Genomic DNA, 144,179 nt, shown 5'->3' with positions numbered 1-144,179 from the left:
AGAGCACATGTGAAGCACCAAGCCTGGCACCTAACACAAAGTGGATGATCAAGGCTATTCCCTTCATGGAAAAGAGATATCTATTTACTGGCGTAAGTAAGCAGAAATTCTTACCTTCCCCCTCTCCCCACCTGCAAAAATCCCTCCAAACCAGAAACTCCCAAAGGACTAGCTAAATAAATTACAGTATATCTACACAGTGGAATACTATGCTGCTATTAAAAAGAATGTGGTTGGGCTTCCCTGGTGGCGCAGTGGTTGAGAGTCCGCCTGCCGATGCAGGGGACACGGGTTCGTGCCCCGGTCCGGGAAGATCCCCCATGCCACGGAGCGGCTGGGCCCGTGAGCCATGGCCGCTGAGCCTGTGCGTCCGGAGCCTGTGCTCCGGAACGGGAGAGGCCGCAGCTGTGAGAGGCCCGCGTACCACAAAAAAAAAAAAAAAAAAAAAAAAAAAAAGAACGAGGTTGATCTCTGTGTACTGAGAGAAAATGATAGTCAAGATTAAGTGCAAAGCCAAGATGCAAAACAGTGTAATGTGCGCCTGATTATGTTTAAATAAGAGAGGATAAGCACACGGATGCGTGTATGTGCAAAGCCTGTGGAAGTAGATAGAAGAAACTGTTATTGGGAGGTGAGGGGGAGCTAGGTAAGAGGGAGATTCATCTGCTATTACTTATCCTTTTATTCTGTTCCAACTTTTGAAAATGAGCATGTATTATTTTCGTAATAATAAAACTACCTTGCTAGTTTTCTGGGTAAAAATGGTGTCTCATCTTTTCATTTTGTGGTGCTCGTGGGGTGACTTTTCCAAAAGTTATTGGCTCCCTGTGTTTCTGCTTTTGTGAATTGTCTCACTTATCTGTTGGGGGTCTTGCACTTTAATCACGCAATAAAGACACTAACACTTAGGGAGGAAGATGACCAGGTAGACATCCGGGCTAAGGCTGGGCAGTCACTCACCTGGAGGTGCCGACTTCCACCGGGCTGGGCCACAAGGTGCTGGTGGTGGTACCAAAGGACAGGACGTACAGCTTCTCCTTGTGGCTCAGCTGCTCATCAATGAGGCTCTGGTGGGCAAAAGGACATCACTGGCTGCCAGGGCCACGGGCCACGTGGAGCCTGGCTCCACCTCTCACGCCGTGGCTGGGCCCTCTGGGCTGGGGTGTGAGCCGTGCTGAAACAGGGTCGCTTAAGGCCCAGCTTAGTAGCCCCATGTTGACATTTGCTTGCTGCCCACCCCAGCCTGCTCCTGGCTGTGCGTGGCGGGTATGGGCCCTGGGTGGTCAGCCCGCGGCTTGGCGGGCCAGTCCGGGAGCTGGGCCCTCACTCCCGCTGACCGCAGACCACGTGCTCTTCTGCCGTAGCTGCTGCGCACTTAGGTCACGGGTGCAGTGGGATGAGCACCCACCTCATCGTGTGCTGTGGTTGGACCCTCAGCACTTCACTGTGGCGCCCAGGGAGGAGAATGGAGGTCAGGGGCAGCGGTTTCTGTCCCGGGCATGTGAGTTGGGGATAGAGCGATGGGTGCAGGGCCCACCCATTGGATGCTCTCAGACTCAACCTGGTGAGTATCCAACAATAAGATAACTCATCCCTCTTCTTCCCGGCCAGCTACAAACTTCACCTGTTACTGCCAACACGAGCCTTGCCCTGGCTAAGACTGGACCAGCCCAGCTGGGGGATCTTTGGAAACCGGGTCCTGGGACCTGTCAGGAAGAGGGGCCTTCACTGACACCTGTTCCCTGACACCTGCTGAGACCAGGAACGAGGGACAAGTCTGGAAACTGGCCCATGTTGATCCCTCTAAAGGGTCCTGGGACCAGCTGTTGCTGCTAAGGTCTCATTCAAAGCTCTAGAGGTCCCTCTAGGAAAACAGACCCTCCATAACACTTCACAGAGACTACAGAGGCTTTTTTCGATGCCACACTCTGTACTGAGCACTTAATTTGCATGAACTCCTTTTGTCCTCTGGTGACCCTGTGAGGTGGCGACTGTCATCATCCTTGTTTTACAGATGAGGTAACACGGTCACACAGCCGAGAAGTGGTGGAGGTGCCTGGGATTTGACCCTAGAGTTCTTAGCTTCTGAGTTACGGCCAAGCAGGATAGCTCCTTGTCTGGAAAAGGCCGGAAGCCCGTGTTGTGCTGAAGTTAGTCCAACTGATTATCGCCTGCGTGCCCTCCTTCCGGGCTCTTGAGACAAAATCAGGTTACTAGGGACTGCTGTGGTGTGAATACTAGAAGCTCACACTGCAGCTGAGAAAGACTCTGAGGCTGGGTTTTGCAGAACTCAACATATATATTTTTTAACTGTAGGTGCTAATTAAGTGTGAACTGCTCTTTGCAAAACACTCCATTTCGCACTTGCTATAAACAAAGCCCATTAGCAAGCTCACAAGGGGAGGGTGGGGTGGAGGTGCCAGTTCCAGGTCCTTCTCCGTGCCAGAGAGACTTACCATGAGGTCACTTTGGAACTCCTCCTTCTGAGGGCCACTGCTGACAGCTGACACATCAATGAGGACGCCGACTCTGGCCCCCTTGATGAGGCCAAATGCCTAAAACCAAAGAGGGCGTGCGGAAACAACTAGCACAGCTCTGTGCTTCTACAAACCTTTTACTGGGCAGCTCTGTGTAGCAGATGTTCAAGCGTTCCCCGACCTCGACAAGAAGCCGCAGAAGGAAGACCCATTTTATAGAAGAATGCTGCAACTACTGAAGCCCGTGCGCCTAGAGCCCGTGCTCCGCAACAAGAGAAGTCGCCGCGATGAGAAGCCTGTGCACCGCAACGAAGAGTAGCCCCCGCTCGCCGCAGCTAGAGAAAGCCCGCGCGCAGCAACAAAGACCCAACACAGCCAAAAATAAAATAAATAAATTTAAAACAAACGAACATGCATCCCCTTAAACCTAGCCATTGAAATTCTGGAAACTCATCCCATAGAAATAACTGGAAAAGTAAATAAGAGGGAATTGGAGCCCAGCGATGCCAGGTAGTCCCAGTTTTTCAAGAGAAGACTGAAAGCAGACATAAAAGTGAAATATCAGGATTTTAAAATCTTGACAACTAATTCAAAAAATAAAACTATGGAGGCCAAGAATAACATGGTTGTAGGGCCAGATCTGCCTGCGTGCCACCGGTTAATAACCCCTGCTTTTATCCTCTGCAGATATGGAAACGGACACCCAGAGAAGTGAGGCCTTGCTGACAGTAGAGTCGGGAACTGGGCCCTGTGATGGACCATGCATCACCCCAGGTGCCCCAGCACGCAGAAGACTCATGAGCTGGTTCACAGGTGATTGCTTCCCTGGAATCCAATCGGAGCTTGTTTCCTGGCTCCGCGGTAACTCCATCAGAAAGGGGTAAGGGGAAGAAGGACCCAACCAGCAATCCCTGCCCCCTTTGTCAAAAGTGCCAGGACAGGTGTGATGTGGGTAGGCAGGTGAGAGCAACATTCCCTGAATGGATGTTTGTGGAGTAGGTGAGGATTTCACCCCTCTCAGTTCTCTCTGCCTGTGTTACCATGTGCAACCAGAAGGGGCATGCCACAGCTGGAGATGTGCATTTGCTGACCTGTCTAAGCAACTGAAGATGGTTCTGGATCTGAGATGTAGACTACACCCTGGAATCGGCCTGGGTAGTAGAGGTGGGGCTTGGGGGTGGGGAGCATGGATTTCAGCATCTTGCCTGTCCCAGGGTTTAAGAAAAGAGTTGAGGATTGCCTAAGGTGAAAGCAAATGGTGGCCCAGAAAAGCATCAGTGGAAGAATATAGGCTAAAACAAATAAGAAGGCAAAATAAAGGTTAATTTGCCCATGATCACTCTTCTACTCTTTGGGTCTGAGGAAAACGTTTAATCAAACTTTCAAAAGTTATGTCCAGATGATCGGCCTTAATCATAAATCTCATTAGGGGTCTGAGGTGAAACGGTCCAGGGGATTTTTGCTGTTCTCACCCAGGATCTGTTTCCCCTTCTGGTAACAGCACTCTGGCTTTCATGTGCAGCCATCTGTCTCCCTTTTCTCAGTCCATGAGGTTTGGGGGGGCTCACCCAGTCTCCCCCAACTTCCCTCACCCCCTGTCTTTCCCCAGGCGTGAGCACTAGTTCCAGGCCCAATCAGTTAGTGCATCTCATCCTCCTGGTTATAGTGATCGGTCTAAATTGGTCCAGAGAGTGTCAATCCCAGGACTTGGGAGGGTGTACTGGGAAAGCAAGGTGAGATCCTTTTTGACATGTCACTTTAGTTGGTGACATGTAAGCTTAGAGCTGCTGGTGACCATCTTCCCAAGACTGGGGAAATCCTTCCCGAGAGTAAAACCAACCCAGGGGAAAGCAGAGCTCAGAGACAAAGAATGACATCATTTGAACCCCCGGATACAGCTGTATTTGAGTTTTTCATTTCTGTAGGTCTAGAAATTCCCTTTTTAGCTTTGGCTAATGTAAATTGGAGGTCTAGCACTTGCATCTGAAAGGGTTCTAACAAGTACAGGTGGAATGAGTGAAAGGAGGTAAAGAATGAAATCTATTACCTTCTTGCTGTTTTCTGTGAGCCACTGAATTCTCTGTTGATAGAGTTCAATAGCTCTGTCAAAACACCAGGAAGACTTGTCACCCAAGGTCAGCTTCATCACTGAGCAAAACAGCCACTTACATACATGGAAGGAAAGTGCGGATGGGACTTTCTTTCTTTTAATGTGTCTAAAGCATTGGGAGAATATAAGGCAAAATCTAGCAAAGAGAAAACTGAAGGTCTGGTTTCTGGGATAAAGGATGGAGGGGATTGTGAAAGGGATCAAGCGTGTGTGGGGTCCTTTTGCTGATGCAATGTTCATTATAAACGGCTGTGGTTTGGTGGAACTAGGTGGGCTTCGAGGGAGGGCCAGTCTATGGAGGATGGGGGGGTGTTCTCATGAGGAAGGTGGAAGAACATTCTTGCTCTTCTCAAATCTGTGTCTTCTCAGGTGAGACTTCCTAGTCACCTGGACATGATCATAAATGCACAAGTGAAGCAACTCAGCAGAAGTTTCTCAGTGGATTGATGAACAAAAAGCTTAGTTTTTGAATAGTAAGTGGCCAGGGGAATTTCTTGAGTTTCCCTTATTGCAAACGATTCCAGTGGCTGTTTGGAGACCAGCCTGTAACAGGTACTCAAGTTAAGGACTCAGCCATGTGAACTTAACTGAATTGCCTTCACTGAAGCAGGTGGGATTTGGGGGCCCACAGAAGGGCAGGGAAGGCCTTTGGATATAAACTTATGGGCATGGGGCAGTGGGCAGAGTCATAGGCATGCATGAGTGTGGGTGCAGGTAAGGGCATGGGCAGGTAATGAGACGAGCTTGTCTTTGAGACCCAGCTCTGCTGTTTACTAGCTGTGTGACCTTGGACAAGTGTGGTAAACTCCACAGCTTCATCTGCTCCAACATGAAGATAATAAGACTTTACCCAAGTCAATTTGCCAAAAGTTAGTTTACTGAAAACCAATTCTCTGAAAATCAATTTGCCAAATGATCAATTAACTGAAGAGACCTGAAACATTCCTTAAATTGCTGGATTCACAATTAAAACCAATCAACCAAAATATTGCAGAAATCTTTAAAATCTGTTTAACCTTCCAACCCAATAAAATTTGCTATAAAAGTTACAGTTAAAATTTTTTTTTTTTTTTTGCGGTATGCGGGCCTCTCACTGTTGTGGCCTCTCCCGTTGCGGAGCACAGGCTCCGGACGCGCAGGCTTAGCGGCCTATGGCTCATGGGCCCAGCCGCTCCGCGGCATGTGGGATCCTCCCGGACCGGGGCACGAACCCGTGTCCTCTGCATCGGCAGGCGGACTCTCAACCACTGCGCCACCAGGGAAGCCCCAGTTAAAATGTTTTGATAAATTTGGCAAATTGTTTATTTAATAATTGACTTTTGGTTAACGGTCTTGAGAGTAACACTATATTTTGAGTTGTTGTGAGGATTAAATAAGATAATGTGTGCAGCCCTTAGCAGAATTCCTGACACATCAAGAAATGTTGGCTATTAATTATTCTAACCTTTTAAGAAACCTCAGGCAAGCAGTAATCATGGCCCATCGATTGCTACACCAGGGATGGATGGTGACGTCAAAAATCTGGTTTGGGGGAATTCCCTGGCAGTCCAGTAGTCAGGACCCCTCGCTTTCACTGCCAAGGGCCCAGGTTCGATCCCTGGTTGGGGAACTTGGATCCCATAAGCCTCTTGGTGTGGCCAAATAAATAAACCAAAGAGAAGCTTTTAAAAAAAATCTGGTTTGGAAGTGGGGAGCCTGAATATTTTTGACATACATCTGTAAAAGTATGAACCCAATCAATCTGTCATCAAAAGTGGTCACTCTTAACCATCACACATCAGATGAGGCTGTGAGGTTTTATGTGTTCATCCAAAGGGACCATGGATTTTAAAAGGCTCAGAAAAACTGATATGGTCCAACCTCTTTATTTGCAAAAACAGGAAATTGGGGCTAGAAGCGGAAAGAAGCCTGCCCAAGGTCCCACAGAGGCTGTCGTTTGAACAAAGTCATTTTCAGGCTGCTGAAACCAGGTACTTCTTGAGCTCTTGGGTTGTTGGGAAGACGCTGAAAAGCATACTTACTCAGAAAGCTTGGATTCGAATTGGTGGATGGTCTGGGTGGAGATGTGCATTTTCCTCGTGACATTGCTACCCTCCTTCCTGAAGAAGAAAAGTCTTATGAAAGGGTCTCTTGGGCTCAGGGGGATGGACGTGTCTTGCAGGCTTGGGGGGAGAGGGGAAAGGCTTCAGACTTACAGCATGGCTGTGCCCTGGCTTATCAGGTCAGCCAAGGTGAGTTTCATAGACTTTAAATTGTGTGTTAAAAGCCAATCTTCTGAATCCTCCCAAGCTGAAGACAGCTGGGTCTCATCGCCCTGCAGCCTCTGCAAGACAGGGTCACAGAAACCGGTGGAAAGAGAGGGTGAAGCTGAGGATGTTTTAGGTTCCCTCCACGTGGACCCCTAAGGGGTGCCAGCCTGACCGGTCCCACCCGAGAGCAGCCCGTTCAAGAACTCGCCTTGCTGAGGCAACAGACAAATGCGGAGGCCGGTGCTCTGGGCCAGTTGCCCGGAAATACCCGTTCCCATCCCTCACCTCATCCCCAGTATGTGTCTAGAGGAGTCAAGTGCCACTCGCCACATCCTGCCTTGTGAGAGACTGAACACACAAACACACCGTGGCTAGACCCTGTATGACAGCACAACTCTGACCCACACGGGTAGCAACCAGACCATGGAGCCAGACCACAAACTCTGCAGCAATTGGAGCGGGAAGTCAGGGCTCTGGCAGTGACCGCCATCTTGCCTACCTTTCATCCCCTTTTCAGCTCAGGACCAACCAGAGAGAACCAAACATGCCCCCAAATCAGTCACAGGAGACGCCGCTTCTAGTTAGTCTGCCTCTGGCTCCCTTCAGGGTACACCTGAAGCTTTCCCCTTTTTTCACCATAAAGCTTTCCTTCTCCCCTGCCAACCTTTGAGTCTCTGTCAAACACAAGCGATGGTGGCGTCTTTGTTTATTTCTGTATTTGCATTCCCTGCATCCTTTCAGGTATATGAGTTCTGCCTCCCTCTCAGTCTGAGGGATCCTCCACAAACATTTGTTGACTGATGGAAGAGGGAATGGGTTTCCCTGTCCATTCCAGAGGCCAGAAACAGGAGCAGTGGGTAAAAGTTTTAGAGGAAGAATTTCCGAGCCATCACAGGAGTCTGGCCATGAAATGAACAAGCCCCCTTGCTCGTGCTGAGTGACACCAGTGTCACTTACATAGTACTAAGCTCAGGACGTGGGTGGTGGCCTTGGTGATGGAGCTGAAGTCGTTCACAGCAAGCATTCGATATTGGTGATACATTCTGAGAGCCAGAAGGTGGAGAGAGCTGACCTAAGACTCTGAGCCCACTTTGCCTTGTTCCGAGCCCTGCTTTGAACTAGGCACTGTCCCTGGTCCTAGGGCTACCGTGTGAACAAGATAGAAATGTTCTCGCCTTCTCGGAGCTCACATTCTAGTGTGGATAGATGGTCAGTAAAGAAAAGCAAAATCAATGTCCATAATTTCAGCAAGGAACTGTATTAAGAAAGTGGGGCAGGGCAATGTGATAGAAAATGACTCGAATGGAGATGGGGAGGTCACTTTAGCTGAGATGGGGGGGTCAGGGGAGACCCCTCTGAGCTGTGATCTGAAGGTGCAGAAGGAGCCAGCCCTGTGCGTCTCTGGGCGTGCACAGTCCAGGCAGAGGTGGGCTTGGGGGCAGGGGCAGAGTGCTGGAAGAACAGAAAGGTGGCCACGGTGGTTGGAGTGTAGCGAATGCAGGGTAAGCGTGACGTGAGAAGAGGCTGGAAGGGTGTGCAAGGCCTGGAGCAGACAGGGATGCTGCAAGAGCTTCCAGCACGGCTGCCATTGTCTGTGTGAATCAGTGGGCCTTACATGTTGCCAGGGTTGGCTGTGACTCAGGGTGTGGGACACAGCCTCACAAGGGGAGAGGCCGGCTCAGTCCCACAGTGAGAGAAACCGCCCTGCAGCGTCCAGGGACCGTGGAAAGGGCCTGCGCACTGGTTAGCCCACCGCGGCCCCCGACTACACCCAAAGATGGCTTTGCCTGTCTCCTGTGCGCCTGCTTGAACCCAGGGTGGGTACTGTTTGGGCTTGTCTTTGTCAGGCTCTCCCTGTAGACGGTGAGGTGATAGACAAGGGGTTGAAATTATCTGCTGTGGCTGACCGAGCTGCATGAGACAGGATTAGATCAAACAGAGGATTCGGAAGGAGGAAAGGGCAGAGGAAGAGAGGGAGGGGAGAAGGGAGTGCAGTCCTGGGCCCCCCACTTACTAGCTTTGTGATGCTGGGCAAGCCCCGTGTCTCTTTCTCCACCTGTAAGATGGGTGTGTGATGCTAAGATCTAGAGCGTGGCCTGCAGTGCTGCTGCATGAGCGGTTCTTAACAGTGATTCTTGTTTCCCCTCAGGTTGGGTCACAAACAGAAGGTAACAAACAAACAAAGGCAATGAAAATAAACTGCTTCTATCATATTCCAGCTAGATAGTATTGGATGCCGTAAGTTCTGTGCCTGACACCTCCTCACCCTCTGTTTCAACATATGTATGTGTATAACTGATTCACTTTGTTATAAAGCAGAAACTAACACACCATTGTAAAGCAATTATACCCCAATAAAGATGTTAAAAAAAAAAGGAAATTAGCAAGTGTTAAAGAAGTGTGAAAACACGAATAATTAGAGCAAACTCTTAATAGTGCTTATTATGTGACAAGCACTTTCCGTATGTTAACTTAATTACGTCTACAAAATAGGTTCCATCGTTATTAACCTCATTTTACTGACAAGGGTGCTGAAATGTTGAGAATTAAGCAATTTGTCCAGTCACACAGCTAGTTAGTGGTGGAGCTGGGATTCAAACCCAAGCACTATAGCTTGAGCCACGCTCATAATCACGATACTATATTGCCTTTAAATTACCACCAAACTGTGACTATCTTTGTGAAGGATCTAGAGGGAACTGACTGAAAAGACAACTTTCTCAGTATGTGATTCTCTGCTAATTAATGTCCCGCCCCAGAACAGCACCGCCTATAATCTTAGCCCCAGCCGCTCGCTTAGGAAAATGGTGCTCTGCAGCATATAAACACTAGGTGTCACTCTTCTCATCTTTCAGGACAACCACCTCCCTTTGGTAACACTGAACCCGGTAGACTTCTAATTCACCTCTCTTCCATTTTACTTGCATTTGAAATGATCCATCATTTTTTAGGACACGGATTTTGTATTGTTAATATTTGAAGAGCCACCATTAAACATGATGGATTTTGACTGTAGGACATACTGATTATATACTGAAGGATGTGCTTTACATACAGAAGAATAAGATCTTTGTGCTGCGGCAATCCTTTCCCTCTTTCCCACTGCTATTCATTTGTGAAGTAAAGGAGGCCCCAGTTGTTGCTGATAAATAAGAGGGGTCCTTGTACACCTGGAAAGTCATGTATCTGATAAGAAATTAGGTGAAATAAAGACTCATAGTATCAACATCTAAAGTCATTGAAAGGATCCTTCAGAATTTCCAGACTCTATTGACATTTGCTCATTTCCTTTTAATTAAACTCGCTTTCCCATAAGTACCAATACTGGAGAAAAGTAAAGCACAACTATTTTCCTGGTGTTTAATTGCTAGCATTAAAACTGTATTGTTTTTGACTGATTATCATTTCAAAGGACCATTGTTAAACTCTAGTGTAGAATAGGTACACGGTTATGGGCCAGACTTGCACGGACAACCCCTGATGACAATAGTTTCTTTGGTAGAGTGAACTGCGAGTTCTAGACAATCCACTCACCACCACGCGAAGAGAGCTCATCAACACACTGAGAGTCAGCCTAAGACCAGAGTTCTGGTCATTCTAGAGGTTAATTCTCCTGCCATAACGTTCTCACTCCAATGGCACTTCCTGAAACTGATTTTTTTTTTTTGGGGGGGGTACGCGGGCCTCTCACTGTTGTGGCCTCTCCCGTCGCGGAGCACAGGCTCCGGACGCGCAGGCTCAGCGGCCATGGCTCACGGGCCCAGCCGCTCCGCGGCATGTGGGATCCTCCCGGACCCGGGCACGATCCCGTGTCCCCTGCATCGGCAGGCGGACTCTCAACCACTGCGCCACCAGGGAAGCCCCTGAAACTGATTTTTGGATCTAGATTTTAGGAAATCCTACAAGAAAAACAAATCTCAGGAAGGAGAATCTTAGAATTAAATTCCTTAGTCTTCAAGATTTGATAACAAGGACAGTGTCTTCACATCCCCCTGAATATTTAATGATATGGCCAAGAAGGCTATACAATTTCTATAAACAGCATAGAGATTCTTCAGTCATTTCTAAAGGCAGGGGATCAGAGATGAGTGTGTAACTAATCCTTTTCAGTCCTGAGAGCCTACGTGAAGAAAGAAATACCCAGAGTTTAACACGTTCTGCATTCCCAGACTATGATTTGTAAGCACTGCCACTCAGTTGAAGCACTATGATTTTTACCAGCAAGTCCTGTGTCTGGTTAATATGTGTAACCAGTAGTCCGTTGTCTAGGTTTTGGCCACGTTCATTGATATTCTTCTGGTTCAATTGCTTCTTTGGATCTCTGTCATTGTTTCTCCTCATGCTAAAAAACACAAAGTAATTTGATCAATGCCCCAGCACCAGACATTGACTCCACGTTATCAGGGCCTCCAGAAACATTTTACTTCTGTGTAGTAACTGGGAAAGTTTCCTGTGTAGATCCCGATAAAATGTGGACTCCAGGCTCATAAGACATTTTATTCTACTGTTTTGGTAGTTAGGAAACTGAAGCCCTCAGGTATAAGATGAGACATCGACCATTTACCCAGTCTCACTTAAAGGCAGGTATTTCCCCCTCAACTCCCGTGAACAAAATATTGTTGTTGTTTTCATTTGGAAAGTCAGAGAAGATGCTTACCAATGATTTTCCAGAAACTTATTATCCTGACCATGGAAGATATGACTAGTTTGTGTGGCCATTATAAAAACACCCAATGCTTATTTTCCTAAGGAGGAAAAGAATACCAGAAAAGAAAAGGGTAAGTGCAGCATATAGACAACAGCTCAACTGTTCTTTAATTCACTCATTCAATAAATACTTATTGAACACCTACTAGGTATCAGGCTTTGTGCTAGATGCTGAGGATACAACAGTGAACAAGATAACAAAGGTTTCTCGACTTCAGCACTCTCGACATTTTGGACAAGCTAATGCTTTGTCGTGAGGCTCTCCTGTGCATTGAAGGATGCTTATTAGCAGCATGCCTGGCCTCTACCTATCAGATGCCAGTAGCAACCCTGCCCCCCTGCAAGTTGTAACAACCAAAAACATCTCTAGACATTGCCTAATGTCTCCTGGGGAGCACGGTTGTCCCCAGTTGACAATCACTGAGCTAGGCATCGTCCTTGTCCTCCCAGAGGGGGAGAGTGATGTAAATATAGTAATAACAAATTGTGGAAAGTACTGTGAAGGAAGTAAACAGGATGATATGATAGTAATCAGGAAAGGAATCTGCTTTGCATAGGCCAGGTGATCAGTGAAGGTGTCTTTTGAGCTTAGACTTTTTTTTTTAATAAAGTATCTTATTTTATTTTATTTATTTTATTTTTATTAATTAATTATTTTGGGGGGCTGCGTTGGGTCTTTGTTGCTGTGCGCAGGGTTCCTCTAGTTGTGGCAAGTGAAGACCCAACGCAGCCAAAAATAAATAAATAAATAAACACCCCACCACCACCACCACCACCACCAAATCCAGGGAATTCCTTGGCGGCCCAGTGGTTAGGACTCCACGCTCTGACTGCTGAGGGTCATGTTCAGTCCCTGGTTGGGGAACTAACATCCCACAAGCCGCACCATGTAGCCAAAACCCCCCACAAATCCTAGGTCACACCCCCTCTTCTCTCTCCTGCTCAAAGCTGTTCAAAGGCTTCCCTTTATTTCTAGGATAAAGACTAAGATCCATAAGATGGCATTCGAGGTTCGCAAGCTCTGGCTGCTGCCCACCTACCTCTCCAGCTTTCCCACCCCACCATTGCTTGCTGCTTCAGTGTTCGACAACCCCGTTCCCCTTCAGTTCTTAGAATGCTGTATGGTTCCTTTAATCGCAGGGCCTTTTCATATGCTGGCTTTGCTCTGGAACATTCTCCTCCCCTCCCCCCAACCACTCATCCTTGACATTTCAGCTCAAATGTTACTTCCGCTAGGAAGTCTTCCCTACCATCCCACTCTATTCCAGGTTCCTTTGTGTTATGTAAACTGTCATAGAACTGTGCTCCTTTCTTTAAAAGTAATTATCTTAATTTAGAATAATACATTTACTAGTGTGATTTTTAAGAATTGGCATCTTTCTCCCATTAGACTGTAAGTTATGCGAGAGGGACTGGAAGACAATAAATATTCTGAGGAGGGGAGGTAAACCTCAGTTCTTGAAGAACTGACTTCACTTTCTGCTCTTGGATTACATGAGATACTTGTTCCTTCTAATTCCCTTCCTTTTTGCTTAAGCGACCTCATTTATTTATTTATTATAAATGTGTTTATTTATTTATTTTTGGCTGCATTGGGTCTTCGTTGCTGCACGGGCTTTCTCTAGTTGCGGCGAGCGGGGTCTACTCTTCGTTGTGGCGTGTGGGTTTCTCATTGCAGCGGCTTCTGTTGTTGCACAGCACAGGCTCTTAGGCACACGGGCTTCAGTAGTTGTGGCACATGGGCTCAGTAGTTGTGGCTCGTGGGCTCTAGAGCGCAGGCTCAGTAGTTGTGGCGCACGGGCTTAGTTTCTCCACGGCATGTGGGATCTTCCACGACCAGGGCTCAAATCTGTGTCCCCTGCATTGGCAGGCGGATTCTTAACCACTGCGCCACCAGGGAAGCCCAAGTGACCTCATTTATATTTCTTGTTACTTGCAACAAAAAAAATATTGTCTAAAACACCACAAGTGAGAAACTCCAGATGGAGTTGCAGCTTCAACATTGGAGTGTGTGTTCTTATGAAACCATTAAATTAAATAGCCTAATGATGGTTCGGCAACTTGCTTTTCTCTTTGGGGTCTTTAATCTTTTATTCAGAGGAGTTTTCTCTTGAGAAGCACCAAGATAATGTGACAATGTCTCAAAAAAAGAAAAAGCGGTTTCACTTCAGTATGCTTTGCTGGGAGACTCTTGTGGCAGAGACTGCTGGAATAGAAATACCTCATCAACACTGGACACCCCGCAGTCTTAGTTCCCTCTTTTCAGTGAGTGATTAAACCTAATGAATTCAGAGGCTTGCATGACTGGATTCTGGGATGACTTGTGTTGGCCAATGGAGGGGTGTTTGGGTTGCATAAAACTAGCAAAACAATGTGGTGTGCTAGAAGGAGCACGGAACCATTGGCTTCTTCATCTACAGAATGGCATGGGGATAATAGTAACTGCCCTGCCTACTTCAACTCCATCGTCAGGAGGATCAAATGAAATTGAGAACGTACAAGAGCTTTGTAAAATACAAAGGGCTATAGGAATGCAGAATACCATTTCAAAATCTGCTGCATCTTCAAGAACTTCTGCATATGACACAAGCACTCGTTCATTCCGCGCACATTTATAGACTGCATGCTAGGTGCCAGAGAGAGCTGGTAGGCAGAGCTGGACAGCCCTTACCCTCAGGCCTTTGCTCAAATGAAACCTTATCAGAGAGGTCTTCTTTGATTACCCCATCTCAGACAGTACCTCCCTGCCCCTGTTTCGTTTTCTCTGTAGCACGTTTCTTCATCTGATGTTCTATATATGTACTTATTATCTGTCTCTGGCCCACTCTCCCTCATCCATCAATCCACTAGAAGTAAGACCCATGAGGGCAGGGACTTAGTTATGTTCACTGTTAGAACAGTTTTATGTAAACGTTGCCTAGAACATAGTAGTTGCTAAAAAAACATTTGTTGAATAAATGTACTCAGGGCAGGTCCAGAGTTTAGAGAAAGGTGGGCCACATTACCTTGGGAGACTGGTCACAGGAGGGGAAGAGAATATGCAAGCCGGTCCTTAGGAGATGGCATCTTTTCAAAGGGAGAGAGGTAGCCCTGATTAGTGGATAAAAGAAAATCTTCAGCTAACTTCCTGATTTGCTAACAGCTAGATCTAGGATTCTCCTAAATATCCAGGATAAAGCCACCCCCAGGGTTTGTATTTTTAACTGCCTAATAACCTCCAGTCTTTCCCCCATCCAATCCATTTTACAGCCTGCTGCCAGAATGATTTTTCTGATATGCAGAATTGTTCATGTTACTACTTGTTTAGAACCCTGCCATGGCTTCTCAGTACCGTGGACAAGCAAGTCAAACCTTCTTCACAAGGCTTTTCATTCCATTTGGATCTATTCTTTGCTTACCTCTCTACCTCATCCTGCATCCTTCTACACACCCTGGTAACCCCTACCTACACACACCTTGCTAATTCATGCTCTTCTTTGTTCAAGTTGGACCTACTTCTAGAATTGCCCTTTGCCCTTTTTGTTTGACAAGAAAACCCAGGAAGTCTTTCCTGAACCCCATTTGCTGCCCCCCAACCCCCAAGGAGGAAATCATTCCCTCCTATTGCTGCCTCCTGGCCGTCTCTTACCAAGTTGTCACAGACCTTCTCGGGAGCAGCCCCATTACTTCCTTGTCTGCTGTTGCACCCCCAGCACGTAGCACAATGTCTGGCAGGTAGGGAGCAGGTGCTTCAGACCCAGGCTCCCTAAATCTTTCTCACTTAGTCCAGAGCTTAGAGTCTGGGCCTCCCCCCGCCCACTCTTTTATCACCCTGTCAACGCTTGTGACTCTCAACTTCACCTGCATTTCTCCATTTATTTCTCCATCTTTGGGAGAAGGGCCCCTGGTCATCCCAGGACTGTTTTCGCTGGTTCCCACTTCTAGTTCCTCCAAGCTCCTCCAAGCAACTCAACAGGGAAGCTTGCCCTGTCGGGAAGTGTTTGCTGGTCTCCAAGGTAACAGACTGCACCATTGCAGCTTGAGGCAGGGACAGGGAAGAACCTTCCTCACCCCTGGGAAGAAATTACCACTTTGTCGTTCATAACAACCTCCCCCTGGGCACTCTGCTTTTCTCTGCCCCCGCAAAGGCTGGGGAGCAGGATTTGCACCTCTTTTCTATTTTTAGAACCTTCGGGTCAGCAGAAAACTGTGGTTTAGACCAGTGGAGCCCTGGCGCGTGCTGCCTTCCTGTGGAAGGAACTGAAGAAAGCAGAGAACCTGCGACACACGTGAAAGGTGGTAACCTTCTCTTCCTCCGCAGAGCCCCCCAGACACACTCCTTGGGAGAGGTCTGGCAGTCCCTCACCCCTGCCAGGTCCATCTCCACCCAAACCAGGCTAACACAGCAGCAGACTCAGTGACCTCTTAGCATAACAAGAGATCATCTACTGCTGTGGTTCCCAAACCCAGGCGCCCATCAGAATGATCTGGGTTGTTTGCTAAGGAAACATACGTACATTCCCATCTGGGAGATTGATACAGAACTGTAGCAAAGTGTAGGAACATGAATATTTAACAATGGCCCCAGGTGATTACGATGTAACCAGCCCTTAGTCCACAGCTGGGGACCTTTCCAACTCCTTCTACGGAAATCAGGAGAGATGAAGTGATGTGCTCAACGTCAGCTAGCTTGTAGTAGCTAAGGGAACTGCACTTAGTTTTTCTTATCCAGGTCATTTCTCAAATCACAACCTTCACTTCTGAATCCTTAATTTATAATTTAGAACATGTGCTACTTGTGGTAGTCACTGTCTGGTAGAGAAGCCCTTCAGATGTTGACCCCAGTGCCTCCTATAGGCCAGATCAGAAACAACAAAACCCTTCAAAATAGAGACAGCTTACCTACCACCAGTCGCTCTGGGCAGAAGAGTCACGGGGTGTAAATCATGGCATTTGGTCAGCACCAACAAGGCAGGAGAGGAGGGAGCTCAGAAAGAGGTAAGGAAGTCAGAAGAGGGAAGAGTCACAAGAGCAACCAACCAAAGGCTACTCTGTGAGCAAGAGGTAAGTGTCCTCATGCCCACCTTACTGGAAATCCTGGGTAGAAGGGCTGGCTAACTTTGAGACACCATTTTTGTAGACACAGGGGCTCAAGATACATGGCTTATCACCTTCACAGTGTCCTTTGCTCCTGGATACATGGGTTTTCAACATTTTACAAGAAGTAAAACCCAACATTGAAAAGTTCTTTTTTCTACTTGAGTTTACATGACACATGTTCTGGACGTATTTGTGCCAGATGGATAAAGCAGAGTACGATTTTCAGGCTGTATGACCAGCCAAGGAGAAAGCTCGTGCTGGTACCATCTTTCTCAGTTCTCCTCAGGCTGTATATAGCTCACGATTGGCCCCACGTAAGGAATCAGAGCACAGTAGGAATTTCTTTTCCTCTTACCTTAGATTCTTGGGACCTGATGGGTCACCTTACCTCTGGTCTTTATTTAGGAGCTCTAAACTGTTCCCATTACTCAAAATATATTTGCTATGATCTGAATGTTTGTGTCCCCACCCCGCAATTCATGTGTTAAAAACCTAACCCCTAATGTGATGGTATTAGGAGTTGGGGTCTTCAGGAGGTGATTAGGTCATGAGGGCAGAGCCCTCATGAATGGGATTAGCACCTTTATACAAGAGAGCTGACAGAGCTCCCTAGCCCCCTTCCACCATGTGAGGATATGAGAAGTCTGCAACCCAGAAGAGGGCCCTTGCCTGACCGTGCTGGCACCCGATCTCAAACTTCCAGCCTCCAGAACTGTGAGAAATAAATGTTTACAACGTGATGTTGCAGTGAATATTGTTCTGTATCTTAGGTTCACAGCATGCTCATTTCATGGCAAAGCCTGACTTGAACTGGCATGAGGCTAGTTACAGTCTTTATTTGTTCCCTTTAATGTGAATATTTAGATGTTTTGTGATTACGGAATACTGCTTCATTCTCTGATGGGAATGTTACATAATATATAGTGTAGGCACCTCATTGATTTTTTTGTCTGAAAAAATTGAATTCCAAAGATCTTTTAGCTTTTTGATAAATACCGTAGTGATGTGTTATATTTAGTCCCTATTATCTTCATGTGTTAAAATGAGCAGATAATGGTGACTGATGGTTTTGTTTTCAGCATGTAAAATTCCTCTTTTCGGGAATTCCTTGGTGGTCCAGTGGTTAGGACTCTGCACTCTCATTGCCAAGGGCCCAGGTTCGACCCCTGGTTGTGGAACTAAGATCCCATAAGCTGCTCGCGCCATGGCCAAAAAAAAAAAAAATCCTCTTTCCCTTTTTTTTTAAATTGAGGTATAATTGACATATAACATTACATTAGTTTCAGGTGTACAACATAATATGTATATATTGGGAAATGATCACCACAATAACTCTAGTTAACATCTAGTTAAATTTGTTTTTTATAAGCCACTTAAGTCTGTGGTGTTATAGTAGTCCAAACAGGCTAAGACAATATTATTGTGTGATATATTTCTTTAGGTATTAATTTGTATTTTGCTCTATTTCTTTCCTCCATTTCAAGCAGTTGCAGGTGCTTTTTAAGAAGCAGCTTGGGGCTTCCCTGGTGGCGCAGTGGTTGAGAGTCCGCCTGCCGATGCAGGGGAGATGGGTTCGTACCCCGGTCCGGGAAGATCCCACATGCCGCGGAGCGGCTGGGCCTGTGAGCCATGGCCGCTGAGCCTGCGCGTCCGGAGCCTGTGCTCCGTAACGGGAGAGGCCACAACAGTGAGAGGCCCGCGTACAGAAAAAAAAAAAAGTGGCTTGAAGTCAACAGTTTTTTTCTGTCTTTTGTAAAAGCCTAAGCTACCTGAAAGATTATAAAGTGACGTGCCAAAGCACGGGATGTGAGGGATGTGTTTAATGTCAAGAGGAAAGTGGGAAGGTATATAAAGATTCTTTCAGTTAAAAGAGACAGAAACCCAGTTCAAACTGGCTTAAGGGAATTTATGTGATCCGATAAAAGAAAAATCCAGGGATAGTTCTGGCTTCAGGAATGGCTTGATCCAAAGGCTAAAATGTTAACAGAAATCTGTCTCCACTTCTCAGCTTCTTTTCTTCTGTGATGGCTTTATTCTTAGGTAGGCTCTTTAGGAGTGGTTGGTAAACTTGGGACATCAGCTCTAAGCTTTCCCCTCCATAGCTTTTAGCACCCTAAAGGAAAGAGAACAACTCTTTTCCAGGAGTTCCAGCAAAGTCCCAGGCTTGGCTTAGTCACAGGGCATGCTCATTCTTGAACCAATCACTGTGACTCTAATTGGCCAGACCTGGTTTCTGCACCTAGTCCTGGAGCCAGAGGGTGAAATCAGCCCCATGAAAAGAGCTGTTTTTGTTGTTTTATTTGTTTTGTTTTGTTTAACCAAAGAAGGGGACACTAGGCAAACAAGACTGAGGAAAGCCAAAGGGGAGAGAACAGTCCCCAGATAAACAGAGGTCAAGAAATCAGATCTGAAAAATCAGAGGGAGGAGGGACCTGCCCCGTGTTTGGTAGCAACAGTGGTGAGATGGCAAGACCTGAAAGGAAATGGGTCCTCGGTACATACAGGAAGAAAGTCCAGAGGCATAGGGGCTCACAGCTCACCAAAGGTTACCATGCCCCAAGCGTGGGATTGGGTACTGTAGAACTACTGCACCATTCGGCCTGGAACAGTTGATGTTTCAGCAGCAATGGGTATAGGCAAATGACAAACGACCAGAGGGGACTTTCTAAAGTTTCAGCCATGGATCTGTGCACAACCCTAGGGTATCCCCAATGGCCAATAGATTTCCTACCAACAAGGAAGAAGGGATCTAGTTGATTTTTTAAAGTGCTACAGGGAGGATAGGAGATAGCTTCTTTGGGAAAATTTCCCTGGGTGCTCAATTCTCAAAAGGGTTCTGATAAAACCAATGGATAACATGGTATAATTCACCAGTCAAGGAAGTAAGTGCTATAAAATACCACTGAGCAATGATTGCAGAAATCTTGACAATGAGCAGGGAATGATGGCAGATTAAACACAACTTAATAACTTACATAATTTTTTTCTTTCAACAAAATATGTAATATTCACAAGTAGAGACTACTTTTTATGGTTGTTTGCATTCACATCCAGAAGAAGCAAACCATAGATTTAGCTGCTCATGTCTGAGCCAAGGAATCATGCAACTGGGACAAGCTATTTTTATTTCGTTTAGACTAGCCAAACTGGCAATGTGGGACAGCAGAAGCAGTCCTAGATTTGAAGTCAGGGAACCTAGGTTTGAAACCCAGATTCCCTAATAGAACTTTGGGTAAATTGCTCACCCTTCTGATCCTTAGTGTTTTCTAATCTATACAATACTATCTCCTACTTCATAGGAGGAGTATTAATTAAGATGACATATGGAAAAACACAACATGAATTTAATGTTAGTTTCTTTCTCTAGACTCTTATGAATGCCACTATTTGTTAACCACAGTTTTTCAAAAAATATGAATTGCCTTAATAGAGTTCTTGATATGCTTCAGTTTTATTATGATATTTGGGAGGTTTCTGTCATCTAAGGGCTAAGTTCAGAGCAGCATTATTTGTAAGAGCAAAGACTTGGAAACAAATGTACAACAACAGGGGAAGAGAAATACATCTATATCTCTACAGTGTGTAATAGAGGCATCTATCCATACTATACAGCCATTGAAAATGAGGAAGATCTGTATTTACTGACACTGAAAGATATTCATCGTAAGTTAAAAAAGCAAGTAGTGGCAGCTATGTGTAATATGATCTTGCTTTTGTTAAAACAACTGAACAGGACACACCCATCTCACACACACACACATATAAACACACCATACACACTGTAAAGAAAGCAAAATGTCTGGAAGAATACCTAATAAACTGTCAACAGTGGTACTCTCTGGAAGGTGGATTGTGTGGGAGGGAACTTTTAATTTCCTATATTCATTAGAAAACAGTTACAGACAGGTGTTACTGTAAAAAAAAAAATTCTTTTGTCCCAGTTTAGGGTCATGTTAACTTCCTTCTCCATAGTAGCACTTAGGACAAGAGAAAAAGTTACTGAGACTTCCCTGGTGGCACTGTGGCTAAGAATCCGCCTGCAAATTCAGGGGACACAGGTTTGATCCCTGGGCTGGGAAGATCCCATGTGCCACGGAGCAACTAAGCCCATGCGCCACAACTACTGAGCCTGCGCTCTAGAGCTTGCGCGCCGCAACTACTGAAGCCCGCACGCCTAGAGCCCGTGCTCCGCAACAAGAGAAGCCACCGCAATGAGAAGCCGGCGCACCTCAACGAAGAGTAGCCCCCACTCGCCGCAACTGGAGAAGGCCCCCAACACAGCCCCCCACCAAAAAAAAAAAGTTACTAATGACCCAGAAAGCAGAAATGAGGTAAAGTATTTGAGTGGTGTGTGTGACTGCAACACACAAGTCCATTTTGCTCTCACTAATTAATTAGCAAAATATGTAGAAGATGAGGTAGTAAAAAACTTTCTTAGATATGTGGATTATTTTTTTTCCCCTAGAGTGGATAGTGGAAGGGGTTTTTTTTGGGTGGTTCTTCAACTGCATTTGTATTTTGCCACAGAAAACAAAGCAATGTAAAAGAAAGGCTTTTTTTTTTTTTTTATTAAAGAAAATACTTGAATTGTCTTATACAACTAAATTAAGTATTTAAACAACATGAAAAGAGTACCAGAGTCAGGACACGGTATTTATTTTACTGACTTGCCCCAAGAGATAATAAATAGAGATTGATTTAATGGTGACCAAACACATTGAAAGTATCTAAAATGCGCCATAAGATGGCCAGTTGGGGATAACCACATATAAAATGAGATCAAATCCTTGAGTCCGTTCCTTTTAGCAGAAATAATTAAAACCATCTTGGCAGAACCAAGTCTCTGCAAAACATACCAAATGTATGGATGGCTTCAAGAGAACGGAGAACCCACAAGCTTGAAGAAGCCTCCAGAGAGTTCTCTTCAGGATCGACAGGGTACTTGCAACATCCTGGTGCTCTGTATAAGTATCAATATTAGAGCACTGTGAGTTTAGTAGTAAAGGGTCTTGAGTCGAGAGAAATCCTAAGGAGGTCAGCAAGACTGGCATATTATACAGTCAAATACTTACCAGTAAAATAACCACACTTACTTATAAAGGCTGATGATCTATGCAAGCTTCTGCTTTCAGGAAAAATTTCACTGAAACAATCCTGGAAGACAGGTGACTGGGCCTTTCACATCTCCAGGAAATATAGTTTCATAATTTTCCTTTATAACCTAGCCCCAAATTTAATCATGATAATTCATGTGTAAAGCACTGTGTCAGGTCTCTGGACTATGAGAAAGCCACATTCCTTGAGTTCAAGAGTTTATGATCTAGTTATAGAGAAGTGTTTAATAACATCAGCAGCTAACACTCGGAGGCTTACTTTGTACCAAGAACTTTCCACACTTTATCTCATTTAAACCAACAATAACCCTATAAGGTAGGTACTATCAGGCCCGGTCTACAGATGAGAAAACCAAGGTGCACAGAGGTTAAGTGATTTATTAAGTGCTTTATTGTGGAACTGAGACTTGAATCCAGGGAGTCGATTCCCCTCTAGTAAGTTCTGTTACAAAGGAACAAGCAAAAGAGAAACAAAGCACAAAAAATTAGATTATTTCAAATAGAGGAGGGATTAAAGAAACTGCAAGGGGGAGGTCATACAGGCACAGCTAAGACAGAGAGCAAGGCGTAGTAAAAGAATGGAGAATAGGCTGGTTTATCAGTAAAAAGCGAAAAGGGAGAATGATGGGAAGTAAGGCTGAGGAGACAGCCTGAAGCCAGCTCGTTAAGGGTTTTCAGTATTATGCTAAAGAAGTTTGGATTTCATTCTGTAGACTGCTGGCATGACAGGAACTCGAATAACGAAGTGAAAAGTTTCTTTTGTGTTAAGATTACTTTGGCAGAAATGATCTGGATGAATTGAAGTAGATGGAGATTAGTTGAAGAAAGATTCGTTTAAGTGACTATAGAATTTGAACAACTGTCCTAGGCCAAAAACTGTCCAAGGCCTATTTGTCAAAGACATTCTTTTCTACATTGAGTGTCCTGAGATCTAGTTATGTGACTCTGGGAAAGTCCATAAGCCTTTGAGTCCTTGATTTCTTCATCTGGAAAATGGAAACACTGAACATGCTTTTAGATTTCATCCAGCTCTGAAATTTTACAAGTCTCATGAAAAATTTCTTCTTGAAATTTAATCTTGGGTGGTCTTAGTCTTTGGAACTGGGGCTTCTTTGTAGAAACCTTAAATGTGCTTCAAAATATCATCCCAGCATTTTTTTTTTCCTGCTGGGAAAAGAACCAAAATTCTAAAAAAATAATACAGCATTATGCTTTCTATCTTTAATACAATTTATAAATAACTACTTTTATTTTGTTGCTGGGTAACTGTGACCCAGAAGAGTTGACTTTGCATAAAAGGAACCCACAGTCCACTAGTCTTGGTGTTTTTCCTATAATCTTCTCATACAGTGGTTAGAAGGGAGTTGATGGAAGAGTAACTCAAAATAATTTTTTCACCCATGTTATTGTTTTTAAAGACAGTCTGTTGCCTTTTCCTACAGTATTACCAAAGAGAAGAAAAGTGTTTCCTTCCCCTCTTAGAAGTTCAGTATTTAGTCAACCATTACAATTTCCAGTGGACCTATTCATTAATGTTTATAGAAAAGAACTCTTCAAATACCTCTAATCTGTGTTATAAATCAGGGTAAGATTTGAATGGTGGAAAGGTAGGGTGACCAACTCATCCCTGTTTGCCTGGAACTTTCTCAGTTACAGCACTGAAAGTCTCATGTCCCAGAAGAGTCCTGTCTCAGGCAAACCAGGATGGTTGGTCACCGTAAGAAGATGACGTTAAGGTCCAGAAGCCAAGAACACCCCAATCCTACCTTGTCTTAAACTCCCAACTCCGCATGAGGCTCCTGCAGAGGCCATATAAAGGAGAAACAGCAGCAACGGGTAAATATAGTGTTTCATTTGATTACTAGTTTTTATTAGGCTAGGTCACTCCTGATACTCCTAGAGAGAGTTACAGTAAAGCTGTGATGGAGCACACGGATAAGTCTAGAGACCAAAGGGTTCTCTATTGCTCCTTCAACCCAAATTTTAAAATCTTACAAGCTAAAAGGACTTTGGCCTGAAATAAAGTAAAAACAGAAGAATGAAGCAAAGATGAAAGGGCTTAGGTCGATGTGCAAGGAAAAAAGGAAAGAAAAATGAGAGCCTTGGCTCAGTACCTCTCTCCTGGTCCATGGAAACATGATGTAGAAGAGAGTGCCACATGTGTGTGGTCTCTTATTGCTGAGTGCCTCTTCTTATTGGTAAACATAGCCTAATCCATGTTCTGGAACATTAATAGCATCTCCTCCCGAAGGGGGAGCTAGGAGTGAGAGTGGAAGAAGAGAGGGGAGACATTCCCCTGGCAAAATGCTAACAACAAAACTAAGCCAAGAGGCATGGAAGTGTCACTGTGTGAATATGTGAAACCTCTATAAGAAATTCATTTCTGAAATAAATTTTTAAATTCAAAGCTTATTTCAAAGTAATAGAAGCCTTTTTAGTTTCTTTAGTAGACAATTTATTTTGATAAACTTGCTCAATAACAAAAATACAAGTGAAGAAAATTATGTTCATTTTATACAGTTTGTATTAACAATTTCTTTTGAAACTATTAATCGAAAAATGTTATAACCAATTAGAAAACAATTCTTAATAAAGTTGGGGTAATATACAGGCCTTGATGACAAACTTTAAAATCTCTTGAGGTGATATAACTAATAAGTCCTATGTAGGGAATCCAACCTACACAGGTCACTTTTTTCCTTCATATATTTTTATCCTTCCAAAATTAGTTCTGAAAGACAGCTTACTGTTTTGAATTGTGAATGTAAATTCAATATTTTAAAGAAGATCAAAGTGGGTTGCTAAAACAGTTACTACAATCAGAGTAACTGTGGCTAGTAGTCTTTTAATAAAGACAAAATAAATGCAACATGTTCCTCCCATGAAGCCCACGATGCAAAATAATAGCTAAGAGTAGTATATTCAAAGTTAGTTTCCAATACTTTTTCAGGGTCATTCCTCTAAATCAATAGGTTGTATGTCACCAGGACTGTTCATTGTTTTACTTAAGAGATTAAACAGTGAATTCACAGAACATCAAGTGGGGATATCAAAGATTTAGGCAAAAGGGTAAAAACCAATGAAGTGTTTTGGTCATCTAGAACATTAAAAAGAAAAAAAAAAAAAAAAAGAGCCGTCCTTCAAAAACAAAACAAATGAAACGGAAAATAGGCTTATAAGAAGTAGAAGAGTCAGAAAAATTACATACACACATTAACAACATAGAACATGGATTACCTTTGGAAAGAATCATACTGAAATGTTTGCTTTTAATGAATTGAAGATTTTTCATGTTTACAGATGTTTAGGCATGTTCAATAGGAGCTTCCAAAACTTTCAAACTAATTAAGTCTTGTGCAAATAAAACCTATAAATATTTTTCAGCAGATTTTACAGTGATATTCTTAGGTATGAGAAGAATGCACACACTCTAAAAACAATGTAACAGACAAAAATTTGACAAATGATTGCACCATTAAACAGTGTTTTATATACAGTTTACAAGATATGATTTCCTGCTATAAATTAATACTGTACTATATAGTACTTATTATAGTGACCTTTTTAAATGCAACTGCTGAAGTTGTCTATCTGTCCACTTACAGGATTTATAGAATTTTATATGAATGAGTCCATTTCAATGTTTGGTCTGGAAGAGTACAAAGATTTGACTTCACATACTACTTGATGGGATGGTTTTAAGCCTGGGTTAGAGTGCTGACTGGTTAGAGGGAGTTTTCCCCTATCAGCCCTTAGTGCACTGGACCTCCAAGACAATGATGAAATTAAAGACAATTTAATGGTTTGTGTAATAGATACAAATAAAACCTTAAATTCTGCAATCTTATATGCAATACCACTGTAAGTGAAAGACGTAAACAGTGGGGAAATTCTTAGCAGCTGAGAAACTTTCTCTCCCCATGCTCATGATCCAGTTAAAAATATTTTGAGAAACTATTTACAATAAAATTCAACTTTTGGAAGAGAAAAGCTCTTGGTCATATCGTAAGTTAATTTGAACCATACTTTGCTAACCCTTTATTTCAGTGGTATAATGGTGACAACCAAAGCTTTCCTTCAAAGTGATCCATTTGACTGAGGTCCAATCAAATCGCAATGGGAACTGCCATCCCAAATGTCCACAGCACATGTCCAGTGGTATTCTTAGAACTGACTAGACATCGTAATACTTGGGGAAAATTAGTCTCCCTCAGGCATTTCCTAGAGGTTTCTTTGGACTCTGGGAAGGAAATGGGTGACATGCCCCCAGCACACTCAAGGAACTCACCCCAGTGGTGGTCTACCTCTTACCTGACTCCTGAGTGAGCTGAAACACTGGGGTTTTCTTCCACAATAAAATACTGCTGAATTAACAGTAAGATATATGAATGTCAAACAAGCCAGTGTGAAATACATCAGGCTCCTCCATTTCATACCTTGAATATCTGAGGAGGCAGCCCCATCTCTGAAGCAATCATTTAAAAAAACAACAAAACAGTGCATTCATTTCAGTTTGTGTGAAGCAAGGTACCCTAACTCTTCTGATAGGGACATTTCGGTTGCCGTTGCCATGAAAGACTCCATTGCCATGAAAAACCCTCCTGCCCCACATTTCAAACAGGAGATTATCTATTGTGTTCACCTGGAAAAACAACTAAGCATTGACATAAAGACATGGAGATGTGGAGAAGAGAAATACTATATTTTAAAACTATTTGTGGGCTCAAGGGTTAGCTGCAATGCTTCTTTCTGGAAGAAATGTAAAGCTGTGGGTCTAGTACAGCCCTTTAAAGTAAATGCAAAAATGTTAGCTTTTAGCAAACAAAGGCATATAGCATTTAAAGAAAATACTGTATTGCTCAGGTTTTTGGTAAAGGAGATTATTAATAATGCTTAGATGAAAAGAAACATAAATTTAATTTTTATGGCAGAGTGAAGTTAGTGTTATAAATGGCCAAAATATTGTAAATCGATATTACTAGTGAATTTTGTATTTATGTAAAGTTGTGTGCTTAAACATATAAAATGCTTTATTAATGTAACAGAACGAGCCAGTAGAAAAAGAGAACCTCTGTACAACAGACAACAGTTGCCAATAATTTAAATAGTGTCAGATTCCCCAAATTATAAGGTTTGACATGATCTTACCTTCTACTATCATAAACAAATAAATTAACCCTACAAAGAATTTTAGCTTAACTTAAAATTGCACCTAGAAGGGTATGGGATTATTTGTACCTATTACAAAAACCTGTTAAAATCAAGGGCTGCTACAAAGAATGAGGTAAACTGAAGACTCTCTCCACTATGCAGCCTTCAGATAAATGGCTTTTTTTCTATTGAGTTCTAGGTTTGCACACCACAGTGTTTTGCTAGCAAAGCATTCAGAGTTCTCTTCCAGGAACTGTTTGCATGTGTGTGTATATAAATTTACACACACACATACGCACACACACATATATACACACTGTATACTGCATCAGCAAAATATATATATTATATATATATTTATATAAATATAAGGAAAATTTCCCCCACCCAACCCCCCGCCCCCCAACGACATGTTTCTTAGTGTTTGATTTTTTTTTTTTTTTTTTTGTACACAGAGAATAGGGAATTTCAGAATGTTTACATACATTTTAGCAAACAAGTTTTGATCTATTGGCTTCTTGGTGCAGTAATGCAATGGCAATCCATTCTGGTGCCAAAGGCTCATAACATTACAAGGAAGCTGTGAACTCTAATTTCTTAGGAGGTGAGGCCAGCCCCACATGAACTTCTCTTGCATCCCTCTGGTCCGCCATGATTCATAAATACTTAGACTTATTTTTTCCTCCCTCAAATGAATCATTAGACGTTAAAAATGGAACCACAGAGTCACAAAGGGCCACATGCTTTTCAGTATAAAGCATTCTCCTTCACTAGGTTGCTATCACAGTGCAGACCTGACTGCCTGAATATGCTCAGGAGATTTAGTCAATATTGTCTGTATTTGGTTATGGAAAAGGCTCTCCTTATTTTTTGTTTTTAAATCCAAAGTGCATAGTGAGAACAAATCAAAGCATTTTTTTTTCTTTTCAGCATCAGTTTCATCTAAGCATCTTCCTATGTGAGGACTACTCAGATGCCTTGCCTTTGTCCTCCCCACCCTCCAAAAATAAAAAAATAAAATAAAATTAAAAATAATAAGAGTCAAGCAATTCAGACATTCATCAGCCTGGTAAACAAACTTTGCCGGCAAATAGAAGTCCTACTATTGTAAAGAAAATTGATAAGACAAAAAGTACGTATGATGACCCAACTACTGTGTTGTTGGGTAATTTATATGGTTGACCTCCGACTTCATTGATGTAAAATCCTATTGGAAATATTAGGGCAGCCATACAGAAAAGGATCACTGTAAAACAAACCAGAACACAACATTAGTAACATGGTTTGGTGATTAAGAAAACAATGAAAATTTGGCACAAAGGAAGTTTATAAGAAGGGTTGTGGATTGATGACATGGTCAAATCTGTTACAATATGGATCACTTATCAAAAGATTTGTGTATACTACAGATCCCCAAAGCCTAACAATTAAATACAGTAAAAGCTAGCTTAGCCTTTTACATAGTTTTGAATATCAGCATTAAGGAAGGCCTCCAAACCTACTAAGTACTCGTATATACGATTCTTGACCATTTAAAGTAGTGACTAAGGGCTCTGGCTAGTGTCAGACAGGGGCTAAGTTCCGGCTCTACTACTTACTATTGGTGTAATCTTAGGCTTCTGAAATTCTGAAAATGGGTAAGTATATAGTACAAGGATAAACAAAACAATGTCAAGTCCTTCGCACAGTGAGTGACAGGTTGATAGTAAGTGCTGAATAAATGCTGTATATTATTATTGTCCTAGCATTATTTTGCCAATTCTCTGCTCTCTCAGTTGGTATTAACTATGAGGAATTGAGAAAAGGTGCATACAAATATAAATACTATTTATCTTACTCTGATTTAAAATCAGCTAGTGGAAAGAACCACAGGCTTCTGTGATGAGGAGCAAATTGTCAGACTGGTTATCTCTCATCACGGACAACGTTCCAAAAAGAAAAATCTCCCAGGTTTCTGACTACAGAGTTTAAAGTGGGGGAGAGTGGGGAAATCTTTTGAATTTTGTATGCAAACAGAATGAAATATATTATTTGCTAAAATGCTTCTAGAAAGATATCAGAAAACCCAGTGTCTGGGCAGAAGTAATTCCACAGTTGGCTGTTTTAGGAAACCACGTGCTCCCCTGTGCTAACAAAGAAACACTCTTCTTAGGGAACACAAATTACCTATAGATAGGCTGGCGTTTCCAAGAAAATATTTTATGCTTTTTATTACTATTATTATTATTATTTTATGCTTTTTGAAAGCATGTTGGTCAAATGTTCATAGTCTTTCAAATTTCTTTGAAGGCAGAAACATTTCTTCAGTGTAATGTCATTCTATAGTCATTCCCAATATTAACTGAATGAGAAAACTTTTCTCAGTTAAACCCATCCCTAGCAATACTGACAGAGTCCTGGATAAATATACCAGCTGACACTTGTCCTAAATTATTTTTGTGTTACTCAATCTACAAAATTTAATAGGAGAGTCCTGAAAAAGCCAATTAGGAATATTTCCTGGAAGGAAGCTCCAGAAATGCTGTAAAACGTAACATTTTCTTAAATAATACACTAGCTTAAGAAACACACCAGCACTCTCGTTTGCTTCGCACCATTTGGGTGGATTATTTTATATTAAGCAGACATAGAATCTGTTTCATTTTGGGCATATAACCACACCAAATAATGTTACATAAGCAGATTTAAATTCTTTTGGATACCTACTACAGAACAAATGAAAAATTCAGGTATTCAGTATTAGATCTTTCGGCCTTTCTGTTGCATAGTTAGCAATAAATAACTTTATTACTGCTGCCAGTGCCCCCTGATCTGTGGTATCTGTCACCAATCTCTAACGGTGCTTATGCCTTAATATGGTTTGGTAAGTAAAATGAAACCACAATCTAAATAGCTGTAGACAATCTAATAAAAACAATGGGAAAACATTATTGCCTTAAAAACAATTTGTTCTTTAATGTGGATTAATCTCTAACCTCAAGAAACACTAAAATAATTTAGAAGTCCTTAAAAGATATGCAGATATTACTGTTGTTCATTCTGTTAATTGATGTGCCAACTTAATTCCTATCCTTTCCTATTTTCTACTGTAAAATAAAAATCTATCTTTTATAAAGGAGTAATCATTTAATGACTATATTTAAAGCAGGGTTTAATATTTTACAAGTGTTAAATATTTTCCAAATTGGTTAGGAAAAGCTTAATCAAATTTTAAGGAAGCAATGAACTCCTAATTCTATCCAATATTTGTTTTTAATCCAAGGAATCGAGTTCTCTATCCTGGGGAGATGTAATGTTGGTGGGTGAGGTTTTTTTGTCTTTGTTTTCCTGTTTTCTGTGGGTTTTTTTAGGTATTGAGACCTGTGAAGTTACTTTAGATCTTAAAATACTGTTAATGCTGAAAATACATATCAACTTTTGACAATTAAGTTCTGGGTCCTAAATAAGTCTGTAAAGACATAACTTCATATCCTGTATAGCATAGATTTCTTGGTGGTGAAAGTCAATCAGGTGTACTGGTAGACAAGTAAATTAGGGTGGCAAAAGCAAGGACAAGGGTCAGACTTGAAGAAAAAGGCACAGCCTTGCCCCCATAGGTGAGCCCCCTCATGTGTGGCTCTCCTTTGAACATTTCCACTGTGTAAATCCATCAGAAAATGTTAGCTTATATTCTTACCAAACTATAGCTTAACTGGAATAGAAGTGCATAAAATAGAGATGAAGTACATTTTCAAAGACTGAACGGAAACACTAGGGGGAGCCCAATCCCTCTTATGACTACCACCCCAGTAAGCTAGCTCTGGGAATGTAGCTCTATGCTTCCTTAGATGACATCAACACCAAGATATATTGCTGAACGAAAAATCCAAGATACAGAATAGTATAAATAGAATAAATATGTATTTATAGAACACTCACACATATACATATATGTTTCTATGCATAGAAACACCACTGGTAGGAAACCCCAGAAACTGGTGAGAATGGTTGCTTCCAGGAAAGGAGTATCAGACGACCGGGTGACAGAGCCACAAATGAGATTTACTTTTCACTTGGTGACCCTTTCATAGGCTTTGAATTATGTTATCATGCACATATTATTTTAAAAAGTTAAATTATTTAAAATGGAAAATAAAGGAAAAACATTCTGCATTTCAAGGTAGCTATATATTAAATATGTACTTAAATATTTCTCTTGAAGAGGAACGAAAAACAAGATAATCAAAGTTCTTTCCCTTTACTGGGTTATAAGAACCAATGGCTCATGTGAGCACCTTAATGCTTTTCTCTGACTGATATTACTTTGCTAAACAATATTTCAGATTTTTGGTATTCAGAGCACATGCACTCCCAAATTTCAACTAAATCCAGAAACTAAATCCTTCTTCTTTGATTTTATTTTACTCCTAAAGAGTGAATTCTAAAGAGTGGATAAGTAACTGTATCTGTGAGTAAAGATTCTCTTTAAATTCCCCATCAATACCCTTTAATTTAGTAGCTCTGTCTCTATAACTGCCTCTAGACCCTACTATTTAGAAAAGAACTGTCTCAGGAGGTCTGTTTGACCTCAAAAAAGATCAACCTGTTTCACATTTCTTAACAAGGATGGAGAAGCCTTTTTATATCAACTGCAACTTGATCTAAATTTTAAAATTAAGGGAGAAACAGATACAAAAATAAAACAACAGATCCAGAAACATATACATTCTCTAAAGAGAGTTTCACAGAGAGATAGGGAGAAACAGAGACTCACGAACTAATATCCCTATCCTATGATCTTTAAGAATAAATTGAGTTTTAACATTAATAGGGATTATGCCTTAGCCCTGTAATACAAGTTCTACATGACAATATCAGGTGAAAGTAAGCTGTGTTGTAATATTCATTTTTTTAAAAACTTAAGAAAACCTGAGATGATTATAAGACACTGAATTAGAAATTAAATCCCGTAGTATTTGGCATAGGGATAGTTATCCTGTTCTTTAGAGCAGGGTTTCTCAACAGGGCCCTATTGCCATTTGGGGCCAGATTAGTCTCTGCTGTGGAGGGCTATTCTGTGCATCTGTACACTGTTCAGCAGCATCCCTGGACCCTACTCACCACATGCCAGGAGCATCCCCTTAGTTGGGACAATCAAAAATGTTTCCAGACTTTGACAAATGTTCCCTGGGGGACAAACCTGCTTTAGAAAGAAGAAAGCAGAACTACAGAAATCTTCCCTTTGAGCATTTTTGTTGCTTTTGGCTTGGGAAAAGACTGCGTTGTGCTCTGAAATTAAACCAGTTTTGCAAAGTACAAGAGAATGTGTAATATATAAGTATTATCACACCCTTGGGCATAGCTGAAATGGCATCAGAGATGTTGAGAAACGATTATTAAATAACCAAATGTGTTGATTTTTCAATGGTCACACCACAACTTATGGTAGAAACTCAAATCAATGATATTAAAAAGCAAATCACCACCTTAAACTAATTTGTATTTCTGTATATTTTCTTCTAGATTTATCTTTATTTGACAGACGATACCAATACCTTTAAGAAGAGGAAGACTCAGGTTAGTGGTAGCTCTGAGTCACAGACCTGGAACACTTAGGTCACAATGTGAGCAAAAATAAAATTCATTAAAATAGCACGTTATACAAAGCAATTAAGGTTTGGATGTCCTGGTCTTATGGTGAGAATTCGGAAGAGCTGATGGGACCGCGTAGAGTCTATCTGATGGCCGTATGCAAGTGGTGCCCTTTGATGATTAGAAAGTCCTTATTACTGAGTCTTGATTCCAGGGTGAGTGCCTTCTAGACAAATTTAGTTAGCACAGGTTACTTACTTCCAGTGAATGCTATCCATCGAGCATATTTTGTGGCTTCTCTTCGCCAGTGGGAAGCCACCAGCAAACCACATGTGACAGTCAATGAAATGATTCCCATGATGATAAAAAACAGTGTGGTGACCCACTCTGGGGGAAGCCGAGGTGGGATGCATGTCCGGTCTCGTCCATGGATTGTTTGACACTGTCGCACAAGGCCCACAGTGAGTGCTCCTGGAGAGATGCAAAACGTGGGAGTATTTTAGTGGGTTTGGCACACCCAGGGAATTGTCCCTACCAAAACCCCTTTAGTCCTTTTCTCTCTGAGTGGGTCATTCAAGCACTGAATTCCACTGAGTCCTATTTTTCAGCATCCTGCAGTAGTCCACTATGTAGTAATACTTTGTTTAAGGTACAAAGTGAACTTAAAAAAAAACAAAAAACAACCTCACAAGTCATAGAAGGCAATTCATTCAGTCATTTATTAAATACTTTTCTCGGTACTTGTGTCTGGCACTGTTCTAGGCTCCAGGAAAATAACAGTGAACAAGAGATGAGGTTCCCGCTCTTGCTGAGATTACCATACTAGCAAAAAGAATTGGAACTTTTCTATTCCCAGATCCAAGACTCAAATGTATATGATTTTATTTTGGCTGAGGAGAAACACACGTTTTAAAAATTTGAAGGCAAACTTGAAATATGTCTAAAGTGTAATACATAAATAAAATAAAATTAAATAATGGATTAAATACTGGAACTAATATTATTTTATTAAACTTAAAAGGTCTAAGAAAATTTCAATATAAGTACTTTTCCACTAAATTCAAGAAAATGCTGGAAAAACTAGTAGGTTCACCCCATTTGGTAAGTCAACAATTTTTGTACAATGTACAAGTACTCACAGTGCCAAATCATTACTAGTATGCTTCAGCAGAAAAGCATAAAGGCATCGGTGCTAATTTTTAAAGTGCCCCCTCTTCCATTTAAATAAATGAAAGTGGTTTTTGTAAAACATCAACTGCTATTTTTAAACAAACATGTTCTCATGTCAAACCCAGGGAACCTCTCTAGCAAATTTGGGGTGAATTAATTTACAGAAACCTAGATAAGGAAGATGAAAGAATTATTATTTTATCCTTTTCCCCAGTAAGAAGAACAACTAAAATGTCACTTTTGAGTAAAAGTTGCTTGCTTCCCACTTTAAGGGCAACTGCAAATGGGAAAACAGCTGCCAAAAATACAAGAAAAGAAATTTCTGGAGCCACTGAAAACAACAGATTTCTGCATCTTTTATTGGTCTTATTTTCTCATTATGAATAACTACAACAAAAAGACATTAACCTCAAAATCATAGCACCTGCCATGAACAAGTGCCTTTTTTGAGGACAGTAAGTAAAATTCCCAGAGGCATTTTGGGAAGCTGCCCTTGGTGGGAGAAGACAGACCAGGGCTGAACCTGTACATACAGATGTATATGTGGGTCGGTGGGGCTGTTGGAGGGAGGGGTTTTTCCTGCAACATGCCTTTGCCATTCGTACATTTGTAGAAATAAGCAATGTATTCAAAGAAAATGAAGAGAAAAATCAGTTCTGCTCTCAGAATTGTTGTGGTCTTTTTTCCTCTAATGCTAACTCTGACTATAACTTTTCAAAAGAGTGGAAGACGATAACGCAAACAAGTTGTACCTTTTTCTCTCAAATAATCTAATAATTAGGCCCTTCTTGTGATCTCCGCATAGGTGCAAACAGCATTATAATTACAGGATCATCGCCAGCAAGATGGAGGCAGATGAGGGGTGGGAGAGGGATAGAAAGTGAGCAAACTGTCACAGTAAGTAATGCCACCCTGTCCCTCCTCCGAGCTGCTGTTTGGAGTGGAGTGATTCCACAGGCCAGAGAAGTAAATCAGTTCAAAGTTTTTGACAGTTACTAACATTTTTAGTATCATGGTGATTGCTTGAAACCAGAAAAGGGACGACAATAGGGGTGAGTAGGTACCAGGGAGTTGCATAATTGTTCTTAAAATGAAACATTAAAAAGTTTCCTTGAAAAGAAAACTTGAGGGAGAGGGCGTGTCTTATTATGATAAGGCATTTTATGGTAATTTTGGAAATAAAGAAGGCATTCACAGCAGTGCTCAAGCTCTTCTAACAGGAAACCACTCCTGATCACTCAGCAAAAATCTTCTAACAAATTACCCTCTGTAGTCACTATCTCATTTATAAAAGCTATCAGTACAGTGAGAATAGACAACAGGCAATGAAAGACCCCCTGGCAAAATTCAATATTATGGATTCTGATTATAGTAACAATTCTCTTCACAAATTTAAAATACAAAGAAACTTTCATTGGTAACTCTATAAATAGCTAGTGGACTTCTACTTTTTTTTTTTTTTAATAAATTTATTTATTTATTTTTGGCTGCGTTGGGTCTTCGTTGCTGCACACAGGCTTTCTCTAGTTGCGGAGAGCCGGGGCTACTCTTTGTTGCGGTGTGCGCGCTTCTCATTGCGGTGGCTCCTCTTGTTGTGGAGCACGGGCTCTAGGAGCGTGGGCTCAGTAGTTGTGGCTCGCGGGCTCTAGAGCACAGGCTCAGTAGTTGTGGCGCATGGGCTTAGTTGCTCCGTGGCATGTGGGATCTTCCAGGACCAGGGCTCGAACCCGTGTCCCCTGCACTGGCAGGCGGATTCTTAACTACTGCGCCACCAGGGAAGTCCTGAGATTTACATTTGAGAATTATTTTTTGCTGGCAAATATTTGAAGTTGTAGGTTCAATAAACCATAACTAAAACATTTCCCTTTCAAAATATTTTGAGTATCCTTATGTTGCCTCGTTTACTTTCCATTTATGGACATGGCAAGGAGGGCTCAAATTTAACTTCCTGTGCCTATAGGTTGTAAAGCTTTCTGAGTAGGATTGCTTTTTCCTCCTCTCCTGGCTGGCACAGCACACCAAGTGAATACAAAGAGAACAAGTAAGAAAATGAAAATGATACCTATACTTTCTACAAATCAATGGAAATAACCTGACAGATGTTCCGCTGTAAAAGAAGAGTTATGCGTCTGTATTTACGAAAGTCCTTATCACCACAAATCAAGACCAAATATTCAACAGCTACATTCTGGAAGAAAAGAAAGCTAATGCTAACTAACAAGAAGGTGTACTGTATATAAGCAAGTCAATTCATAAATATTTTATTGAGTGTCTCTTATGTGCTCACATTTTTGTAGTGGTCTGAGATTACAAAACTAATACTGTCACACTTTCAGTGAAAATAGAGTTTTCTTAAATTATGCAAAGGCTAGTGCAAACAGTGGTTGGTCAACATTGTCACTAAAATTCATTTTCTTAAGATTCTACGGCAATATAATTTATATCACAGTTACATATTTTCCATAAGCTGTCTGGGTGTAGGGATCTGCAAGGGTAACTGTGCTGCTACCATTGAATCTTGTACATTCATGTAACTGTTAGTACCCAAACTTTCACCAGGTCTTTAAATTTCATCTTTTACCTCAAAGAATTATCTCCTGCCTGTAGATTCAAATCCATCACTCACATTGACTAGCCAAGATCTTTCACATCCTCCAAATTCTCTGAACACATTTAGACTGTATCACATAATCGTGCACTTGATTTTAAGGTAACTTCTTTTAACCCCAAACAGAAAATGAGCTTTTCAAGAGGGAACTGAACCTTCTGTTTCATTGGAAACCCTTAGAATGGCCTGCAGCAGTGGGCACAAAGCAGGAATTAATAAACATTTGGTGAACTTAATAAATTAAAAACAAGCTAAATTTAAAAATAATGCTGCATTAACTAGGTTCTCCTATGGAACTGTCTCAGTTTGATTTGTTGAAGCACACTAAATTAAGCATAAATTCAGCCATTCACTAATTTTTGTTTTATCCAACAGGTCTTTTGCCTCCTGAAGGGGCCTGTAATTCCATTTTCCAAATAGCCAATCCATCTTTACCCTGCAGCTGTTTCCTAGGTAACCAGTCTAGCCAAATAAAAACTTGCACACAATAGGAAAAAGGAAAACCAACTAGGAACTATAGCATCCCACATGCCTCTTAGTATCTCACCTGTGTTATCAAAACACAGAAAAGGAAGTCATAACGAATCTTACCCTGTTAAGTGGGGAATCTTAACTAAAGAGGCTTTTGACACCCATCATCTATAGATCCAGACACTGCTGAAATGATTTAACACAGTCTGAACATGTCTATTGCCACAATGAGGATGATTACAAGGCATGTCATCACTACATGTAAAAGCTGTGTCACAGAAAATTTGAAACACAGTAATTGTACATCAGAAAAGCACACATTCCCACCAAACTGTCAGAGCAAATCATATGCAGTAACTGCTCGCTAAACTGACTACGGAGAGGGTTTTCCAAGATAGGGCTGAATTTGAACAAAATTGTGAAGTTAACATTTGCTATTGCCCTCTCCCATCTCTCCCTTGAGTTTTCTTCCTACTCATGTTCTCTTCCTCTCAGGGGGCCCTCTTCGTTAGCTGTAGGTATTGTGAACTGGCCCACCCAAACCCTACAACTGATGTGGATTTCTTACTCTACTTTCTCCCTGGGGATATAAGAATCTAATCTTGGCAAGCTATCCTACTGGTAACACAAACCAAACACGTTACCACAAAAGTCTTAGTGACTGATAAAGGCTTAACATATTGCCCTTTCCAAGAGCACCTGTAGTTAAGTAAGGGACAATATTCCAACTTAACTGAAATTATAGAGTTTCATGTTTCAGTGACAGGTTGGCTGAGGAAATTTAGGAGAACCTGGAGGCAGGTGAGAAGGGGCCTGGTAGGGGGCCCCAATGTAGGCAGTGACACATACCTTCCGGTGTAAGTCATACCCTGGCAGCTCATACTTTAAATGAGTAGAGGCACAAGCACAGAAAATAATAGTCTATAGGTAACTTAAAAACTTCACATATTTAATTTTTTTCCTCCGGAAGCACTGCTCGTGATGATTATTTTTTATCAGCTGTGATTTCTGGGTTCTACCTTAAGATGCGGGTGCTTATAAATAGTGAACTGGCCAAAAAGAGTCAACACGTAAAACAAGGAAACTTAATGAACCATACATAGGCAATGTCTGAAAACCCGAGTAACATAATAGGTTTATTAGGCCAGTCACTAGTGTCCACTATAGTAACAGTGTCCATTCCTGTTACTTTCACCTGTTCTTATACCTCCCTGGCACTTCCTGGCACTGGCCCCTATTTTCTCCCCATCCATCACTTTCCTATTGTCTTCACTTCTTTCCTTATCCAGCCTAGAGTCCTTGATCCATCATATTACCACCTAACTTCTATCCTTTCACTGCACCCACCTGGCAAAAACCATAACCCTGATTCAACATAGGTTTTGCCCCTCCTGCACTTACCTCCAGTATGCTGAATGCTGATGAAGAAAATCACATCTCAGAGCAGAGGTGTGCCACTATAAATTCCTAAGTTTCTATCTCATGACCATCACCACTACCCAGAAACTAATTAGATTTTCCTAATTCAGCGCTTCCCCATTCTCTACTGTGACCATTCCAAGTCTGCTGCACTCTCCCTCAATATGAGAGCCATTCACCACCCCTATCACTTAAGTAGGTGCCTGTGTCTGTTACCTTTCAGAAAAGATAGAGGCCATCAGACAGCAACCCCTCAACTGTCCACCATCAAAACTTATGAATTTATCTGCACACACTTGTTCTTTCATCCTATTGATCTTTCTCCCTTTGTTTTGGATCCCATTCCCTCTCACTTTCTTTGGGAGCTTGCCCAACTTATTATTTTCTTTCTCTTCTGGATTGCAAAATTGTTTGAATAAGCCTTAAGTCTTCCCTATTTTTTTTCAACTGTTTTTATTTTATTTTTTGGCCGCACTGCGCGGCACGTGGGATCCTAGCTCCCTGACCAGGGATAGAACCTGCGCCCCCTGCATTAGATGTGCGGAGTCTTAACCACTGGATTGACAGGGAAGTCCCCTAAGTCTCCCTTATCATTAAACAAAACTATCACGTCAAGCCATCCTCTGGTGTCGACATGTTTGTGTTTCTGTCCGCTCCGCCTAGTATCCTTTGTCCCCTACCCTGTCGAGAGTCCCTGTCCCCACTTCCCAGAGTCTTGTTCACTCTTTAATCTACTGCAGCTTGGCTTTTACCCCAACCGCCCCACTGACACAGCTCTTGCCAGGCTCGCTCATTCCATACTGCTGACTCTAATGGGCATTTCTAAGTCCTTTCCTTAACATTTTAGCAGCATCTGATACAGCTTCTTCAAACACATTTCCTTTAGTTTTGGTGACTCCATGTTCTATTTATTTTCCTCATGCCTCTTTAGTTTTTCTTTCTCTGTCTTTTTTCACAGACACCTTTTTCTCTGCCATGCGTTAAAATTTGGCATTCTTTAGGGGTCTTTGTTGGATCTGGTTTTCCTTCTACACACTCTCTCTCCTCTAAGTCCAAATGTCCTACAAAGGTCTGGATGATATTGCTTTTTTTTCTTTTTTGACATTTGATGCTCAAATTCTTAAATTAACTCTTAAATCATCTCTAACACACACACACACACCCCAGGTCTTCGTATATGCTGTTCCCTCTGCCTAAACTACTCTTCCAAACTTCTTCTCCTGGTTTCTACCTATGATTCAAAACTCCAGTCACAGCTTAGCAGTCACTTCTGGGAAGTCTTCCTCGACAAGCTTACGTTCCCATTCTGGGCTGACTGCTCCTCTATGCTTCCATGGCCCCGTTCAAAGTATCATAACTGTCTCTCTATTGAACTAGAGGGGGTCGTGGGAAATCCCAAATTTGTAGCCAGTAGGTCAGAAGTGCCCCGCCCCCCCGAACTTGTGGCAGTGTCTGAATTAGAGGCAATCTTGTGGAGGACAGAGCCCTTAATTTGTGGGATCTGTGCTAACTCTAGGTGGCTAGTGTCAGAATTGAAGTGTATAACAGTGTACTCAGTTGGAGTTAGAATACATACATTTATACAAAAACTTGTACATGAATGTTCATAGCATTATTCATAATAGCAAGAAAAGGGGAAACAACCCAAATGGCCATCAAGCGATAAACAAAATCCATACAATAGAATATTATTCAGAAAAAAATTTAAAGTACTGATACAAGCTGCAATATGGATGAACCCTATGTTAAATGAAAAAAGCCAGACACAAAAGGCTACATATTGTATTATTCCATTTACATGAAATATACAGAATAGGTAAATCCACAGAGGCAGAGACATTTGTGGATGCCAGGGGATGCGGGAGGAGGAATTAGGAAGTTTGGGGTTTCTTTTTCCTGGGGTGATGCAAATACTCTGGAATTAGATATTGGCGATGGCCACATACCACTGTGAATATACTAAAAATCACTGAACTGTACAGTTTAAAATGGTGGGTTTTATCTCAAACGAAACCCAACAGCTTAGATTTACCAACTTAATTTCAACAGTGTATCAAAATTTTTGCCCCAATATCCCTCTATTCCCTCCCTTTCTTTTGTAAAATTACATCTTTATACATTATAAGCCCATCAACACACTTTTATAATTACTGCTTTATTTTAAAGAGAAAAGAATTATTAGCAAAAAGATATTTATACTGACTTTTTAAACATCTTTATTGGAGTATAATTGCTTTACAGTGGTGTGTTATTTTCTGCTGTATAACAAAGTGAATCAGCTATACGTATACATACATCCCCATATCTCCTCCCTCTTGCATCTCCCTCCCACCCTCCCTATCCTACCCCTCTAGGTGGACACAAAGCACCGAGCTGATCTCCCTGTGCTATGTGGCTGCTTCCCACTAGCCATCTATTTTACTTTTGGTAGTGTATATATGTCCATGCCATTCTCTCACTTCGTCCCAGCTTACCCTTCCCCCTCCCCGTGTCCTTAAGTCCATTCTCTATGTCTGCGTCTTTACTCCTGTCCTGCCCCTAGGTTCTTCAGAACCTTTTTTTTTTTTAGATTCCATATATATGTGTTAACATACAGTATTTGTTTTTCTCTTTCTGACTCACTTCACTCTGTATGACAGTCTCTAGGTCCAGCTATCTCACTACAAATAACTCAATTTCCTTTCTTTTTATGGCTGAGTAATATTCCATTGTATATATGTGCCACATCTTCTTTATGCATTCATCTGTCAGTGGACACTTAGGTTGCTTCCATGTCCTGCCTATTGTAAATGGAGCTTCAATGAACATTGTGGTACATGACTCTTTTTGAATTATGGTTTTCTCAGGGTATATGCCCAGTAGTGGTATGGTACTTATGGTAGTTCTATTTTTAGTTTTTTGAGGAACCTCCATACTGTTCTCCATAGTGGCCGTATCAATTTACATTCCCACCAACAGTGCAAGAGGGTTCCCTTTTCTCCACACCCTCTCCAGGATTTATTGTTTATAGATTTTTTGATGATGGCCATTCTGACCGGTGTGAGGTGATACCTCATTGTAGTCTTTTTTTTTCTTTTTTTTTTTTGCGGTACGTGGGCCTCTCACTGTTGTGGCCTCTCCCATTGTGGAGCACAGGGTCCGGACGCACAGGCTCAGCGGCCATGGCTCACGGGCCCAGCCGCTCTGGAGCATGTGGGATCTTCCCGGACCGGGGCACGAACCTGTGTCCCCTGCATCAGCAGGCGGACTCTCAACCACTGCACCACCAGGGAAGCCCCCTCATTGTAGTTTCGATTTACATTTCTCTAATGATTAGTGATGTTGAGCATCCTTTCATGTGTTTGCTGACAATCTGTATATCGTTTTTGGAGAAATGTCTATTTAGGTCTTTGGGTTTTTTGATACTGAGCTGCATGAGCTGCTTGTATATTTTGGAGATTAATCCTTTGTCACTTGCTTCATTTGCAAATATTTTCTCGCATTCTGAGGGTTGTCTTTTCATCGTTTATGGTTTCCTTTGCTGTGCAAAAGCTTTTAAGTTTCATTAGGCCCATCTGTTTTTGTTTTTATTTCCATTTCTCTAGGAGGTGGGTCAAAAAGGATCTTTGATTTATGTCATAGTGTTCTGCCTACGTTTTCCTCTGAGAGTTTTATAGTACGTTTTCCTCTAAGAGTTTTATAGTGTCTGACCTTACATTTTGGTCTTTAACCCATTTTGAGTTCATTTTTGTGTATGGTGTTAGGGAGTGTTCTAATTTCATTCTTTTACATGTAGCTGTCCAGTTTTCCCAGCACCACTTATTGAAGAGGCTGTCTTTTCTCCATTGTATATTCTTACCTCCTTTATCAAAGATAAGGTGACCATATGTGCAGGGGTTTATCTCTGGGCTTTCTATCCTGTTCCATTGATCTATATTTCTGTTTTTCTGCCAGTACCATACTGTCTTGATTACTTGCTTTGTAGTATAGCCTGAGGTCAGGGAGCCTGATTCCTCCAGCTCTGTTTTTCTTTCTCAGGATTGCTTTGGCTATTTGGGGTCTTTTGTGTTTCCATACAAATTGTGAAATTTTTTGTTCTAGTTCTGTGAAAAATGCCAGTGGTAGTTTGATAGGGATTGCACTGAATCTGTAGATTGCTTTGGGTAGTAGAGTCATTTTCACAATGTTGATTCTTCCAATCCAAGAACATGGTATATCTTTCCATCTGTTTGTATCATCTTTAATTTCTTTCATCAGTGTCCTATAGTTTTCTGCATACAGGTCTTTTATCTCCTTAGGTAGGTTTATTCCTACGTATTTTATTCTTCTTGTTGCCATGGTAAATGGGAGTGTTTCCTTAATTTCTCTTTCAGGTTTTTCATCATTAGTGTATAGGAATGCAAGAGATTTCTGTGCATTACTTTTGTATCCTGCTACTTTACCAAATTCATTGATTAGCTCTAGTAGTTTTCTGGTAGCATCTTTAGGATTCTCTATGTATAGTATCATGTCATCTGCAAACAGTGACACTTTTATGTCTTGTTTTCTGATTTGGATTCCTTTTATTTCTTTTTCTTCTCTGACTGCTGTGGCTAAAACTTCCAAAACTATGTTGAATAAGAGTGGTGAGAGTGGGCAACCTTGTCTTGCTCCTGACCTTAGTGGAAATGATTTCAGTTTTTTCACCATAGAGAACGATATTGGCTGTGGGTTTGTCATATATGGCCTTTCTTATGTTGAGGTAAGTTCCCTCTACGCCTACTTTCTGGAAGGTTTTTTATCATAAGTGGGTGCTGAATTTTGTTGAAAGTTTTCTCTGAATCTATTGAGATTATCATATGGGTTTTCTCCTTCAGTTTGTTAATGTGGTTTATCACATTGACTGATTTGCGTATACTGAAGAATCCTCGCATTCCTGGGATAAACCCCACTTGATCATGGTGTATGATCTTTTTAATGCGCTGTTGGATTCTGTTTGCTAGTATTTTGTTGAGGATTTTTGCATCTATGTTCATCAGTGATATTGGCCTGTAGTTTTCTCTTTCTGTGGCATCTTTGTCTGGTTTTGGTATCAGGGTGATGGTGGCCTCATAGAATGAGTTTGGGAGTGTTCCTCCCTCTGCTATATTTTGGAAGAGTTTGAGAAGGATTGGTGTTAGCTCTTCTCTAAATGTTTGATAGAATTTGCCTGTGAAGCCATCTGGTCCTGGGCTTTTGTTTGTTGGAAGATTTTTAATCACAGTTTCAATTTCAGTGCTTGTGATTGGTCTGTTTATATTTTCTATTTCTTCCTGGTTCAGTCTTGGAAGGTTGTGCTTTTCTAAGAATTTGTCCATTTCTTCCAGGTTGTCCATTTTATTGGCATATAGTTGCTTGTAATAATCTCTCATGATCCTTTGTATTTCTGCAGTGTCATTTGTTACTTCTCCTTTTTCATTTATAATTCTATTGATTTGAGTCTTCTCCCATTTTTCTTGATAAGTCTGGCTAATGGTTTGTCAATTTTGTTTATCTTCTCAAAGAACCAGCTTTTAGTTTTATTGATCTTTGCTATTGTTTCCTTCATTTCTTTTTCATTTATTTCTGATCTGATCTTTATGATTTCTTTCCTTCTGCTAACTTTGGGGGTTTTTTGTTCTTCTTTCTCTAATTGCTTTAGGTGCAAGGTTAGGTTGTTTATTTGAGATGTTTCTTGTTTCTTGAGGTAGGACTGTATTGCTATAAACTTCCCTCTTAGAACTGCTTTTGCTGTGTCCCATAGGTTTTGGGTCATCATGTTTTCATTGTCATTTGTTTCTAGGTATTTTTCTATTTCCTCTTTGAATTCTTCAGTGATCTCATGGTTATTTAGTAGTGTATTGTTTAGCCTCCATGTGTTTGTATTTTTTACACATTTTTTTCCTGTAATTGATATCTAGTCTCATAGCATTTTGGTTGGAAAAGATACTTGATACAATTTCAATTTTCTTAAATTTACCAAGGCTTGATTTGTGACCCAAGATATGATCTATCCTGGAGAATGTTTCATTAGCACTTGAGAAGAAAGTGTAATCTGTTTTTGGATGGAACGTCCTATAAATATCAACTAAGTCCATCTTGTTTAATGTATCATTTAAAGTTTGTGTTTCCTTATTTATTTTCATTTTGGATGATCTACATACTGACTTTTATATCCACCTTTGTAGTTACCTTTATTGTGCCCTATTTCTTTGTGTGGATTCAAAACACTGCCTAGTGCCCTTTTCTTTCAGTTTGAAGACTTCTTTCAGTATTTCTTATAGGACAGGTCTGTTAGTGATGGATTTTCTCAGTTTTTGTTTATCTTAGAATATCTTGATTTCTCCTTTGTTTCTAAGGGATAGTTTTGCAGAATTTTTAGTTGACAGTCTGTTTCTTGCAGCATTTTGAATATGCCATCCCACTGTTCTCTGGTCTCTTGGTTTCTGATGAGAAGTCAATTGTTAATGGTATTGAGGACCCCTTGTACATGAGGATTCACTTTTTTCCTGCTGTTTTCAAGATTCTCTTTATGTCTTTGGCTTTTGACTGTTTGACTATGACGTGTCTAGGTGTGAACTACTTTGAGTCTATTCTACTTGGAATTTGTTGAGATTCTTCAATGTGCAGATTAAAGCTTTTCATTAAACCTGGAGAGACTTTGGCTATTATTTATTCACATATTCTTTATATCCCTTCTCTCTTCCCCTTCTGAGACTCCCATTATGCGTAGGCTGGAATACAGTATTCCCCTCTTATCCACAGTTTTGCTTTATGCAGTTTGTACCTGCAGTCAACTGCAGTCCAAAAATATTAAATGGAACATTCCAGAAGTAAACAATTCACTAGTTTTAAATTGCAAGCTGTTTTGAGTAGCATGATGAAATCTTGTACCATCTGGCTCCAGCCCACCTGGGACGTGAATCATTCCATTGTCCAGTGCATCCACACTGTATGGGCTACCTACCACCTGTTAATCACTTATTGGTCATCTAAGTTATCCAATGGACTGTTGCAGCATTGCAGTGCTTGTGTTCAAGGAACCCTTACTTTACTTAATAATGGCCCCAAAGTACAAGACTAGTGATGCTGGCAGTTAGGATATGCCAAAGCAAAACCATAAAGTGCTTCTTTTATGTGAAAGGTGAGAGTTCTCAACTTAATAAGAAAAAAAATTTGTATGCTCAGATTGCTAAGATCTACAGTAAAAATGAATCTTCTTTCTGTGAAATTGTGAAGATGGAAAAAGAAATTCATGCCAGTTTTGCTGTTGTACCTCAAACTGCAAAAGTTACGGCCACAGTGTGTGATAAGTGCTTAGCTAAGGTGGAAAAGGCATTAAATCTGTGGGTGGAAGACATGCTGATTGATGGCAATGTGTTAAGCCAGAAAGCACTGAGCCTATAAGAAAACTTCAGCAAAGGATCCCCTGAAACAAGTGATACCAAGCCATTTACTGCAAGTAAAGTATGATTACACGGCTTCAGGAATAGGTTTGGACGAAAAATATAAAAACTATTAAAGAAACTGTATCTGCCAGTGAAGAAGCTGCTGCCACATTTCTGGCAGAGTTGAAGCTAAAGAGAGAGATCACATTCACATAACTTTTATTCAGTATATTGTTATAATTGTTTTCTTTATTTTAGCTATTGTTTTTAAGCTCTTACTGTGCCTAATTTGTAAATTAAACTTTATTACAGGTATGTATGTATAGGAAAAAACATAGTATATAGGGTTGGGTCCTATCTGCAGTTTTAGGCATCCACTGGGGGTCTTGGAACATATCCCCTTGCGGGGGGGGGCGGGTAAGGCAGGCACAACTGCATTTCGCTTATTGAAGTAAAAGAGCTCCTTAAATATTAAAGAAATTAACTACTTGTCTGTGATTTGAGCTACTGATATTTTATCCCAGATATTTTGAGAACTCCTGCTCTAGAGATAGGTTTACCTTCAATACTTGCTTCTAGTCATAGAGATGATCAGACCTAAAGAGTAACATCCAATTACATTTGGCAAGAAAGGTGTTTCTTAAACAATGGAATTATTTTTTTTGGAGTTTAATATTTTAAATCACCAAGTAAATTTTCTGGTGCTAGAGATATAATGAATTATGCTCTTTAAAGATCACAAGGCAGAATGTTGACAGAGGAACACAAGCAGAACCCAAGTCAATTCACTTCACTTACTGTAGCTTAAGAGGGGTTTTCCTTTTAACTTCCAAAATTAAACTGTTTGAAAATACTTCCACAGAGTGCTTTCTTTCCAAGGTAAACTCTCTAGCCACAAAATAGATGCATCAATCAATAAAACAGAATCAAATACACCTCAACAGGCCAAATATATATATGATGGCATTAAAAATCAATGGAAATCATGGATTATTTAGTAAACTGTTTTGGATAATTGGTTTACCATTTAGAAAAGAATTAAGATAGATTCCTACTTAATACCATGCATCAAAATAAGATGGCAGAAATATAAAAATGAAAATCATAAAATAAAAAGGAAAATAGTCTAGTTGTGTGGTCTTAGGAATGGGGAAGACCTTTCACCTATATATACAGTCAGATTCTATAAAGAAAAAGACCATGACTGTAATTTAAAAGTAAACAATAACCATCGTGCAATACACATGAAGGGGTAATATTCTTTATATATAGTGAGTCCTTTCAAATCAATGTGAAGTCAAACACTAAAATTGAAAAATGGACAAAGGATATGAAGATGGCACACAGGATATCAAAAGGATATATATTTTTTAAAGTTCATGCTTTCCAGTAATCAAAGGAATGCAGACCAAAACAACAAACGTTTAAAAATATCCGTATCTTCCAATCTAATACATATAGGAATTTAGAATACGGTAAAGGTGGCATTTCAAAACATCCGGGAAAAAATGTGCTAGTCAATGAATAGCACTGGGGCAATTGCCTATAGTTGGGGGAAAAAATAAAAGCTAATTATTTAAAATTATAGATAAAAATAAAATGCTATATACAGCTAAATGTAAAACAAAACAAAACAGAAAATGATAAACTTGAAAGGACTTTCGAAAGAAAAGGAAAAAAAAGACACAAAACCCTAAACCCATGAAGAAAAAAAAGAAATTAAAACTTTAATCTTCTTTACGACAAAAGAAACCATAAACAATATTGAAAAATAAATTTGAAAACCAATGTGAGGCTGGGAGAAAGTATTACAACTATATAACAGTTTAATATCTGGAATATATGAATAGGTATTAGAAATCAATGAGGAAAAATTAAAAACTTCAAGTATACAAACAGAAGAGTGGCCAGTAAGATGAAAAGATGTTCAGGGAATCCCCTGGCGGTCCAGTGGTTGGAACTCTGTGCTTTCACTGCCAGGGGCCTGGGTTTGATCCCTGGTCAGGGAACTAAGATCCCACGTGCTGTGGGACGCAGCCAAAAAAAAAAGTTCAACTTCACAATAAAGAAATAGAAATTAAGACAAAATACCATGTTTTGGTCATTAAATTGGCAAAAACTAGGATTTATATTAGCCAGTACCAGAAGAGGTATAGAGAAATGAATACTATTTTACACACTGTTGGGATGTGGGAAGAAAACTGGTACAGTCTTTTGGGAGAGCAATTTGAAATAATAATAATAGCAACAATATCAGTTAATGCTTATGTAGTACATGTCCCAGGTACTATTCTAATTGCTTAAGATAAATTACCTCATTTCACCTCTTTACAATACTATGAGGTAGGTACTATTATTTCTCCAGTTTATAGATGAAAAAACTGAGCCATAGAGATGTTGAGTAAATCATACACAAAGATGTTGAACCTAGGAAGTTTGGCTCTAGACTCTGCTATTATCCACTATGCTATATTATCCTGCAGTGGCAGCCTTGGAAATACACTGCTCAGATCTCCCCTGAAGACACCTCAGAGTTTAACTCCAAAGTGCAATTAGCCTACAGCTGTTTGTGCCTTTAAGATTCACCTAATTTTTCAAGATGAAGCCACTTTTTCCTTAGACAGCCTCCGGTCAATAACTGAGCATGAAGGAGTTCTAGGGCCTAGCCATTTCTTTCCAACACAGTACTACTCCTCTAAGAAGTAATCTTTACTTCAGAGTATCCTGCTGAGTTGGCTGAGACTCTGATAGATCTGTATCATGATCTGACCACTTTCCCTCTCCTTCAGCTTCTGCCCCTTGTCATTCACAGGCACTAACCCTTGAATATTATTTGCAGTTCTAACTCCATCTCAGTGTCAGCTTCCCAGAGGATCCAACTGATTCAACTGCCTTCCTAACAAAATTTTAAGTGCATATACCCTTCTATCCAGCAATTTCGTTTTTACATATGTAATCCAGAGAAAACCCTGCACATATGGATAAAGAAACAGGTACAATGATATTCACTGCAGAACTGATGAGGATGATTATAATTTTTGTGACTTTCTGTTTGAATAAAAAATTAAAAAAAAAAGATGTTCACTGCAGTATTACTTATAATAATGAAAAAAACTAAACACGGATCAATAGAGGAATGGTTAATTAAATTGTGGTACATACACACCACAGAATACTGAAAAGAATGAGATAATTCTGTGCATACTGATATGAAAAGATTTAAGACATCATGAGAAAAAAATAAACCAGAGAACAGTATGTATCATGAGATCCACTTATTTAAAAATATTTATTTCTGTAAGTACACATATATGTAGATGCATAGGAAACTGAGTAACCACTGTTACTTCTGGAAAGGAAAGATGGAGCTGGGGGTAGGAAAGTCAGAGATGGGCAAGAAAACCCTATATTTTCCCTTTTTTTTTTTGGCTGCACCTCACGGTTTGTGGGATCTTAGTTCCTGGACCACGGATTAAACCTAGGCCCCGCAGTGAAAGTGCCGAGTCCCAACTACTGGACCATGAGGGAGTTCCCCCATTTTTCATTTCAAAATTTAGAATGCATTCATATACAGTTGATCCTCATTATTTAGATTCCATACTTGCAAATACGTCCACTCATTAAAATTTATTTGTGGGCTTCCCTGGTGGCGCAGTGGTTGGGAGTCCGCCTGCCGATGCAGGGGACGCGGCTTCATGAACCGGTCCGGGAGGATCCCACGTTCCGCGGAGCGGCTGGGCCCGTGGGCCATATCCGCTGGGCCTGCGCATCCGGAGCCTGTGCTCCGCGACGGGAGAGGCCGCAGCAGTGAGAGGCCCGCGTACCACAAAAAAAAAAAAAAAAATTTTATTTGTAACCCTGAAATCGATAGTTGTGGCACTTTAGTGGTCATCCAAAGACACAGCCCATGTGCGGTATGGCAAAAAACAGTCAGCTGACACACACACTTTCATTTGAAGTCAAACCAGGTGATGCTCTGCCTTGTTTCAGCTCTCATACAGAAAACAAGGGTTCTTTCCATGGTCTCTTTATACTGTCTTTTTTACATTTTTGTGCCTTTTCTTGGTGATTTTGCTGTTTAAAATGGGCCCCAAGTGTAATGCTGAAGTGCTGCCTAGTGTTCCTAAGCGCAGGAAGGCTGTGACGTGCCTTTCAGAGAAAATATATGTATTAGATATGCTTCATTCAGACATGAGTTATGGTGCTGTTGGCACGATGTTATTATATATTATTATTAGTATATAATATATAGTATTATATATTAATATACAGTTGATTCATTGAATCCTTAAGGTGTCTTTAAACAAACTCACAAAACTAGGTTACGTATTGCCTAGTTGATGAAATGTGACCATAGGCTCGCAACAACCTAACCCCTGGGGACAATAATCCACTATTTACTAATCCAGTGTTCACAGTGATTTTATAGAACATAACTACCACATGAGAATCAAGTGTGTTATTAAAGTTAAAAAAAAAAAAAGCACAAGAGCTATGTTAACCAGAGTCCTTTAAAAATAGAGCAATAAAGTCATCAATAGGGGTCAAGTGTCCTTTTAGCTCTCCTGTGCACTCAAATTCCACACCCCTGAGCTGCCTGCTTTTTACACGGTGATGATACAGCTGTTTGGACTTTTATTAACTCAAATTTTTCTTCACAAGGCCCCACAAAAGAATTAAAGAAATCAGAAAAAATTACTATCGACACCCTGGGTTCATCCAAAGAGACTTAAGATCTTACTACATAAATGACCCCTTGGTCAGCTTGGACCTAAACTAATATGATAGCCACTAGCCACATGTGGCTATTAAGAACTTGAAATATATGTATCATAAACTTTTTTTAAAAACACTAATTAAAGTCCTTTTAAATTTAAGAAATGCAACGAGCAGACAAATTTTTATTTTCAGGATCCAATAACCACTAATTTTTATCAGTTTCCAATTATTTTACTACCCACCAATGCCCACAGCCAACATTAGAGAATTCAATACATTTTATTTACAAAGATCATGGAGATCTATTCCAAATACTGCTCTTCTGGGAATTCCCTGGTGGTCCAGTGGTTAGGACTCAGCACTTTCACTGCCGTGGCCAGGGTTCAATCCCTGGTCGGGGAACTAAAAATCCCGCAAGCTGCGCAGCGCGGCCGAAAAAAAACAAAACAAAACGAACACTGCTCTTCTTATGCCTTTCCCACTCTGGCAAAGTGTCACGAGAAAACATGTTGCATTCTTCTCAAGTACCCAAACTTCACACTATGAATTAAATACAGACGTTCAAATACCCAAACTTCACACTATGAATTAAATACAGACGTTAGAATCTTGACTGTGCATAAGAGATTATAGCGAAGACCTGATTCTTTCTTTTCACTTAGTTATATTATTGCTATTACACATAAGGTCATCAGATGATGCAGAATAACTTGCTAAGCTGTTTCAAAAGTTACCCTTATTTAACATGAGGGCCAGTGAAAGGCAGCACGGAACACTGCACAGTAAGCTGGAGAGCAAGTCTGTCTGGGGCTCTGTCGCTTACTAGCTCTGTAGCTTTGGGCAAGTTATTTATCCTCTCACTTTCTTCATCTGTAAAATGAGGATGATAAATAGTACCTACCTTATAGGGTTACTGAAGATTAAATGAGTTTAATCTTGCAAAAAGCTTAGAACAATACCTGGCACACAGAAGGGCTTAATAAATTAGTTACTATTACTAATATTAAGAAGGTGTTTCAACAATACAAACAAAACACTTCTGGCTACCTAACTTGGGGAAGAGGTAACTAAACAATCATGGGTTGCATTCTTTACAACTATTTTCTATACTATTTTCAGACAACTGATATTTCAGAATTTATCAGACCTACCTCAACTGATCATATATTTGAGGCAATCTAGGCATCTTAGCTTGTTTCCTTATTTGTAAATAGAGATCTTCTATTATCTATTATACAGATTGTTGAAAGTATTTAGTAAGATAAGTATAGTATAAACAGTATAGTGCCTAGGTGTTCCTCCCCACTTAGTTCCAACTGATTCCTATTTATCCAAATCTACAGAAAGCTACAGAAAGCAGGTTGGTTTCCTTTGCCCTGAGCCAGGGCCCTACATTCACTTGGTAATTTCTGGTGCTCAGGTGAAAACATACACCTTCCACAGAGCTGGCCTTAGAAACACCAATCTGTAAAATGACAGCAAGCATCATATGAATTGTAATCAAAGTCCATAAAAACTTGAAGAGTATGGAGAAAGTGAATGTAATTATGTTTTAGCAAATCACAGGAACTACCTTTTGAGTTGAAAGTCAGGTAAATTTTAAATACTTATAAAGTAAAATACCCTGTATATGTAGTTCATTATTCCATGAAGTGTGAGACAGGGTAAAATCGTCAAGAAAGGTGTAAGTAAATCTACAGATGACAGAGTCATGATGAATTACCAAGAGAAGAAACATGTTTTTAGGACTATTCCTTACTTTGAAAACTGTCAGGTAACTGCTGACTGGGTCCGCCAGTCATGCCACCTAACTTAACAGAAGCCTAATGCTGCTCAGCAGGGCTTAAGTTCCTCCTTGGTGACTCTGTTGCATCTCCCACAGCAGCTGTTTTGGACCTTTCCACTCTCCTCAAATTCTCTCTTGCCTGCCCAGAGTAGATAACCTTTCTTCCCACTTAAAGGAAAACTCAAGGTCATGTAAATGAAGCAAACTTATTTGTCTATCTCTCCACCTGAAAACATCTTTGAAGCTCAGTGTACAATCTCAGAATTTCTCTGTACCACCTCTTCCGGTTTTTTGGTTTTTGAGAGCTTAATAGTAACTTTCACAGTGATTCTTTTTTTTTTTAATTGACGTATAGTTGAGGTATTTCCTGTTTCTTTTAAAGGAGATGAACTCCTTCTCCTTCCCAAAGCTTAACCCTTAACTAATTCCCTTCCTACCCTTTCTTTTGACTTCAATTACTCCCTGGGCCAGTGTTGGTCAGAGTGTGGTCTTAGTATTTAAACATATCAGAATCTCTTAAATGGGTATGTGTGCCTGTGTGTGTCTTGGGGGGGTGGGGTGGGCGTGGGAGTTACTTGTTTTAAAATGCTGATATCTGGTACCCAGACCTATTGAATCGGGTTCCCCTTATACGGTGCCAACAACTTGCATTTTAAACAAAACCTTCTCTTTTTTTTTTTTTTTTGGCTGCATGGCATGTGGGATCTTGGTTCCCCGACCAGGGATTGAACCCACACCCCCTGCAGTGGAAGCACAGTCTTAACCACTGGACCACCAGGGAAGTCCAGGCAAAAGCTTCTTGTTATTCTTGTGCACACTAAAATTTGACAACTGTCTTAGACTATCGATCTTTCTTCTGTCTACAAGATGTTTATGTCTTTATATAAAAAACAAAACGAAGCAAACTATACTTCCTTTAAATGATTATCTCAGATTCCCACACTGCCTCTCTTCCTTTAGCTCTGTGGGGGAAATTTATCTCATTATCCACTCATTCCTCACACCCTTTGTAATACGATTTTCACTTCATTGCTCTATGTAGGTTGCTCTTCCCAAGGTCATTCTTGTCTTCTCCAGTCCTCATTTTCTTCAGCTTTTCCGAAGCATGCAACATGGGTAGCTCCTTCTTCCTGGCTCTGTCTTTGTTATCTTGAAACCATACTCCTGCTGTTCTCCCATCTCTGGGGCTGCCTCTTCTGTTTGGTTGGTTCTTTCCCCTTAAATGCTGTAAATCCCAAGGCTCTTAATTCTTTACAGAATTTTAGCCTCATCTTCTACCTGCTTGGGTGTCCTATTGTTACTTCAATCACACAATGCATATAAGATGGAACCTTCTGATTTCCCATTTTCCTTCCTTCATTCAAATATTTACTGCCCATCACTATATGCTAGGCACTGTTCTAAGTATTGGACATAAAAAGTTGTAAAAGGAGATGGAGGCAGACACTTTCAGTAATGAAACTGTCACTGCTCCAATCACCCAGTTTGGAAATCATGGAACCATCTTGTTGCTTGCCTCATTCTGTCCCTTCTAATATATTAAAAATCATTCTTTCTTTGTAATTTTTATTTGTTCCTTCCATTTCCACTGCTATCATCCCTATCTAGATCTTCATACCCTAATGTTGAAATTATTCTAATAATTTTTTTAATGTAACCTTTAAAAAATTTTTTAATTTATTTTTTATTTATTTTTGGCTACGTTGGGTCTTCATTGCTGCACACGGGCTTTCTCTAGTTGTGGTGTGCCGACTTCTCATTGTGGTGGCTTCTCTTGTTGTGGAGCACGGGCTCCAGGTACGCAGGCTTCAGTAGTTGTAGCATGCAGGCTCTGTAGTTGTGGCTCACGTGCTCTAGGGCGCAGGCTCAGTAGTTGTGGCACACAGGCTTAGTTGCTCCACGGCATGTGGGATCTTCCTAGACCAGGGCTCAAACCCATGTCCCCTGCATTGGCAGGCAGATTCTTAACCACTGAGCCACCAGAGAAGCCCTCTAATAATTTCTTAACTAGTCTCTCTCCTTCTAGTTCCTTCTTATATTTCATTCATTCAACACATATTTACTGAATGGCTTCTATGTGCTAGGCACTCTTCTGGGTAATGGGATACAGCAGTAAGGCAAACAGCATCCCTTTTCTCATGAAGCATATATCTCAGTGGAGGGAGACAGGAAAAAAATAAACAAATAAACAAGGTAATTGTAGATAGTTACAAATGTTACTATGACATTGGAAAATGATATAGGGTAAGGGGTTAAAGAGGAGGAGGAAGCAAATCTTAGATTCTCAGGGTGGTTATGGAAGGCATCTCTGAAAAGGTGGTATCTGGCTTAGATTATAAATCCTATCACACTACTAAGTTAATATTCTCAAAACACCACTTTCATGTTATCTCTCTGCTAATGAACTTTTAAAGGCTACCTATTGATTATAAAACAAAGGCCAAAATTCCCACCTAATTTCCAATTTAATTTTCTAAAAAATCTCCTACAGATTCTGCTTCAACTCGAAGTTACTAAGTAGTGAAAAGGATATGCCTGGCATAGTGCTCTTTTTTTTTTTTTAATTTATTTATTTTATTTATTTTTGGCTGCGTTGGGTCTTCGTTGCTGCACGCAGGCTTTCTCCAGTTGCGGTGAGAGGGGGCTACTCTTCATTGCGGTGCGCAGGCTTCTCATTGTGGTGGCTTCTCTTGTTGCAGAGCATGGGCTCTAGGGTGTGTGAGCTTCAGCAGTTGTGGCTCATGGGCAGCAGTTGTGGCTCATGGGCTCTAGGGCACACAGGCTTAGGTGCTCCGAGGAATGTGGGATCTTCCCGGACCAGGGCTTGAACCCCTGTCCCCTGCATCGGCAGGCGTATTCTTAACCACTGCACCACCAGGGAAGCCTTGGCATAGTGCTTTTTTCCCTTCAAGATATCCAAATGAATACATACTCCCAACAAGTATTATAATGTCCTTTTTACAAATAAAAAGAAAAGAAACCTGCCTAAAATCATTCAGCTAATAACGGACAGGCCTGGGCCACAAATAACAATAAAAGCTGCTATTTATTAACGTTTATGTGCCAAACTATGTGTTAAGGGACTTACTTGTTTGTCTCATTCATTCCTCATCACTGAAAGAGATAGGTATTATTATGACTAGGAAACTGATATGGTTAGGTGTGGTTTGATTATTAGGAAACTGAAGCTTAGAGAAGCTTAAGTAATCTTCCTAAATCACTAAGTGGTCAAAATAGGATTAAAACTGAGACCCGTCTGATTTAAAAGTCTATTAGACAACTATGCTTAATCAACTCAATGTTATGTGGAACAAACTCCAACCCTGGATCAACACAATGATCTTTTCCCATATCTCCACTTAGTCTGCTGAACTCTACTGGAAAAAAATGTATTACCAGAAGACTGGGATCGTTAAAAAAAATTTATGCCCCATAGGCCCAGCTAGGCCCTCATTATGACCTAGAAATCTTCCTACTTTTCTAGCCAGCTCTCTCTCTCCCATTCTCTATAGCAGCTGTCTCAATCTTTTCCACTCTCCTCAAACTTCCAACCTTATCATCCCCTTTTCACTCCTAACAAATGACCCCTTCTGTTATACCACAGAGAAAATATAAGCCATCAGAAGTAAACTCCCTCAACTTTCTACCATCAGATCTAGAAACTAACTTAATCTACTTGCCCCTTACTTCCTTTCCTCTTGTCACAAAGGAAAACTTACCTTGTCTCCTGAAGTCTATCTCTCTGCTATGCTCTGTCTACCACTCTGCTTTGTATCATTAGGATCCTTACTCAATCAAGAATTCCTTCTCTTTGGTGCATTATCAACCCCTCCCTTTCTACCGACTCCTTATTACCATCAAGATAAGCCCAACTCCTCTCAAGCTAAAACTGACACACCCTGGACCCCACATTCTTTTCTATTTAACTAACCTCCCTCTCCCTTCCACTGGCAAAATTAAATCTCCATTGCTATCTTACTTCACCTAGTCACTTCTCAACCCACTGTGAATGAGGCTCCTACTCTACCACTCCACTGAAACTTCTTTCATCAAGGTTATTAAAAATCTTTTTAAAACCAATTTCATTTTACTTTGGTAACACTGCTGACCATTTCTTTCTTCTTGAAGGCACTTTCTCCCCATGGTTTCCACAATATCAAATTTTCTTTTGGTTTTCCTCTTAAGTCTAGCTCTTTCCCAGCCTCCTAAAAATGTTGGTAATCTTCAGAGGTTTGTCCCAGGTTCTGTTCTCTTTTTTTCCCCCCCTCACTCCTTGTACTCTCCCTGGGAAATAGGGAACCATCCCTACACAGAGCTTCTAAAATAAATCATATACTAATGACTATTCTTTATCTTCACTCCAAGTCTGATTTATCAGTTTCAGGTTCACCTATATACCTGCCCAGCAGGCATATTCTCCACTTTGACAAGCTCTTCAAATTCAAAATATTAAAATTGGGATTAGGGGCTTCCCTGGTGGCGCAGTGGTTGAGAGTCCGCCTGCCGATGCAGGGGACACGGGTTCGTGCCCCGGTCCGGGAAGATCCCACATGCCGTGGAGTGGCTGGGCCCATGAGCCATGGCCGCTGAGCCTGTGCGTCCGGAGCCTGTGCTCCGCAGCGGGAGAGGCCACAACAGTGAGAGGCCCGCGTACCGCAAAAAAAAAAAAAAAAAAAAAAAAAAATGGGATTAATATTAAAATGGCCCCCTAATGCCCTAACAATCAAGTCCAAGTTCTTCACATAGCTTAAAAGTTTCTTTAGAAAACATGTTGGCAGTTTCTTAAAAAAACTAATCATGCAACTACTATATGACCCAGCAATTGCACTCCTGGGCATTTGTCTCAGAGAAATGAAAACTTAGGTTCATGTAAAAACCTGTACGTGAATGTTCATAGCAGCTTTATTTGTAATAGCCCCAAACTGGAATTAGCCCAGATGCACTTCAGCAGGTAAATGATTAAACAAACTATAAAAAGAAATTAACTATTGACATACACAACTTGGGATGTCTGATCCTGACTGTGGTGGTGGACACATGAAACTACCCAAGTGATAAAACTGGGTAGCACTTATTAATACATAAACACAAGTGAGTACAAGTAAAAGTAAGTAAATCTGGATAAGATCTGTGAAATACATCGATGTCAATAACCTAGTTGTGATATTATACTATAGGTTTGCAAAAATGTAGGTATAGAATAGGAATAGGCTAGGAATAGAAATGAACTTCCTCAACCTGATAAATATCATATATATATATAACACATTATAACAGTGGGATGTATATATCCCACCGTTAACATACTTAATGGAGAAAGACTGAATGCTTTCCCCCTAAGATCAGGAATAAAGCAAGGATATCTACTCTTGCCGCCTCTATTCAACACTGTTCTAAAGGTTCTAGCTAAGGCAACTGGGCAAGAAAAATAAATTCATGGGAACACTATTAGAATAAATGACTTTAAAAAGATTGCAGGATATAAGATCAATACATAAAAATTAATTGTGTTTCCATATACTAATAATGAGCAATCTGATAATTAAGAGGTAATGAGGGACTTCTCTGGTGGTGCAGTGTATAAGACTCCACGCTCCTAATGCAGGGGGCCTGGGTTTGATCCCTGGTCAGGGAACTAGATCCCACATGCATGCCACAACTAAGAGTTCGCATGCCACAACTAAGGAGCTCTGGAGCTGCAACTAAGAAGCCCACGAGCCACAGCTAAGGAGCCTGTCTGCCGCAACTAAGACTCCATGCAACTAAATAAATTAAAAATTAAAAAAAAAAGAAGGTAATGACTGCATTTACAATAACAGCAAAAAGAACAAAATACTCAGGAATAAATTTAACAAAATAAGTGGTGGGCCTCCCTGGTGGCGCAGTGGTTGAGAGTCCTCCTGCCGATGCAGGGGACGCGGGTTTGTGCCCCGGTCCGGGAAGATCCCACATGCCATGGAGCGGCTGGGCCCATGAGCCATGGCCGCTGAGCCTGCACATCTGGAGCCTGTGCTCTGCAACGGGAGAGGCCACAACAGTGAGAGGCCTGCGTACCGAGAAAAAAAAAAAAAGTGGTAACTTCTGGTTTCTAGACCAGTATGTGAGGAGCTTTGAAGCTGTCATTCTTGCCCACAGAACAAGAAAAGTGACGAACAAACTGAATATCAACAACTCTTCTTAGATCCATCTGAGAACTGAGGACACAGGGCAAACCACTACCTCCAAAATTAGAGAAACAAACAGGCAGATATAGAGAATTACAACCTACTGGAGCAGAAACCTTGAAACTTCCATGGGGACTGATACCAGGGTAGGAAAATCTAAACTGTAACTTATGAATTCTTGGAGGCTCAGTGTGATCAAGTTTAAGAGTTAAAAACTCCAGGAGTGTCTAGTTTTAGAAGGTCTCCCACACTTTTGTGAGTTTTACCTCTGGGAGCTCTACAAGGTTCTCACAGTGGAGATAAGAGAAAAATTTCCTTTTGCATCCAGCATGTAAAAGGAGAAAACAGCTATTTTAAAATAAACCCAGAACATTCTATTCTTAACGAGGCTTGGCCTCAGAAGAAACCATTTCACCAGGGCCTAACAGACTGGGGTTTTTACCAGAGCCTAATGGAGCTGGAGAAAGAGAAAGAGCCAACTCCAGCCCTTTTTAGCCTTAATGTCTCACCTAAGGAGGGTAGGGGGACTGAGAAATACTTGCAAAGGTCACAGCCCAGGGGCACAGGCTCACTAGAAGACTCACTAAAAGACCTGACCACAGAACTGTAAAATGCTCTCCCTCCCTACATACCTTGACATCACCTAAATAGGGCTCCTGTATAATAGCAGAGGAATACAACTCAAATAACTGCATGTATCAGATCTTATTTAAGAAGTCTCTAGAGAACCTCCAGACAACACTGAAGACAAAAGACAAAAAAAAAAAAAGACAAGACACCAAAGGAAATTTTAGCCACTGATACTACAGCTACAGTAAATACAGCCAAGCCCCTAGCCAGATAAACATAAAACCTCACACTAAAAGGCCTATTTATCTTAGTTTCCTTTTACCCAATATATCATGTGCAGCTGTCAACAAAAAATTACAAGACATACTAAAAAGATACACAGTTTGAAGAGAAAGAGTGAACGGGCATCAGAAGTAGACTCAGATAAGAAAGACATTGGAATTGTCAGACTGGAAATTTTAAATAACTATGATTAATATGCTAAAGGCATATCTAATGGAAAAAGTGGACATCATGCAGAAATAGATGGGCAATGTAAGCAGAGAGACAGAAACTCTAAGAAAGAAAATGCTAGAAATCAAAAACCCTGTAAGAGAAATGAAGACTGTCTTTGATGGGCTCATCAATACACTAGACACAGCTGAAAAAAGAATCAGCAAGCTTGAAGAAATGTCAATAGAAACTTCCGAAACTGAAATGCAAGGAGAAAATAGAAAGGAAAAGACAAAACAGAATATCCAAGAACTGTGGGACAATTACAAAAGGTATAACATAGTGTTGCGGGAATACCCGAAGGAGAAGAAAGAGAAACAGGAACAAAAGAAATATTTGAAGCAATGACCAAGAATTTTCCAAAATTAGTGACAGGTACCAACCACAGATCCAGGAAACTCAGAACATCAAGCAGGATAAATACCAAAAAACATACAAGTATATATATTATATTCAAACTGAAGAAAATCAAAGAGAAAATCTTGAAAGAAGCCACAGCAAAAAACACCTTACCTATAGAGAAGCAAGGGTAAGAGTTATATCAGGCACCATGCAAGAAGACAGTGGGGTGAAATATTTAAAGTCTGAAAGAAAAAGCCCCGTCAATCTAGAATTCTGCATCCAGTGAAATTATCCTTCAAAAGTAAAGGAGAGAGGGACTTCCCTGGTGGTGCAGTGGTTAAGAATCCACCTGCCAGTGCAGGGGACACAGGTTCGAGCCCTGGTCTGGAAGATCCCACATGCTGCGGAGCAACTAAGCCCGTGCACCACAACTACTGAGCCTGCGCACCACAACTACTGACGCCCACGCACTCTAGGGCCTGTGTGCCACAGCTACTGAGCCCGTGTGCTGCAACTACTGAAGCCCACTCGCCTAGAGCCCGTGCTCCACAACAAGAGAAGCCACCACAATGAGAAGCCCACGCGCTGCAACAAAGAGTAGCTCCACTCGCTGCAACCAGAGAAAGCCTGCGTGCAGCAACGAAGATCCAACGCAGCCAAAAAAAAAGTAAATAAAGGTAGTCTTAAAAAAAAAGTAAAGGAGAAATAAAGACTATCTCATACAAACAAAATTGAAAGAATTTTCCACCAGTAGACCTGCTTGTAAGAAATATTAAAAAATTCTTCAGAAAGAAGGAAAATTACATAGATCAGAAATTTGAATCTACAAAAAGAAAGGAAGAGCATGAAGGAATAAATGAAGGTAAAATAAAATCTTTTATTTTTCTTATTCATGATTGATCTAACAGAAAACAGTTTGTTCAAAGTAATAATAGCAACGATGTATTCAGTGAAGTGAATGACAGCAATGTTACAAGGAGGAACTGGGAATTGAATAATACTTTATAATAAGGTAGCTGCACTACCTCTGAAGTGGTGTAGTGTTATGTGAAAGAGGACTTGGATTAGCTATAAATACATACTGCAAACTTAAGGTCAGTCACTAAAAAAAAATTTTTTTTAAAGTATAACTCTTTTACACTGAACACTACATAATGTTGCTGAAATTAATGAAGTTTTAAATAAACGGTAAGATATTCCATACCCATGGATTGGAAGACTTAGATAATACTCCCCAAATTGATTTATAGATTCAGTGTGATCCTTATCAAAATCCCTGCTGGGTTGTTTTGTTTTGTTTTGTTTTGTTACTGTTGCAGCAATCGACAAGTTGACCCTAAAATTTATATGGAAATGCAAGGGACTTAGAATAGCCACAAAAATCTTGAAAAAGAACAAAGCTGGTAGACACACTTCTTGACTTCAAACCTACTATAAAATGACAAGTAATCAAAATGGTGTAGCAATGGCATAAGGACAGACATATAGATCAATGGAGTAGAACTGAGAGTCCCAAAATAAACCCTCATATTCATGGCCAATTGATTTTTAACAAGGGTGCCAAGACTATTCAATGAAGAAAGAATAGTCTTTTCAACAAGTGGTGATGGGACACATGTGAAAGAATAAATGTAGACCCCTGCTTCACACCATATACAAAAATTAACTCAAAACTGAAGAGAAATCTAAATGTAAGAGCTAAACCTTCTAGGAGAAAACTTAGGAAAAGACCTTCATGACAGTGGATTAGGCAATAGTTTCTTAGATATGACACCAAAAGCACAAGCAATAAAAGAAACAATAGATAAAATGGACTTCAAAATTAAAAGCGTCTGTGCATCAAAGAATACCATAAAGAAAGAGAAAAGATAACCTACAGGACAGGAGAAAATATTTGCAAGTCATAGGTCTAACAATGAGTTACCTTTTATAACTCAATAATAAAAAGATAATTCAACATAAAAATGGGCAGAGGATCAAACAGACATTTTTCCAAAGACAGAAGAGAAATGGCCAAAAGCATATGAAAAATGCTTACCATTATTAGTCATCAGGGAAATGCAAATCAAAACCACAATGAGAACTACTTCATATCCACTAGGATGGCTATAATCAAAAACACAAATAACAAGTATTGGTGAGATATGGAGAAACTGGAATCCTCATACATTGTTGGTGGGAATGTAAAATGGTGCAACCACTTTGGAAAACAGTCTGTCAGCTCCACATAAAGTTAAAGATACGATCCAGCAATTTCACTCCTAGGAAAGCAAGAGAAATGAAAAGGTATGTCCACATAAAAATGTGTACATGAATGTTCACAGTAGCATTACTCATAATAGCTACAAAAGGTAGAAACAACCCAAATGTTCACCAACTGATGAAATGCTGAACAATATTTAGCTTATCTATACAATGGAACATTATTTGGCCATAAAAAGAAGTGAAGTACTGATACATGCTATGACATGGATAAACCTTGAAAACATTATACTGAAAGAAGCCAGTCACAAAAGACTACATATTATATGATTCCATTTATATGAAATCTGCAGAATAGGTAAATATATAGAGATAGAAGGTAGATTAGTAGTTGCTTAGGGCTGGGATGGTTGGTGGGGGGGTTAATAGCTTCAGGGTATAGGGTTTCTTTCTGAGGTGATGAAATGTTCTAAAATTGACTGTGGTGATGGTTGTACAACCCTGTTAATATACTAAAAACTGTACACTTTAAAGGGATGCACTATGTGGCATGTAAATTATATACCTCAATAAATCTGTTTTTTTAAAAAAAGGAGGAAGAGAGATGGAAAAATATAAGCTCTTCATGATCTAGTCCCCATTTCCCCACCATCATCTGATACCACTCCTCCCTTCAAACTACTGTTATCTGGCACACTGAGCTTTCAGGTTCCCTACATATAACTTTTTTTTTTAAACCTCTGAGGCTTTAAACTTGCTTTTCCTTCTACATGAAACATTCTTACATTCTTCCCTTCTTTGGCCAATTTATTCCTTAGATCTCACGTTGGATGTCATTATTCCATGTAGCTAGCCATTTCTAACATTCCAAGCCTGAATTAGATAGAGGCACCCCAATGCACTCCCACAGCAATATGCATTTACTACTATTTCAGCACTCTTCTTACTGAATTCCAATTAACTGTTTGTTTGTAGTTCTCACTAAAACTGGGTCTTATTTATTGCATCGTGCTCTAGAGTAGGTAAAAAATACTTTGCAAAGAATGGAGTAAACTAACCATAAGCCAGAATCACTTTTGTGATCATTAGTCAGCTCAATAGAATACTTTAAAAAAAAGACCTGAACTACTGGAAATATTTAATTGTAAAGAGAAAAGCACTGGCGCGGGCTTCCCTGGTGGTGCAGTGTTTGAGAGTCCGCCTGCCGATGCAGGGGACACGGGTTCGTGCCCCGGTCCGGGAAGATCCCACTTGCCGCGGAGCGGCTGGTCCCGTGAGCCATGGCCGCTGAGCCTGCGCGTCCGGAGCCTGTGCTCCGCAACGGGAGAGGCCACAACAGTGAGAGGCCCGCGTACTGCAAATATATATATATATATATCTAAAACAATGTGGTGTTGTCCTTTGTATAGATTTCTTCTAACTTAAGAACGGACTTCAGAAGAAATTTTGCTAGGAAACGTTCTGAATCTGGGGGGTTGGGTAGAGAAACATGGATTTATGGGGAAGGAATCTGAGAAAATGGTCTTTTTAGCCAAACATTGTTTTGTGTGAAGTTGTTTAGCAATCCTGTAATTTAGAAATTTCTATGAGAGGTCCAAATAACTGCTGAAAAGCCTTTAAGAACACAACAGCATTTTCTGTCCAGAAGATTTAATTGTCTGAAGTTCCAAGTCAATTGATTGCCAAACTGCATTTTGGTGACACAATGAAAGGAGAGATAAAAGCTTTAAAACTGGAAAGGAGATTGAAGAAAGGAGAATTTTCTCAAACCATAAGATCTATGATAATGACATTAAAGTATGTTAGATTTTTTTTTCCGTAGACAGACGATAAGGCTAGAAGACTATAAATGTCAACTCAATTAAGAAAGAAAAACAGGCAACCCTGTTTCATGTTATGAATCATACATGTATCTAACAGCCTTGAGAAAGAGTACTTTTGAACTTGGAAGTATTTAAAATGCTAGGAATGTACATTAAACAATCTGCCTTTTATAACTTTTAAAAACATGAACATTGCAGAAAGTGTAAAGGAAACAATGCTCTGATCATATACACTCATCCACATATACGATAGTGAGGGAATGCTAAGCAGAACGTAAATGTAGAACACGAAATATATAATTTATCGCCTTTGGGAAAATAAGGTTTTAGAAAAGGAAAAATTAAAGGAAATATGACTGAGAAGGTTATATATAACAATTCCTAAAAGAAAGAGGTTCAGTATAGTAAAAGGTAATTAAAAACGGAAAGAGTGGGCTTCCCTGGCGGCGCAGTGGTTGAGGGTCCACCTGCCGATGCAGGGGACGTGGGTTCGTGCCCCGGTCTGGGAGGATCCCGCATGCCGCAGAGCGGCTGGGCCCGTGAGCCACAGCCACTGAGCCTATGCGTCCGGAGCCTGTGTTCCGCAGCGGGAGAGGCCACAACGGTGAGAGGCTCGCGTACCATAAAAAAAAAAAAAAAAAAAAAAAGGAAAGAGTCACAGATATAGAAAAACTAGTGGTTACCAAAGGGGAGAGGGGCAAATGAAGGGTATGGGATTAAGAAATATAAGCTGCTATGTATAAAATAGATAAACAACAAGGATATATTATATAGCACAGGGAATTACAGCCATTATCTTATAATAAATTTTAATGGAATATAATCTGTAAAATACTGAATCAATATGCTGCACACCTGAGACTAATATAATCAACTATACTTCAATTTAAAAACAAGTTGTTTTAGAAATAAGTTTAAGACACCCTTCTGATATTTACAAAGTATTAATTATTATGTGCTTCTGATGTTAGGATCCTCTCTTTTTTTTGGCCATGCTGTGTGGCATGTGGGATCTTAGTTCCCTGACCAGGGATCCGATCCGCACCCCCTGCATTGGAAGCATGGAGTCTTAACCACTGGAACTCCAGGGAAGTCCCGGAGCCTCTCTCTTTAAAGTCCAGGGACCAGCAGCTTATCCATGACATTGCTGAAATGATTATAATCAAACAAATATCATAACTTCTACTACCTAAAGCAATTGAGTAATCACAACAAAGGAAAATTACATTTGTACGTATGGGTATATATGTATATGCATGTATGTGTTTGGTGTAATGTTTATATTCTGAAACTGAGATAAGAAGGGAAAACTCCAGTAGCTTAATTGATAATAATAATTTTTATTGATAGTCAAATACATTCTTTGTATTTTCTGCATAAAAGATATACAGCTCTTAAAATGGATGGGCACAACCTAGGAAAAGAACTGAAATCAATAATTTAGAACTACAGAAATTTAATGACATAAAATATGATAGACTTTAAAAGCTGAAACTGCATCCAGATGTTCTTCCAGAAAGTTATGGTTAGCTAGCCATACTAAAACTCCTGGAGACTGTTCTTTGTTGTTTCAGTCAGACAAGAATCTCCAAACGAATACAGAAATTTTCATATTGAGACAAAGGAACTGAAGGCAAGGGCTTGAGGCAGGAAACAAATTAGAAATTCAATCTTCTTGTCACTGCACAAGTAGAGTAGATATTTGGCATCTGTCTTTCTCATTTCCCAAACAAAATCTCAAGTGTTTGGGTTCAGAAAAATCTGGTTTTGTCCTAAACTCTCCTTTAAAACCTTGACATTAGAATAAAGGGTGCTCAAAATAAATTTTGTTTCCCTATCACTCATAAATCTGGAGGAGGAAAAAGGATAAATAATAATAGCTGTCACTATATTCTGGGCACTTTTTTAGTGCCATTCATGGTATTATTAAGTGCTTTACATATGCTCATTTAATTCTCAAAACAATACAAATGAAGGAACTGAATAACAGGCTAAATGAATAGGTACCAGCATGAAAAAGGTCTGATTCGACACTGTGCTCAAAGTTTACTATTTAGTAATATTTTGGTAGAACAGTTTAATTTTTTTGTATGTTTGTCCAGAGAGTTAAAACCTTAGAAACATCAACAAAGAGGTCTCATAGACCCGTTTCCACAGACAATGGCATATTCTCCACAAACAACTTTGCACAGGAAATACTAAATTAATTTTCTCCAGGTGTTTAGAAACTCAGTTAATCCAATAAAAGACTATAACACTATTTTACTTTCTTAATTCTAATAAAAAGCAATTTTTAAAAATTAATCTGATTGCCAACCTTACTTCCTTTTAAAATTATATTGAAATTCTGGGCCTAGATTTTCTGGACAATTTCTCTGGTATATTATTTAAAATTACATTTTAAAGCCATGCACTTTAAAGACAGTAATTCATGAGTGATTAAAAAATAGACTGAATTCCATTTTGATTCTGCTAATTCAAGAAGTTCTTTAAATTCTGTAATTTATTTTAAAAGTAAGTTTGGAGATTTACAACACGAAGTACTTTAAGCAAGATCCAACTAAATTCTTGTACAGTTTAATTCTTCCTATCATTTTTACTCTGCAAAATCTCAAATAGCAGCTTATGTACTCAAGTTATTTACATATTTTCTCCCTTAATCATTCGCTTTTCAAAGGACAGAGTTCATTTAACAACCAGTTATTACATCTTTGTTTCGTTGCTATTTTTGTTTGCCTTCTTTAATGAATGAATCATTTCAAAATCACAGTTTATAAAGTGATACTTGTTTCTACTATCTCTCATGGAAAAAATGCAGGTCCAACAATTGCATTCTTTATCACTCTCCCCGCTACATGTCTCACCACCAAATCCCCAAAAGATATGTTAAATTACAAATAGATATATGTCTTTAAGAAGGCAGGTCTCTCATTTACAACTTTCAGGCTCAGTTATCAATAGACTATGCCCGTAAGTAATCATGACTTTGACACTAGCTATAATTCAGCAGGAAACTAATTACTGGTGAAGTAGGAGGAATGAGAATCAAGAGAAAGATCTGTCAGGCCACCTTAATTCGTAAAGAAAAGGGTGGGAAGTGTCACATACCCTTTAATTTAGGAAGGCAGATTTCAAAAAGGTAGGCATGATTGCAGGGAATGAAATTCTTGAAGGAAAAGAGATGCGAGAGGTTAAGGAAGCTCTTGAAAATGGGGTTCTGACTAATATTACAGATGATGCCAAGAAAAGGGAGGTACTAAAGAAACCAGGGACTCACCTGAACAGCACGCTATAAAAATAAAAAAATAGTGCTGCATAAAGAACAGAGCATGGGCTTTTAAATCCAGTCTACCACCTAATTAAATGATGCCAAGCAAATCCTTCTCTAAATATGCTTCTTTTTCAGCAAAATGGGAATAACATTTCTTGTGAAGAGCTACTATAGGGGGTTTCCTAAGTTCAATATTTCTTTGCTGGTCTCTTTGCCCTTAGGCTATATACTATTAAGAAAGCACTATGTTCAAAAGTTACTTAATTCTTTTTTCCTTGATAGTTACATTATCAATTTGACATATAGTCAGGCTCACTGGTTTCAATTTGTATTCAATACTAGGATTTACTTTCTTGCTATCATTTTTAATTTATTTTTTTGAATATGTGACACACATATGTGGTTCAAGCAAAGCGTCCTCTTTGCCCTTCATTACAGTAGTGGTACTATCCTTTATATAGGGTAAAAATTTGACCATTTGTCCACAGGCTAGAATCTATATTCTAGTATGGTGACATTTATATCTATAACCTAAAACTACATAGCATTTATGATCAATTTTAAAATAACTGCCTACGGCTACTGAAAAGATTATAGCAAAGAATCTTCAAAAGTTAGCCCCATTTATTTTAGTTGACACACAGTGCTATGGGCCAAGCACTGTTTTATATACATGAACTTTTTAACCTTCAAAGAGACCTCTGAAGTATGTCGGCCAAGATCATGCTGCTAGCAAGTGGTACAGGTAGAATTTGAATCCAGGCTCCAGAGTCTGTGTTATTAGCCACTTAACTATAATGTCTCCTGCATCCTAACCAGTCACACAGATGTTCTTGCCATATGGGGACCACAGAATTTAAACCTTTTCTGGCTTACCTTAAAAAAAAAAAGTGTGACTGGGCTTCCCTGGTGGCGCAGTGGTTGAGAGTCCGCCTGCCGATGCAGGGGACACGGGTTCGTGCCCGGGTCCGGGAAGATCCCACACGCCGTGGAGCGGCTGGGCCCGTGAGCCATGGCCGCTGGGCCTGTGCGTCCGGAGCCTGTGCTCCGCGACGGGAGAGGCCACAACAGTGAGAGGCCCGCATACCGCAAAAAAAAAAAAAAAAAAAAAAAAAGAAGTGTGACTTAGGAAAATTACTGTATCACAACTTTTCCCATTATTAATAAAAATTTAAAAGATAAGCAAATATGGACTAAATCTCTTTTGATTTCTCTCATTCAATTAACATTTATTAAACACCTTTGGGAGATAAAGTGAATCAATTTGCTCTCCTTCCTTCTCCAAATCCCACTGAAATGACCCAAGCAATATATATGTAGAAAAATTCTATAACAGCATGGGAAAATGTCAACAACAAAGCAGAATCACTAAAGAATTTCTGGAATGTAGAAAAGAATAAGTTCACAGAAAAGGAGTAAGTGTCTATGTTGCTTATAATAATACAGTTAAAAGACAGTCCTCTTCCTCAGAGAAGTGGATGGAGTTTCCTTTTTAGTTTTTTAACTCAGAAAAACCCCAAGCTCAGAAGATTGGAGCCCTCAACCATAGTAGAGGGCTTTGGGTGATATCTAAGGGGATACAAGAAGTCAGTGGGAACTGCACCAGTGTCCTGACCATTTGGGATGGCTGATGACATTTGCCAGCCAGACTTTTTCACCTGGGTGTGAACTGCTTGAAGTCAAGGTGGGGATTTGCCACATCAAGTTCCTAAAGAGGGAGGGCAGAGGGCAGTAGGAGGTGATATATGAGGGATAAAGTATTTTTGTTAACTCTAGGCTAACAAAGAAAACAAAAGCACCGGCCAACAATTTATAGAGGTAAAAATTAAAAATAAAAAAAAATAAAAGAAATAGCACAGTAGGGAAAACCAATAATGCACCCAACCCCCCTGATAACTCTGAAGACATTCACAATAACATTAATTAAAATCTTAAAGGGGGAGGGATAAATTGGGAGATTGGGATTGACATATATACACTACTATATATAAAATAGATAACTAATAAGGACCTACTGTATAGCACAGGGAACTCTACTCAATACTCTGTAATGACCTATATGGGAAAAGAATCTAAACAAAGAGTAGATATATGTGTATGTATAACTGATTCACTTTGCTGTACAGCTGAAACTAACACAACACTGTAAATCAACTATACTCCAATAAAAATTTTAAAATAAAACTTGTAAGTCAAAACAATAAAATAAAATGAAATCTTAAATACAGGGTGGTCCACTTAAAGCAGACATCTTACCGGCTACTGGTGTGATTGTAAATGGTTGATGGATGATAGCTACCTACTGGATGGTTAGTAGGCAGATACTAGAAATAGTCCTCCAAAGCTCTGGGGGTTAGTCCTATATCAGCCACACTTCAACATACATGAGTTTGTCTTCTGATCCTAACACATTAAATGTTACTGAGAGCAGGAGTCCTAAAGGTGATCTAACATGACTGTCTACATCTGTTTTAAATAAGATTCATTGCTATGGTTTTTTAAGTGATTCAATTAATGATTTTAAAACTTTAAACTCTCAAAGTAATTATTTTATCTACAGGATAAGAAAATATAAAGAGTTTCTCATTTTATGCTCATAATAAGCAAATGAATAGGACTGTGACAAATTATCTTACAGGCTACCTGTGATTATCAATCACCCTTTACTTTTAGAACTCTTTATACTTGGTTACTGACTTCAACTAATGAGGTCAGCATCATGACTTATATACTTAGCTGGTTAGGGAGAACTCTACTTTAGGACGGCAGACTACATCCATAACCCACTTAGCAAATGTTAGCTAGAGTAAGAAGGTTGACAGAATATTAATGGTTTAGTATAATATGTCATCATTACTGGAAAATCCCCAAATACATGTTACCTTTGATATGCAGAACAGAACTTGTATAAAAACATTTAAATAGGCTTCCTGGTACTTTTTTCTCTTAGTGCACTGAGGTGGAAGGAAGAAGGCAGCAATCCAGGTTAAGCATCAGGGGCATCGTACAGCGTGTATGGTAAAAATGATAGGGTCAACCAGGTCTAACACAGTGATACACCCTAGTTTAAAAGAAAATCAGGACTTCCGTGGTGGCACAGTGGTTAAGAATCCACCTGCCAATGCAGGGGACACGGGTTCGAGCCCTGGTCCGGGAAGATCCCACGTGCCGCCGAGCAACTAAGCTTATGTGCCACAACTACTGAGCCTGTGCACTAGAGCCCACGAGCCACAACTACTGAGCCCACGTGCCACAACTACTGAAGCCTGCACACCCAGAGCCCGCACTCCACAACAAGAGAGGCCACCACGATGAGAAGCCTGCGCACCGCAACGAAGAGTAGCCCCCACCCGCCACAACTAGAGAAAGCCCATGTGCAGCAACGAAGACCCAATGCAGCCAAAAATAAATAAATAAATATTTTTAAAAAAAATCAGATTGCTTTTGGTGACTATATGATGGGCAAATAGCCAATTGCAACATATTTTATGTATCACATGTGATAACAGATTAATCCATTTAGTTGCTTAACAACAGCTATCTATCATAGGTGACTGTACTGTGGTAGGTGTTTCAGGTATACTAACTTTGATTCGTACAGCCACTTTGCAAGATAAGAGGTATTATCCCCATTTATAGATGAGGAAACTAAAGCTCAGAGGCCGAACAACAAGTCCAAAGCCACATAGTTGGGAAATGGCAGAGCCAGAATTTGAACTGATTTCTGGCTTCACCCCCATACTCCTTTCACTATAACTTTCTTAATAAAATAATTTTCTAAGAATTCAATGTATCATATATACCCACTTTTATTTTAAATCAAGAGATGGGATTCATGAGGGTGAAGGAGGAACACAGAACTATTTTTTGGTTGGGGAAAATAAAGAATAAACATTTAGGTAATTTTTCAAGCACAAACAAAACATCTACAGCAAAGCCTAAACTAGAAGCCAAGTTTCAATAGAGGCACTCCTCAAGTTAAAAATACTTAATTTGTACCATTTTGTACCCCAATTGGCATATAAAATACTGTTTTCCTCCTCCTTCCATCCATTCACAGGGCCCCTCAACAAACAGTAACCATACTAGCCAGGACTCACGGCCCCTCCCATGGGGGTTGAATGAGGCGCATTGGATCTAGCCTATTCTGTATCACTTTGCTTTACCCATTACAAGTTCCTTATCTTCCCCATGTCCCTCACCACCATCATGCACCATACATATCACATGCACATTCATGCACTCATACCAATCTTCCTCATCTCCACTGAGTTAATTATATCTCAGGTTATTCCACTTCAGCAAATCTCTTAAACATACATTTTCTGCAAGTCCTTTTTCTTCCTTTGACAGGGCAATTTGTAAGTAAAAAAATGACCCAAAATATTGTTGACAAATGTAAGAAGAATCTCAGTGAAGCACCTATATCACACAGAAGAAATGTCATAAGTTTTAAAGTCAAATTGACAAATTAAAGGATCAGAGAAATAAGCCACCATTTCTTATTCCTTTTTAACGTTTTAAAAGCTATTTATTAGTAATACAACTGTATTGCTTTCTACTATTTTTTTTTGATGCAGAAGTAAATGTTTCAGTTATAACATGGCCTTACAGACTTGCTTAGGAATCTAATTTCTGTATTGACCCAGAGAATCAACTAATCAACCTACAAATTAACTTTCATCTTATAATATCTTTTCAAAGTTGGGAATAACTAGATGGTTGCTGGACCTTACTTTCCAAAATAAAAACCAACTGATAATCTGTCAAAAAAATTAAGAATGAATTTTGTGGACATGCAGTTATTGAACAAAAATTTGGCACATGTAACAATGTAAGTATCATGTTTGTGAAAATGAGATAAGACAACTAGGAATGCCAAATAGTCCTCTTTCCTGACTAGCTCCTTTCTGCTTTGATATTTGAATTCTACTCTCACTTCAAACATAACGTCTAAACCAAAATCATCACTTTTGCCCTTAAAGCAGCTCACTCTCCAAAGTTCCCAGTTCTATTCCCTACTCCAGGTTCAAAATCTTAGTGTCAACCATAACACTTCCTCTTTCCTGCCATGTGCAAGCTTGGTGTGAGTGCTACCTAAGGTACAGAGACCAATAAATTTTATGCCCTGTTCTTAAGGAACTTTAAAAATCTACATTAGAGGGACTTCCCTGGTGGCACAGTGGTTAGGAATCTGCCTGCCAATGCAGGGAACACGGGTTTGAGCCCTGGTCAAGGAAGACCCCACATACCATGGAGCAACTAAGCCCGTGCGCCGCAACTACTGAAGCCCGCGTCTAAAGCCTGTACTCCACAACAAGAGAAGCCACCACAATAAGAAGCCTCCACTCGCTGCAACTAGAGAAAGCCTGTGCGCAGCAACAAAGACCCAACGTGGCCGAAAATAAATAAATTTATTAAAAAAAAATCTACACTAGAAAACAGGGCAAGTAACACACATATAACCATGATATGGATGTGCTACCACGAAAAACATGCAAGAGGGAAAAATCACTTTAGGTAGGGGATCAAAAAAGGTTTTTATGAAGACAGCAGTTGACACACGCTTGGAAGATGGGTAGGATGCTGATACAACAGGAACTGTGAAGAGTGAGAGGGCATTTCAGACTGAGAATAAACAACATAAGCAAAGATTTAGAGATGAGACTATAGATCGTATTTAGGAAACAAAGTAATACAGAGGGGCTGGAATGTAGATCCACATAGGGAAAATGTAGGATCTAAGGTAGGAAAGGTAAGCAAGAGCCATATTGTGAAGATCCTTGAGTGAGTGCCTTCTGTGCTATGGCAGATGAAGAGTCACTGAAGGTTTCTGTTTCAAGCATATGCAGTGGTTAAGAGCCAGGACGCTGGAGCTACAGTTCCTGGATTCAAATCTCAGCTCTTCCACTTACCAGCTATGTGACCTTGGACAAGTTACTTAATTTCTCTGTATCTCTGTGGGGCTAACAGCACTTAGGGATGCTGTGAGGATTAAATTAGTTCATACATGTAAAGTGCCTAGAAAAGTATCTGTCATAAAGTAAATGCTATATAAGTATTTGCAATTATTACTATCCTTATCCTTTAGAAAGATAAATTTAGCAGCGATGTATAGAAATGAACTGAAATGGAAATTTCCCTGTCTTCTATATACGTTTACTCATTGCCATTCCACTTTCAAGCACTGCCCAAGTCTTCCTAATTATTTAAATACCATCATTGGTACTTCCCTGACGGTCCAGTGGTTAAGACTCCATACCCCCAGTGCAGTGGGCATGTGTTCGATCCCTGCTTGGGGCACAAAGATCCCACATGCCACAGGACGCGGCCAAAAAAAAAAAAGAAAGAATTGAGTTTCATAAATACTCATCATTAAATGTATAATCTATTAAGCTCAAATTCTACCTCCTCCTCAACCACCTGGGCAGAAAGTAGTTTCATCACCTATGACACTTATTTCTTATGTATATAACTTTATCTTCCCAAACACAGTACAGGTTCCTCAAGGATAAAATACTTTTTCATTTGCTTAAATGCAATCCCTCAGAATATTTAGTACAGTTCCTTACAGACCACACATACCTTAATAAACATCTGTTGTGAGACTGTCTGGAATAAAGTACAGTGGTATACGAAATATCTACGGGAAGATTTACAGAATACTCATAGTAAATTAAAGATTTATTTTATTAAAATGGATGGTACTTTATAAATGAAATGGTCATATAAATGAAATGGCTTTGGAAATCTCTGCCTTAATTTGAACACGTCCTATCTATTTTTGAAAAAAATTTCTATTATTATAGCTGAAAGTAGACCCAATAATGTTCCATGTGAATAACTTACTGTGAATAGACCACAAGTGGGGAGACCTAGTGAAATTCTCCTCTCCCATTTTCTTACTTGACCCAACCAACTGCATTTTCTTTACTCTTTTTAAATCTCTAACGATAGCAGTATATGGTCTCTGGTTGAACAGATCTATATTAAAAGTCAGCAGCTGCCTTTTTGCTCAATATACACAACAGCAAGTGTCAAAATACCAAATGTGACCTTTTATTTATAGCAAAGCTAGTATAAAGAGACATAAAAAGTACAGTCTTTTCCTCCCAATTAAAAAAAAAATTCAGCAATTCAAAGAAATGTTTGCTTCAAAACTGAAGTCATATACTGAAACTTCATGTAAGCAAATTATACTTGCTGGTTTAAATATACTCATAAATACATGTAAGTATCATTGATAGCAATACCCAAATCTTTATTTTGTCAACTCTAAAGCAATAAATCCCAAAGGACTACTGCGTCCTGCTTGCCCATGTCATATTCAGTAAGGATATGTAATTTAGCTGTAATTTACAGCTAATGAGAGAATACATAGTAAAGTTTACAGAGGTATATTATTGAAAAGTGATTTTGATCCAGATATTTACTTTTAGGTACCTTGATTTTTAAGGATCCTTCGGTTCCCTCATGCTCTTACCTGAACTCTCTAGTATTTCAACAATAGCTTTGCTAAATATTACTTTTTCATCAGTCTACAGTCAATAAAGAATAAAATAATGTTACCACTACCCCCAACCTGTTGTTACCAGTGGACCAGGTTTTATAAGTATCAAACTTTTCAGCAGCTAGCTGCTAGTTGGGCAAAGAATTCCAAAAAGTACTTGGAAAAAATGTGTAATTTCAGTGCTTGAAAATGAAACATTCTGACAACCAAAAAGATATGAATGTCATGTTTACATAAATCATCATAAACAAAGTTGTAAATATGAAATTTATACCTATACATTGTCATTGCTGTCACTGTACAACCTAATTTCTTGGGTTACTTAGAAGACATAAAACAAGGTCACTATGTAAACAATTATCCATTCAGGTTGCACGATTAAGCTCTTATTTATAATTCAATAATAACAATTTCATAAACAGTAATACTTTACTACACGTCTAAATTTCCCCTATAAGATTATGTAATATGGCCCACTGCTTAAGTATGCATTGAAATGGGGTATGAAAAAATTCAAAGATTCACAGTTGCACTGAGGAAGCTAATGACAACTAGAAGAAATTTTATGCCAATAACTAAATTTTCAGTTGTACTATTTGCTATTATACAGTTGTACTATTTGCTATTCAGTTGTACTATTCTATTAAGAAACAACTATCTCATATATTTCAAACTTATTTTCAGCCTTTGAGGTGAGACTAATTGACTCTCTATACTCCAACTGTAAAGCTGGAGTATAGACCAGTGATATAGTGATATAGACCACTATATCCCTTTAAAAATAACTTCCGGGACTTCCCTGGTGGTCAAGTGGTTAAGAATCCGACTGTCAATGCAGGGGACACGGGTTCCATCCCTGGTCCGGGAAGATCCCACATGCCACGGGGCAACTAAGGCCATGTGCCACAACTACTGAGCCCATGCGCCTAGAGCCTGTACTCTGCAACAAGAGAAGCCACTGCAATGAGAAGCCCGTACACCGCAACGAAGAGTAGCCTGCCACTCACCACAACTAGAGAAAGCCCGCACGCAGCAATGAAGACCCAGCACAGCCAAAAAAAAAAAACTTACGAAATAAATGATTTTCACAGTGCGCTGCAGATATTACTCTAATCTACAGAAGAACAGAAAGTTGGGGTCTGAACCTGCATAACAATTGGAAGTACTGCAAGAGGTATTAAGTACATCTGAATGATATAATTTTTATTAATAAAAAACCCTCAACGACAACTTGTCTAAGATCAATTACATGGCTAGCAAATAGTGGGACTGGGATTTGACTACATGTTGGTTTAGTCTCCAAAGCTGTGAGCCCTTTCCACTATGCCAGGCTGCCTTTCACTTAGAAAACCTCTTTAGTCTGTTCCAGAAACATATAAACCCAATGCATTCCTTGGTTTTGGTACTTACGTGTATCCCATTAAGCTTATATCACCACTACAACTGACCTCAAAGTCTGTCTTCCCAGAGACCTCCCCTCCCCAAGTAGGACTTCAGAAATATTCAATACAGACACATCGTGTTGCCTTAAAACTTTTTTAGAACAAGGCAAGATATAAGTAAATAAATAACACAAATAATACAAAAGGGAAATATTTTTAAATTCAGATGTTTTGATCTTTCATATAATAATACTAACATTTGAGCATTTGCTATGTATTAGACCATGTGCCAATTCTTCACATGCCACATTTTATTTTCTCACAAGCATCCTTTGAGATAAATATATCATCCCCATTTTACAGCTGAGAAATCAAATTACATGCCCCAAATCATAAAACTCATAAAAAGGGAATCCAAGAATCAAATCTAGATATGTCTGACTCAAATCCCATAGGACCATTTTACTACACTGCAACTCCAATACAAACTCAATATTTATGAGGAAAGGGGTTAAACAACAACACTATTTTAGGACACAGTAAGCTGAACAGTGGAGGACTGACGTATACGGCTCCTACTATGCCAGCTTTGAAAGGGGCTCAGGCAGTCGAGTGAGGAAAAATTCAACAAGTCTGGTTGCGTCTAATAAATGCAACAGTAGTCATCACTCTGTAATATCTTTTTCGGAATTTCCTTCCTCTTAGATTTTTCCATTCTCTCATGGCTTCTGTCCATGTTCTTGGTCCCAAATTCCCCTTCTCCAAACTTTTAGGCCAACTAGCTTACACCCTTCATCCTGAAGTGGCTACATCTCTGTTGATAATGGTAAAAACAGAGGCTTTCTGGAACTAAGGTTGTAAAGGGAATAAATGCTTTGTTCAGGAAATATAATCTCATATTGGAAAATCTGGCCTATGCTGTGAAATTCACAGTATTATAAGTGATTTCAAGTTTCAAGTATGACCTGTGAACACTGTAAAAAGACTGGCCTTTGATTTTGGGGGTTCTTTTTGGCTGTACTGGATCTTAGTTGTGGCACGTGGGACCTTCCTTGAGGCATGCAGGATCTTTCATTGTGGTGCGTGGTCTGTTCGTTGCAGTGCAAGGGCTTCTCTCTAGTTGTGGCGTGCGGGTTTTCTCTCTCTAGCTGTGAGGTCTTTGAATTTTTATTCAAAGTTCTTATTTGATATGTTGAAGTAAATAATACTGATAATGTTACTTTTTAAAAAACCAAGGAGGACTTCCCTAGTGGCACAGTGGTTAAGAATCTACCTGCCAATGCAGGGGACACAGGCCTGAGCCCTGGTCGGGGAAGATCCCACATGCCGCAGAGCAACTAAGCCCGTGCGCCACAACTACTGAGCCTGTGAGCCACAACTATTGAGCCTGTGTGCCACAACTACTGAAGCCCATGCTCCTAGAGCCTGTGCTCTGCAACAAGAGAAGCCACCGCAATGAGAAGCCCGCACACCGCAATGAAGAGTAGCCCCGCACAGCAACAAAGACCCAACGCAGCCAAAAAAAAACAATCTTCCATTAAAAAAAAAAAAAAACAAGGAAAAAATTTTATACCCCTTTACCATTATGAAGAAATGTTATTCTTGGAAGGCAAAGAAATTTACTGGCCCAAATTTCCATCAACTGATGAATGGATAAATAAACGGGGATATACCACACTAGTTGGCAATAAGAAGAAATGAACTGCTGATACTTGCTATAATATGGATAAACCTTGAAAATGTTATGCTAAGTGAAAGAAGCCAATCACAAAAGACCACATATTGTATGACTCCATTTATATGAAATGTCTAGAATAGGCAAATCTACCAAGACAGAAAGCAGACTGACTAAGAACCAGGAAGGTGGAGGGTGATAGCTAAGGCATCTGGGGCTTCTTTTTGGAGTACTGAGAATATTCTAAAATTGACTGTGGTGATGGTGGCACAACTTTATGAATATACTAAAAGCCACTGCATTGTACACTTTAAATAGGTGAATTTTATGGTTATGTGAATTATATCTCAATAAAGCTGTTTTTAAAAAAGAAATTTACTGGAAAAAGACTCAAAAGGCCATTGAAAAAGTTCTGTTAATGCTTTTTAAATTAAAGAAAAGCACAATCTCAAGATTTTTGCCCTCTTAGGTAACCCAATTATGTCCTTCTCTGTAAGTCATGTCCAAGATGATTAACAAGACAAAGTTATAGATAGGTTTGTTTAACAACTGATGTTACAGAGCTCCTTCACACCAAACCAACTTTGTGATTACTGAAGTTGTCACAGTTCAGGAGAAGGCTTATTATTTAACAATTTTCTAGTATTTAATAAACGGGTCTGCTTGGGAAGCTTGTAATTTTAATGCTTTAAACCAAAGACTCCCAACTTGTAGGCTAGGATCTACCTAAAGATCTTGAACTCTTATGTGATAGATGTCAAGCCCACAGTCCCCTATCTGAGGTTTACCAGCATTTCCTGTGGAGAGCATAGTGAGTAACAGAATGGGAAATGAAACCCTCCCCACAAAGTCTTTTATTTCCCCAAGCATCTGCCAGTCTTTGTACTTGAGGAAAAAGAAAATTCTTCCTTGCAAAATGCCAGCCATATCCTGGGTTTCAACCAGGTAATGCTTTTTTCGCATTTCTGATGTTTCTATCCATGAGGGGCGGGGTAGAGGTGTGGCTGTTAGAATATCCTAGCTTATCTGTGTCCCCTCACTCAATCCTTCTCAGATCAGGAGGAATGACTTCATCTGACTGACAGTTCAGGAGAAAAAACTGGGCATAAGTGGTCCAACTTTTTGCCCTTGGGAGCAAGTTGCCTAAAGGGAGCATTCATCTCTTCTGTTCTTTCATGCTGGAAGTCTTATAGGGCAGGTCCCAAGTCCTGCCTGGGATTGGACAGTTAAGTCTGTTCAATTTTGAGGCCCAGTAAGAGGAAACGACTTGTCCAAGGATATAAGCCACATTCTCCAATATCCTCTTTATCAATAATAAATAATATTTTGGCTCCTAATTATCTTATTCTTTTTTTTCTCAATTAGTTCAGAATATAAGTAGGGAAGAGGGTGTTATTGAGACTCCTTAGACACCCTAACATCCAATCTAAACAATTTTAAAAAGAAAAAGAATGAGTAAAAAAATAAATAAGGTGGCAGTTATTATATCTTTAAAAGTTTGTGTGCATAATCCGCAAGCTATTAGAACAAACTCAGGAAATGCTATCACACACAGATGAAAATTAAAGGAACATGCTTTCTCTGTATTGGGGCCAATACTATAAAAACTGCTGGTATGAAGCACGGTCCATAATATTATGGTAATATAGTTTATTAGTTGGGATTTTGGGAAGTTCTTCTACTCAGCTTTTTGTTTTAGGATATTTCATTTCCTTTTGTGGTAGTTCAAGTAGAAGCTGAGGAGTAGAGACACTAGAATATGGAGATGAGAGACTGAAAGAGGAGAAACAGCGATGGAGAAGTCCAAAGCCAAGAGGGAAGACAAATTTATTTGACTTACACTAAGCCTGGCTATATTATTCTTGATGTTTCTTCATTTCCAAGAACATCTAATACAGAAACTGTGTCAGTTCTCACAGTAATAAGTTCTGAGCTTTAGTTTCAAAATTGGGATTCCGACACCTGTTATAAACTAGAACAGCAATATAACAATATCTAACTTTTACTGAGCACTTCCTATGTGTCAGGCACTGTTCTAAATGTTTTACATGGATTAACTCAATCATCACAACAACCCATTGAGATGGATACTATTATTACCCTTATTTTACAGAAGGGGAACTATAAGGAGAGAGGCTAGGTAACTTTTCCAAAGTAACAGAGTTAGTAAGTGATAAAGTCTGGATCTGAATCCTAAACTTTCCCTTACTAGTTTACTGCAGTGGTTTTCAAACTACATTCTACAGAACCTTTCAGTCTCCAGGAGTTCTATTTTCAAAACATATTTTGTTCATTTAAAAAACTGCAGTAAAAACATCACAATCAAGACTTTTGTACAATGTATAATGCACCAAAGGGAATCAACACATTAACTTTTTGCTACCAGGTGAAGTCACTTTTATGCAGATCTTAGCATAAAGCTAGTCCTGTCACCTCTGAGATCTTAACTGAACTTCCTGTAAATGTTTCATTGATTTGGAAAGTATAACTTTGCACTGATTTTTTTTTTTTTTAACTCAAGACTGGGTCTGTCCAGGTAAAAGTGTACAGTGAGCATACAAGCTCAAACACTAGGCAAAGTTCAGGTGCATCTTATCACAATGCAAAAGCACAAGAGTGAACAAAGGAACATACCATACCATCTCATTCATTTTACATTTTGGGGGGCTTATTGTCTGACATATTTAGCCGTAAGAAATACGGGTTAGGGAATTCCCTGCCAGTACAGTGGTTAGGCCAAAAAAAAAAAAAAACGGGTTAGATACGATTTTGAACAATTTCCCCCTGTTCTTACTATCTCCTCCTATTCCTCTTTCTAGCCACAGAATATTTAACTGAAGATATCTTGAGATGGCAAGGGAAACTGTTAGAAAAAAAAAATCACTGCCTCCATGCCACTTCAGCCACACATCACCACTGTCACACTCTGGACCTTGTGCCCACAATGCCCTGCCCTTCCATTCTGCTGTATCAATCACTCCCAGTCAAGTCTTCAGCTCCACTGGGCCCAGGTCAACTATTCCACTGACCATATACCAACTGCTATTCAAGGACCAATATACCAGCTTTTTCCCTTTTCACTTTCACTCTTTATCCAGCTAAGATTTCATGAGCCATCATTACAATATTTTGACCAACACCCTAAACACCTTTGCTCCTCTGTCATTCTGTTGCATGTATCTGGCAAATCCCAACCCTGAATGAAGCCTTCTATTGGCTTTCACCACACACTGGTGACAAAGTAGTTGAGCACTACCAGAGACAGTCAACAAAGCAGATCCATTATCACACTGTATGTTCACGACCACTGACTTCAATGAAGTGTCCACACTGCTAGATAATCCTACTGTCTCTGGTTGGCATGCTTTCTCTCACAACTATTTATTTATTTCAAACATCTTCTACTTCTTTCAAACCTTGGACTTCTGTCCCTCCCATCTCCAAGGCAACTCACAGCAGATGACTTTGCCTAATTTGAAGGAGTTGTATTCATCCTATTCTTGCTTTCTTTCAAATATAATAGAGCATAACATCTCAGGAATGTTATGCTATTACTTATCTCTCTCTTCCCTCTCTCAACTCTATCTTTCCCATGGACATTTAGTCTATTTTATACATTGGGATCCCACTTGAAACTTCTTTACAAAAAAAGATCTGCTAGAGCAGTGAACCCCTTTGCCCCTAAGTATGTTAGGTCTCAAAGAAAGTCTCATAAAAGGAGTCATTGCACACATAATCAGGATAAAAACAACAACAGGTCATGAACTGGACATCACACATATAACTACAAACTAGTACTAACACTGACATCACCAGCATTTTCAGAAACAAAGCCCATAGTTTCACCAAATTCTAAATCATTGATATTTTCTTTATATGCTTTACAGTTTAAAAAATTGAGATATAATTAACATATAACATTGTGTATGTTTAAGGTGCACAAAGTGTTTGATACATTTATATATTGCAATATTACCACTGTAACATTAGCTAACACCTCTATAGGGTCACATAACAATCATATATGCTTTACAATTAAGAGCTCTGCTAAGACTACATAGGCAAGAAAAGGAGCAGAAATTTTTAGTGTTATTTTAATAACCAGTAAATCTGACGGCATGATTTTGTGTTACTAGGTCTAGATGGGGGAGAGAACGGAGGAGGAAGCAACAAATGTCCCAGCCACAGCTTTTTTTAAGGGCTAAAAATATTGCAGGATAAATACAGAACCATAAGTAATACTTAAGAAGTAAGTTTGACAGCATAGTGATACATTCTTACAACAAATTATTCATGGAGGGAGTCTGACATTCCCACCCCCCATTATTCCCTTCATCTGCACTGAACAAGCAGTTAGAAAACAAGCTCATTCCTTTATTCCCATCAGCTCTCCTGGCAGCTGTTACATTAATTAAAGGTTTGGTCTCACAGGTCTGGGTGAGTGTGAGTGAGTGAGTGTGTGTGTGGGAGGGTGGAGGGTGGCCCGAGCTGAGAAAAATCGTGCAAGGGCATTCACCTAGGATACCCTTCAGAAAGATGCCTGCCTCTTTCCTGAGGGCACCACCTTGTCTCTGCTGCCCACAGCTCCGTGGTGTTACAGCAGGCACTGCTACTGGGCTGCCTGCAACTCTAATGTGTTATTTAATTTTGAAACTACTATTAGGATCGCTAAAGCGTTTTGTGATTCTCCATAAAATGAAGTTTATTATTAAGGTTATTACAGCGCCGGGGCCTAAAATAAAGCAAAATTATAACCACACAGACGTCAAAGGGAAACTCGGAAGCCACATGCATCTCAAACACTGCCAAGTGGGCAGGGGCTGGGCGGGGGCGCGGGCAGGGGGCTCTCATCCGGCGCCCTCCACCGGCACCACTGCTCCCGGCACCATGAACCCGGCCCCGCCCGGACCTCTCCCCCGGACGCCGCTTCCTGGGGAGAGGTGGGGGGACGTCAGCGGTCGGACCCGACTCCTCTTGGTCTCTCATCGACCATCAGCTCTCGGGTGTCTCTCACACTCCATAGTCTGCCTCGCTCCCGGCCCCAGCCTCCCCGGCGGGTTTCTAATTCCTTCACAGTGCGCCTCAGTTTCCTCCCGTCTCCCACCTTGACTTTTGTTTGTTTGTTTAAGTCCAGGACTAAGCTCGTTCCTCCACGGTCCCTCAGGTCGCCGGCTGTCTCCCCTCACTCTCCCTCCCCGGTCCAGGACCGCCAGCCCTGCCCAGGTCTCCTCGCCCTTCCGCCACTTAGCACTCAGCCTGGGGCGCAGCTCCCCTCCGCCCGGGGGTCCCGCTAGCGACCCGCGCGTCCCCTTCGCCATCCCCTCTGCCCCTCGGCCACCCGGCCCGGCATCGCCTCTCCGCCCCCTTCTCCTCAGGCCGGCCTCCGCCTCGCACCCTCCAGCCCGGTCTTCTCCTCAGCCGGGTCTCCCTTCCCCTCCCTTCGCCCTCAGCCAGTCCTCCATCCGGCCCCGCGCGCCCGCCGCTCACCGGCGGACTCCCCGGTGTTGATCCAGTCCGGGTTGGCGATGCTGGCGATGGCGAAGATATCGGCGGCCAGAAAGAGACATCCTGAGATGATGGTCAGTTTATCCATCTCCCCGCCCCGCTCCCCCCACCCCCCGAGCCCCGGACAGGCCGCGGCCTCACGCCTCCCGCCCCATGGGCCGCCGCCGGGGCCAGGAGACCCCGCGCCGCCGCCTCGCGTCCCCTCGGCCCCCGCGCGCCGCTCGCGCCCTCCGCGCGCCCGGGACCAGCAGCCGCGGCGCGGCCCGCACAGCCGGAACCGCCGCCCGCCCCGGAACTGCTCGGCCCGCCCGCCCCTCACCCGGAAGCGAAGCTGCGGCGCTGGCGAGGCCGTCTCCGGGTCCCGGCCGGCGACGACCCTGTTCCGACCTCTCGGTCCTGCCCTGGCACGCGACCCGGACCCTCCGGCCTTCCCGCCTGGGGCCCCGCTCCGCCCGACTTCTCCTCGGCCGCCCGCCTCGCTGTCCTGGACAGGGCAGGAGCCGCCTGTCTTCAGCAGGAGGCGGCCCCGAGCCCGCAGAGGGAGTCGGTGACAACGCCTTGTCACCTTGTGTTACCATTGCCTCTGCCCTATCTGTCAGCCCCGGGACTGCGCCTTTTAGGAAATGGCTATGGACACCTGCTGTGCGTCAGGCACTGTTGGTGTAGGTGCTGGGGCTGCTGGAGTGGACCTGAGAGAGAAAGTTTTCGTTCTCAGGAAGCTTACCTCCTGGTGGGGAAGAAACGGAAACTGTTAAAAACTGATCTTGAAAATAAAGATAATGTTAGGTGTTGATCTATTAATTAAGTTGGGGGTCGGTCTGATGGGGGGTTTAGGGGGCGGCGATGGTACATAGGATGGTCAGGGAAGGAAGGTTACACGGAGAACGCCAGGTTCATAAAAACCTCATCTATGAAGATCTGGGCAAGACTGTTCCAGACAGAGGGAAAAGGAAGTGCAAAGGACATTCGGGGAGCGGGCAAGGAAGAGGTTGGCCTGTTCAAGGAACCGCAATATATCCTGTGTGGCTGGAGAGTGGTAAGAAAAGACAGAGGTGGGCAGAGTCCAGATGTAGGACTTTAAGAGCCATGATAAAGAGTTTGGATTTTGTTCTAAATGCAACGGGAAGGCACTGGAGGGTTTAGAACAGCAGAGAGGGTGACAAGGGCTTATTTAATCTGTAAAGAGAGTGTCGATTGTAGGTGGGGAGGGGCAAGAATGAAAGCAGGGATACCAGTTAAGAAGCACAGTAGTCCAGGAGAGAGAGAAATGTAGCTTTAGCTAGGACGAGAGTAGTGAAGATAGGGGATGATGGGCAGATTGGATGTTTTGTAGGCAGAGGGAAGGACTTGCTGATAAACGGGGGAGGGGTTGAAAGAAAGAGAGGACTCAGGGAATGACTCCTAAATTTTTGGCCTGAGTAATGGGGTGTTTGATGATACTATTTATTGAGGTGGGATGTGGGGAGGGGCTTAGCTTGGATGGAGAATCAGAAAATAAACAAGACATTGGCATAATTTATTAGCAATACAGATGGTCTACCATATACAGTTTTGCTATCTAGTGGAGATTTCCTTTTCTTCCATGGCTCATGGACTAAACCACCATTAACCCTGACTTTGAGTCCAGCTCTTTCTTTCCCAGTTAGTTCCCCATGAGACGCTCATTTTCTCCATAAACGCCACCTAGGTCATCTCTAGAAAGACCTAGAAGAGTGACATCTGTCTCTATTTTTGGAATGCCTACATGTCCACAGAACTCAGCAAGTTTCAAATTCCACCAATCCAACAGCCTTGCAGAAGTGCACAGAGTTATCAGTATCACCACATAGATTGGGCAAGGAAGTTTGATTGCTAGCCTGCAGACTTTCCTGTCCAAACATTGGTCTCTTGGGGGTGGGGGGGTAGTTTTTTATTATTATTATTAAACCATTAATTTTTCCTCTGCCACAGAAACTGATACAAGCTGATTTATATGTTCCAGGGATTTAGACATAATGCATATCACATTACTGCAGGAGGTTTCACTGTTTATTGTTGTTTAAACACTGGAGAAGTTTGGTGGAGTCATATTCTTGGCTTCTTTCTGGTGTTTCTGTTGCCAAGTAATAGAAGAAACTCCAACTATACAGTCCTGAATTCTCAAATAATGTCCACTGATGTTCACTACTGGGCAGTTGATGAGAATCCTAGGGTGAAATGTTGGAACATTTACCTATTCTAACTCCAGCTAAGTGGAACTATGACTTGATTCTTGTGTTTAAACAATACAAGTATAAATCCCTCCTTCTACCCAGGCATCCCTTCCTGGTCCCTCCAGCCTTTGCCCCTCCAGGAAATGTTCTGGATCTAAGATTAAAGCATAAAAACAACCAGTACACGGTTAAAAGGATTTAAAACATTTTTTTAACCAGGTTAATAGCTGCATATCACTACAGACAATAGTCACCTAACCCATTCCTTACCAACCAGGATGTGGGGTGGGTGGCATGGGTAGGACCAAATACTCTGTTTACAGATTTCCCATTAATCCCATTAATTTGGGGCTGTTTTTATCCCCAAGTCTCATTCTTGCTTGCCAATGTACCTAGTGTTTCAAAGTCTCAAGTCTCTCAGGACAGGACAGATCAATTCTGTTCTCCTCTATATCTCAATCTAGATTTTAGTAGAGACAAACCCTAGGAGTTAGGGACAGGTGGCGTGATGGAGTAAAAAGAATACAGAACCATATTTTAGTCCCGCCTGTGCTACTGACTTGAACTTGGGAAAGTCATGTCACCTCTCTGGGCCTCTTTCCCCTATCTGACCAACAGACTCCCAGAGTCAGGCACTCTGCTTCAGTGATAGAACTTCCCCATCCTCTCACCCCTAAGCAAACCAGCTAGGCCTTTTCTATTCAGAGAGAGGATGAGCCATAAGGCTACTTAAGGCAGAAAAGCCTTGAGGACCCGGAAGAACATAGAAGGCCCCCAGGAGGGAGCTATGCTGGCAGCCTGAAGTCATAAATAGTCATTCCGTGGTTGTTAAAGGACCGTGAACACAGCGTGCTTTATGGTGATGGATGGTAGGCTTCAGCCCAGCAGAGGCTGAATCCAAATGGGACCTCAGGGAAAGCTGTGGAGGGGAGTGTGCAATCACTCTTCTCTTTAAGGAGGATCTTTGACCTGACAGGATAGAGAACACACTACCTCCCTGGAGGTTAAGTTTACCATCCAGGCCAAGAATGTGGTGGATGCACCACATGTGTTCACCTGGTGTTTCTGGGACTAGACAAAAGAGCTAAATCCGGAGGTTAATAGTTTGTGCCTTCAGCTCAAGTCTCATTTAGTCTCATGGATTGGGTTCTGCCGGAGCTGACTTGGAGACAAGAGATTATTGTCTACTGTGCAGGAAGTTTATTAGGGTGTGCTCTTAGGATCGACTCCTGTGGGGGAAGGGAAGGAAGCAGGATTGGACAGAGGGAGCAGTTTGACTGTGGTGCAGTCACAGGAGGCTTTGGCAGAGCCCAGGGGGAGCTCTGAAGCTGGGATGGCTGTTCTGAGTTGTTCTGAGTTGGAGTAAAGGGGCCAACCAAGCCTTTGTATCTCTGCATGGACCAGTCATCGGATGTTAGTCATGGGGCATGACCTTGGGTAAGGCGGCTCTCCAGCCAAGGACAATTCCTTGAGAGAGCTGACAGCTGACAGCAGTCAACCTACAACCTCCCCAAGAGCTGGGGCCTAGGTTCTCCTGTCCTGAAAGGGGACTAGGCATGACAGTGCGGCACTTGCAACAGTGCACCCATTGTGCTGCACAGATCCACTTGCTTCTTTTTCTATTCTGAAAGCAGCACCTTTAGGACCCTGGTGGACGTCTTTTCCTGTGGGAAACTTATAAGAGGAAAGTTAGTGGGACAAAGTATAGCTCTTGCTGCTGCTGCCGCTGCTGTAGCTCACCTTAAGGTGTAACTGACATACTCATCATTTCCCTCCTCTCCTATCCATCCTAGATTCCTCTCACCCTCTGCTAGCACCTCTATACTTCTCAGGCTGTGGCTACTGTTTTTGTCCATTTACTGTAAAATAGGCCAAAGGAGAACTAAGAGACACCAGGTGGATCATGTGGGTGCCACATCATTCCATTTTACTACTCGTGAAAAACTGAACAATCTTAGTGCCTCCCTGTGCTGAAGGCTACGTATGCTTCTCCTCTACTGGGGATGGGGTCCTCATTATTACCTGGGCAGCAGGTCCAGCTCCAAAATCCCATCTTAGCATCTACTCTTTCCTGTTGTCCCTGGCACAAGCTGTTGCCGGTTGGGTTCTCTAGGAAATACTCTTGAGTTGCAGGACATTTATTGAGGAGTGCTCTTGGGACCCACATCTGTGGAGGGAGAGAAGGAAGCAGGATCTGGCAGAGGGAGAAGTCGGGTTGCAGTGCAGCCATAGGAGGACCTCAGCAGACCCTTTAGGGAGCTCTGAAGCTGGGATGTCCCTCTAGAGTTGTTCGAGTTGGGCTGAGGGAGCCAGGTTTTTTACCCTGCATTGATCAGTCACTGGATGCTAGCTGCCCCGGGGAGGTGTGATGTTGGGCAAGGGGTTCTCTTCAGCTAGTGGCAGGGTTGGGGTGGAGGGAAAGGAATAGGTCCTTCAGTCCTGAAGGGGGAATCTGGGCAGCACAGCATCCATAACAGTTTGTATCCTTCAGCTCCACCAATCAGTGTGATCTTGGCATTCACAATAAAGAGCTTTCAGTCTGGGATGGAGGGAAGGTGGATGGACCCTGTGTGCCAGGCACTGATATGGTCCCCTCACAGGACCTTAAATGCTGATGTGCTTTATTCCTTCAAACTCTCACCATTCTCTACCGATAGGAAAATGGAGGAAAAGGATGCATTTCATAATAGAATTAATTTCGTGTCTGGACAGAAGCCTTGCCAGACTGGAGGAGGAAACAGGCGATCTATCACAAGGCGCTACCTGCAGGAGATGCCTTGATGTTGAGAGTAACAGGGAATGGGATGACTCTTTGCATTTCCTCTGTCGCAGCCACTACAACACAAGATTTATCCAACCGGAAATCTGCCCTGGTTTATTGTCTGGGTAGAGCCACAGAAACAGCTGAATAAGCTGGGACCTCCCAGTTTACCATGGAAATCTTTGCACACTAATAGATGCTTGATTACTATTTGCTGAAGGCATGAACACAAGAGGCTTTCCCTTTCCGTTTCATCAGAGTGGGGATGACAATAGGACCTACTACATTACATTGTTTTCTATTTCTTCTAGAATTTATTTTTGATACTTCATACTTTCCTAAAATTGTCCACTCCATCTGCTTTTTAAATCTAAGTTCCAAGATGATAGAGCCCTTGCTTGTTTTGTCTACTGTTGTGTCCCCAGCATCAGCAAAAACCACAGAGCGGGCTTCCAGTAAATATTTGCTGTATGAGTAAACGTGTCTGGGGGAGGAAGAATTATTTTGGAAAAAAAAAGAAGGAAGAATTAATTCCTCTCCTAATCGTGACTCATTTTTTTCAGGTCACCCTTGGCCTTTTCTTATTCAAAACATCCGTGAAAAAAGCGCAGTTCCAAAGCAGTTGGCGCGGTTGATATAACAGTATTTGAAAACACCATTATCGGGAGCGCAGCAGGGCATCTGTGCTCTTGTATGAACTAGCTATGATCTTCCTCCGTAGACCATTCACATCTTTGAGACACCCTCCTCTGGACTTCCTCCACCGTCTCCATTTCCGTTTCCCAAGAATGGGTGAGGAACCCACTGAGCCAGGCACTGTGCTAGTCCGTAAAAGTTTTGTTTTTCTGCACCAAAATTTTCACATACTGCGTTTTCCAGGGTCCACTGGGGACCTTGTGGTGACCGCACTGCAGCTCAACGTCTGGGCGGCGTTGTCGCAGCGTCCCCTGGGGGCCAGCCCGAGATCTCCTCGCCGCCCGCGGTCGGCCCGCAGTGCGCCGGCTCCCGGAGGGTTCCAAACAGTTGGGAGTTGGACTGACTCCAGCTTCGGTTCCGGGAGACCCTCCTGATCGGCCTGCCGTCCCGGGGCCATGAAGAAGGCCGTCCACAAAAGCGTTAAGGGTAACTGGGTGATGTCCTAGGGACCAAGACTTCTTCACTTTTCCTCCTCTGTAAAATGGGAAAGTCACACTCTTGGGCCTCTCACCATCATTTGTTTACCAAACTATAATTTACATACAGGAAGAGCCCCCCCCCCTTTTTAGCGTACAGCTTTGTGAGTTTTGATAATCATATAACCACGTTTAACCACCACCACAATCAAGGTGTGGAGGTCTCACCACCCCCAAAATTACCTTGTGACGAAGCCCCTTTGCTGCCAGTGCCTTTCGCCACCCCAGTTCCTGACACTCCTGATTGTTTTCTACAGTTTTGCCCTTTCCATGGAGAATGTCACAAAAATGGAATCATATGGTATGGAGTCTTCTGAATCTGGCTTCTTTCACTTAACACTGCTGTCTTTTGAGACTGGGCTTCATAGTAGATTATATCATGAGCACTTTAATTTGCAAGCTGAGGTTGGAACTCAGACCCTGTCTATGATGCCAGTTCTCTGTTTGCTCAGGAGCCAGAGGCTCGAGGAGGGGATGACCTGTAATCCTGGAAAGTCTTGAAGATGGTAACTTCTTTTTACTAGGTTACTTTATTTTCCAGACAGAGAGCATCTGTGGTTTGGGGGAGGGTGAGGTTGGAGATAGGCAAGGACACTTGCTTGGAGTCGAAAGGGCCGTGAAACCGCCCAGCTCCCTGCAGCTGGAGATGTGGGAGCATGGGAAGCCCCTCCCCCAGGAGTGGGGAGGACTCCTGGGCCCCCCAAACACCACAGTCACATGGATTTGGCAAGGTAGCAGTTTGTCACTTCTCCTTAAGGGAAAGTGTTGTGTGTGTGAAATGCTGGAAGAGTGTGCTGAAAACAAGTTTCCCCAGAAGCTTCCTGTAGACTGAAAATGAGTCTCCTCAGAAGCTTCCTCTTGGGGGAAAATAACTTGTTGTTTTAAATCACTCCTCCATCTTCGAAACTTTTCTTGTGAGATTTAGTTTTGTAGAAAACATACTTCAACACCTCCCTACCCATTTTTCCTGGATTTTCCTCCCAAATGCTTTTGTTCTACTGTCCATTTCCACTGACATTGCTTGGGTGACATGCTCTGGGTGAATGCAGTAACCCTTTCATTTCTCACTTCCACTCTGGACTCCACAATCCATATAAGAGCCAGAGGTTTTTGTTTGTGTGTTTCTTTGAAGGCAGACCTTAGCTTGTCCTGCTGAAATTGCTTCTAAGCTTTTCCAGTGAGGTAAACCTGCCAAGCAGCCTGTCTGCTCTGCCTTTGCCCCTCCTGCCTGCCCCCTACCGGTCTCCTTTATGTTCTTTCCTGTCTCAGAATCTTGATCTAATTTGCTCTCTCCCATCCTACTTTGCTTAAAGCTTTCCTGTTGGTCTTTTCGACCTCAATTAAGATTTTACCTCCTCTGTGAAGCCTTGACCCGCCTTCCTCACGGGAGACGTTAGCCTGTTGGTCACCCTCAGAGCTCTCTGAACTTTTCCTTCATAGCATGTGTCACAGTTTGTTGTTCTAAATATGTTTACATGATTCATTGATATTTGTCTCAGCCACTAGGCTAGAAGATCCATGAGGGCAAGAAACACTTACGTTTCCTAGCACACTGCCCGTATCAATAACTATTTGTTAAGTGAATGGATAATAATAACTAACATTAATTAAATATTCACAGTGTGCTAGGCACTGTGCAAAAGCCCTTTAACTATCTCCTTTAATTTTCATAACAACCCTCTGAGTGGGCATTTTTATTATCATCACTTTACTAGGAAACTAAGGAAGAGAGAGGTTGAGTAACTGCCCCAAGGGTCTGGCTTTCTACTGTCATGCTGATGTCTAGGTGAAGGACTAAAACAAATCTCTCCTTTTTTAGAAAGACAAATCGGCCTCAAGGTCAAGCCATCTGTACACAACTTGAGCAAAACTCAGCAGACCAGACTCACTGTGGGCAGCCTGGGATTAGGCCTGATCATCATCCAGCATGGGCCCTACCTTCAGATCACCCACCTCATTAAGAAGGGGTCTGCAGCCAGGGATGGAAAACTCCAGCCAGGTGACTGTGCTTTCCCCATGCCTCCCAAACACTCCACCGCTTTCTCTCTCCCATCTGCCTTCAGGGAGACTCAGGTTTCACTGTAACAATGATAATGATGACATTGTTTGAGAGCTTTCAATGGGCAGGCCAGTTGGTATTACTTGTATAACCTTCGCCGTTGGGCATTTTTATTCATTGAATTCTTACAATAACCCTCTAGGTAGGAGCTATTATCATCGCCCTTTTACAGGTGAGGAAACTGAGGCACAGTGAGACTGAGTTCCTTGTCGAGGTTCACCCCCATCTAGCAGGTGGGATTCATATACAGGCACAGCGTCACTCCAGCGTTTATGGCTCTCTGTGGATAAAGCTTTCTTCTTTTGTAGGCAGTATTAATCATCATTAACATTTAGAAGCATGATCTTATTTCACCTTCCTGGCAATCCCTGAGGTAGATTCTACATTAAAAAAAATTTTTTTTAATTTTTTAATAGACCTTTATTAGAGTATAATTGCTTCACAATGCTGTGTTAGTTTCTGTTGCACAGCAGAGCAAATCAGCCATATGCACACATATATCCCCATATCCACTCCCTCTTGAGCCTCCCTCCCATCCTCCCTTTCCCACCCCTCTAGGTCATTGCAAAGCACTGAGCCGGTCTCCCTGTGCTATGCTGCTGCTTCCCACCAGCCAACTATTTTACATTCGGTAGTGCCTATATGTCAATGCTACTCTCACTTCACCCCAGCTTTGCCCTCCCACCCCACGTCCTCAAGTCCATTTTCTATGTCTATCTCTTTATTCCTGCCCTGCAACTAGGTTCATCAGTACCATTTTTTTTTTTTAGATTCCATATATACGCATTAGCATATGGTATTTGCTTTTCTCTTTCTGACTTATTTCACTCTGTATGACAGACTCTAGGTCCATCCACCTCACTGCAAATAACTCAGTTTTGTTTCTTTTTATGGCTGAGTGATACTCCACCGCATATATGTGCCACATCTTCCTTATGTATTCATCTGTCGATGGACATTTAGGCTGTTCCATGTCCTGGCTATTGTAAACAGTGCTGCAATGAACATTGTGGTACATGTCTCTTTTTGAATTATGGTTTTCTCAGGGTATATGCCCCGTACTGGGATTGCTGGGTCATATGGTAGTTCTCTTTTTAGTTTTCTAAGGAATCTCCATACTATTTTCCATAGTGGTTGTATCAATTTACATTCCCACCAACAGTGCAAGAGGGTTCCCTTTTCACCACACCCTTTCCAGCATTTATTGTTTCTAGATTTTTTGATGAGGGCCATTCTGACCGGCATGAGGTGATACCTCATCATAGTTTTGATTTGCATTTCTCTAATAATTAGTGATGTTGACCATCTTTTCATGTGCCTCTTGGCCATCTGTATGTCCTCCTTGGTGAAATGTCTATTTAGGTCTTCTGCCCATTTTTTAACTGGATTGTTTGTTTTTTTGCTATTGAGCTCCATGAGCTGTTTGTATATTTTGGAGATTAATCCTTTGTCGGTTGTTTCAGTTACCAATATTTTCTCCCATTCTGAGGGTTGTCTTTTTGCCTTGCTTATGGTTTCCTTTGCTGTGCAAAAGCTTTTAAGTTTAATTAAGTCCCATTTGTTTATTTTTGTTTTTATTTCCATTACTCTAGGAGGTGGGTCAAAAAACATCTTGCTGTGGTTTATGTCAGAGAGTGTTTTTCCTATGTTTTCCTCTAAGAGTTTTATCGTATCTGGTCTTACATTTAAGTCTTTAATCCATTTGGAGTTTATTTTTATGTATGGTGTTAGGTAGTGTTCTAATTTTATTCTTTTACGTGTAGCTGTCCGGTTTTCCCAGCACCTCTTATTGAAGAGGCTTTTCTCCATTGTATATTCTTGCCTCCTTTGTCATAAATTAGGTGCCCATATGTGCATGGGTTTATCTCTGGGCATTCTATCTTGTACCATTGATCTAGATTTCTGTTTTTGTGCCAGTACCATACTGTCTTGATTACTGTAGCTTTGTGGTATAGTTTGAAGTCAGGGAGCCCGATTCCTCCAACTCCGTTTTTCTTTTTCAAGATTGCTTTGGCTGTTTGGGGTCGTTTGTGTTTCCACACGAATTGTAAAATTCCATATGAATTTTTTGTTCTAATTCTGTGAAGAATGCCATTGGTAGTTTGATAGGGATTGCATTGAATCTGTAGATTGCTTTGGGTAGTATAGTCATTTTCACAATATTGATTCGTCCAATCCAAGAACATGGTATATTTCTCCATCTGTTTATGTCATCTTTGATTTGTTTCATGATTGTCTTATAGTTTTCTGAGTACAGGTCTTTTGCCTCCTTAAGTAGGTTTATTCTTAGGTATTTTATTTTTTTTTGTTGCAGTGGTAAATGGGAGTGTTTCCTTAATTTCTCTTTCTGATTTTTCGTTGTTGGTATATAGGAATGCCAGAGATTTCTGTGCATTAATTTTGTATCCTGCAACCTTACCAAATTCCTTGATTAGATTCTACATTAAACCACCTTACAGAGAAGGAATCAGATATTTAGTAACTTGTACCTTGTCACACCAAGGAGTGGGGATTTGAACCCTCTCTGTTACACTCTTTGTCAGTACTGCCCTGCTTCTCTTGGCTTTGGGTGAATGAATTTTCCATCCAATTCAAGACATTTTCCCAGTGCCTACTCTGGGCCTGGTGCTGTGCTCAGGAGTCAGGGATGCACAATGGGATGGTAAGGTGGTGGGAAGGAAAGACCATTCAGTGGGAGCTGGCCTGAATTCAGGCCCAGGCTCTGCCACTTTCTAGTTCTGTGACCTTGGACAAAATCCATTAACTTTCTTGGCCTTAGTCACCTCATCTCTAAATTGGGATAATACCACCTTTGTCAGAAGTTGCTAGGATTTGATGAGATAATCTTTATGAAAGTGCTTTGAGGACTACAGTGCTACGGAAATACTGGCAGTCATTTCTCTTAGGCTGTTCGTACTTAGAGATTCTTTAGACTGGTATCTTTTTCGTTGTTGTTTTTAACCAAAAATGATTGTGGTACAGGAGCCCCCAGTGGATTAAACCACTGGTTTGCAACTCTGGTTACCTATTAGAATCGCCTGGAGACCTTTTAAAGCAAAAATGCCTTGGCCCCATGTCCCCAGAAGTTCTGATTCAATTGGTTTGGCTTTGGGGATAGGGCAGTTCATGGTTTAAAAGCTCCTCAGGTGATTCTAATTGCAGCTAGGGTTAGAAGCAGTGGATTAAAGAATTAAGTAGATCAATGATGCTATTACAAAAGTTTACCTCACCTTAAAATCCAAAGCACTTTCTCCACATAGAAAATGGTGCTGGGGAACAAACTGACAGAAAGAGAGTTCTGGACACTCCAGACCAAAAGAGCTCTAGGCCAGGTCCCATGGGCCTTTTCTGCTTGTTCTCCTTAGCTTCTCTGGGGTCAGGGGACAGATGCTGGTTGATAACCAGAGTGCACACTCACTAGAGTGGGACAGGAGTATGCTTTCATGCACATGAAACAGGATCTCCTGGTGGGGCTACAGTTAGTGGGCTCCTGGAGGTCAGAGGCAGTCTTGAAATCACCTTTTAAATCCACAACTTACCTACAGCACTGGCACATTTATTATGTCTGTGTTTGATAAGTGAATAGCAAGTATTTGTCCTAGGCATTTTGCAAGGTGTTTCCACATCTATTATCTCATTTAATCTTTGCAACACTCCTGGAAGGTAGATAACAAAACATAGAGCCTTAGAGAGATGAAGTAATTTGTTCAATACAGAGCTAAGTGGGTGGTCAGAGCTGAGACTTGAAACCATATCTGCTTAGAAAGTCCATACCTTTGACTAGAAAAGAGATTTCAATAGAGAATAAGTCCAGGGCCCCAAATCTCTTCATGACAAGTCAGCCACTTCTCTTCAAGGTCTAGGTTTCAAAGACTCTGTAACTCAGTCCTTTTGACAATGATTATGAGATTCTGAGAGGTGATGAACCTGATGTTTTTTTGACCCCATTACCTCCCAGCCCCATTATTTCTCATTCATGTGCTTTGAATTTCTCTCTTTTTAGTGTTTAATAATAGGGCTTCATCTTGATTTCCTAATTAGTTTATTCTGGCTAAACTTTAAAATCCTTTTGGCTAGTATAGCTTTAGCAAACTCTGATATCCAGAGTCTTAAGAAATTAGTATAGCTTTTTCTCCCTTTTCTCGGAGAAATTAATATAGCTTTGAAGGTAAATACAAGTCATGCACTGGTCACCACCCTTACTAGGCCACATTCATTCAATAAGCCTTTCCTGAATGCCTGCTCTGTGTAGGCATCCTGCTAGGTGCTGTGGTATAATGATGAGCCAGACATACATGGTCTCTAACCACACAGAGCTTATGGAATTTACAGCCTAGTTTGTAGAGATGGTAGTGGCTTGGCTGCTGCAAAGTTGATTAAATATAGGTAATCGAGACAGTTTATATAATGTAGTTCCTATAGCCCATTAAATCAGAAAGAAAATGTATAATGTTGATATTCATAAATACTAAATTGGTGTTTCTTTATGAAAGGCAACGTTAATGTCTATTGCCAGAGTACTCACATTCACACAAAGATATGTCTGGTTTACAGCCAGGACGGTCAGGGAATTAAGCTGTTTATTTTCTGCCCTCATGATAAAAGTCACCCTTTAACAACATAAGCAGAATGACAAGCCATAAACACTCCTTTTAAGATTAGGCAAGTAAGCTCATCCAGTGAGGTTTTCTTCCTCCCCCCACCATTTTAATTAACCTCCATAGGGTGAACAGTTTTAGATCACACAATCTGCAGGTTGCCAGGAGAAGCCCTGTTGCATTCTGAAGTTAGCCCCAGCTATTTTTAAAGACCAAAGTAGAAGGTTTTCTTCACCCTTCTAAGTATTCTTTAATACTGTGAACTTTTGTTTCTGATAGGATCTAGCACTATGGAAATTTGTCCTTGGCATTCCTTGGAGGCTTCCTTTGGGATCAGCATAATTCCCAATTATAGCACAGTGGGGAGTAGTATCAGAGAATGTACTTCATCTTGACTCTTTTCTCCTCTGAGGTTAGGCTTCAGCTGTCTTTGAGGTTGATTGAGGGGTCTCTAGCTTCCCATGCACAGAGAGGTGAACATATCCTTTGGGACTCATTGGGGTCACTTTATCCGATGTTAGCTATAAGGTATCCATGACCATTTGGCAGGATGTTGGCAAGAGCTGATGACTAATAAGATTTTACCCAATGTGAGTCTGTCTGTCCTTAAAAAGCAATTTCCCTGCATTCCTTCCTCTCTTGCTGAATGCCCTTGTAGTAGTCAGAGGTCTTCAATGCAAGCAATAGAAAAGTTCTGTTAAGGCATTGGATTTAGAACACTGAGTCTGACAGAATTGCCAGAAAGCCTGGAGAACCAGGTTTGGAAAATGGTGAGAGAACAAAGGGCCATGGAAACTGGGTGCTCCTGTCACGTCTCTGCATCTCCTGCTCCAGGTTCAGTGACCCAGGGAGACTGACAAATAACTGGACCTAGTTTACATGTTCATGCCCTAGCTGCTGCGTACAAGTGAATAACTGGTCTTTTTAACATCCAGTTTGGAGATCCAGGAGCTTGCTGTCAAGATGTGGTTCTCTTCCTATCTGCTGGGGGCTCAGGAGCTCCATGGCTGGCCATCACCCTCCCCTGTCTGTTCAGCACTGTGCTATGGTAGGGGACCTAGCTGTCAAATCCCTTTGAGCTGACATACTCTCTGTATACATAGCTTAAACTTAATTAAAGCATGCTAATTGTCCAGTGTTTCATGTAGAATTACTTGCTCAACGAATACTATGTAAGGGCAAACATTAAACTGAAAGGCTTGATGTTTAATATGGTCTGCTTACTGTGGAGGGCATTGGAAATGGCCAGGCAGGTATAATAGAAAGGTCATTTATTCACTTAGTGTTAAGTGGTTTTTTCTTTAATAGTAATAGCCATTTATTTTACTTGAAACACATTTTTAGAATCCTAAAGGATGATTCAGATTATAAATGGTTTTCAGCCTCTGTCACACCAAGGACTTTAGAAATGTTGTAAAAACGTGCTACAATATCTACCACCACACTACTAAGAAACATCTTGCATGTATTCTTCATTATTCAGAGGATACTTATGTCACTAAGAGGGTCATTTTTATTAAATAAAGGCTGAAGCCTGGCTTTGGTTCAAAATGAACTAACAATATGAACCCATAAAATGAAATACCTCACCCAAAAAAAAAAAAGAAAAGAAAAACATCGCACAATAAAGCCAGAAATGGTATGTCCTTTTAAAGCATTATCTTAATTTTACTGATTTTTTTTTCCTTTTTCAGGTGATGTTTTGATTACTGTTGGCTATGCCAATGTGTTAGGATATACTCTTCGAGAATTTTTAAAGCTTTTGCAACATATCACCATAGGAACAGTGCTACAAATCAAGGTTTACCGAGATTTTATTGACATACCCCAAGAATGGCAAGAAATATATGATTTAATCCCTGAGACCAAATTCCCAATTACACAGTAAGTAGTTAAGTTTAGGAAATCTTTGTTATACTACAGAATTCCCCAGGGTCTATGAAGTAGAGTCTTAGTTTAATGTGAGAACTATCAGTTGGACCATGTAGGAGGGATTGATGACACTGCCACAATTTAGTGGGTTTCTAAGTCCTTTTGCAAAGTACAATCTGTAGGACCTAATATGAGGCAGAATGATAAAGGCAAGAGCCTTGGACATGGAGTTTAAAAAAAGACCAAACTATCCAATGGCAACTCCACCTCCAAACCTACATGCGTGACTCTGCCTTTTCCAAAGTTAGCCCTTAAACATGTGCTGTGAATCCCATTTCCTCATTTGTCTCCAGCATATTCAACTTCTCTCTCTGGATCCTTCCCAATAACATTTAAGCCCTTTTAAAACCTCTACCATCTTAGCAAACCCCACCTAATTCCACTCTCCTCTCCTTTCCCTTCCAGCCACTGCCCTGTCCCTTGACTCCAAACCCATTGAAAGAGCTGTATTAGACTTTGCCATTTCCTCAGGAGACACCATTTCCCCCCTCAGTGCAGGCCTTGGCTGAGTCCTTTTTCCCAGTGTCACCTACAACCTTCATGCTGCTGATTTCAGTGGACTCTTCTCAGTCTTTATTTTGCTTGGCTTCTGAACAGCATTAGACACTGTACACTCAACTCTGGTTGAAACATCATTTTCCCCAGACTTCTGGGATACCATACTCCCATGATTTTCCTATTTCCTCTAGTCACTTCCTCTTGATCTCCTTTTACCCAACCTTGGAGTTCCTCAAGGTTTAATCTTTGGCTTTCTTCTCTCAATCTCCTAAGCAAACTACTTGATTTCTCTAAAAATAGAACTACCATATGACCCAGCAATCCCACTACTGGGCATATACCCTGAGAAAACCATAATTCAAAACGAGACATGTACCACAATGTTCACTGCAGCATGGAAGCAACCTAAGTGTCCATCGACAGATGAATGGATAGAGAAGATGTGGCACATGTATACGATGGAATATTACTCAGCCATAAAAAGAAACGAAATTGAGTTATTTGTAGTGAGGTGGCTGGACCTAGAGACTGTCATACAGAGTGAATAAGTCAGAAAGAGAAAAACAAATACTGTATGCTAACACATATATATGGAATCTAAAAAAAAAATGGTTCTGAAGAACCTAGGGACAGGACAGGAATAAAGGTGCAGATGTAGAGAATGGACTTGAGGACACGGGGAGGGGGAAGGGTAAGCTGGAATGAAGTGAGAGAGTGGCATGGACATATATACACTACCAAATGTAAAACAGATAGCTAGTGGGAAGCAGCCGCATGGCATAGGGAGATCATCTCGGTGCTTTGTGACCACCTAGAGGGGTGGGATAGGGAGGGTGGGAGGGAGATGCAAGAGGGAGGAGATCTGGGGATATATGTATATGTATAGCTGATTCACTTTGTTATAAAGCAGAAACTAACACATTGTAAAGCAATTATACTCCAATAAAGATGTTAAAAAAAAACTTGATTTCTGTGGTTTCTATTAGTATCCATAAATTAATAATTTTCAAATTGTATTGTCTCCAAACTTGTATAAACATCCACTTGATATCTGCATTTGTATGTATCATAAACCCCTCAAACTCATTATGCCTAAAATCAAAAGCCAGCTTGCCACTGTCCTAGTGGAAGAACACTCACATAGTCAAACAAGTCAGAAATTTATGGGTTGTGCTTGATTTCTCCATCTCCCTTTTCTTTAAGTGACAAATTCAGTGCTCTGATGCAAGAGTGGTCCTTATTAATTCTGACCAGATTACTGACCACTAGTTGCTACAGCTGTGCACCTTTGCTTATTGGGATGGGCTCAAAGAAATATGGCTAGGGACTTTACTAAGACTAAAAAATGGCCCATATTCCATAGACATTACTTTAGAGTCCAACTTGTGGCCCTAGGAACTGATATGGCCAGCAGATGTGCTTTGCTTGTCTTCCTCAGTGTTTTAAACACTGTAGAGAGAAAGGAGGATACGTAGGGGGGGCTTTTCCAGGGGGCAGTAATACGCTATTTCTTGACCTGGGCAGTAGCTACCAAGGTATTTATAATTTTTTCATTCAACTTTTTTGCATTTTTCTGTGTATTTCAAAATTTTATTTTTTTTTGTGGTACGCGGGCCTCTTACTGCCGTGGCCTCTCCCGTTGCGGAGCACAGGCTCCGGACGCGCAGGCTCAGCGGCCATGGCTCACGGGCCCAGCCGCTCCGTGGCATGTGGGATCTTCCCGGACCGGGTCATGAACCCGTGTCCCCTGCATCGGCAGGTGGACTCTCAACCACTGCGCCACCAGGGAAGCCCTCAAAAAAGTTTTTAATGAAAAAATATTTGAATCGCTAAATTTACAAATCTAAGATTTCATGCAAAGAGTCTTTATCTCTGGTTTCTCCTGAAAAAACTAGAAGATGGGCTTGCATTCCCACACGGTGACAGTGGACTAGAGCTGGGCAGTTGTCCCCTTCAGATGAGGTACAGATTGGGGAAAAAATTCCCAATAACTAAGCCAATCCTGATTTGATTAAAAATCATTAATGATAATAGTGATAACTGCTTACTATGTGGTGGGCACTGCTTTACAAGCATTATACCATTTAATCCTCATGCCAATTCTTTTTATTTATCCTCGTTTTATAGATAAGAAAACTGAAGGCAATAGAGTGTATAGACTTGCCAGAGGCCACAGGGCTAAGTGGTATATGACTGTCTCCAGAGCAGCAATGTCCAATAAGAACTTTCTGTGATAGTGGAAATGTTCTGTATCTGCGTTATCCCATGTGGTAGCCACTAGCCACAGGTGGCTACTAACCCCTGAAATGTGAAGATTTGTAACTGAGGAATTTTAAATTTTATTCAAGTTTAACCAGTTTAAATTTAGCAGCCACACGTAGCTGGTAGACCTTGTATTGGGGAGTTCAGCTCCCGAACCTGAGCTCTTAACCATTTGCTTATAGAACAACTACATTCTAAGCAGAGTTTGAGATTCAGAATACTAAAAATCTAAGGATGGCAGATTGACCATTCAAAAGCAAACACAGAACAGCACAACTTAAGTATGAGGCTAAAATCCACAAACTTAGGAACAATATCAATCATGTTCTCAATCCCTTTCTTAATTAAGCAAAGTGCTTATAGCTCAGGCATTTTAGCATCTTCTGTGGAAGAGGGCGGGGAAGGGGCAGAAGTGGAAGGAAAAGGCTTATTTGGTATGACTTCCTTCAGGAGCAAACAGCACTGTGTGCACAACGGAGAGAATACTCCATATGATGTTCTGGGCAGGCCCAGTCGTATAGAAACTGTTTCCAGCTAACCCTGACCTCTGCTGGCTTGTGGCGTCACTATCTAATGCAGTTCAATAAGAACCTGGCTCTGCCGCCTGTCCTTGATGGTTATCTAACACAGTTACAAAGGATGTCCTTTGCACTCTGAAGGCAAACTGTTCTAGTCCTGAGATCTGAATCTCCTTGCACAGCACTAAATCAAGGATTAAAAGAAAATAGTACAATTAAGACTAGTGGCCCTTTGTAAAATTGACTCCATACCAACTGTCATTTCCAGAAGAGAGAAACTTTAGGAAAAGCTTCAAAAGCTTAGGAGCAAATAAAACAGGCAGGCCTCCAAGGATGTTAGTGAAAACACCAGTAAGTCTGATAGCTTGGAGGGACTGGGGTAGGGAAGAAAACTATTTCCTATTAGCAGCGCAGAAAGTAACAGAGAAGGTAACCGAGGTTCATAATTACAAAGGTCTGGTTTTGGATCTGCTGGCAAATCCAGCACCAGAATGAGAGGTAGCAGGTTAACAGACAGCATTTGTTCAGGAAAATAATAGCAGGCGCACGTGCTGCCATTAGAAAAGTTCAAGAAACCTGCTGTTGGCAAATTACAAAAAAAAAGTCTTTACAAGTTTTTGGATGGCAACAGCGAGGTGGAATAGTGAATGACGAGACATCTGGATAGAAGGGTATTCTACAGATCCACATATGTAAACCCAAATGAGAAGCAAAGAATGATGCTCAGGGAGGAAAGAAAAAGACTCAGATTAGCATGTTGAAGGTCTTTGAGGGCCATTATTTCTGGACGTCCCCTTGGAAATCAGTAATATTCTGTTATTGCTGACCCCATGTGACCCATGAAAACTGAGTTCTGTGGAGGAGATGGCCACATTGACCTGTCATTCTGTGTGAAGTGAAATTAACCCACCGTTAAGGCCTGCTAATATTCTGGTCAATAGTCTGGCTTAAGTCTGTGCAAAGCTTTTTAAAGTAATGTGAAATAATTTAGGGCAGAATTTGATTTCCATTTAGGAATGGAAACAAATTTAAAGGTAATTTTTTTTTTTGGCCACATCTCGTGGCTTGTGGGATCTTAGTTCCCCTACCAGGGATTGAACCTGTGTCCTCGGCAGTGAAAGCTCAAGCCCTAACCACTGGACTGCCAGGGAATTCCCTAAAGGTAATTTTAAAAAGAGAAAATTTTCAATAACACAGAAAGGTAGTGTTAAAGCTAAATTGTATTTTCTTTTACGAACCAAAGCAGGTTGTAAGACAATCTCTTAGGTGATAATGAATGTTCAGACATTAAGAATCCATTTCATTCACTATTCTTCTCATTTCAGCACAACAAAGAAAACTGAGGAGGCAAAAGATGACTCTTTCACAAGCAGTGATGACGATGAAGATGCAGTTTTAGATAAAAGACTTAAGTACTATAAATATCCACGGTCCACTGGGCATTACCCTGCCAGGAGACCGATGTCTATCTCCAGAGAATGGCATGGATATAAAAAGAAGAACTGTACTTTTAGTGTAGGAAAAGACAGTAACTGTGACGTGATGATTCACAGAGACCACAAGAAAGAAGTGAGTGCCCCTTCTCCATACTGGACAATGGTGAAGCAAGACGACGAAAGCTCCTCCTCCTCCTCGGCCTCCTCTACCTCAGATGCATTTTGGCTCGAAGACTATGCCCATGCTGAAAAGGGCAAGAGTGAACCTGTATCAAAAGTTGGTTAGGAGGCGACTTCCCTGGCCCCTTTCTCTCGGACCAATGAACCTCACCCAGGAGCGTTCCCAAATAAAGCTTGCTTAAGTTCAAAAAAAAAAAAAAAAAAAAAGTTGGTTAGGCAGCAGTTTGCAAATCTGTGACCACAGGAGCATTTGTCTTGAAAACACCCATTTTTTGTGCACTGCCATGTATACGTTTGCTATACTTACAGGAATATGTACAGACTTAACATTTCTCTTTCACGAGTGTGTTGTAAAGCCTTTAGAGACCTTCTTCAGTGTGATATCCAAAGATTTCCTTGGGGTTTCACAGGCCTCACAATTATTCAGATCCTTAGGACCCTCCTTTCTGAGAAGAATGTCTCATCATTTAGAAAATGCAGCAGAGGAACCCAATATCAGAATGTGTAAACACAGTAGAGAATTTTACTCTTCAAGTATCACATTTTACTTTAGTTTCTCGTTTGTAAACTTCAAGTGCCCTACTTAAAAAGAAATGAGATTTTTGCCTAGTTTTTCACACTAGTTTTTTTCCCCATTTTCAGCCCCACTTTTACCTTTTTTTAAAAAATATTTATTTATTTGGCTGCACCAGGTCTTAGTTGCGGCATGTGGGATCTTTCATTGTGGCGTGCAGGCTCAGTAGTTGCGGCACAAGGGCTCTCTAGTTGTGGCACATGGGCCCTAGAGCGCTCGGGCTTAGTTGCCGCACAGCATGTGGGATCTTAGTTCCCCGACCAGGGATCCAACCCGTGTCCCCTGCACTGGAAGGTGGATTCTTCACCACTGGACCACCAGGGAAGTCCCCCTACTGTTACTTTGAATGTTGGGTTGATAGTTAATTACTTGAAAGAGATAGGATAGAAACAGATGAGGGAGAAGGCAAGAAAAAAACCCCATAAAATTCTGCCACAGTGAAGATAAACATAAAATGAAGCAGTGCGAATACAGGATATGACTGGCAGGGAATTTATATTTTTCACAAATAACTCTTTCGCAAAAAAGGCAAAAAAGGGGGTAAAAACCCAGACCATTTAATTATTCTTACCCAAGAAGACAGACTTTTAACTGTGTTTATCTTAAAAAGCCACCAATAATAATCTGGAAATAGTTACTCTGATAGCCACTTAGCCTTAATTTTTAATAGTTTCTCATGCTTCTGTACTTTATTATTATATTCCTGTTCTCCTTTAAAGCATCTAAAACAAAAACTCAGCATGTATCAAATACTTGTTGATTAACTGATTAGGAAAAACGCAAGAAAAACATTTAAACAGAAGTTTTATTGACTTTAGGTCAGTTGGGAACAATTACCTGCATTTATGCTTTATGATATTTCATCTCATTGGAAAAAAGATAAATGTTACATTAGAGACTTTTCACTTTCACATACTTGCTGCTCTTAGTTGAGAAAATGTTCAGCTCTTTCCTGCAATATGTGTTTCAGTACTACAACTCATCAACGAAAGGTGTATGCCCCAAATTTCCACTTGCTGCCATTGACTTCCGGCCAGAAACAAACTTCTTTGCAGCCTTTAAGTAAACAAACAAAATAAGACAGAAAGTTAATAGAAATAAGCAAGTAGATAAACTTCTGTTCCTTTGAGTACTTCATCCTACGTGTGACTGAGCAAGTGTGGTGCTCTAAATATGAGCGTAGCTGTTAAAGAGGGAAAAGGAAAACCCTTCTGACGTTGCAAAACAGGGCAGAGTCTCCTTGAGCAGAGCTGTACTTCCCTGCTTTGGTACTGCAATGGCAAATAGTCTGAGTCAATAAAAATAAACTGATTGTTAACTTAAAAGTTACACTTTATATCCTAGTATTCCTTATGCCGCTACTTTGAGTCCAAAGGCTGGTTGTTTAGGTTAAGTGCAATACCACGAGGAGCAGTCCCACATTATCTCAGGTCAGCTTTTTTAATAAAGAGACAGTGTTGCAGGCAGCTGGGTTGGACTCACATGATAGTATGGTATATAAGATGAGCACAGCCATTTGGAAGAGTATGTAATGATGAACTTATGGTTCAAGTGAAATCAAGTCAGGGCTGCTATCTTAAAATAGCCTGCTTCTTTTTTCTATCCCCAAGGGGAGACCCCTTGGTGAGAAGATGGTTAAGACCTCGACCATGGAAGGGGAGTTGGCATTTTTAATACAGAAAGGACTGATTTTGTGTTCATTCTGTAGTTCATGTACTTGTTAGGCATAGCAGGGAATACAAAGAGGTATAAGACATAGTCCTTGCCCTCAAAACAACTCAATTTTATAGGAAACAATATATGTGAAAAAAAAAAATAGAGCAGGGGCAGGAGAAGGTCTTATGTTGAGAAGACTAAAGAAAATCTTGAGATGGTAGATTGCGAAAGATTGGCAGGATAGAGTTTATTTCTTAGGAGTGAGGAGGAAAATACCAAACTTGACAATTAGGTTGAATCGTATGAAACTGCCAATATTTGACCCTTCTTGACCTTTAAGAACTTAAAATGGTTTAACCTAATGGCAATTTAGTTGCATGAGGAAGATACATCACCCTGAGTTGACAAGGAAGCTATCTGCAGATATGGGGATGAGCCCTTCTGCCTCCACACCAGGTACATAGGCACCAAACACCACGAGAACAGCATATACAGCCCAAGGAAGGTTACGCATTCCTTCTGAAACTGGATCATTAAGGACAAGTTATTTGATGTTAAATAAATTTTCATTTGCTTACATTTATGACATCAGCATCAGCTACCGAGTCAATCTGCTGAAGGACTGTGGATGGCGGCACATATGAACCAGCAACTAGAGCCTGGGACCCAACTTCATCCAGGAAACCCTCAGAAGACTCCACTGACATTAGGTACCCAGCTTTCAGCTTGTTCCTGTCCAATAAAAGGTGTGTAACTAAGGCAGACGCCAGTTTTACAGAGCAAGGCAAAGTATGTTCCCACACCCTTAAACATGTTTGGGTAAATACACAAACTAACTAACAGCTTTGAAATCTTACAGTGCTAAAGGTCTCCATTCTATTTCTTCAATTCACCAACTATTTTAGATACATTTTTGGTGATGGTTTTAGGTATCTCTATTAAAGAACATCCCTATGTGGGCTCTTCTCACTGTCCCTTTAGCAGAATGCTGTGTGCTGATAATATAACTTCCCTTAACCCCATCCCTAGCCCATTTGTGTGCTGGGATTTGTCTCACTGAGGGTAGGGCAAGTGGGGAAGGACAGTATAGGTCTTATAAGTCCCTGTAGCTTAAATATGGGCACAAAAACATCAATTTGAAATAAAACAAAATCCAATTCATACTTATCCCAGAAAGAAATTATGTTCAATAAGGCACTTGAGTTATTTAACTCAAACTAATCTCCTTGGCACTCTGTAGCAAGACTTCCATTTAAACATAATTACAATTTAATGTAGCAATTTTACCACACTGTCCACTTAATTGAAAAAAGATTTTACCTGCAATAAACTTTACCAAGTGACTATTAGTTTGTCCCTTCAGCAATGACACCTCACCTTCTCTTTTTCACTATAGGAGGACTAAGAACCTTACAAAAAAAGTATCAACTCCATCAAAATGGCAGAAAATAAATATATCTTGACATTAACAACCAAAATTCCATTTTCTAAATGTTGCTGTACCTGATAAGAACTGTGCCACACTTATTAAGAAAATACATTTTCTTAAATAAATTAGATTTGAAACAGATTTCTCCTAAGCTTATCCATTGTTTCAATTTATTATAAGGTTTGTTTCTGATGCAATCATGCAGAGCTGCATCCTATCGATCCTTGGTTCCATGTATACAATATTTAATAAATTGTGTTGTACTTATTCGAGAGATGCACTTCTTAGTGTGTTCAGTATAACAAAAGTAATAATACTAATGAGAACAGAAATGGTAAAAGACTGTTCCCTCCTGGGTTGTAATTCACCCTGTCATATTTCCTTTGTGGGCAATACTAAATGATCACAGAGGCCTCCGGAGTTTTAGGATTCACATTCTGAATTGTCCTAAATGGATGGAGTCAAATTTAAATGTTTTAAACTCCTGTATGAAAATGCAAGCTGATTTCCAACTCTGTCCAAAGTCTGTCTCTTTTAGAGAAACTCCCAGAGCTACTGAGTTAAGAGGAGTTGTTAGCACTTTCAATGTGGGAATTTAAAAATCACCAAGTAGGAGACAGATATTACAATCTTTTAATCGGATATATTTTTTGGTCTATCAAATCAGTAAAGAGGAAAAAGTTGCCAATGGTTATGGTAGAACAGGCACTCTCATATATACTGACAATGTGCTTATCAACTGGTAAAACCTTTCAACATTGTGACTCCAAAATATAAAAATAAAAATATTACATAAACACAAACGTATATTTTAATGCACAGCCTTTCATTATAATGTTTATAACTCTTGGCCCAGTTGCGAATCTATACCAAGAAAGTAATATGAAATACAAAAATGTTTTAAAACCCAAAGATATCCTTTATAGTTTATAATTTCAAACTGCCTTGTTGAAAATGTCCAATAAGTATATTTTGACACACCAATTAAAACTGTTTATGACAAATTTTTAGTAATAAAAATAAATGGAATAAATGCAAACAGCATTATAATGTTAAAAAAAGAGAAGAATCATTGGTAGGGAATGAAAAATAATTTTTGTCTTTGTAATTTTCAATTTCTACAATAAACACTAATAAGTATTATTTATTAACAAGTATATATACAATATTAACAATTATATTTAAAAATGGTCAAGAAAATAATCAAAATGTTAACAATTATATCTCTAGGGGGTAGGAGTGTATTTCCCTTTCCTTTTAAATACTTTTCTGTGCCTTTCAATCCTTTTTATGTATTTATTACAATAGTGTTGTAACTAGAAAAAATACAACTTTCAAATAATTGAAACATGAAACATTAATATTGAAACTTACTTGGCAACTTGGACATCTGTATTAGAAAGGTTTCCTTGAGCAACTGTTTTTACTTGGTTATAGGCAGCCTTGATAACCTAGGATAGACAAGTAAAAGCTGGTCATCTTTGATCAGTGCCAAAGTCTGCCGCAGGGGCTTCTCTGGTGGTGCAGTGGTTGAGAGTCTGCCTGCCGATGCAGGGGACACGGGTTCGTGCCTCGGTCTGGGAGGATCCCACATGCCGCGGAGCGGCTGGGCCCGTGAGCCGTGGCCGCTGAGCCTGCGCGTCCGGAGCCTGTGCTCCGCAGCGGGAGGGGCCACAACAGTGAGAGGCCTGCGTACCGCAAAAAAACAAAACAAAAACAAACAAAAAACAAAGTCTGCTGCAGCATTCAAATGCTCCTCTACTGAGGCAAAAACAAAAGATGGAAGGTTAGTTCCAGAGAAACAGTATAGTGTCCATTTGGAATTCTTAAGTCACTACGTGCTGCTTACTCTTCCAAGGTTCCATAAAGCAGCTGTTTGTACAATATCCAAGTGGCCAAGTTTCTTAACAAACGTTAAGTGGCAGAGGGCAGAGGATGGCAGTTGGGTTTAGGAAAAGAAATCTCAGGGATTTATCATTGCCTACAAAGAATAAGCACCTCAAAATTTTCCCAAGACTCTCAAAGTATCATGTAATTAATACTGCTATCTCTTACTATTCACTAAGAAAAAAGTAGTAATCCATACACAGCCAAATCTGTAAAGCCTGTCCATACCTGGAGTGCTAGAGTCATGAAGGAATCAAGTTCTAGTGATATGGGTGGGTACTTGGTAAATATATGTTGAATAAATAAATTAACAATAAACCTGGCCCATGATTTTCTCCCTCCCAACCCTGGCACCATTCTGGGTCTGCTACTTACTGTTCTTTCTAATCACCTAAACTCTAGGACCTTCATTTCCCCTCCAGGTGAGCTACCCATTTCCATAGCCATACCCCAGACCTGCACATAACCTAGATCTGACCTACCTCTGAAATCCTCAATTCCAAGACCTGCGGCCTAAGTCTTTAATCACGCTATCCTTATCTTCCATTTTATCAACATCTCTAGGTCCTTGATTTGTCCACTTTCAATCTATCAGGTCCCCCTGGCTTCACTTCTTTAGCCTAAATCCATGAATCATCTCTTCAATCACTCTTGCCAGTGTTTCCAACTTCCTGCCATCTGTTCATACTTCTGACCTGCCTACTTTGCAGGATTCCAGCCTGGGATCAACCCTACTGCCTGCCTCCTCCATTTCTGCATTAGGCTAGACGTCTGGCTGTACTATGAATTTGTGGTCACTTATCTCAAGGAGACATCTGTACTGCTGTTATGCTCATTCTGTGTGCATCTAGCCACTCATCTGTCCCAAACCTCATTACTTTCTTTAAACTCTCCTCCCTTCTCTTATTCTCAAAACATGACTTAGCCTCCTACCTTACCAGGGATGTACTGCCTCATCTTCCCGACATCCTCTTCTCCCATCAGCCTTTGTGTCCAAGGCTAAAATGTCCGATTGTACTTTGGATCCTGCTTACTGTTGCTTTTTCAGACTTCATCCATCTATAATTTATCTCCTATATTCGCTCCAATTTTCTTTCCTTTCAGTGTGAATGTCTCTTCCTACTTAATCTCTCAGTGGAAACTCTCCTAAAACTACCACCCACCTCAAGTCTATGCTCCACCTGCCTGCACCAACTTTGTATTTCTTTCTTCCCATTCATTCCTTAATATTGTAAATTTTAGTTCACTTCCAATACTCTGATAAAAACTGATAGTATCACCAATATTATCCTAGTTTGCTAAAACTACCAGACCTCTCTGTGGTAACTAAACGGATGTTAATCCAGAGTATATCGAAACAGTGTTAACCATTCTCTCTTTCCTGGCCTCCAAACGTGCCAGTTTCTCTTCTTTTTCTTTCTGTTTCTTTTTGGCCATTTTCCTTAGCTTGACCTTCAGTTTTCTTCTCCTCCAACCTTTCACATGTAACCCTGACTTCAACACACTCTTTATAATGATGACTCCCAGTATACATCTTGGCCTTGACCTCAACTGAGTTCTTCATTTAGATATCCCAGAGACAACTCAATGCCACATGCCCACACAGAACGAAAATACCAAGGAAACATTTCCTCCCTCTTTTCTGGAAGCATCAGTATATGCGTTTTTCATTTCTAACTTTCCTCCACAGCAGATAACACTTTAATGATATTACACTATACAGAACTCTGATAAATCATGGCATTCAAACATTCCATGTTCTTACTAAAAATATGTTAATGGGGGAAAAAATCTTGTGAGAATTGATGAGTTTGCAACTTACATCTCCAGCAGCTGCAGCCTGTGAGATAGTGTAAATCCCAAAGAGTCCAGAATCTGAGTAACTGGCATTAAAAGCGGAAACCTGAAAATATAATGAAACTTTACTGTATGTCATTCTACCAGGTAAAACAGGGCACAATTTCCCTAAGGCTGTCTAGACAAAAACATATACCTTCACAGTATAAGCAAAGACATGGATTAATATTTCACTTAAATGGTTCTATTAAGGACTGAAGTGTTCTATATACAGGTTACCTCTTTCACAACTGTAATGTTCTAGCTTTTCTCATTTAACTCTTTCTAAAATGACGGCTCACTTTCCTTGGTATTTTCTAACCTTTTGATGATTAAAAGTTAATGCAAACATTAACTTGTGAACATTACTATTGTAGATTCAGTACAGCTGAGTGGTATAAATCATGGGCTTTGGCATTAGATAAACCTGCTTTCTTCCCTCTGCTGTTGGTGGTGACTTCCTTTTCACCAATTCGCTTTCACTTCTCCTATAGACTAAAATTAAAGGGTTAGGAAAAAAATTTCTGCTTAGTATCTATTATTCAGATGTCCAAGGGAGCAAGAAGTTTAGCCTCTGGAAAACGGGTATGTCTGTCTGTAGTCTGAGTAGAGTGTTAAGTTCCTTAAGGTGGACATGACACCCTAGTAAAGTGCTTTTCAGTGTTTATGTGGACCGTTTACATAAGGATCACTTGAGTTGTTACTAAAAATGTAGACTTTCAGGTTCCTACAACAGATCTACTCACTCAGATCACTAAAGATGCAGTCTGGGATTCCGAATTTTAAACTAGTGTTCCAGATGAAGTTTGAAAACCATTTGTTTGGCCCATACGAAGCATACAAAGATATGCACTTCAATCACCTGAAGTCTAATTACAATTCTGAGACTAACTAGTCATCCTCCAAATTTCTGGCCAAATTCTAAAGTAGGAATTTATATTAATTTTTTTTTGGTGGATTTATCTTTTAAATTTATTTATTTATTTATTTATGGCTGCAATGGGTCTTCATTGCTGCACGCGGGTTTCCTCTAGTTGCGGAGAGCAGGGGCTGCTCTTCGTTGCGGTGCCTGGGCTTCTAATTGCGGTGGCTTCTCTTGTTGTGGAGCATGGGCTCTAGGTGCACGGCCTTCAGTAGCTGTGGTATGCAGGCTCAGTAGTTGTGGTGCATGGGCCTAGTTGCTCCGCAGCATGTGGGATCTTCCCGGACCAGGGCTTGAACCCATGTCCCCTGCATTGGCAGGCGGATTGTTAACCACTGCGCCACCAGGGAATTCCCAGGAATTTCTATTATATTATGTCACTGGATTAGATTAAACTCCAACTACCCAAAGCATCATTAACATTCAATGGTGAAGAGTAAAGCATGAAGAAAAGAAAACAGAGCAGACCATGAACGAGGAGAAAGAAAATCTGGAGGATATCTAATTAAGGACTAGGACTAATTTAAGATAATGGTTTTGGGGAGTTCCCTGGTGGTCCAGTGGGTAAGACTCTGAGCTGCAGGGAGCCTGGGTTCGATCCCTGGTCGGGGAACTAGATCCCATGTGCATGCCGCAACTAAGAAGCCCACATGCTGCAACTAAGAAGCCCGCATGCTGCAACTAAAAGATCCCGCATGCTACAACTAAACATGCTGCAATGAAGATCCCACGTGCCACAACTAAGACCCAGTGCAGCCAAAATAAATAAACTTAAAAAAAAAAAATAAGATAGTGGTTTTCAAACTGTGCTCCAGGGAACTCTAAGGTTCTGTACAGAAGATTCCAAGGGTTTCACTGTCAAGTAAGCCTTCTAAACTCCTTTAAAAGCAAGAACTTTTGTGTTGGGCATTGCAGTTGGGGAATGGCACTGATGAAAAAGGCTCCTCTGCTAAAAAAAAAAAAGTCTGACACTACCACTAAAGTATTAAACAGAGGAATAAAAAGAGAAGATGACTGATTTTAATTTTCACCATTAAGTGTCAAATGGCCGAAGACTCAGAGGCATAAACCTACCTGTGCCATGTACTATTGCTGAAATTATGAACGATACTTAATCCTACAATTTAGTACATTTGTTACTTTATAAAGATATAATTGAAGGTCACATGGGGCATTACATTGGGCAAACTACCGTCACTCATTAAATATTTTGCCAGTTGACATTTTACATTCTTGATTTGAGTATCGTTATTTTGAAAGCTTTAGCACTTTCCTCACTGTCATAAAAAGGTGTCTTCTAAGGCAACATAACTTTTGGTTATGGTTAAATGTCATTTTTCTCTTTTAACTTAATCTCAAGCTGGAGGAGCAGGTCTGTAAGTAATTTCTTGCTGTATATCTTGTACACTTGGTTGGAAAACATGAAGGGCAGCGAAATTCAGGAAGTAGCCACAAGAATAGAAGGGGACAGAAGAAATCAGAAAAAACGACTAATTAGAATCTAGGGGAATGTTTAATATCTAAAACTTTATTCTAAAGGGAACTGAAGTGTGAATTTCTGACTTTTTAAGCATTCAATTCTTCCTTTTATATTAGAATAACAGCAAGTTTTTGATAGACCCACTAAGGTACTAAAATTAAGCCTGGCTGTCTCTTCAATTTTACAAAGATTTTCTTTGTGTTCATCTTAATTTTTTTTTTTTTTTTGGCCACACCGCGTGGCACGTGGGATCTTAGTTCCCTGGCCAGGGATAGAACCCGTGCCACCTGCAGTGGAAGCGCGCTGAGTCTTAACCACTGGACCACCAGAGAAGTCCCTCATCTTAAATTTTAAAAGCAGATTAACATTAAGAGCAAGTTATCAGGACTACATCGTAAACACTGAGCCTGTGAAAACAAAAGGAGAGATATCGACTGTTCAGACTCACATCAAATGGCTGGTGAATTCCCTTGGCAACAGCTTGGTATAGAGAGCTGGTGGCATTGCTGCCCCTCTTAACATGTGGTCCAGCACCGAGGACATGCTGGAGAACACTAAACGCATTTGCTTCTGCACTTCCTGCAGCAGCACTTTCTGCTACAAGAGCAGCATGGACGAGACTGTCTCCATTCTGTTCTCGAATTTCACCTGGGGCCAGGTAAGGCAAGAGCGAAGAAAGTGGCTTTTGGTTTTATTCTTCAATATTCTCTACAACACAGTATTAACCCATTAAGATTAAGCTTTTCCCTAGCCTGGCTCTCCTTGCTATCCTGCCCTTCCCCCAACACATACACAAACATGTTTAATACATAACACTCAAGCAATCTAATTCTTTCTTTCCACACTGATACTATTTGGTAGTAAATAATCAGGCCTATTATACTCCAATATGCTACTGGGGGGAGAGGCGGCATCCTGGTAAATTAACCTTAATGGAACAAAGCGCTTACCTCCACGGTACTTGGTCTTTGCACCAGATAAACCAAGCCCACCCCTCATGTTGAGAAACTGTTCAGCAACTTGCTTTAGAACAGGATGACTCACACCTATTTCAAAAGAAACAAAAACAAACTAGAACCAGAATTTCTAGAACACAATTGTAAAACACTATTTTAAAAATACGTCATTATACAATTCAAATATTACAGAAATAAACAGTAAAGAAAATAACACAAAAAAAAAAAAAAAAAAAAAAAAAAAAAAAAAAAAAAAAAAAAAAAGAAAAAAAAAAGAAAATAACAGCCTCCCATAATGCCACTCTTCCAGACATATGCATTTACAGCTTTACTATATATTCATGTAGAACTTTTTCTATGCAAATATTATCCTTTTTATTTTTAAAATGGTGTCATTCTATTGATATTGTTTCTAACTTGTTTTTTGTAATTTACATCTAAGTGAATGGACTACACCAAACATTTAATGGTTATAAAGAATTTTATTATATGGATATACCATCATTTATTTAATCAATCTCTTCTTGAGGGACATTAGTATGCTTCTAATAGTTGGCTATTAAAACAATATGGCAATGTGCATCAAAAGACATTTTCAAAAGAGTGAAAAGATAATCCACAAAATGGGAAAAAATCTGGTAAGGATTAGTATCCAGAATATATAAAGAACTCTTATAACTCAACAATTAAAAAAAACAAATAACCCAATTAAAAAATGGGCAAGGGACTTGAATAAGCATTTCTCCAAATAAGATATATAGATGGCCAAAAAGCACAAAAAAATATGTTCAATGTTATCAATCACTACGGAAATGCATATCAAAACCACAATGAGACACTACTTCACACCCATTAGGATGGCCATAATCAAAGACAGATAATAAGTGTTGATAAGGATGTGGAGAAATTGGAACCCTTGTGCACTGCTGATGGAATGTAAAATGGTTCAACTGCTTTGGAAAACAGTCTCGCAGTTCTTCAAATGGATAAACAGAGAGATACCCTATCCTGGCAATTCTACTCCTAGGTATACACCCAAAACAATGAAAAAGATGTTTTGTTAAAAAACTTATATATGAATGTTTATATTCATAAAAGCCAAAACATTCAGGAACAACCCAAATGTCCAGCTAATGAATGAATAACAAAATGTGGTAATGAAATATATTTTTCAGCCAGAAAAGGGAATGGAACATTGGTACATGTTACAATATGGATGGACTTTGAAAACATTATGCTAAGTAACTAAGTGAAAGAAGCCAGTTACAAAGGCTATTATTGTATAATTCCCTTTATATGAAATGTCCAGAATAGTCAGCTCTATACAGACAGAAAGGAGATTAATGGTTGCCAGAGGCAAGGAGGAGGTGGAACAAGGAGTGACTGCTAATGAGTATGGGGTTTCTTTTGGGAATGGTGAAAATGTTCTGGAATTAGATAGTGGCAATAGTTGCATAACTCTGTGAGTATACTAAAAACCACAAACTGTACACTTTAAAAGGGTGAATTTTATGGCATGTGAATTATACCTCAATTAAGCTGTTATTTATAAAACAAATGAACAAAAACCCAATATTGCAAATAATATTCTCATGCGACTATTTTGTAAACCTGACCAAATGTTTTGGCAGGGTAAATTCTTAAAAGTAAATGCTGGGCCTAAGAGTATAAACAATTACAATTTTAATATATTAAAATAAACCTCCAGGGACTTCCCTGGTAGCACAGTGGTTAAGAATCCACCTGCTGGGCTTCCCTGGTGGCACAGCGGTTGAGAGTCCACCTGTCAATGCAGGGGATGTGGGTTCGTGTCCCCGTCCGGGAAGATCCCACATGCCACGGAGTGGCTGGGACCGTGAGCCATGGCCGTTGAGCCTGCGTGTCCGGAGCCTGTGCTCCGCAACGGGAGAGGCCACAACAGTGAGAGGCCCGCATACCGCAAAAACAAACAAACAAAAAGAATCCACCTGCTGATGCAGGAGACACGGGTTCAATCCCTGGTCCGGGAAGATCCCACATGATGCAGGGCAACAACTACTAAGCCCGTGCGCCACAAAAGAGCCTGCGCTCTAGAGGCCGTGAGCCACAACTACTGAGGCCACGTGCTTCAACTACTGAAGCCCGCACGCCTAGAGCCTGTGCTCCGCAATGAGAGAAGCCACCGCAATGAGAAGCCCGCGCACCACAACGAAGAGTAGCCCCACTCGCCACAACTAGAGAAAGCCCGCGTGCAGCAACAAAGACCCAATGCAGCCAAAAAAAAAAAAAAGTCCTCCAAAAATGTACCATTTTGGGGCTTCCCTGGTGGCACAGTGGTTGGGAGTCTGCCTGCCGATGCAGGGGACACGGGTTTGTGCCCCAGTCTGGGAGGATCCCACATGCCGCGGAGCGGCTCGGCCCGTGAGCCATGGCCACTGGGCCTGTGCGTCCAGAGCCTGTGCTCCGCAACGGGAGAGGCCACAACAGTGAGAGGCCTGCATACCGCAAAAAAAAAGTACCATTTTACACTCCCACCAATAATTTTTGAGAGTACCTATTTCTCCATACCATGGTTAATACTGGGCAGTGTCAATCTTTTAATTTTTGTCAATTTCACAGATTAAAAATTTTTTAGTTATTACATCTTTTACAATAATTGGCCACACACACACACACACACACTTTCCCCATGAATTGGTTCATGCCCTTTGTCTATTTTTCTACTAAACTGTACTTAAAACAAAGCAAAACAAAAACAAAAGCTCTTTGTAAAAGCTCTTTGCTTAGAGAAATCTGCCCTTTTGTCATAGGTTTTGCAAATACTGTAATGAATTTGAAAGCCAGTGCTTTAAAAAGTTAAATGCTGGATTCTGCTCAAAAATAAAAAAGACTAGCTATTTTTTTTTTTTAGAGTTGTGGAGGATTTATTTATATGCTATAAAACTGTGTTGGGGAAGTTGTATTTTTTTTATTTTTTATTGACGTATAATTGATTTACAATGTTGTGTTAATTTCTGCTATAAAGTGACTCAGTTATACATATATATCTTTTTCATATTCTTTTCCATTATGGTTTATCACAGGATATTGAATATACTTCTCTGTGCTATACAGTGGGACCTTGTTGTTTACCCATTCTACATATAATAGTTTGCACCTACTAATCCCAAACTCCCAATACTTCCCTCCCCCAGCCCCCTCCCCCTTGGCAACCACAAGTCTGTTCTCTGCGTGAGTCTGTTTCTATTTCATAGATAAGTTCATTTGTGTCATATTTTAGATTCTATGTGTAAGTGATATATGGTATTTGTCTTTCTCTTTCTGACTTACTTCGCTTAGTATGATAATCTCTATGTCCATCCATGTTGCTGCAAATGGCATTATTGCATTCTTTTTAATGGCTGAGTAATATTCTATTGTATATATGTACCACACCTTCTTTATCCATTCAGCTGTCAATGGACATTTAGGTCGTTTCCATGAAAGACTAGCTATTAAAATCCTATCACATACTGACTTTCTTTTTTTTTTTTTTCTTTTTCTTTTGCAGTACGCAGGCCTCTCACTGTTGTGGCCTCTCCCATTGCGCAGCACAGGCTCCGGACGCGGAGGCTCAGCGGCCATGGCTCACGGGCCCAGCCGCTCTGCGACATGTGGGATCTTCCCAGACCGGGGCACGAACCCGCATCCCTTGCGTCGGCAGGCGGACTCTCAACCACTGCGCCACCAGAAAAGCCCCACATACTGACTTTCTGACATAAACAGAGGATGAGTTCTGAAATTTTGTGTTCACATAATTATAGCTTAAAGAACTACTCTTTTTTATTTAATGACTCACATTGAGACAGTGAAAAAATACTTTTATTCATAACTATAAGTGCAACATTTAACAGTAGCACATCTTAGAGTTTCTCTTTTTTCAATTAACCACTTTCTAGAATGAGACAGAACAACATAATGGAGAACTGTATAATCAAAATTTAAGAAAATACCCAAGTGAGTATATTATAAATTGAGGCTGGTTACCTATATAGTGACAGAATTACAATGTACTGGAAAGGTGTCCCATCCCCTACCACACCAAATTATAAAGGAAAAGTCAGCAGCCTCAGTGAATTTTCTGACTATCTACCACTTTCTCTGGGAGCCAAGAACCATGGAACTGTAAATTATCTAAATATCGCTCTATATATAACTATAAAAGATGTATATATACATAGTTACATGTGATAGTACCTGATTTTTCAGAGTTTCAAGGATAATTCTACCTCCTCATTGAATAAGTCAGTCACTTGTTTCACTATCTGCCAAGTCATACTTCTTTTTTTTAACTGAAGATTTACAATGTTGTGTTAGTTTCTGGTATACAGCAAAGTGATTCAGTTATAAATATTCTTTTCCATTATGGTTTATTACAGGATATTGAATATAGTTTCCTGTACAATAGGATCTTGTTGTTTATCCATTCTATATATAACAGTTTATATCTGCTATTCCCAAACTCCCAATCCAACCCTCCCCTGTCGCCCTCCCTGTTGGCAACCAAAAGTCTGTTTTCTATGTCTGTGACTTAAAAAACTACTCTTAAAAGAAGCAAACTGACATGCAGGCAATTCCCAACTTACCAAGTCCAATCAAAGCCATTCTTGCACTTGTAAAATGATTCTGTACATAGTCATGTAACTGAGGAAGTAAAAACATTTATTAGGTTATATTGGTATAAATATAAAAAGCTATAAAAACGTGAAACCACAGTTCAGCAGAAGATAAATACTCAGGCTTAAAAGCTGCTATAATGAACTATAAAGGACTACTTAGTACTGAATTAAACTGAGCTTTCAAAAACCATTGCTTAAAAAGAACTAGAACTTAATGTGGTGATGGTTATGTAACTCAGTGAATATAATAAAAGCCACTGAATTGTGCATTTTAAATGCGTGAACTGTATGGTATGTGAATTACATCTCAATGAAGCTGTTAATGGAAAAAAACAGAATTAAAAATTAGAGCACACATTGGCTTGAACTTGAAGATATGGGACTAAGTATGATTTTTATTATAATGTGATTTAAGTAGTACATCAGGTTTCTTTTGTCTTTATACAGGTAGTAATAAAGCACTGCTATTAACATTCTATAGTAGGGCTAATAGAGTTATATCACTATACCCCTACTGCACATCTTTGAAGGTTTTTTTACTCTGAGGTTACTGTCTATACCAGGGTTTCCAACCTGGATGATTACAGAATTATATGGGGAGCTTAAAAAACAAAAACAATGTCTCCCCACCCCATCCTATTCCTGTGCCCACTGTATAGACTGATATAGTAGATTCAATGTGAGATCTTGGAATCTTTATTTAAAACAAACCACCCACCCATCTAATAAACCACCCAGGTGATCTGAGGATCAGCGAGATTTGACAATCACTGGTTTATACTATCACTTTAGACCTAATATTCAAAAGTAGGGCTAAAACATGCATTCTAAACAGGCACACTATTGCTCCCACGGGAGTGAAAATTAGTTCTTTGGGGTAAGAAAAAACCTTATTCCTTTATATATAAACTACAAATATACATACAGTACATAAACAGATATACAGTATATCCATGGCATTAAGTAAGAAGTAAGTCAGAAAAAGAAAAACAAATACCGTATGCTAACACATATATACGGAATCTAAGAAAAAAAAAAAAAAAGGTCATGAAGAACCTAGGGATAAGACGGGAATAAAGACACAGACCTACTAGAGAATGGACTTGAAGATATGGGGAGGGGGAAGGGTAAGCTGGGACAAATTGAGAGAGTGGCATGGACATATATACACTACCAAACGTAAAATAGATAGCTAGTGGGAAGCAGCCGCATAGCACAGGGAGATAAGCTCGGTGCTTTGTGACCACCTAGAGGGGTGGGATAGGGAGGGTGGGAGGGAGGGAGACGCAAGAGGGAAGAGATATGGAAACATATGTATATGTATAACTGGTTCACTTTGTTATGAAGCAGAAACTAACACACCATTGTAAAGCAATTATACTCCAATAAAGATGTTAAAAAAAAAAATTCATGAGGGGTGGGTATTGGCTGAAAAGGCTCCTTGGCTAATGTTGAGAACTGTGAAGCTAAGGTAATAAAACTAAACTTTTATTCAATTTATCAGAATTTGTGCCCTAAAATGAATGGTGTCTCCATCTATGGAGCCACCTTGGAAAGTCATATTCTTTTTTTTTTGTTGATGTTTTTCTATTGAATGCTGCCTTTGCTCAAATTATTCTAGCAACCATTTCTTTAGAATTTCCTTTAGCCTAGGGATACATTTAAAAAATGCTAATAACTTTGAGATAACCATGGTTAACATCTTGGTATTTGTCTATGATGCACACACCTTATTTTTTTAAAAATGGGACCCCTTGGTACATCCTATTCATAAATTACCTTTCCTTTACTTGACAATAAGCTATGAAAACTTCATTATCAATTAATATTTTTGAATGGTTCAATAGTATGCCATTCTACAGATATTTAATATATTATTTAACTAGTTCTCTAATGTTGGATATTTGATTTGTTTCTTCTAATTTTTCACAATTACAAACAATGCCACAATAGACATCCTTGTAGGTAAATGTTTTGTTATCTGCATCCTTTTAGCTACCTCAGTAATATATCTTCACAAGAGTGAATTTGATTTCTGAAAAACTTCAAAAACTTACTAGAGGCCAGTCTTATGAAACATGTTGGCTGTTCCAAGTTGGATGATATCAGTTATAACTTTGTTTAACAGTACCATATGAATGGTAGGCATTAAATTGATAACTGGATAGTTTTCTTAACCAGGAGATAAGTCAAAAGAGGAAAGGGATACAAAATTCAGTTTTCTGTAGTGGATAACCAGAAATGAGAATAAAAGCCTAATTTCTGAGTCATATATACTTTGAAAGTGTTGATAATTCCCAGTTTTTCTCTTAATGTCTCTTGGTAAAAAGTTTTTTGGGGGGTGGGTGAGGGGTAGGAGTAGGAAATTAAGATCGTATACACATACCTACACTTGCAAATTTAATGCTCAATGTTTCACATTTTGGAAACAAAGTTCTATGATATATACATGGCTGTGACATATGACAAATGTGCACTGCCAGCAAAGTGAGGCAGGTGTGCTGGAGAAGGTAAATGAGCTGGTGAGCAGGCTGGTGACAGAACGGGAGGCAAGAAAGTGGGGTTCATTCCTACCTATGTATTCAGAGTGGTTAAAGGAAGACTTTTAGTCACAAGATTATGGTATTTAAACACTTACATACTGTTTAAAAGATAGATATACATAGACAAGGGTCTAGAAGAAAAATACACCTAGGTGCTAACAATGAGTGCCTTTAGGTGTGTGAGATATCTTTTGTCCCCCTTTATTTTCTGAAATTTCTGTAAGGAACATGTCCATTTTGCAATAAAAACTTTTTTAGTTGAAAGATACACAAAAATTGTTCAGATGGAATTTTAGTTAAAAAGCAAGCTGCTGGATAGGAAATTCCCTGGCTGTCCAGTGGTTAGAACTCTGCTCTTCCACTGCAGGGGGCACCAGTTCAGTCACTCGTAGGGGAACTAGGACCCCACAAGCTGCATGGCGTGGACAAAAAAAAAAAAAAAAAAAAAGCAAGATGATGGAAAAAAAGCAAGCTAGAAAATTTCTTAAATTAGAAGATACAGGCTTCCCTGGTGGTGCAGTGGTTGAGAGTCCGCCTGCCAATGCAGGGGACATGGGTTCGTGCCCCGGTCCCACATGCTGCAGAGCAGCTGGGCCCGTGAGCCATGGCTGCTGGGCCTGCACGTCCGGAGCCTGTGCTCCGCAACGGGAGGGGCCACAGCACTGAGAGGCCCGCGTACCAGAAAAAAAAAAAAAAAAAATTAGAAGATACAAAAAACAAGCAAACGAAACTGAAGTGGTAGATGAACATTCAATTTAATGTGAAAATAAGCACATTTTAAAAGGTAATGTGTTGGAGCCTGAACCAAGATGGCAGAGTAGAAGGACGTGCTCTCACTCCCTCTTGTGAAAATACCAGAATCACAACTAGCTGCTGGATAAGCATCGACAGGAAGACACTGGAACTCACCAAAAAATATACCCCACATCCAAAGACAAAGGAGAAGCCACAGTGAGATGGTAGGAGGGGTGCAATCACAGCAAAACCTAATCCCATAACTGCTGGGTGGGTTACTCAGACTGGAGGACACTTATACCACAGAAGTCCACCCACTGGAGTAAAGGTTCTGAGCCCCACGTCAGGCTTCCCTAACTAGAGGTCCGGCAACGGGAGGAGGAATTCCTAGAGAATCAGGCTTTGAAGCCTAGTGGGATTTGATTGCAGGACTTCAACAAGACTGGGGGAAACAGAGACTCCACTCTTGGAGGGCATACACAAAGTAGTGTGTGCATTGGGACCCAGGGGAAGGAGCAGTGACACCAGGGGAGACTGAACCAGACCTGCATGCTAGTATTGGAGGGTCTCCTGCAGAGGTGGGGTGTAGCTGTGGCTCACAGTGAGGACAAGGACACTGGCAGCAGAAGTTCTGGGAAGTACACCTTGGCGTGAGCCCTCTCAGAGTCCGCCATTAGCCCCACCAAAGAGCCCAGGTAGGCTCCAGTGTTGGGTTCCCTCAGGCCAAGCAACCAACAGGGAGGGAACCCAGCCCCACCCATCAGCAGTCAAGTGGATTAAAGTTTTACTGAGCTCTGCCCACCAGAGCAACAGTCAGCTCTACCCATCACCAGTCCCTCCCATCAGGAAACCTGCACAAGCCTCTTAGATAGCCTCATCCACCAGAGGGCAGACAGCAGAAGCAAGAAGAACTACAATCCTGCAACCTGTGGAACAAAAACCACATTCACAGAAAGAAAGACAAGATGAAAAGGCAGAGGGCTATGTACCAGATGAAGGAACAAGATAAAACCCAAGAAAACAACTAAATGAAGTGCACATAGGCAACCTTCCAGAAAAAGAATTCAGAATATGATAGTGAAGATGATACAGGACCTCAGAAAAAGAATGGAGGCAAAGATTGAGAAGATATGAGAAATGTTTAACAAAGGCCTAGAAGACTTAAAGAACAAACAAACAGAGATGAACAATACAATAACTGAAAAGAAAAATATACTAGAAGGAAACAATAGCAGAATAACTGAGGCAGAAAAATGGATAAGTGACCTGGAAGACAGAATGGTGGAATTCACTGCTGCGGAACAGAATAAAGAAAAAAGAATGAAAAGAAATGAAGACAGCCTAAGAGACCTCTGGGACAACATTAAACGCAACAACATTCGCATTATAGGGGTCCAGAAGGAGAAGAGAGAGAGAAAGGACCAGAGAAAATATTTGCAGAGATTATAGTTGAAAACTTCCCTAACATGGGAAAGGAGATAGCCACCCAAGTCCAGGAAGTGCAGAGAGTACCATACAGGATAAACCCAAGCAGAAACACGCCAAGACACATAGTAATCAAGTTGGCAAAAATTAAAGACAAATTATTGAAAGCAGCAAGGGAAAAATGACAAATAACATAAAAGGGAACTCCCATAAGGTTAACAGCTGATTTCTCAGCAGAAACTCTACAAGCCAGAAGGGAGTGGCATGATATACTTAAAGTGATGAAAGGGAAGAACCTACAACCAAGATTACTCTACCCAGCAAGGATCTCATTCAGCTTCGACGGAGAAATCAAAAGCTTTACAGACAAGCAAAAGCTAAGAGAATTCAGCACCACCAAAACAGCTCTACAACAAATGCTAAAGGAACTTCTCCAGGCAGGAAACACAAGAGAAGAAAAAGACCTACAAAAAGAAACCCCAAAGAGTTAAGAAAATGGTAATAGGAACATATGTATCAATAATTCCCTTAAATGTAAATGGATTAAATGCTCCAAGCAAAAGACACAGGCTTGCAGAATGGATACAAAAACAAGACCCATATATACGCTGTCTACAAGAGACCCACTTCAGACCTAGGGACACATACAGACTGAAAGTGAGGGGATAGAAAAAGATATTTCATGCCAATGGAAATCAAAAGAAAGCTGGAGTAGCAATACTCGTATCAGATAAAATAGGCTTTAAAATAAACAATGTTACAAGACACAAGGAAGGACACTACATAATGATAAAGGGATCAATCCAAGAAGAAGATAAAACAATTATAAATATATATGCACCCAACATAGGAGCACCTCAATACATAAGGCAACTGCTAACAGCTGTAAAAGAGGAAATCGACAGTAACACAATAATAGTGTAGGACTTTAACACCTCACTTACACCAATGGACAGATCATTCAAAATGAAAATAAATAAGGAAACAGAAGCTTTAAATGGCACAGTAGACCAGATAGATTTAATTGATATTTATAGAACATTCCAACCAAAAACAGCAGATTACACTTTCTTCTCAAGTGCACACGTAACACTCTCCAGGATAGATCACATCTTGGGTCACAAATCAAGCTTCAGTAAATTTAAGAAAATTGAAATCATATCAAGCATCTTTTCTGACCACAATGCTATGAGTTCAGAAATGAATTACTGGGGAAAAAAATGTAAAAAACAGAAACACATGGAGGTTAAACACTACGTTACTAAATAACCAAGAGATCAATGAAGAAATCAAAGAGGAAATCAAAAAATACCTAGAGACAAATGACAATGAAAACATGACAATCCAAAACCTATGGGATGCAGCAAAAGCAGTTCTAAGAGGGAAGTTTATAGCTATACAAGCCTATCTCAAGAAACAAGAAAAATCTCAAATAAACAATCTAACCTTACACCTAAAAGAATTAGAGAAAGAAGAACAAAGAAAATCCAAAGTTAGCAGAAGGAAAGAAATCATAAAGACCAGAGCAGAAATAAATGAAATAGAAACAAAGAAAACAATAGCAAAGATCAATAAGATTAAAAGCTGGTTCTTTGAGAAGATAAACAAAATTGATAAACCATTAGCCAGACTCATCGAGAAAAAGAGGGAGAGGACTCAAATCAATAGAATTATAAATGAAAAAGGAGAAGTTACAACAGACACCACAGAAACACAAAGCATCCTAACAGACTACTACAACCAACTCTATGCCATTAAAATGGACAACCTGGAAGAAATGGGCAAATTCTTAGAAAGGTATAACCTTCCAACACTGAACTAGGAAGAAACAGAAAATATGAACAGACCAATCACAAGTAATGAAATTGAAACTGTGATTAAAAATCTTCCAACAAACAGAAGTCCAAGACCACATGGCTTCACAGGTGAATTCTATCAAACATTTAGAGAAGAGCTAACACCCATCCTTCTCAAACTCTTCCAAAAAATTGCAGAGGAAGGAACACTCCCAAACTCATTCTATGAGGCCACCATCACCCTGATACCAAAACCAGGCAAAGACACTACAAAAAGAGAAAACTACAGACCAATATCACTGATGAATATAGATGCAAAAATCCTCAACAAACTACTAGCAAACAGAATCCAACAACACATTAAAAGGATCATACATCATGATCAAGTGGGATTTTCCCCAGGGATGCAAGGATTCTTCAATATACGCAAATCAATCAATGTGATACACCATGTTAACAAACTGAATAATAAAAACCACGTATCATCTCAATAGATGCAGTAAAAGCTTTTGACTAAATTCAACACCCAGTTATGATAAAAACTCTCCAGAAAGTGGGCATAGAGGGAACCTAATAAAGGCCATATACGACAAACCCACAGCAAACATCATTCTCAATGGTGAAAAACTGAAAGCATTTCCTCTAAGATCGGGAACAAGACAAGGATGTCCACTCTTGCCACTATTATTCAACAGTTTTGGAAGTCCTAGCCATGGCAATCAGAGAAGAAAAAGAAATAAAAGGAATACAAATTGGTAAAGAAGAAGTACAACTGTCACTTTTTGTAGATGATATGATACTATACATAGAGAATCCTGAAGATTTCACCAGAAAACTGCAAGAGCTAATGAATGAATTTAGTAAAGTTGCAGGATACAAAATTAATGCACAGAAATCTCTTGCAGTCCTATACACTAATGATGAAAAATCTGAAAGAGAAATTAAGGAAACACTCCCATTCACCATTGCAACAAAAAGAATAAAATACCAAGGAATAAACCTACCTAAGGAGGTGAAAGACCTGTACTCAGAAAACTATAAAACACTGATGAAGGAAATCAAAGATAACACAGACAGATGGAGAGATATACTATGTTTTCGGATTGGAAGAATCAACATTGTGAAAATGACGATACTACCCAAAGCAATCTACAGATTCAATGCAATCCCTATCAAATTACCAATGGCATTTTTTTTTTTTTTTTTTGTGGTATGCAGGTCTCTCACTGCTGTGGCCTCTCCCATTGCAGAGCACAGGCTCCGGACGCACAGGCTCAGTGGCCATGGCTCACGGGCCCAGCCGCTCCGCAGCATGTGGGATCTTCCTGGACCAGGGCACGAACCCGTGTTCCCTGCATCGGCAGGCGGACTCTCAACCACTGCACCACCAGGGAAGCCCACCAATGGCATTTTTTACAGCACTAGAACAAAAAATCTTAAATTTGAATGGAGACACAAAAGACCCTGAATAGCAAAGGCAATCTTGAGGGAAAAAAACGGAGCTGGAGGAATCAGACTCCCTGACTTCAGACTATACTACAAAGCTACAGCAATCAAGACAATATGGTCCTGACAAAAAACAGAAATATAGATCAATGGAACAGGATAGAAAGCCCAGAGATAAACCCACACACCTATGGTCAACTAATCTATGACAAAGGAGGCAAGGATATACAATGGAGAAAAGACAGTCTCTTCAATAAGTGGTCCTGGGAAAACTGGACAGCTACATGTAAAAGAATGAAATTAGAACACTCCCTAACACCATACACAAAAAGAAACTCAAAATGTATTAGAGACCTAATGTAAGACCAGACACTATAAAACTCTTAGGGGAAAACATAGGCAGAACACTCTTTGACATAAATCACAGCAAGATTTTTTTTGATCCACCTCCTAGAGTAATGGAAATAAAAACAAAAATAAACAAATGGGACCGAATGAAACTTAAAAGCTCTTGCACAGCAAAGGAAACCATAAACAAGACGAAAAGACAACCGTCAGAATGGGAGGAAATATTTGCAAACGAATCAACAGACAAAGGATTAATCTCCAAAATATACAAACAGCTCATGCAGCTCAATATTAAAAAAACAAACAACAACCCAATCCAAAAATGGGCAGAAGACCTAAACAGGCATTTCTCCAAAGAAGACATGTAGATGGCCAAGAAGCACATGAAAAGATGCTCAACATCACTAATTATTAGAGAAATGCAAATCAAAACTACAATGAGGTTATCGCCTCACACCAGTTAGAATGGTCATCATCAGAAAATCTACAAACAACAAATGCTGGAGAGGGTGTGGAGAAAAGGGAACCCTCTTGCACTGTTGGTGGGAATGTAAACTGATACAGCCACTATGCAGAACAGTATGAAGGTTCCTTAAAAAACTAAAAACAGAATTACCATATGATCCAGCAATCCCACTACTGGGCATATACCCAGATAAAACCACAATTCTAAAAGAAACATGCACCCCAATGTTCACTGCAGCACTATTTACAATAGCCAGGTCATGGAAGCAACCTAAATGCCCATCGACAGAAGAATGGATAAAGAAGTTGTGGTACATATATACAATGGAATATCACTCAGCCATAAAAAGGAACGAAATTGGGTCATTTGTTGAGACGCGGATGGATCTAGAGACTGTCATACAGAGTGCAGTAAGTCAGAAAGAGAAGAACAAATATCACATATTAATGCATATATGTGGAACCTAGAAAAATGGTACAGATGAACCAGTTTGCAGGGCAGAAATTGAGACACAGATGTAGAGAACAAACGTATGGACACCAAGGGGGGAAAGCCACGGTGGGGGTGGTGGTGGTGGTGAGCTGAATTGGGCGATTGTGATTGACATGTATACACTCATGTGTATAAAACTGATGACTAATAAGAACCTGCTGTATAAAAAAATAAAATAAAATTAAAAAAAAAAATGTAATGTGTTTTATCAGTACCTCATCTGGTGTCACTTTTCCAATCCTATAATCAGGACAATATAAGGAATTAGCCAAGGCATTTCGGTAAGCTGCAGCATGCAAATTTTCAATGACGTCTGTAAAATAAGTAAAGAAGCAGTTACAGAAGTGTGATTTAAATAAAGACAACACGACGTTTAGAGCCTAGAAAGCAACTAAACTACACAACTTTGGTCATCAAATTCAAGTATTAAGAGGACTGAAAATATTTCATTTAACCTCTAACAACTGTTAAAATTCTGCCACTCGAATGTGCTGAGAAAAATAAGAGTTTCTATGATAGCAGCTTCTAAATGTCAGAGTCCACCTAAACTCTTCTCTAACTTTAATCGACCTGGTATCATCTGGAAACCATATATGGGTTTTAGATTCAGAAGTCTGAATCTAATTACAGTTCTGCCACTGATTTGCCATGTGACCTTGATTAAGTCATCTAATCTGAATTTTGCTTACTTCTAGGTTCCCTCTCGAGGTAACAAGGGAGTCGTCAGGGTAAGAGGAGATATGAAAGTGTCAGTGTTAGGTCATATTACTAGCTTACAGGGGTCAAATGCTACTAACAATTGTACACCTCCCTGGCACTGTTCCTACTTTCGTGGTTCAGTGCCTTTGCTTGAGGTATGTCTCTTTTATTTGCTTATTATTTGGGTGTCCCTCCATGCCAGGCATTGTGCTGGAAACACAGAGAGCAGTAAGACACATGTGTGCCCTCAAAATGTTGAGGGGGAAAAAATGTAAAATAAAGTATTATGGGTGTGATGTTAGTAGTATATCAAAAGTGCAGCGGGAGCACTAGGGAAGGGCAGTGGGAATTGGAAAGGAGTAACAAAAGTAAAATCTGGGATGAGTCTTACAGAATGAGTAGGTGTTTCCCAGGTGAATGATCTGGGAACAGCATTTGAGGCAGAGGACACAGACAAAGGCATAAAGTATGACAACAGTCTGATTCAAAGGGGAATTGCAGCTAGGAGGGAAAGAGAGCAAGAAACAAGGGAGGGAGGCAGGGGACAGATCATTAGTTACCATATATGCTAAGTTAAAGAGCTTGCCTTTAAAGGATTTTCACTGGATTTTCATGTCAGAAGGATCACTGTAATGGCAATGTAAAATGTACATTGCCATTGGTGGAAGATGTACACCTGGGGGCAGAGACACAAGCCAGGAGACTACAATAACTGTCCAGGCAGAAAGGATAAGGGCTGGAGCCTCACTGCTACCAGTGGGGAAGAAAGCTACTCTGGACACTGAAATCATCTTTTGTACAATTTTACCATTCTATCTATTTCTTTGGTAGAGGTGTGGAGTAACAAAGTTATCTCCGTGAAACAATATGAGCTAACAGGAACCAAGCACTCATTATGTTCCAGACACTTGACAGGAGACCCTCTCTTGACAGGCCTGCATCTGAGAAGTCCATCCCATTCTGAGCCCCTGCAGCTGGTCACCTGCTTACACCTCAGTGGTCTACCTGCACACTTCCGCTCCTACCAGAAGTGCTATGACTTCTGAGAATCAGTGGTGCTTTTTTTTAAAGATTTGTTTTGCCAGATGTGCTTGTCAAGATTAGATAACTAAACGTTATATAAACACAAGTATGAATACAAAAAAGTTTTTTTTTTTTTTAAAAATTAAGTTGATTACTTTGGAAAGACACAATAAAAGTGAGTTGGCTAAACAATAATAGCAGCAGCAGCAACAATAAACTGCTGCCAGATTTAGTGTAAGCAAAACAACCACTGAAAAAACACCAGGGGTGGGGAGATCGGGGAGGGGGACAACACAGGCAAAAGGCCTAGGATTCTATAGTCAATTTACTTGCTATCAAAGATGAAAAATAACAATACAAATGTTTAGAAATGAACAATATGTTTTAAAAAGTGGACAAATTTTTGGAGAGGGTATTTTCAAACCCAAGGAGAAAAAGAATTTCGATAGCAATTTTATTCTTCTACAAATTGATCTTCTCAAAAACCCAGTATCTTAGAAACAACGGAATATAATATGAAAGTGTACTTACGAGCCTGTGGATTCTGAAAAGCCACAGCTTTGTCAATCCTTAGCTGAGACTGAAGGGCAGCTACCTCCCAGCGATGAAATTCTGGTGCTGTGGTGACATTGAGCAGGAACTCCATTAGAATATCACTACAGAAGACATGAAGATAAGGGTTACCAGTCAAAAATTTAAAACCAACATCCATTCTACATAACTGTATTGCTCTCATTATTAAACTTTAGGCAGTTTGTGAATAATAATCCGAAACCAACATCAGAGGTCATAATGCCACATTAAAAAAAAGACTACAACTGAGCAACTTAGTATTTCTTTAAAAGCAGATGTTCTAAACACACAAAGGTACTTACACATCATCCCGCAGGCATTCCACAGTATAAGCCATGCTTTCCCTTGTTGAAATCACACTGAGTCAAAAATAAATTACAGTGAATTATCTAAATCAGAAGAACAAGCTTTCCCTTATATCTTCGTTAAGTCAACCAATTCTTTTGGAAAAAATTATTTTGAAGTACATAAAGTATAAATAATAGTATAACAAAAATACACTCAACTAAATTTTAAAAATATTTTTAAAAATCTTAAGAAAACTGCAAATATTTCAACCTTAAAAAAAAAGAAGAAAATCCTGACATGTTACACATGGATAAACCTTGAAGACATTTTGCTAAGTGAAGTCAGTCAGTCATGAAAGGACAACAAATACTGTATGATTCCACTGATACGAGGTACCTAGAGTAGTCAAAATCATAGAAAGAGAACACAGAATGGTGGTTGCCTGGGGCCGGGGGAAGAGGGGGATGGGGAGTTAGTGTTTAATAGCTACAGAGTTTCAGTTGGGGAAGATGAAAACATTCTGGACATGGGTGGTGGTGATGGTTGCTTAATGACACTTATTGCCATATAACTTATACAACAGAAGATGGTAAATTTTACGTTAAGTATATTTTACCACTACTTAAAAAAAAAGGCAACTTTAAAGTTGAAGGTCTCTTTGTACCATTCCCAGGCTAACTCTCACACTTTCTCCGACTCTAGAAACAAACATAATCATAGGCATTACATATTATTTTGTTAAAAACCTCATATCTTAACAAAATCTTGAAACTTGTTTTTCCACAAAATATTTTGTTTTAAAGCCTGCTATGTTGAAACAGATTGAGTTCATTCTTAACTGCTGTGTAGTAGTCCCAGCATATTACTATATCATACTTCACTTATGCATGTCTTTAAAGATAGGCATTTAGATTGTTTCCAGTCTCAATAACGATAAAGAATCCCTTTGTGCATGTGGATTAAAAACTGTTAGGTTGTAGAATATGCTCATTTTCAACATTAACAGATAGTCCTTGATTCTTTCCTATGTAGATGTATCAATTTATTCTCCCACCAGCAGTATAAAATGGTATCACACTGTTGATTATAAGTAAATATCATTGTTTCTGGCTTCCTCTTCTGGGAACAGCCTGTTCCTCTCCTATGTCTGTCCATTTACTCTTTGGTTGTTTTTTCCTAATTTGTAGTTCTTTATTTTTCCAAATAATCCTCTCCATGTTACATATGTTGCAAATATCTATTCCTAGTTACTTAAATTTTTACTTTAAGGCATAAAGATATTTTACATTTTATGCAGTCAAATTCATCAGTCTTTTCCTTCTTGTGCCTTAAGAAATTGTTAACCACCTTGATAACAGAGAAAAGTTCCTTTACAATTGATTATCTTCTGGTGTTTTCACTATTTCCGATTACTTATTTTTAACAAACCTTAATTCTCCACCAACTGCTTCAATTCCACGGGTTATCTTGAAAGATGAAGCTCCTTTTGTAGTCTTAGAAATGAAAAAACAATTGTTTTTAGTAGTTTTTTAATGCTAAGCTTGCCAAACATCACTTTATGTCAAAATCTAAAGTCTAATTGTCATTAAATTCAAAAGGAACGCTAACCGAATAGTGAATCCTTTTTAGTTTAAGAATTATAAAACAAAGTTGACCAAAAAGCACAAGTATAGATTTTTATACAAAGTACATTTAGGTAAAAATTCCATTATCAGATAAAGCTTACTGGATTCATCCATTTATTCTGAAAGAGATTTGCATATGAGAAAGAGTAATTTTCTTTCCGTTTCTGGCACTTCTTTTTTAAAATTAAAAATTTTGTTTTTTACAGATTTCTCATGCTCTAGCACTAACATTCGGATGGACACTAATTTAATGCTTCTCTATGGTAAATATCCTGTGGTTTTTCATGATGTATTAGGGGACTGTACTGGGTTGAAAGTGTCCCCCAAATTCATGTCCACCCAGAACCCGCAAATGTGACCTTATTTGGAAATAGCCTTTGCAGATATAAATATTTAAAATGAGGTCATGCTGGATTAGAGTGGGCCCTAAATCTAATATGACTGGAAAAATTCAGTAAGAGGGATATTTGGACACAGAGACACAGAGGGGGCCATGTGAGAACAGGGGCAGATATTGGAATGATGCAGCTGCAAGCCAAGGAACGCCAAGGATTGCTAGCAACCACCAGAAGCTAGGAGAGACAAGGCAAGATTCTTCCTAGAGCCTTTAGAGGGAGCACGGCTCTACTGACACCTTGACTTTGACTTCTAGCCTCTAGAACTATGAGAGGATAAATTCTTGTTGTTTAAGCCACCCTGTTTGCAGTAATTTGTTATGGTAGCTTCAGGAAACTAATATAGGGATGTTGCTTTTAGTTTTTCTTTTCTGTAGGACCAAGGTGCCACAGATTTCTAAACATATTGAGGTAGTAAAGATGCTTACCAAACTGGATGCAAGACGAAGCAAATGAGAGGTTCCTAAATTGTTGGAGTCCTCATATCTGCTGCCTGCTTTAATGAACAAACCAATTCTTGATGCAGGAGCATAGTTTTCGAGAGAAGCAATCACTAAACCATTTGGTAATTTGGTAAACTGTATTTAAAATAAAGTAGGGATGTGATTAATGTCTTTATATTACCAAGGACAGTAAGGCACGTATGTGTCCAGTGAGCAACTCAGTGGGACTAACCTCAAGGTCCTGAGGATGTGGAGGCACTCCTGCAGGGGCAGTTGTGGCTTTAGCTTTGGGAGCAACTTTGAGGGAATAAAATCTCTAAACACAAAAAAGACAGGTTACCACATTTCTCAAAAGAATAGTGCATTGTATCCAAGTGGGCCCAAGCAATAGAGGGTGTTCAGTGATAAAAGAACTCCATGGGGGGATTTAGCTGATTAACTTTACTATGAAATTACTACCCACCAGTTTACCCATGCCACTCTTAAATCTCTAGTTATTTGTGATCTGTAGAGCCTGAAGGAATACTGAGCTGAACATGTTCATTTTGTACTATGTAAAGAATTACTGTATTTTCTTTTACCTTTTAACTACCTTATTAAAACTTCAAGTGGTCCTTTCTAGCTCTAATGCTTTGGAAATTTTTGAAAAAGTGTGGAATAGCCACATTCATACGCTTTTATAGATTTCAGCATTATTGTTTCCCTTATCTGCCCAAAGAGTCTCATCTTTTTAGTCTATTTTCCAATATGACTTCATTTCCTTAATCAGTTTAGTAATCTTTAAAAAAGACAAAGTATATCAAAGAAAACTTCCTCCAGCCCCCGATATTTCCCATAGTATCTTCACTCTCTTCTGTGCTACATTAAGACTACACAACCAAAGGTTTTATCTTCTTTGACTAATATACCCTGAGATTAACAATAGCTTCATCCATAGTAGATTCTCAGTATATAATATGCAGCCACTGCAAAGGTAAAGGGGTCCTCTTAAATGTCAGATAATGGATCCAAAATGCATAACTTTATTCAGTTTTTTTTTGGCAAATGATATATAATGCCACATGATTCATTTTGATTATGTCTAAGGATCTTAAGGTTACTAGTGGAGATGTTGAGAGTTAATCCTTGGTACTCCCAGGATCAAATGAACATGCTGCTAGAGTTTCCCAAGGACCCCCCTCAGAGGCTGCAATGCCTCTACTCCATGTTGTCCAGGACGGGTTTTTTGTTGTGCATTCAGCATCAGTGCTATACTATCGATAAGCTGATTCCTAGTTTTCATTTGCTGTTAGTGCTTTCAAATTATAAATTCCAATTAGCTTTGCTTTATCATCATCAATTTCATTTCCTGGGTGTGGTATAGTTAACCCTACTGTTGATTCTAGCTTTTGATTTTCCAGAAAGTAAAAAAGCTGCTGTGGGCACAGCAGTTCAAATAATCCATAGTTCTATTGCTAAGGTACATTTAGGTGCTCTCCTCTCAAATGTGCCTGAACAGTGATACTTTGTTGGTTAGGTACTTCCTATAATTTCTCCCATTCAAATTTGTTGCAAAATATTATCCTAGTAATTGTTCATACAACTACTAATTTGTTTAAATAACAAAAGATGTATAAATTTATTCTTATGTAAAATAAGTGTTATAAGTAGAAACAATTGCTTTCAAGCTTATTGCAATTTGTTTACATTGGTCCTCTTCAACTCTGAGTTCTTTTTTCTACTGGAAGGTGGGGATGGATGCAATGGAGGAAGAGCTTTTGGGGCCTTTTGCCAGTCTAACTGGGCTTCTCTCTAAGGGTTATTAATCACTGGTTAGTCTAGGGGTGCTAAAAAGGGTAAGAGAATTACAGACTAAATTACAGCTATTTGTAAAATTCATATTTTATGTATTTAGACATTAAGCACAGGGAAACTCCATTCCCTGGTCTTCTGCACCTCCTTCTAGAAGGTTACTAGGTTACTCAGTAACCCAGGTACTCTTGACACTTTGAGCTGGAAAATTCTTTATTGTGGGTGGCTTTGTGCACCGTAGGATGTTCAGCAGTAGCACTTCCCCCCAGGCTGTTACAACCAAAAATGTCTCTAGATACATTGCCAACTGTCCCCTGGGGGGCAAAATTGGCCTCGCTGAACTTTTTTTTTTTGCGGTACGCGGGCCTCTCACTGCTGTGGCCTCTCCCGCTGCGGAGCACAGGCTCCGGACGCGCAGGCTCAGCGGCCATGGCTCAAGGGCCCAGCCGCTCCGCGGCATGTGGGATCCTCCCGGACCGGGGCACGAACCCGTGTTCCCTGCATCGGCAGGCGGACTCCCAACCACTGCGCCACCAGGTAAGCCCTTCGCTGAACTTTTTAAATCTCAGAGACTGAGACTGTCCCCCCTTGACAACCACCGGTTCACACTGATATAACACTGACCCTAGAGGAGTTTTCCCCAAGCGACAGCTGTGTTTCACTCGGGCTTGAAGGAGGAGTCTTAAGAAGCTCTAGAGGGCACGCCAAGAAACCCTCCTGGATAAACTCTAACAAGAGATCAAGAAAAGCACACTTTATACAGCCAGGACACCACAGTAACAATCAAGTTCCAGGCACGGTAAAAAGAGCTATAAAGGCATTAACTCATTTCTTCCTTATGATTTTACTCATAAGCCCACTTAACCGTTGGGGAAGCTGATGCTCCGTGATACGTCAAGAAGAAGAGGCCGCAGTTGATAGGTTAGGGATGGGGGACTAGGTCTACGCCGGCCTCCTGCGGCCCAGATCTCGCGGTCTCCTTCTGCACACCAAGTGCAGCAGTGACCTTCAAAGGTGTCTCCACCCGAGTCGCTTCACCTCCGCTCTTAAGCCCTCCCCCTCTCTTCAGGTTTTCCAGCATTAAGTCTGCTCTGCTCAAAGCACGAGCTGGCCTTCCAACGCCCAATCCACCCAGCCTGCAGCCCACTTGGCCGGCAGGATTCACCTGAAGGGCAGAACAAAACCCAAGGCCCCAGGAGCCCAAACCAGGCACCTCCGGTCCGTATGACCTTGCTGACAATCTGCTCCCCCACCCTCCCCCAAGCCCGCCAGCTGTACTCACCGAGAGGGACCCAGCTCTGGCTATTAGCCTCATCGCTCAAGTTTGCTCTGAGCCGCGGTCACAGCCGCCTTAGAGTAAAGCAAGATGGCGGCGGACGGCGGGAGCGGCCCAGACTGCCCCGCGGCACTCTTTCCCACGCCTCCTACGTGAGGGGACTCTCTATACGACCGACCGCACTCTACTGCTCCTTGGAGGAGGTTGGAACAGTCCAACTCGCCAAGACGCAGGATAGGGAGACGCATAATTTCGTAACGCAGTTTTCAGAAGATAATTTAGATAATTTAAGTTACGGCTTTTTGAGTTCTCTTCCTGGCCCGGATATCCGCTTTTTAATCCTCTTCTGACTACGTCTGCGACAGCCTATCGCAACCCCCCCCCCTCCACTTTGGATTCTTCCGATCCGGGCTGTCCAATGAAAGAGCCCCGGTTCGCCGGATCCCACCCGCGGCCTCTGGGCTCCAGTCTTCTGAACTTCAGGACTTCCTGCACTGTGGAAGCCGGAGGCTTTAGGAGACTATTCCATATCTGCTCCCCTACAGAGACATAGGCTTTGAAGCCGGGTGTGATCGCCTCTTGCTTGGTGAGGTCCTCACTAGCTCATTAGCTCCATAGGAACAGAGCCCTTGTCCAATGAATTCGCCGCTCTAACTCCCAGACCAGGCCTGGGACACACATAGGTGAGACCGAAACTTAAGAAATGCTTACGACTAAGGTCTCTGGTCTCATGGAGTTTATATTCTAGGCTGAGATTACGTAGAAAAGAAAAACTGAAATATAGTTTTGTCTTAGAAAAATTAAAATGTTTTGAATAGTAGTGGTGTGTGTGTGAGAGAGACTTCTGATCTGAAGCCTGCATATGGAGAGTCACGTGACAGCTTTTGTGGGAAGAAAATTCTGTGCTGTCTTCAACGACTGTTAGCTAATAAGTTGCCTGTGCCAGACACTATACTAAAGATTAAGGCACGGTCCCTCCCCTTAAGGGAAGTAAAATCTCGTACCTTGCAACGTTGCGTGGTTGGGAAACCAACATTAATGTCATTTAGGGGTTTGTTAGAAATGCAGAATCTTCAGATTACATAATGGATCAAAATCTGAGTTTTACAAGTTCCCGAGGTGATTCGTATGCACATTAAAATTTCATAAGGGCTGGTTTTAGGCGTTACAGAGCATAGACAAAATTTATGCCCTCGGCCTGTGTCCGAATTTCTTCACACTTACAAGTGGTTCTCTAACAGGAGATTCCAGGTGACATCTAAGACCCGGTCATTAAGAATCCGGCAGGAGTTCCCTGGTGGCCTAGTGGTTAAGATTCTGCTCTGTCATGGGTTCAATCCTTGGTCAGGAACAGAGATCCCACAAGCCACGGGTGGTGTGGCCAAAATATATTAAAACAAACAAACAGATCTTAAGACTCTGGCACAAAACTGTGGTAGATTTACATAGTGGTGCATGAGATGATTTAAAGTTGGTACATAAATGAACATTGTTCTACTTTAATAGTTATATATTTATTTTGAATATTTATTATGGCAAGCAATGGTGGTAATGAGTTTCCTCTTGACATATGTTTGTAAAAGAATAAAAGGTTAGTTTGAAGAACATTAAGTAAATTAACTACAGGTGATATGAAGATAAGGCAAAAATCATGAAGGTGTTATAATGAGTGAAGTTTGAGAAACATTTTGCTGATCAAGTCACCCACCTGCTTAAACTTTTTCAATGATTTCCCATGTTTTTCAGGATAAAGTTCAAATTGATTAACATGGCATACAAATCTCTGTCTCCAGTACTTTTCTTTATTTTTTAATGCAACCACTCTCCCCCACTTCCCCCCCTTGGTGTCCATACGTTTGTTCTCTACATCTGTGTCTTTATTTCTGCCTTGCAAACCGGTTCATCTGTACCATTTTTCTAGATTCCACATATGTGTGTTAATATATGATATTTGTTTTTCTCTTTCTGACTTACTTCACTCTGTATGACAGTCTCTAGGTCCATCCACATCTCTATAAATCACCCAATTTCGTTCCTTTTTATGGCTGAGTAATATTCCATTGTATATATGTACCACATCTTCTTTATCCATTCGTCTGTCAATGGGAAATTAGGTTGCTTCCATACCCTGGTTATTGTAAATAGTGCTGCAATGAACATTGGGGTGCATGTGTCTTTTTGAATTATGGTTTTCTCTGGGTTATCCCCCATAGTAGGATTGCTGGATCATATGGTAATTCTAGTTTTAGTTTTTTAAGGAACCTCCATACTGTTATCCATAGTGGCTGTATCAATTTACATTCCCACAAACAGTTCAAGAGGGTTCCCTTTTCTCCACATCCTCTCCAGCATTTGTTGTTTATAGATTTTCTGATGATGCCCATTCTAACCTGTGTGAGGTGATACCTCATGTAGTCTTGATTTGCATTTCTCTAATAATGAGTGATGTTGAGCAGCTTTTCATGTGCCTCTTTGCCACCTGTATGTCTTCTTTGGAGAGATGTCTATTTAGATCTTCTGCCCATTTTTGGATTGGGTTGTTGTGTTTTTAACATTGAGCTGCATGAGCTGTTTATATATTTTGGAGATTAATCCTTTGTCCGTTGATTCATTTGCAAATATTTTCTCCCACTGTGAGGTTTGTCTTTTCGTCTTGTTTATAGTTTCCTTTGCTGTGCAAAAGCTTTTAAGTTTCATTAGGTGCCATTTGTTTATTTTTGTTTTTATTTCCATTACTCTAGGAGGTGGGTCAAAAAAGATCTTGCTGTGATTTATGTCAAAGAGTGTTCTGCCTATGTTTTTCTCGAAGAGTTTTATAGTGTCTGGTCTTACATTTAGGTCTCTAATACATTTTGAGTTTCTTTTTGTGTATGGTGTTAGGGAGTGTTCTAATTTCATTCTTTTACATGTAGCTGTCCAGTTTTCCCAGGACCACTTATTGAAGAGACTGTCTTTTCTCCATTGTATATCCTTGCCTCCTTTGTCAAAGATTAGTTGACCATAGGTGCGTGGGTTTATCTCTGGGCTTTCTGTCCTGTTCCATTGATATATATTTCTGTTTTTTGTCAGGACCACATTGTCTTGATTGCTGTAGCTTTGTAGTATAGTCTGAAGTCAGGGAGTCTGATTCCTCCAGCTCTGTTTTTTTCCCTCAAGATTGCCTTTTGCTATTCAGGGTCTTTTGTGTCTCCATACAAATTTTAAGATTTTTTGTTCTAGTTCTGTAAAAAGTGCCATTGGTAGTTTGGTAGGGATTGCATTAAATCTGTAGATTGCTTTGGGTAGTATAGTCATTTTCACAATATTGATTCTTCCAATCCAAGAACATGGTATATCTCTCCATCTGTTTGTGTCATCTTTGATTTCTTTCATCAGTGTCTTATAGTTTTCTGAGTACAGGTCTTTTACGTCCTTAGGTAGGTTTATTCCTAGGTATTTTATTCTTTTTGTTGCAATGGTAAATGGCAGTGTTTCCTTAATTTCTCTTTCAGATTTTTCATCATTAGTGTATAGGACTGCAAGAGATTTCTGTGCATTAATTTTGTATCCTGCAACTTTACTAAATTCATTCATTAGCTCTAGCAGTTTTTTGGTGACATCTTTAGGATTCTCTATGTATAGTATCATGTCATCTACAAAAAGTGACAGTTGTACTTCTTCTTTACCAATTTGTATTCCTTTTGTTTCTTTTTCTTCTCGGATTGCCATGGCTAGGACTTCCAAAACTGTTGAATAATAGTGGCAAGAGTGGACATCCTTATCTTGTTCCTAATCTTAGTGGAAATCTTTTCAGTTTTTCACCTTTGAGAATGATGTTTGCTGTGTGCTTGTCATATATGGCCTTCATTATGTTGAGTTAGGTTCCCTCTATGCCCATTTTCTGGAGAGTTTTTATCATAACTGGGTGTTGAATTTTGTCAAAAGCTTTTTCTGCATCTATGAAATGATCATATGGTTTTTATTATGCAATTTGTTAATATGGTGTATCACACTGATTGATTCGCATATATTGAAGAATCCTTACATCCCTGGGATAAATCCCACTTGATCATGGTATATGATCCTTTTAATGTGTTGTTGGATTCTGTTTGCTAGTATTTTGTTGAGGATTTTTGCATCTATATTCATCAGTGATATTGGTCTGTAATTTTCTTCTTTTGTAGTATGTCTGTCTGGTTTTGGTCTCAGGGTGATGGTGGCCTTGTAGAATGAGTTTGGGAGTGTTCCTTCCTCTGCAGTTTTTTAGAAGAGTTTGAGAAGGATGGCTGTTAGCTCTTCTCTAAATGATATAATTCACCTGTGAAGCCATCTGGTCCTGGACTTTCGTTTATTGGAAGATTTTTAATTACAGTCTCAATTTTATTTCTTGTGATTGGTCTGTTCACATTTTCTATTTCTTCCATGTTCAGTCTTGGAAGGTTATACCTTCTAAGAATTTGTCCATTTCTTCCAGGTTGTCCATTTTATTGGCATATAGTTGCTTGTAGTAGTGTCTTAGGATGCTATGTATTTCTGCAGTGTCTGTTGTAACTTCTCCTTTTTCATTTCTTATTTTGTTGATTTGAGTCCTCTCCCTCTTTCTTGATGAGTGTGGCTAAAGGTTTATCAATTTTGTTTATCTTCTCAAAGAACCAGCTTTTAGTTTTATTGATCTTTGCTGTTGTTTTCTTTGTTTCTATTTCATTTATTTCTGCTCTGATCTTTATGATTTCCTTCCTTCTACTAACTTTGGGTTTTGTTTGTTCTTCTTTCTCTACTTGCTTTAGGTGTAAGGTTAGATTGTTTATTTGAGTTTTTCTTTTTTCTTGAGGCATTGCTATAAACGTCCCTCTTAGAACTGCTTTTGCTGCATCCCATAGGTTTTGGACTGCCGTGTCTTCATTGTCATTTGTCTCTAGGTATTTTTTGGTTTCCTCTTTGATTTCTTCATTGATCTCTTGGTTATTTAGTAACATATTGGTTAGCCTCCATGTGTTTGTGTTTTTTACTTTTTCTTCCCTGTAATTGATTTCTAGTCTCATAGAGTTGTGGTCAGAAAAGACTCTTGATATGATTTCAATTTTCTTAAATTTACCGAGACTTGATTTGTGACCCAAGATGTGATCTATCCTGGAGAATGTTCTGTGTGCACTTGAGAAGAAATTCTATTCTGTTGCTTTTGGATGGAATGTCCTATAAATATTGATTAAGTCCATTTGGTCTCTTGTGTCATTTAAAGCTTGTGTTTCATTATTAATTTTCTGTCTGGATGATCTGTCCTTTGGAGTAAGTGAGGTGTTAAAGTCCCCCACTATTATTGTGTTACTGTCGATTTCCTCTTTTATAGCCATTTTATAGCATTTGCCTTATGTATTGAGGTGCTCCTATGTTGGGTGAATATATATTTATAATTTTTATATCTTCTTCTTGGATTGATCCCTTGATCATTATGTAGTGTCCTTCCTTGTCTCTTGTACCATTCCTCTTTTTTTTTAATAAATTTATTTGTTTATTTTATTTATTTATTTTTGGCTGCATTGGGTCTGTGTTGCTGCGCATAGGCTTTCTCTAGTTGCAGCGTGCAGGGGCTACTCTTTGTTATGGTGCGCGGCTTCTCATTGCAGTGGTTTCTCTTGTTGCAGAGCATGGACTCTAGGCACGCAGTCTTCAGTGGTTGTGGCACGTGGGCTCAGTAGTTGTGGCTCACGGGCTTAGTTGCTCCACAGCATGTGGGATCTTTCCAGACCAGGGATTGAACTCATGTCCCCTGCGTTGGCAGGTGGATTCTTAACCACTGTGCCACCAGATTCTTAACCACTGTGCCACCAGGGAAGTCCCCTATTTGTAATTTTATTGATTTGAGTCAATATATTTTTTCATTTATTTATTGAAAATAAATTTATTGAAAATAAATTTTTTCAAAAAATTTCATCATTTTTTCATGATGAGTCTGGCTAATGGTTTATCAATTTTGTTCATCTTCCCAAAGAACCAGCTTTTAGTTTTATTGATCTTTGCTATTGTGTCCTTCATTTCTTTTTTATTTATTTCTGATCTGATCTTTATGATTTTTTTCCTTCTGCTAACCTTGGGTTTTTTTTTTTGTTGTTGTTCTTCTCTCTCTAATTGCTTTAGGTGTAAGGTTAGGTTGTTTATTTGAGATTTTTCTTGTTTCTTGAGGTAAGATTGTATTGCTATAAACTTCCCTCTTAGAACTGCTTTTGCTGCATCCCATAGGTTTTGGGTCATCGTGCTTTCATTGTCATTTGTTTCTAGGTGTATTTTGATTTCATTTTTGATTTCTTCAGTGATCCCTTGGTTCCCTAGTAGCATATTGTCTAGCCTCCATGTGTTTGTATTTTTTACAGTTTTTTTTCCTTTAATTGATATCTAGTCTCATAGCGTTGTGGTCAGAAAAGATGCCTGATATGATTTCAATTTTCTTAAATTTACTGAGGCTTGATTTGTGACCCAAGATGTGATCTATCCTGGAGAATGTTCTGTGTGCACTTGAGAAGAATTTCTATTCTGTTGTTTTTGGATGGAATGTCCTATAAATATTGATTAAGTCCATCTGGTCTAATGTGTTATTTAAAGCTTGTGTTTCCTGGGGCTTCCCTGGTGGCACAGTGGTTAAGAATCTGCCTGCCAATGCAGGGGACACAGGTTTGAGCCTTAGTCCGGGAAGATCCCACATGCCACGGAGCAACTAAGCCCGTGCGCCACAACTACTGAGCCTGCACTGTAGAACCCATGTGCCACACTACTGAAGCCCATGCGCCTTAGAGCCCGTGCTCCGCAACAAGAGAAGCCACTGCAATGAGACACCTGCGCACTGCACGGAAGAGTGACCCCACTCGCCCCAACTAGAGAAAGCATGCGGGCAGCAATGAAGACCCAACATAGCCAAAAATAAATAACTAAAGTTAAATTAAAAAAAAAAAAGCTTGTGTTTCCTTATTTATTTTCTGTTTGGATGATCAGTCCATTGATGAAAGTAGGGTGTTAAAGTCCCCTAGTATTATTGTGTTACTGTGGATTTCCCCTTTTATGGCTGTTAGCATTTGCCTTACCTATTGAAGTGCTCCTATGTTGGGTGCGTAGATATTTACAATTGTCATATCTTCTTCTTGGATTGATCCCTTGATCATTGTGTAGTGTCCTTCCTTGTGTCTTGTAATAGTCTTTATTTTAAAGTCTGTATTGTCCTATATGAGTATTGCTACTCCAGCTTTCTTTTGATTTCCATTTGCATGAGATATCTTTTTCCATTCCCTTACTTTCGGTCTGTATGTGTCCCTAGGTTTGAAGTGGGTCTCTTGTAGACAGCGTACATATAGGTGTTGTTTTTGTATCCATTCATCCAGTCTGTGTCTTTGGTTGGATTGTTTAATCCATTTACATTTAAGGGAATTATTGATACGTATGTTCCTATTACCATTATCTTAACTGTTTGGGGTTTCTTTTTGTAGGTCTTTTTCTTCTCGTGTTTCCTGCCTGGAGAAGTTTCTTTAGCATTTGTTGTACAGCTGGTTTGGTGGTGCTGAATTCTCTTAACTTTTGCTTGTTGGTAAAGCTTTTGATTTCTTCATCAAATCTGAATGAGATCCTTGCCAGGTTGAGTAATCGTGGTTGTAGATTTTTCCCTTTCAACACTTTAAATATATCCTGTCGCTCCCTTCCGACCTGCAGAGTTTCTGCCGAAAAATCAGCTGATAACCTTATCGGGATTCCCTTGTATGTCATTTGTTGCTTTTCCCTTGCTGCTTTTAATATTTTTTCTTTGACTTTAATTTTGGTTAGTTTGATTAATATGTATCTTGGTGTGTTTCTCCTAGGGTTATCCTGTATGGTACTCTCTGTGCTTCCTAAACTTGGGTGGCTATTTCCTTTCCCATGTTAGGGCCGTTTTTGACTATAATCTTTTCAAATATTTTCTCAGACCCTTTCTCTTTCTATTCTTCTTCTGGGACCCCTATAATTCGAAAGTTGGTGCATTAACTGTTTCCCAGAAGTCTCTGAGACAGTCATTTCTTTTCATTCTTTTTTCTTTATTCTGTTCCTCGGCAGTTATTTCCACCATTCTGTCCTCCAGCTCACTTATTCATTCTTCTGCCTCAGTTATTCTGCTATTGATTACTTCTAGTGTATTTTTCATTTCAGTTATTGTGTTGTTCATCACCATTTGTTTGTTCTTTAGTTCTATGTCCTTGTTAAACATTTCTTATATTTTCTCAATCCATGCCTCCATTCTATTTCCGAGACTGTGGATCATCTTTACCATCATCACTCTGAATTCTTTTTCAGGTAGATTGCCTATTTCCTCTTCATTTATTTGATCTAATAGGTTTTTACCTTGCTCCTTCATCTGTAACATGTTTCTCTGTCGTCTCGTTTTTGTTGATGGGTGGGGCTGTGTTCCTGTCTTGCTGGTTGTTTGATCTGAGGCGTCCAGCACTGGAGCTTGCAGGCAGTTGGGTGGAGCTGGATCTTGGTGCCGAGATGAGGACCTCTGGGAGAGCTCACACCAATTAATATTTCCTCGGGCCTGAAGTTCTCTGGTAGTCCAGTGGCTCAGACTCGGTGCTCCCACCACAGGGGCTCAGGCCTGACCCCTGGCCTGGGAACCAAGACCCCACAAGCAACATGGCGTGGCAAAAAACAAACAAACAAACAGAAAAACCCTAAAATAGACAAAGCCCAAGGCAAATAATAAAAACAAAACCAAACAAACAAAAAAAAGAAAACACAAAACCTGAGACAAATAACAAAAACAAATCCAAGCAAACAAAAAGCAAAGCAACAACAACAAAACAATATGGTTAGCAAAAAACAAAACACCAAAACAAACAAGAGGGCCCTCAAACCATAACCAGTAATAGAAATGAAACTAAACAGAAAACAAACAATAATACAAAAT

The 144,179-nt window shown here is 40.3% G+C and overlaps 4 protein-coding genes across 5 annotated transcripts in view; 1 reads left to right on the top strand and 3 right to left on the bottom strand.

Moving 5' to 3' along the window:
• VWA3A (von Willebrand factor A domain containing 3A) overlaps positions 1-11,555 on the bottom strand; it is a 40,304-nt gene extending 28,749 nt beyond the window's left edge. Inside the window, exons 1-7 of the mRNA XM_029221436.1 lie at positions 11,494-11,555; positions 11,055-11,178; positions 6,783-6,910; positions 6,609-6,686; positions 4,525-4,579; positions 2,457-2,555; positions 961-1,067 (exon numbers count right to left, since the gene is read on the bottom strand). Of these exons, the coding sequence (XP_029077269.1) occupies positions 961-1,067; positions 2,457-2,555; positions 4,525-4,579; positions 6,609-6,686; positions 6,783-6,910; positions 11,055-11,178; positions 11,494-11,555 (653 nt within the window). The remainder of the gene's footprint in view (positions 1-960; positions 1,068-2,456; positions 2,556-4,524; positions 4,580-6,608; positions 6,687-6,782; positions 6,911-11,054; positions 11,179-11,493) is intronic.
• Positions 11,556-27,315: 15,760 nt separating this feature from the next.
• MOSMO (modulator of smoothened) lies at positions 27,316-83,019 on the bottom strand. Its single transcript, XM_029221140.1, has 3 exons — positions 82,914-83,019; positions 32,717-32,929; positions 27,316-28,133 (listed from the first exon to the last, which is right to left on the bottom strand). Exons 1-3 carry the CDS (start codon positions 83,017-83,019, stop codon positions 27,949-27,951), a joined length of 504 nt encoding a protein of 167 aa, XP_029076973.1. The 3' UTR covers positions 27,316-27,948.
• A 5,956-nt stretch (positions 83,020-88,975) lies between these two features.
• On the top strand, positions 88,976-102,645 carry PDZD9 (PDZ domain containing 9). Of its 2 annotated transcripts, XM_029219464.1 has the most exons (4): positions 88,976-89,006; positions 90,876-91,055; positions 97,408-97,597; positions 102,249-102,645. In XM_029219464.1, the coding sequence occupies exons 1-4, from the start codon at positions 88,976-88,978 to the stop codon at positions 102,643-102,645; spliced, it is 798 nt and encodes a 265-aa protein (XP_029075297.1). The 2 variants fall into 2 exon arrangements, with proteins under 2 accessions (XP_029075297.1, XP_029075298.1); XM_029219465.1 differs by lacking the exon at positions 90,876-91,055.
• A 944-nt stretch (positions 102,646-103,589) lies between these two features.
• LOC114894525 (cytochrome b-c1 complex subunit 2, mitochondrial) lies at positions 103,590-135,447 on the bottom strand. The gene is made up of 14 exons (XM_029221289.1): positions 135,287-135,447; positions 132,446-132,529; positions 132,199-132,348; positions 131,179-131,243; positions 129,765-129,821; positions 129,421-129,545; positions 127,383-127,480; positions 117,884-117,941; positions 113,274-113,369; positions 112,772-112,971; positions 109,908-109,988; positions 107,573-107,649; positions 105,348-105,501; positions 103,590-104,169 (listed from the first exon to the last, which is right to left on the bottom strand). The coding sequence occupies exons 1-14, from the start codon at positions 135,317-135,319 to the stop codon at positions 104,086-104,088; spliced, it is 1,362 nt and encodes a 453-aa protein (XP_029077122.1). The 5' UTR covers positions 135,320-135,447; the 3' UTR covers positions 103,590-104,085.
• Positions 135,448-144,179: the final 8,732 nt, after the last annotated feature.

This window comes from Monodon monoceros, unplaced genomic scaffold (assembly GCF_005190385.1).
Source record: "Monodon monoceros isolate NGI ecotype Baffin Bay Population unplaced genomic scaffold, NGI_Narwhal_1 Super_Scaffold_13, whole genome shotgun sequence".
In the NCBI taxonomy this organism is placed as follows: domain Eukaryota; kingdom Metazoa; phylum Chordata; class Mammalia; order Artiodactyla; family Monodontidae; genus Monodon; species Monodon monoceros.
Note: the sequence above shows the minus strand (reverse complement) of the source record. Positions and strands in the feature narration are given on the sequence as shown.

What these genes read in the sequence shown, in the direction of transcription:
- MOSMO (XM_029221140.1), bottom strand. Translation starts at nt 83,019, where the DNA reads ATGGATAAACTGACCATCATCTCAGGATGTCTCTTTCTGGCCGCCGAT. An exon ending in CAACACCGGGGAGTCCGCCG is followed by an intron (nt 32,930 to 82,913) that starts GTGAGCGGCGGG and finishes GCATCTCTCCAG; the next exon opens with GAGCACTCACTGTGGGCCTT. An exon ending in ATGGATAGCATTCACTGGAA is followed by an intron (nt 28,134 to 32,716) that starts GTAAGTAACCTG and finishes TTTGTTTTACAG; the next exon opens with TGATCCTTTTCTGTATGGCT.
- PDZD9 (XM_029219464.1), top strand. Translation starts at nt 88,976, where the DNA reads ATGAAGAAGGCCGTCCACAAAAGCGTTAAGG. An exon ending in CGTCCACAAAAGCGTTAAGG is followed by an intron (nt 89,007 to 90,875) that starts GTAACTGGGTGA and finishes CTCCTTTTTTAG; the next exon opens with AAAGACAAATCGGCCTCAAG. An exon ending in ACCAAATTCCCAATTACACA is followed by an intron (nt 97,598 to 102,248) that starts GTAAGTAGTTAA and finishes TTCTCATTTCAG; the next exon opens with CACAACAAAGAAAACTGAGG.
- LOC114894525 (XM_029221289.1), bottom strand. Translation starts at nt 135,319, where the DNA reads ATGAGGCTAATAGCCAGAGCTGGGTCCCTCTCG. An exon ending in TTCGTCTTGCATCCAGTTTG is followed by an intron (nt 131,244 to 132,198) that starts GTAAGCATCTTT and finishes TTCATTTCTAAG; the next exon opens with ACTACAAAAGGAGCTTCATC. An exon ending in GAATGCCTGCGGGATGATGT is followed by an intron (nt 129,546 to 129,764) that starts GTAAGTACCTTT and finishes TGTCTTCTGTAG; the next exon opens with TGATATTCTAATGGAGTTCC.